The sequence below is a fragment of the Mesocricetus auratus genome, unplaced genomic scaffold (genome assembly GCF_017639785.1).
Source record: "Mesocricetus auratus isolate SY011 unplaced genomic scaffold, BCM_Maur_2.0 Super-Scaffold_100008, whole genome shotgun sequence".
NCBI lineage: Eukaryota > Metazoa > Chordata > Mammalia > Rodentia > Cricetidae > Mesocricetus > Mesocricetus auratus.
In genome coordinates, this window is record NW_024429192.1 from 81,495,339 (window position 1) to 81,625,197 (window position 129,859).

At 47.1% G+C, this 129,859-nt stretch overlaps 6 protein-coding genes and 1 long non-coding RNA gene across 26 annotated transcripts; 3 read left to right on the forward strand and 4 right to left on the reverse strand.

Moving 5' to 3' along the window:
• Positions 1–713: 713 nt before the first annotated feature.
• Positions 714–10,744, reverse strand: Rbak (RB associated KRAB zinc finger). Of its 3 annotated transcripts, XM_040751288.1 has the most exons (6): positions 10,501–10,744; positions 9,443–9,505; positions 5,639–5,764; positions 4,775–4,901; positions 4,351–4,446; positions 714–3,384 (listed from the first exon to the last, which is right to left on the reverse strand). In XM_040751288.1, exons 2-6 carry the CDS (start codon positions 9,485–9,487, stop codon positions 1,487–1,489), a joined length of 2,292 nt encoding a protein of 763 aa, XP_040607222.1. In that variant the 5' UTR covers positions 9,488–9,505; positions 10,501–10,744; the 3' UTR covers positions 714–1,486. The 3 variants fall into 3 exon arrangements, with proteins under 3 accessions (XP_040607222.1, XP_012975864.1, XP_040607223.1); XM_013120410.3 differs by lacking the exon at positions 5,639–5,764; XM_040751289.1 differs by lacking the exons at positions 5,639–5,764; positions 10,501–10,744 and having other exon boundaries at positions 4,775–4,912.
• Positions 10,745–10,955: 211 nt separating this feature from the next.
• On the forward strand, positions 10,956–43,774 carry LOC101840395 (speedy protein E4A-like). Of its 3 annotated transcripts, none has more exons than XM_040751290.1 (9): positions 10,956–11,172; positions 15,699–15,771; positions 24,772–24,828; positions 25,273–25,479; positions 26,070–26,128; positions 26,666–26,751; positions 28,291–28,459; positions 28,643–28,746; positions 43,619–43,774. In XM_040751290.1, the coding sequence occupies exons 1-8, from the start codon at positions 11,170–11,172 to the stop codon at positions 28,709–28,711; spliced, it is 723 nt and encodes a 240-aa protein (XP_040607224.1). In that variant the 5' UTR covers positions 10,956–11,169; the 3' UTR covers positions 28,712–28,746; positions 43,619–43,774. The 3 variants fall into 3 exon arrangements, with proteins under 3 accessions (XP_040607224.1, XP_040607225.1, XP_040607226.1); XM_040751291.1 differs by lacking the exon at positions 43,619–43,774 and adding an exon at positions 31,358–31,996; XM_040751292.1 differs by lacking the exon at positions 24,772–24,828 and having other exon boundaries at positions 10,957–11,172.
• On the reverse strand, positions 37,449–44,646 carry LOC101843422 (speedy protein E4A-like). Of its 2 annotated transcripts, XM_040751293.1 has the most exons (7): positions 44,350–44,645; positions 42,752–42,970; positions 41,332–41,390; positions 40,710–40,795; positions 38,622–38,790; positions 38,342–38,443; positions 37,449–37,916 (listed from the first exon to the last, which is right to left on the reverse strand). In XM_040751293.1, the coding sequence occupies exons 1-6, from the start codon at positions 44,450–44,452 to the stop codon at positions 38,384–38,386; spliced, it is 696 nt and encodes a 231-aa protein (XP_040607227.1). In that variant the 5' UTR covers positions 44,453–44,645; the 3' UTR covers positions 37,449–37,916; positions 38,342–38,383. The 2 variants fall into 2 exon arrangements, with proteins under 2 accessions (XP_040607227.1, XP_021088629.1); XM_021232970.2 differs by lacking the exons at positions 37,449–37,916; positions 38,622–38,790 and having other exon boundaries at positions 38,389–38,443; positions 44,350–44,646.
• A 126-nt stretch (positions 44,647–44,772) lies between these two features.
• Positions 44,773–75,224, forward strand: Znf12 (zinc finger protein 12). Of its 6 annotated transcripts, none has more exons than XM_040751298.1 (5): positions 44,773–44,827; positions 62,342–62,401; positions 65,751–65,877; positions 66,115–66,210; positions 71,526–75,224. In XM_040751298.1, the coding sequence occupies exons 2-5, from the start codon at positions 62,387–62,389 to the stop codon at positions 73,373–73,375; spliced, it is 2,088 nt and encodes a 695-aa protein (XP_040607232.1). In that variant the 5' UTR covers positions 44,773–44,827; positions 62,342–62,386; the 3' UTR covers positions 73,376–75,224. The 6 variants fall into 6 exon arrangements, with proteins under 6 accessions (XP_040607232.1, XP_040607231.1, XP_005080013.1 ...); XM_040751297.1 differs by lacking the exon at positions 44,773–44,827 and adding an exon at positions 61,138–61,385; XM_005079956.4 differs by lacking the exon at positions 44,773–44,827 and adding an exon at positions 61,138–61,341.
• On the reverse strand, positions 70,064–100,094 carry Znf316 (zinc finger protein 316). Of its 4 annotated transcripts, XM_040751296.1 has the most exons (8): positions 99,537–99,721; positions 92,432–92,594; positions 91,766–92,097; positions 91,522–91,613; positions 90,751–90,877; positions 90,245–90,358; positions 81,187–83,378; positions 70,064–71,313 (listed from the first exon to the last, which is right to left on the reverse strand). In XM_040751296.1, exons 3-8 carry the CDS (start codon positions 92,070–92,072, stop codon positions 71,296–71,298), a joined length of 2,850 nt encoding a protein of 949 aa, XP_040607230.1. In that variant the 5' UTR covers positions 92,073–92,097; positions 92,432–92,594; positions 99,537–99,721; the 3' UTR covers positions 70,064–71,295. The 4 variants fall into 4 exon arrangements, with proteins under 4 accessions (XP_040607230.1, XP_040607229.1, XP_005080084.1 ...); XM_040751295.1 differs by lacking the exons at positions 70,064–71,313; positions 99,537–99,721 and adding an exon at positions 99,880–100,094 and having other exon boundaries at positions 79,500–83,378; XM_005080027.4 differs by lacking the exon at positions 70,064–71,313 and having other exon boundaries at positions 79,500–83,378.
• A 5,502-nt stretch (positions 100,095–105,596) lies between these two features.
• Positions 105,597–110,200, forward strand: LOC121142032. The gene is made up of 3 exons (XR_005879049.1): positions 105,597–108,323; positions 109,074–109,154; positions 109,599–110,200. It is a non-coding gene; the product is annotated as an uncharacterized LOC121142032 (long non-coding RNA).
• A 3,650-nt stretch (positions 110,201–113,850) lies between these two features.
• On the reverse strand, positions 113,851–120,796 carry Znf853 (zinc finger protein 853). Of its 7 annotated transcripts, none has more exons than XR_005879051.1 (4): positions 120,367–120,796; positions 119,758–119,880; positions 118,671–118,776; positions 117,078–117,203 (listed from the first exon to the last, which is right to left on the reverse strand). XR_005879051.1 is itself a non-coding variant. In XM_013120467.3 (3 exons), exons 1-3 carry the CDS (start codon positions 120,376–120,378, stop codon positions 115,240–115,242), a joined length of 2,094 nt encoding a protein of 697 aa, XP_012975921.1. In that variant the 5' UTR covers positions 120,379–120,796; the 3' UTR covers positions 113,851–115,239. The 7 variants fall into 7 exon arrangements, 1 of the variants encoding a protein (XP_012975921.1); XR_005879052.1 differs by having other exon boundaries at positions 118,671–118,792; XR_001197071.3 differs by having other exon boundaries at positions 117,122–117,254.
• Positions 120,797–129,859: the final 9,063 nt, after the last annotated feature.

A 129,859-nucleotide genomic window follows, 5' to 3' on the forward strand; every position in this document is an offset into this window, starting at 1 on the left:
TGCTCTCGATTGTTACATGGAGAAATGATAGGCAAGGAATAATGCCAAAAAGTATCAACCAGAAAATGTCTGCTAAAGTATAAAGTATAGGGACTAGGGGACAATAAACAGAAATGATACCACATTTATACCACACAACAGTCTTTTAGTGAAATGGGCATTAGCAACCCCAAACTATGTTTGCATATGTGGTGGTTTGAATAGGAATGGCTCCCATAGGTTCATTTATTTGAATCTTGGTCATTAGGGAGTAGCACTAGGTGTGGCCTTGTAGAGGTAGGTGTGGCCTTCCTTGGTGGAGGAAGTGTATCACTGGGGGGTAGGGGGTGGGCTTTGGGGTTTCAAATGCTCGAGCCAGGCCCAATGTCTCTCTCTCTCTCTCTCTCTGCTGCCTGCAGATACAGATGTAGAACTCTCAGCTACTTCTCCAGCACCATGTCTGTCTGTGTGCCACCGTGCTTCCCGCCATGACAATAATGGACTAAACCTTGAACTGTAAGCAGCTCCAATTAAATGTTTTCCTTTATAAGAACTGCCATGGTCCTGGACTGGGGAGAGGTGAAGATAAAGTGGGGGAGGGGGAGGAAGGAGAGGAGGGAGGGTAAAGTGTGGTTGGGATGTAAAACAAATGAATAAATTTAATTAATAAAAAATTAAAAGATTTGCCTGGCCATTGTGTCTCTTCACAGAAATATAACACTAAGACAGCAAAGTTTATCAAAATAGTATTTAAAAAAATTATGCCCAATTCCAGTTGAAAAATTTTTACAAAACCACCCTACTGGTAAGCATTCACAAAAAAATTATACACTTTCCTATTATAGAACATATTTCATCAATATATCCCATTGTAACACTTTGTCATTCTAATACTCAGTATCATGCTTTCACAAATTATTCAAAGCCATGGTTGCCAAAAATTGCATAGAACTGCTATTAATTACATTTCTAAAACATCAGAAATGTCACATATTTATTCACCCTTATGACCAACTCCCAACTTTATAACTTCCTTTCATAAGTTTATTCAGAACAGATAACTTCTTGCATATTTTCTATAAACACCTGTTTTTACATCAGGAATATGGCTTTTAGCATAAGTTTCCAAAGTGTTACATAGTCACCTTATTGACATTTCTTAGCAAGACTCCCTGATAGGTAAATACAATTTAAATAAAAAATAAATATTAAATACTTTGAAAAATTATCTAGTGTCCCATGAGTTACATGGCCATAGTTTCTTCTTGCTGGATTTTTACAGATTCCTCTCTGGAAATTCAGTTTAAAATGGATTCTAGGACTTCTCAGAGCATGGACGCTCTACTTGTGAATCACTGGGGTGGTGCTCCGTGTAGAGCTTCTATTGCATGCAAAAGGCCTTGTATTCAATTCCCAACACCGCAAATATAGAAAGTAGGGGGAAGTCCACCCCTGACTCCCTAACAGGCTTCCAATGTTCATTATTACCAAATATTTAATTGAGATGTCAGAGACTTTCCACATTGAGTGCATTTATAGTCTCTCTTTTATGAATTCTCTGGTGGCTATTGAAGGCTGATCTGTGATGGAACTTTTTCCCACACTCATTACATTCATAGGGTTTTTCTCCTGAATGAGTCCGGTAATGCACAGTGAGGTATGACTTCTGAGAAAAGACTTTCCCACATTCATTACATTCATAGGGTTTCTCTCCTGAATGGCTTCTATAGTGTACAGTGAGGTTTGACATCCGAGAGAAGACTTTCCCACACTTGCTACATTCATAGGGCTTCTCTCCTGAATGAATCCGGTGATGAATAGTGAGATACGACTTCTGAGAGAAAAATTTTCCACATTCGTAACATTCGTACGGCTTTTCACCTGTGTGTACTCTTTGATGTCTAAAGAGGGATGAATTATGAGAGAAGGTTTTCCCACATTCACTACACCCAAAGGGCTTATCTTCTGAATGACCTCTGTAATGTACAGTGTAGCATGACAAATCCGAGAATGACTTTCCACATATATTACAGTCATAAGTTTTTTCCCCTTCTGGAATGGACTGGTGCCCAGTGAAGGCTGAATTTTCCAGGAAGGTTTTCCCACACTCGTTACACTCATAGTGTTTCTCTCCTAAGTCACTTGTGTGAGCAGGAAGACATTGCAGCTGGGAGAACTTCCCACATTCACTACACTCATGGACTTTCTCTTCTGTGTGTACCTTCCGATGCCTAATGAAAGCTGAGTTCAGATTGAAGGTTTTCCCACATTCTGTGCACTCATACGGTTTCTCTTCTAAATGGCTCCTATAGTGTATGGTGAGGTATGACACCCGAGAGAAGAACTTCCCACACTCACTACACTGATAGGGCTTCTCCCCTGTGTGTGTTCTCTGGTGTGTAATCAGAGTGGACTTTCGGTAGTAGGATTTACCACACTCATTACACTTATAAAGCTTTTCTCCTGTGTGTGTTCTCTGATGGTCATTGAGGGCAGACTTTCGGGAGAAGGATTTCCCACACTCACTACATGGATAGGGCCTCTCCCCGGAATGATTTCTCTGGTGTAGAGTGAGGTGTGTCTTTTGGCAGAAAGTTTTTCCACACTCACTACATTCATAGGGCTTTTCTCCTGAATGAGTTCTCAGATGTTGTGTGAGATGCAACTTCTGACAGAAGGTTTTCCCACATTCATTACACTTATAGGGTTTCTCCTCTAAGTGTGACCTCCGATGGACAGTGAGGGTTCCCTTTTGACTAAAAGACTTTCCACACACGTTACATGCATATGGTTTCTCTCCTGTGTGAGCCCTCTGATGTATGATGAATTTAGACTTCTTACAGAAGGATTTCCCACACTGTGTACATTCGAAGGGCTTCATTTCCAACTGTGACCTCTGATATGCACTGAAATCTGACATCTGGATGAAGTCTGGTTCAGAGTCATCCCATTCATAGGGCTTCTCCCCCATATAAGCGCTCTCATGAGCCATGAAAACAGCTTCACTGTCTAAGGCTTCCATGCACTCATAATCAAAGGGTTTCTCCAAAATGGTAATTTTCTGCAGAATACTTTCATCATGTTGAGAAGAAGTATCCCCATTTTGATCAAAGTCATCCAGTTTCTCTCTGTACGTTTTTCCACAGTCAATACACTTGTTGGGCTTCTCTACTGCATACCTTCCATCGCTACTAATTAATGCTGAAATGGATTCCAAAGTCTTCCCACAGGAAGCACAACTGTGAGCTCTTATGTTTGAAGAAGTGAGGTGTGGTTCTAGGTTATAAATTTTATCAGATGCACCCCCCTTCTCTGCTCTTTGGCTGTTGAGATCATCAGCTTGCCTCATATGTTTGTCTCCATTTTCTTGGATTTTCTCTATGGTATCATCAACTTTGCTGATTTCTGAAAAGGAGTTAAGATTGAACAAATGTTGTCAACATGAATATACAAGTTACAGGAGGAGATGGTACCTAAATGTCATTATGATCTATAACTAAAAGCTATTATGAGTATACAGGTTTCCTTTTCCTTTGATTTATAATATGTAATACATATGTGTATATATGTGGGGGGAATAAGTGGGAAGAGAGTAAATTTACACTGAAAACAAACACCATAGTTATTTTACAAATCACCTAAGAAATGATAGCAGAAAGCGCGGTTACTGAAAGGGAGTTAGACTTAGAAGTAGGACTCATAGCAAAGGGAAGCAGGGAAAAATAATAATTATTGGGCATATATGAAAAAGAAATGTTTTAATATGGCTTACGTTTGGGAGAAACAGATTCTCATTTATATCAAATGGCAATGCATCACCATACAAGGTGATTTCCACCCCAGATATTTCTGCATTTACACCAATGGCAATGCATATCACCACACAGAAATTGCCCCTTAGACTTCTGAAATCTTTGCTGTTGTTTTTGTTTGAAATAGTGTCTTTTTACTTAGCCCAGGCTGGCCTTAAACTTTCAGCAACTTTCCTGCCTTCCCTGGAGTTCTGAGACTACAGACCTGAGCCACTATGCCCAGTGAAGTCTTTGCCTCTCTAGCTGGCACATAAGTAAAAACATTCTGAAAGTTCCATTTTCCTCCCACTTAAAGAGAGTCCCACAACCAGGGCTTAGACAGTTTGTGATTCAAAGTAAATGCTCATTACATTCAGCCTTTAATTTCCTTTCAATGTCACAACTTAAATTTCCCCACACCAGTTATGACCTCCATCATAATATTTTCTCTTAATTCTGGATATAAATAAATTCCCATATTTCTGGATCTCACCTGATATAAAGTATACATTTCAAAAGCTTCCCTTACAATATTAATTGGAGTGACTACCTTTAAAAACTTCACCCTCTATTCACTTACCCAAATGATGCTGAGCATGGCAGTCACCTTCCATTGTCCACGGTTCTTCTCCCTGCTCCAACTTAATAATCACATTTGGCTTGGTAACGTCATACCCTGTTAACAAGAAAATGAGAAGGGCTGGGACTAATTGTTTGGCTGCAGAATCACTGTGGTACAGGAGCCACACCTCAAGTTATATCATACTCCTCCCATTTTTTACCTTTTGTGTATAGGGCTGTAACTAAGAGGCAGAGAGCACTTGCCTAACACATAGGAGCTTTGGGTCCAATATCAAGTACCACTAGGGAAAAAAGTAGACTCATCCAATGGAGCAGTAAAGACAGACTTCATGTCTGCCCCAAAGGACTAAGGAGTACTTGTTCCTTTACACTAAAGACGAATCACTGAAGTCATAGTATCTGAGAAGGCAACTGGTCCTCACCCACGGAGACGAGGTTGCTGTAGTTCTCCAGCATCACATCCCTGTACGTCGTCTTCTCCTCAGAGCCCAGCTGCCGCCACTCCTCCTGGGTGAAGGCCACAGCCACATCCTTGAATGACAGTGGGCCCTGCAATGGCACTGTCATCAGAATCAGGAGACATATAAAAGGCACAGGGAGAACAAGCTTTTCCCAAGCAACTGGTACAGTTAACCACAAACATTCTATACCTTAATGTTACAGAGCCTAGAAGGAAAACAAACCATATCACAAACATGTTGTCTTGGGAAACAAAAGCAAAAACAAAACTCTAATGTAACAGTTAACTATCAACTTGACATAATCTAGAACCATCTGAGAAAGGCTTCAGGGACAGGACAGACAGGACAGTCAGGTGACTGCTGAATCTGACTAGAAGCCAGGGGCTTTGGCAGTGCTGCCAGAGACAGGAGAAGACACAATATTTCAGACCTTCATCATTATATAATCATACATGCACTGTTCAAAGAGAAAATTTCTAAGTGAGATAAATGATAATTTATCTGTATGGGGTTATCAGGAATACAGACAAAACAGGACATCCATTCAACTCTATCCACAGTGGACAGGCTTTTTGTTTCCCTAAATGAAAATTTCTACAAAACCATTTCAGTGTGAATTAATTTGAGCAAATTAAGTCCCTCTGTGAACTCACCACTTCTAAAAAACTGACCCATTGCTCACTGAGTTAATCTCAGTGATCAACCTGAGACCCCAAACCACTGAGAAGAGAGGCCTCTAGCCATCCTTACGGAGGGTTATCTTGGTTAGGTTAAATGAGGCTGGAAGGCCCGCCTACCACGTGTGGCTTCATTCCCTTGGCTTACATCAGATTTCACAAGTAGAAGGAAGTGGGCTGAGAACAAGCATTCATGGCTTCCTGCTTTTTGATGGTGGATACAATGTGACCAGCTGTCTCCTGCATCTGCTGCTGACCTCCCGGCTGATATGGACTGTGAGCCAAAATAAGATTTGTCTCTCTTAATCTACATTCATCAGAGTAATTTCTAAAGATGTCATTATCTTATATGCATGAATGTTTTCCATGTATGTGTGTGTATGTATGTATGTATTTGCACATATGCACAGTATGTATGTATTTATATGTATGTATGTATGTATGTGCACATATGCACAGTACCTGTGGCTAGAAGAGGATATTGGATTGTCTGAAACTGGGGTTTGGGTGGCTGTGAGCCACCATAGGGTGCTGGGATCAACCCTGGAACCTCTGGAAGAGCAGCCAGTGTTAACTGCTGGCCATCTCTCCAGCCATGTTGCAGCAGCAGGAAAGGTAACTAGGCTGACAGGTCCCCTCTCTATTTACTTCCAGACTCCACAGCCATCACCCCTGTAAAGAGGTGAGGCAAGCAGGTAGCACTGGGACCCATTCGAATTAGCTGTTAATAATTTCTTTCTTTGCCTAGAATAGCAATCTAGGCTCAATTTCTAGTACCTCAGAGGAAAAAAAAATCTCCCACAAATTTAAACAGAATATTAAGAATCATCAACTAGCTAGGCAATGCTGGTGTACAGCTTTAATTCCAGCATTTGGGAGGCAGAGGCTGGAAGAATCTCTGTGAGTTCAAGGCTAGCCTGGTCTATAGAACTAGTTCCAGGAAAGCTGAGGCTACATAAAGAAACCCTGTCTGGGAAAACACCCAAACCAAAGAATCATCAGCTAAGGAAAACAGCAGAAACAAAAAGGCATCAAGATGAACAATTCAACATTAACAAAACTAAATTTATACATGAAAAAGAATTTAGTTTCTGTATATGTATGGGTGTTTTGCTGGCATGTATGTCTGTATACCATATGCATGCCTAGTGCCTACAGACGCCAGACAAAAGTATCGAATCTTCTGGAACTGGAGTCACAAAAAGTTGTAAACTGCCATGTGGGTGCTGGGACTTGAACTCGGGTCCTCTGGAAGATGGACTCGGCTCTTAACCATTGAGCCATCTCTCCAGCTCAGAGAAATTAAATTTTATCTATCAGTTTATAATTAAAAAGTATTGTGTATGTATGCACACTTACGCCATGGCACATGTGTGGAGACCAGTGGGCAACTTTGTGAAGCATGTTCTTTTCTTCCAGTACTTTGGCCAGTACAGAATAAACACCCACTAAATCATGACTCTAAATGCAAAAACAAGTGAAGCCAAATAGGAAAAAATAAAAGGGGACTGTTTGCAACCTTCCAAAAATGACTCCAAATGCAGAAATGAGGACTTCCACTCTCAACAGTGCAGGCGAGAGGAACAGGATGTATCCTCAATTCACAAGCGTCCATCTACATGCAGTTTTCTGCTGTGTTATGCTCACTGTGAGGGGAAGTGAGAGCTGCACTGTCTCCCTCCGCAGTTCTGTCAGGTATTGATTCCTGTGTTTTATTAGGCATGTAAACGCTTACGATTGTTAGGTCTGTCTACAACTGTGTGGTTAAGACTCTATGCTGTGGAATATTTAGCTATGTAAAGATCTGTTACATTTGTTTCCGCTGTGGAATATTATTTCAACTGTGTAAAGATGTGTTACATTTGTTTCTGCTGCATTTGTTTAATTATGAAAAAATGTGCTGCTGTTTTACCTTGCCTGACTAGGGAAAGAGCTGAACAGTGGATATCTGGGCAGGAGTGAGATAGGAGAGGCTGGTGAGCAGAGAGAAAGTAGGAGAAATCTAGGCTTGAGGAGAGAGGAGGAGGAGAGAACGGCTGAGAAAGAGAGGGAGATACCAGGGCCTGGCAGGCAGCTGCCAGCCAGCAGATACAGAGTAGGACATACATTAAAAAAAAGTAAAAGCCCCAAGGCAAAACATAGATGAAGAGAAACAGATTAAAGTAAGAGCTAAGCTAAGGCCAAGTACTCATAATGAATATTAAGTCTCTGTGTCAAGATTTGGGAGCTGGTTGCTGGTCCAAAAGGAAAAGTCTGGTACATCTCTATAATTCTATGTATGAGACTATGATTCTATGCATGACTATTAATTCTAAGGATAAGACTCTGATTCTGTGCATGACTTCATAATCCTATGGATAAGATTCTATGATTCTATGGATAAGACTCTCCCAATTGGACCCCCTAAAAAAAAAAAAGACCAAACAAAATCCCCAAGCACTTGTAATATTCTCTAGATTAAGCAATCACTTTGGTTTTTATTACATCTGTAGAGTGTATATTGTCTATTATTTCTGAAGCCATTCTGGCTCTCTCTTGAGTAACACTGGCATGGTGGCCTAGTGAGATGGCTCAATGGGTAAAAAGGACGTGCTACACAGCCTGACTATCTGGGGTCCACCCCCAAAATCCACAGGGAGAGAGAAAACTGACTTCTGCAAGTTGTTCTTTGACCTCTACATGCATGTAGTACACACTGCCTCCCCCCACACACACATGCAGTCACACACCAAACAAATTTCTAAAAAGTTGTCTTAAAAAAGAATCAGTACTTTGGAGCAAAGGAATGCAAGATTTCTTTTTGTTTGTTTTGTTTTTCGAGACAGGGTTTCTCTGTATTGTTTTGGAGACTGTCCTGGAACTCACTCTGTAGACCAGGCTGGCCTCAAACTCACAGAGATCCACCTGCCTCTGCCTCCTGAGTGCTGGGATTAAAGGCGAGTGCAAGATTTCTTTGTAAAATTCTTTTGTTTCTTTTTCTGAAATTACTTCAAAATAAAATGAATAAAAACAAACAAATGCTATCAAATATTTAAGAAGTGTTTGTAAAGAACTCAAAAACCAACTTAAAGAGATTATGTGGCCTCCAAACTCAATATTTAACTGTCAAGGTCAATCACACAACAATGCGTTGAGACACCTGAAACATTTTTAACCCTCAGACTCAGGGCAACAAAGCATGACGCCCACCGAGTGAGTAGTTCTAATCTGTCTTCTTTTTTTTTTTTTGGTTTTTGAGACAGGGTTTCTCTGGGGCTTTCGAGCCTGTCCTGGAACTTGCTCTGTAGACCAGGCTGGCCTCAAACTCACAGAGATCCGCCTGCCTCTGCCTCCTGAGTGCTGGGATTAAAGGCGTGTGCCACCAACCTAATCTGTCTTCTTACAGGAGTTATGTAGCCAAAATGGGGAGCATTCTAGCTCATACATGAAGAAGAAATGGTACAAAGAGTAGGCCATCACTCTGCTTTCTCTAAGAACTTTGTACACTGTGACAACCGCTATCACTTCATAGCTGCTAATCAATCAATGGAGACAGAAACATAGCAGACGTTTCTAGAAGGAAACACACAATAGCCATGTACAACAGTTTTGATGTCAGTGTTGTCAATTTTATAGAACCTAGAGTCACTTGGGGGATTGGCCTATTGGGATTGTCTTGATTAAAAAAGAAGGAAAGAAAAAAAAAAAAAAAGAAAGAAATGACATCTCCCAATAGTAGCTGCAGGTGATGTAATGGATGCTATTTTTCTTTAACCCTGTCAAGTAGCTTCATTAGCCTAAAATTATCACACTGCCTATACAACAGACCACGACAATCTGCCACTCACACTCTATTTTATATGATAATCATCTTTATTTATTCCTCCACTACCATTTTAAAGAACAGTCCTTTGCCAGTCTCCCAAAATATATTTCAAAGGAGAAAATAATATTTACAAATGGGAAAACTCACCTTTGATCTACTCATTTTCTGCTGCTCTTGGTAAAGTGCAGACATTCACTGCAGATGGTGGACCTATGGGAGGAAAAGGTCACTGAAATCGGCATTAACTGGTCTACACAGGCTCTCATCTCTTGCCTGGGAACCACCAAATGAAATCATAGCCTACAAACACTTTGAAGAGGTAACATGGGTGACAGAAAGGAACCACATATGTAATTCTAACAGGTAACATGGGTGACAGAAAGGAACCACATATGTAATTCTAACAGGCAGCAGTTGGATGGGCTACACTTTTTTTCAAGGCAAAGTTTCTCTCTAGAGCCTTGGCTATTCTGGAACTCAATCTGTAGACCAGGCTGACTTTGAACTCAGAGATCTGCCTGAGCTCTATACATTTGGGATTAATGTCCCATGAGTTGACATACATGTAATCTCAGCTCTCTGGAGGCTGAGACAGGAGGATCACCGAGTACCAGAACAACCTGGGCAACACAAGGAGTCCACGTCTCAAAAAATAAAAACATAAAAAAGAAAAGTGGTCCAGATGGACAGACGTCGTACTAACAGAAATAAGGTGTGGCTTGTTTTCAAACTATGCAACTAAACTTGGCTACTGCTGCACTTTTCAAAAAGGAATACGAGAGAAACTGGAAAACAATGGCACTCTTATCCACAAACCCCTGCACGGCTTTAGCTAAGTCACACACCGTCGCACTGAGTCTTCTTCCACGAGCAGAGGCAATAGCAGACTTCTGTACTACACTGTTAGGATGCTACAAGGGTAGTCAAAGTGCTATAAAGGTAGGAACCAGCACAGAGCACTGGTGCTGATGAGAATCTGGAGCCGCTGCCCCTACCAGTGCCTGCACACCTCGTCCTCGGACCGTCCAAGCATCCCAAAGCCGTGTGGCTGCCTTGCTGTCAGCCCCACCATCGCGACCCTTCCGGGCTCCGCACGCTGGAGACAGCTGGGAGCCCAGGTTGACATAGATCAGTAGGATCTCGGCGAGGAACCCGCCAGGCCCAGCCTCCCTCCCGCAGCCCCGATCAGCGCCCACCGGCCTCACCGAGCAGGCGGTCCCGCCGCCCCTGTCCTCCCAGTCCTCGGCCTCTGCGCTGTGCTCCCGCTAGGCCTTCCTGGACCGCACAGCCACGCGTGCCGGCTGCAGACCGGGAGACTCTGGCCTCGGACGCCCGCAGGTTCCGCTACTCCAAGTTAGCCAAGCCAAAAAGCTGCGAGAGAGACGGCAGCCTCAAGCCCGGAGCTGCAGGAAGTCAAGGCGGCGCAAAGGCCGTGCGCATGCACAAGCACGCGCGCGCGTAGGCTAAGACACGCATGTGCAGCATCTTACCGGAAGTCCGTGTTCCGGGCGCTCTTTTCGCCCCAGTAGGTGCTCAGAAACTCTATCTCCCAGAAGTCTTCGCGCTGCAGCATCTAGGGACCATCGCGCAAGAATGTACCTCCTCCCAGAAGCTCAGAGGCGACGCTCTGAGGGCAATGGCTTCGCCCAGGCATGCTCTCACCTTCGCGTTTGTCCTCACTCCCTTTGAGCCTGGAGAAACGGCCTGTGGGTTTAAGTCCCAAAACTTTTCTAGGCCTGAGATTCATAAAAATAGAAAGAAGATTCTGGCAGAAAGAGAGGAAATTGTGTGTCATTCTCAATTAACCAAACTTCCTTGAAATAGGCGCAAGAAATACCCGGCAATGATTTACAAAGAAGGAAGAGAAAACATAAATGGTGGGTTTTCCAGATCACACGACTAATGCACAGAAACTCTTAAAAACAGAACCAGAAAGAGCACACAGAAAGAAAACAGCTATCTATAATGTAACCTCTGAAAGATGATATGTAGGGTCAGGCAACGATGACAAACTTTCAAAAATGATACAATATGGTGAACAATTCATCAGTTTCTTGATGAAATCATGCAACAGTATTCTTGGCCTAATCTTTCATAAAGATGTTGGCGTCTGGGCCAGGCGGTGGTGGCTCTCATCTTTAATCCCAGCACTCGGGAGGCAGAGGCAGGCAGATCTCTATGAGTTCGAGACCAGCCTGGTCTACAAGAGCTAGTTCCAGGACAGTCTCCAAAATGCACAGAGAAACCCTGTCTCGAATCTCCCCCCCCCCAAAAAAAGACGTTAACGTCAAAATTAATACCAAATTTGCCAACCCAGAAAGTTGTCTGTGTTGATGCAGAAAGTAAAAGAGTTTCAGCATAGAAGGAGCACCAAGCCACCTTGAAACGCCAGTCTTAGGTAAACCATTGAGGAACCAGCAGGAGACAGAAGCATCCCTGAAAAACCCTTCAGGGTTTCAGGAGAAAGGGTGACTCCTCTTCCTCGGAAGGCCTGCACTGAAAGGCTAGCTGCCTCTTCTCCCAGGTCTGTCCTGACATCACCTGATAACTGAGGTGTCCATCTGAGCTGGTCCTTATCTCATGAAGCAAAAGCTCCCACATCCCTGTGACAAGCAGGTAGTGAATTTCTGAGTGAGAGGCCTGGACTAAACTCCCCAGGTAACAGGGAGATAGGAACTCTCTCTTTCCCACAGTTTACTGGTCTTTCAGAAAAGGAATTCCATGCTTGCAATGAGGACATTTAAAGCTTATATACTTTTTGTATTAAGAAAAGATTTCAATGTGTACAGACAAACGCGGGTCACCAGTCAGCAGGCTGAGATCCTTCCACTCTGCTCAGATAGGAACTGAGTAGGTAAGAAGCTCAACCTGTGCAGACATGCCAGGCTCTTGCGTTCCCACGGTCTACTCACTGGATCAGCTGACCAGGGTTTTTGACTCCAATCTCTGACCTAGAGGTTTGCTGTGCCCGACTTTAGAAACTAGAGACTTAATGCCGTGGCCTGGACACTTGGCAGCTGTTGTAACATATGGGCTCTAACAGTAGCAACAATAGCAACTGTACCTGCTAATGCTAATGACCCTGAATAGAGAGGTGTTGTGACTCTCAGTAGAGTGTTACAGTTATTGATTCCAAGAGAGATTCATAGCTTGATTAAATTCCCCAGATGACAGGAATATGGGGATGTCTTTTCATTGAGGTTTACATTGCAAAGAAGGGACTCTTAGGTCTTTCAGAAAAGGAAGTCCTTGCTTGAAACAAGGGCAGAAAGCTTATATAACAATAATAATTTAAAAAAGATATGTATCAAAGAGACAATATGTATCTCTACTGTGAATTTTCTCAAGGAAACATTCTTTCAGAAGGGTGGAAAACACTTTACCATATGTCAACAAGCAAAATTTAATATTTTATTTATATCTCATTGCTGGGGATAGAACCCACGCCTTCCTGTGTGTTAGGCAAGTGCTCTACTGCTGACTCATGCCCCTATCCCCTCACTGGGGAATTCTAGGCAGGTGCTCCACCACTGAGACACACCCCAGCCCCTCACTGGGGCAGTCTAGGCAGGTGCTCTACCACTGAGTCACACCCCAGCCCCTCACTGGGGGATTCTAGGATGGTGCTCTACCACTGAGCTGCATTTCTCAGTCCAAATTGTTTTTTCAAGCCATGTAATGCCAATCACAATATGAAAGAAGATGATAAAATATGGAACTAAAAGTAATAATGCTGAAGGACTAATGGTCATCATAAACCTTGATGAAAATATGTACTCTTGAACCTGGAGAGATGACTTAGCACTTAAGAGCACTGGCTTATCTCCTAGAAGACCCAGATTAGATTACCAAGACTCACATAGTGGTTCACAACTGGCTATAATTCTTCTGGCTTCTATGGACACAGCATGCTTGTGTTGTACAGACAAACATGAAGACCAAATATCCATACACAATATGCTTTAAAAGAAAAAAGTAATTCACTGTTGCAAGAGTACATGAATTATAAATCCACTTACACAAATATTTTTACCAATACAAATTATTTTAAAGGGAAATTGTGAAGTAAAACAAAATACTAACAAACTTGTGCTCTAAAAGATAAGGCCAATATCAAGCCCACAGAGGCTAACAACAGTACATTTTCCAGGGGGATAGATGTAAAATTGAGCGGGTATGTTCGGAGAGCACATGTGATGTTGGACAGAGCATCCAGTAGCTCTCCCATCCCAAAAATTCAATACAGGCAGACATTCGTGTTGCCTGCTGTGGTAATGTAGGACATTGTTCAGAAACTGGAATAAGTGAGCTGAGAATCACAGGCTGGAGGGAAGAAGGGGAAAGAAACTGTATCTTGTAATGAAGGATCCCAGTGTGTGCCCCCTTATCTTGGAGCAAAGAGGATGCATTTCAGGCAGAGTGGCAATAAGGGAAGATATGTGTTAAGGATGTGTGTACCTGATGTGTATATATAATGTATGCATCAACATTTCAGTTTTAATCTGTTTCATTTGTGTATGAATGAGCACGAATGTGCCATGATGCATGTATGGTCAAGAAAATAACTTTGGGGAGTTGGTTCTCTTGCTCCACTCATTTTTGAAACAGGTCTTATGTTGTTCCTGTGCTGGGTACTCTAGGCTAAGCTGGCCAGCAAGTTTCCTGAAGGCAGATTCCAGGCCCATGAGCTCCTCCTCCCATCTTGCTATTGGAGTTCTGGGATTCCAGATAAACTACCACATCTGTTTGTTTGTTTGTTTGTTTGCTTTTGACCTTGGCTCTGAGGGTGTGACCCAGGTCACCCAACTTTCACTGGAAAGCCTACTGAACCATCTCAACAGCCCTTCATCTTACCTTAAGGCTCCATAATTGCATGGATAAACCACATTTTGTTTATGCCCTCATCTGCTGACAGACACTCTCTGATCTGCTGATAGATGCTTGGAGGGTTTTCACTTTTGCCTATGATGAACAAAGTTGCTATGAACATCTGTGTTCAAGTTCCTGTGCGATTACCTCTGCAGAGATCACCTGAGTAACATCCAGGAGTTGGAATTTCTTCATCATCTGGCAATCCTGTGTTTGATTTCTTAAGGAGCCACCAACCCATTTTTCACATTGGCCACACCATTTCACAAGCCTGCCAGCAATACAGAGTGCTCACCATATTCTTGCCAACACTTGTCATTCTGCAATTTATTCATTACCACCATTCTCATGGGTGTGAAGTAGTATCTCATGGTTATTTTTCATTTGCACCCTGATTTTAAAAAAACATGTCCACTGGGGGCTGGAGAGATGGCTCCGTGGTTAAGAGTACTAGCTTCTCTTCCAGGGGCCTTGGGTTCAGTTCCCAGAACTCACATGGTGGCTCACAATCATCTATAACTGTAGTCCCGTGGACATGGAATCTGATGATGTTTTCTGGTATTCAGACAAAACACCCATACACATAACAAACAAACAAAAACCATATCCATTCCAAGACTGCCCATCAATTCATTACTGAATTTCCCCCATTTTATCTTCGTCTCTCTGTGTCTCTGTGTCTCCGTGTCTGTCTGTATGTATGTCTCTGTCTCTCTCTGTCTCTGTCTCTGTCTCTGTCTCTGTCTCTGTCTCTCTCTCTCTCTCTCTCTGTGTATGTGTGTGTGTAGACCTGGGGTCAGGTGTCTTCCTAAATTATTGTCTCCCTCCCTCTTTCTTTCCTTTCTCTTCCTTCCTTCCTTCCTTCCTTCCTTCCTTCTTTCCTTCTTTTCTTCCTTCCTTCCTTCCTTCCTTCCTTCCTTCCTTCCTTCCTTCCTTCTTTCTTTTTCTTTCCTAGAACCCAGTCCTAGGCAAATGCTCTACCACTGAGCAACATCCCCAACCCTCCACCTTGTTTTTTGAGTTTGGAGCTTGCTGATTCTACTAGACTGAACAGCCAGTGAGCCCCAGGGTTCTTCCTGCATCCGCCTCCCCACCATGGGACTACAAGCAAATGCTATGTATCTGGATTTTTCATTTTTTAATGTGGGTGCTGAAGATTGAACTCAGGTCCTTATGTTTGTGCAGCAAACAATTGGCCAACTAAGAAAATTGTCTGGTGCCCCACCTATACAATTTGTTTGTTTTTGAAACAGGTCTCACTCTGTAGCCCAGGCTGGCTTGGAACTTACAGTAATCCTCCTGCCTCAGTCTCCCAAGTGTTGGGATTGCAGGTGTGTGTCATCATGGTCAGTTGGATTATGAATCTTGTTTGGGGGGCTTGCTTAGGCTAGGCATGTGGGGACTTGCTCCCACATTCACAGAGCTATGTGGAAGGTCATCATATCAGTCCCTGACCCCTCCTCCACCAGCTTCCCTCATGCTCTACCTCTAGAGCAGCAACAAAACTCTGAACTAAATTGTTGTCCTATTGCAGGTAACCACATGGATGGTCGGGTCCTGGAGCTTGCCTCTGTGTGTCATGCTATCTAAATTCGCTTTCTTCAATCGTAAGTACTAGGCCTTCTCACCTGTGGGTGCACAACTTCACTCCTCTTGGTCCCCCAATTCATCCACTGTGGGGACCCATCCTGCACATAATTGGAACTTCTCCATGTGACTTCCAGGAGGTGGCAGCTCCTGTATGCATTCTCCCAGTGAAGGAAAATTGATAACCAGGGGCTAGGAAGATGGACCAGTGAGTAAAGTGCTTGTCATGCAAGCATGCGGATCTTAGTTCAAATCCCCAGAACCCATGTTATTTTTTTTAAAAAGACTGGGTGGTGGTAGTACATGCCTTTAGTCCTAGCACTCAGGAGACAGGGCAGGTGGTTCTCTGTGCGTTTGAGGCCAGCCTGGTCTACAGAGGGAGGCTACACAGAGAAACCTTGTCCCCCCCCCAAACAAAAAAGAAAGCAAGGGTGGGGGGGCTTGGGACTGTAATCTGAGCTGGGAAGATGGAGACAGGAGACCCTCCTGTACTTGCTGGGTAGTGAGTCTAGGTGAGCCATCAGGCTGCAGGTTCAGTATGAAACTGTCTCAAAAACACAAGGTGGAGAGCTGTCGAGATGACTCAATGAGTAAAGCACCTGTTCCCAAGCTTCACCGACTGTGTAACACTGAGCCTGTGACCCACACGATGGAAGGAGAGTAATGACTCCAGAAAGCTGCCTCTGACTTCTGCACCTGCCCAACCCTGCTGCAAATAAAATAAATTTTGAATGTCTAATAAGGTGGAGAGCAATTGAGGAAGACCTGATGTCTACCTCTACATGCACATATATGTGTCTCCACACAAAAACATGTGCAAAACATAAGTTAAAATTTTTATTTTATTTTATATGTATGCGCTGTATGACTGCACATCCTATGTGTGCAGTACCCTTGGAGACCAGGAGATGGCTTCAGATCCTCCTGGTAGTAGAGTTACAGCTGGTTGTGAGCTACCTTGTGGGTGCTGGTAATTAAACAGGTCTTCTGGAAGAGCAATCAGTGCCCTTAACCACTGAGTCATTTCTCCAGCCCCATAAACTTAAGTGCCAAGGAGATGAAACATGACCATGCCTCCAGTGGCAGCTTTGTGTATGGATGTCTTGAAGATCAAAGTGAAGGCGTGAGTGGTGTTTGCCTTGATCCCCAGTCCTGGATTTTACAATATGCTTCCTGTAGTAGTCAGAGACAACCACACACTGAGATCAAGGGCAAGGGCAGAGCTGCAGACCCAACAAGGTGTGGAGAAATGAGGGATAGATACCTGACTAAGCTTCCCTCCCAGGTCTCCATGTTTACACAGGCATCAAAGGTTGCAAGAGGAGTTGACTGTATGGTTTCTCAGAGGATTCTGGCCTGTCTCCACTCAGCAAAGAAAGCCTTCCTTCACACCCTCCTCACTCAAAAGTGCTCTCCCTTTGCTACTCCCTCAACAGACACTTAGGCTTTCTTTGTGAAAAGTTGACATTTGTTTATAGCACACATATGGAGGTCAGAGGACAGTTTGTGGAAGTCAGTTATCTCCTTCCTCCATGTGGATCAAACTCAGATCAATAGGCTTGGTGGAAAATGCCCTGACCTATGTAGCCATCTCAGCACCACTAGATTTGCCTTAAAAAATCCCTGTTGAATTATAAGTCTGTGTGTGTATCAGTCAATGATTAAGCCAGGCCTCTTTCTTCTGCTGTTAGAATCAGTGAAGCTTAACCCAGGAATCTGTATTTCTGGGGAAGCCACAAGTCAACATCGTATGTCTTCCTCTGTCTCTCTCCTCGAGTATGTGTGGTGGTGGTGGTTGTGTGTGTGTGTGTGTGTGTGTGTGTGTGAGTGTGTGTGTGTACACCTATGCAGACCTGTGATTGTGCGAGAGGCCAGAGGAGGGTATCGAGTAGACTCTATCATTCTGTGCCTTGTTTCTCATTTCTCAGCAAGGCTAGCAGCCAATAAACCGCAGGGATCCTCCTGTTCTCTCTTCACAAATGCACACACACACACACACACACACTCACACATACACACACACACCACCTGGCATTTAAGTATTGGAGAGACTGTGTCTGGCTTGTGTGATTGCTGAGATTTGAACTCAGGTACTTATGGTTGCATACTAAACACTCTTAATGATGGAGGAATCTCTCCAGCCTCATCCCTCACTCAGTATACAAAGAAACCAGACATGGAAGATGGTTTTGTTCATGGAATGAGTCTAGGTCAGTGGCAGGAGACATGTCAACCCTAGATCATGAGAGAAAGTGGACACATTAATCCATAAGTTACACAAGCTCTCTTTCAAGCTGGTTTTCAGGCTGAAAAGATGATGACATAACAGGTTTCTGCTCTCTTTATATGAAGGGCCACACTCCCTGGTGCTAGGCATCTCCACAGACAACAGTGTCTTTTCAGAGCTACACTCTTTTTTTTTTAAGATTTTTTTTAAAATTTTATTTTCCAGTTTAAATTTGGATAAGAAACAAGGTTGCTTCACAAGTCAGTTCCAGGTCCCTCTCCCATTCCCTCCCTTCCTCCCGAGCCCTCTCCCCCCCCCCGTTATCCCCTCATTTCCCCAGGGAGGGTGAGGCCCTCCATGGGGGTGTGCATAGTCTGTCATTTCATATAGGGCAGGGCCTAGACCCTTCCCCAAGAGTTCGGGTGAGAGTGCACCTCACATTGTTCTATGGGAGTCCAAAGTCCGTGTGTATACTTGGGATGGGTACTGATCTGCTGCCCAAGGCTCAATAGATTCCCTAGGCCTCCTCACTGACACCCAGATTCAGGGGGTCTTGATCAGTCCCATGCTGGCTTCCCAGGCTGATGCCTGGGATTCAAGAGTTAACCTTTGTCTGGTCAGCTGTTTCTGGGGGTTAAACCAGCCCAGTCTTAATCCCTTTGATCATCAGTCCTCCCTCTCTGTTACTGGCTTTCTTGAGTTCAGCTCAGTACTTAACCAAGGGAGTCTGCCTCTTCTTCGATCAGCCACTAAATAAAGTTTCTGTTTCCCAGACTCTCTGGCCATAGGATTGAATGCTGGCACTCCCCAGATCTATGTCTAAAATCCATATATGAGAGAGTACATGCCATGTTTCTCTTTTTGTGACTGGGTTACCTCACTCAGGATGGTTTCTTCTAGTGTCGACCATTTGCCTGCGAATCTCATGATTCCATTATTTTTTTCTGCTGAATAGTACTCCATTGTGTAGATGTACCACATTTTCTCTATCCACTCTTCAGGTGAGGGACATCTAGGTTGCTTCCAAGTTCTGGCAATTACAAATAAAGCTGCTATGAACATAGTGGAACAGACATCTTTGTTGTATGAATGGGCATCTTTTGGATATATGCCTAAGAGTGGAGTTGCTGGGTCTTGTGGTAGGTTTATTCCCATTTTTCTGAGGAATCTCCATACTGATTTCCAAAGTGGCTGTGCAAATTGGCACTCCCACCAGCAATGGAGGAGTGTCCCCCTTTCACCACATCCTCTCCAGCATAAATTGTCATTGGTGTTTTTGATTTTAGCCATTCTGACAGGAGTGAGATGGTATCTGAGAGTTGTTTTGATTTGCATTTCCCGGATGGCTAAGGATGTTGAGCACTTTCTCAAGTGCCTCTCAGCCATTTTAGTCTCCTCTATTGAAAACTCTCTATTTAGTTCTGCAGCCCACTTTTTAATAGGGTCCTTTGGTGTTTTGGAGACTTGCTTCTTGAGTTCTTTGTAAATTTTGGAGATCAACCCTCTGTCAGATGTGGGATTAGTGAATATTTTTTCCCATTCTGTGGGCTGCCTTTTTGTCTTACTGACTGTGTCCTTTGCTTTACAGAAGCTTCTCAGTTTCAGTAGGTCCCATTTATTAATTGTTGATCTCACTGTCTGTGCTACTGGTGTTATGTTCAGGAAGCTGTCTCCTGTACCAATTCGTTCAAGGGTACCACCCACTTTCTCTTCTAAGAGGTTCAGTGTGGCTGGATTTATGTTGAGGTCTTTGATCCATTTGGACTTAAGTTTTGTGCATGGCGATAAACATGGATCGATCTGCATTCTTCTACATGCCAGTCTCCAATTATGCCAGCACCATTTGTTGAAGACGCTTTCTTTATTCCATTGTATATTTTTAGCTTCTTTGTCAAAGATCAGATGTTCGTACGTGTGTGGGTTAATACCCGGATTTTCAATTCGATTCCATTGGTCTACCTGTCTATTTTTGTGCCAATACCAAGCTGTTTTCAGGACTATAGCTCTATAATAGAGCTGGAGGTCAGGGATGGTGATGCCTCCGGACGTTGCCTTGTTGAACAGGGTTGCTTTGGCTATCCTGGGTCTTTTGTTTTTCCATACAAAATTGATTATTGTTCTTTCAAGGTCTGTGAAGAATTGTGCTGGGATTTTAATGGGGATTGCATTGAATCTGTAGATTGCTTTTGGCAGGATTGCCATTTTTACTACATTGATCCTACCTATCCAAGAGCATGGGAGATCTTTCCATTTTCTGAGGGCTTCTTTAATTTCTTTCTTTAAAGATTCAAAGTTCTTACGATACAGGTCTTTCACTTGTTTGGTTAGCGTTACCCCAAGGTATTTTATGTTGTTCGTGGCAATTGTAAAGGGTGATGTTTCTCTGATTTCTCTTTCAGCCCTTTTATCATCTGTATATAGTAGGGCTACTGATTTTCTTGAGTTGATCTTGTAGCCTGCCACTTTGCTGAAGGTGTTAATCAGCTGTAAGAGTTCCCTGGTAGAGTTCTTTGGGTCATTGATGTAAACTATCATATCGTCTGCAAACAGTGAAAGTTTGACCTCTTCCTTCCCAATTTGTATCCCCTTGATCCCCCTTTGTTGTCGTATGGCAATAGCTAGAACTTCAAGTACCATGTTGAAAAGGTATGGAGAGAGTGGACAGCCTTGTTTTGTTCCTGATTTTAGAGGAATTGCGTTGAGTTTCTGTCCATTTAGTTTGATGTTGGCTGTTGGTTTACTGTATATAGCTTTTATTATGTTTAAGTATGTCCCTGTTATCCCAGATCTCTCCAAGACCTTTATCATGAAGGGGTGTTGGATTTTGTCAAAGGCTTTTTCAGCATCTAGTGAGATGATCATGTGATTTTTGTTTTTCAGCTTGTTTATATGGTGGATTACGTTGATGGATTTTCGTATGTTGAACCATCCCTGCATCCCTGGGATGAAACCTACTTGATCGTGGTGAATGATTGTTTTGATGTGTTCTTGGATCCGATTTGCCAGTATTTTATTGAGTATTTTTGCATCAATGTTCATGAGGGATATTGGTCTGAAGTTCTCTTTCTTAGTTGTATCTTTGTGTGGCTTGGGGATCAAGGTTATTGAAGCCTCATAGAAAGAGTTTGGCAAAGACCCTTCTGCTTCTATTGTGTGGAACACTTTGAGAAGAATTGGTATAAGCTGTTCTTTGAATTTCTGGTAGAATTCTGCAGTGAGGCCATCTGGACCTGGGCTTTTTTTGGTTGGGAGACTTTTGATGACAGCTTCTATTTCCATAGGGGTTATAGGTCTATTTAAATTGCTTATCTGTTCTTGATTTAATTTTGGCAATTGATAGCTGTCCAGGAAGTCATCCATTTCCTTTAAATTTTCAAATTTTGTGGAGTACAGGTTTTCAAAGTATGACCTAATGATTCTCTGGATTTCCTCAGAGTCTGTTGTTATGTCCCCCTTTTCATTTCTAATTTTGTTAATTTGCGTGTTCACTCTCTGCTGTTTGGTAAGTTTGGACAAAGGTTTGTCTATCTTGTTGATTTTCTCAAAGAACCAACTCTTCGTTGCATTGATTCTTTGTATTGTTTTCCTGGTTTCTACTTTATTGATTTCAGCCCTCAATTTGATTATTTCCTGGCGTCTACTCCTCCTGGGGGAGTGTGCTTCTTTGTGTTCTAGAGCTTTCAGCTGTGATGTTAATTCTCTGGTATAACTGTTCTCCTGTTTCTTCATGTGAGCACTTAGCGCTATGAACTTCCCCCGTAGCACTGCTTTCAAAGTGTCCCATAGGTTTGGGTATGTTGTGTCTTCATTCTCATTGAATTCGAGGAAGTCTTTAATTTCTTTTTTTATTTCCTCTTTGACCCAGGGATGGTGCAGTTGAGCATTATTCAATTTCCATGAGTTTGTAGGTTTTCTGCAATTTGTGTTGTTGTTGAATTCTAATTTTAATGCATGGTGGTCTGATAAGATGCATGGAGTTATTCCAATTTTTTGTAGCTGCTGAGGTTTGATATGTTGCCAAGTATGTGGTCGATTTTTGAGAAGGTTCCATGTGGTGGTGAGAAGAAGGTATATTCTTTTTTATGTGGATGAAATGTTCTATAGATATCTGTTAATCCCAGTTGGGTCATTACTTCTATTAGACCTTTTGCTTCTTTGTTGAGTTTCTGTTTGGTATTCCTGTCTAGTGGTGAGAGTGGTGTGTTGAAATCCCCCACTATAACTGTGTGGGGCTTTAGATGAGATTTAAGTTCTAATAATGTTTCTTTAACTAATGTGGATGCCTTTGTATTTGGGGCATAGATGTTCAGGATAGACACTTCATCTTGGTGGGTTTCACCTGTGATGAGTATGTAATGACCTCCTTCATCTCTTTTGATTGATTTTATTTTAAAGTCTAGTTTGTTAGATATTAGGATTGCTACCCCTGCTTGTTTCTTGGGTCCATTTGATTGAAAAATTTTTCCCAACCTTTAACTCTCAGGTAATGTCTGTCTTTAAGGGTGAGGTGTGTTTCTTGTATGCAGCAGAAGGAAGGGTTCTGTCTTCGAATCCAATCTGCCAGTCTGTGTCTTTTTATAGGTGAGTTAAGGCCATTAACATTGAGGGATATTAATGACCAATGATTGCTCATCCTTCTTCGATTTGCGATGGTTGTTGTTGGTGGAATTATGTGTGGAATTTCACACCTTTGTTCTTTTGGCTGTTGGTAGAGAGGGATTCTCTAATGCTTATGTTTTTCTGGTTGTAGTTAGCTTCCTTGGGTTGGAGTTTTCCTTCCAAAATTTTCTGTAGGGCTGGGTTAGTGGCCACATATTGCTTGAATCTAGTTTTGTCATGTAATATCTTGTTTTCTCTGTCTATAGTGATTGAGAGCTTTGCCGGGTATAGTAGTCTGGGCTGGCATCCATGGTTTCTTAGTGCAGGTAGAATATCTATCCAGGACCTTCTGGCTTTCAGAGTTTCCATGGAGAAATCAGGTGTAATTCTGATAGGTCTGCCTTTATATGTTATTTGACCTTTTCCCTTAGCTGCTCTTAATATTCTTTGTTTATTCTGTATGCTTGGGGTCTTGATTATTATGTGGCGAGGGATTTTTTTTGTGGTCCACTCTATTTGGTGTTCTGTAGGCTTCTTGTACCTTCATTGGCATGTCTTTCTTAAGGTTGGGGAAGTTTTCTTCTATGATTTTGTTGAATATGCCTTCTGCCCCTTTGAGGTGGATTTCTTCTCCTTCTTCTATACCTATTATTCTTAGGTTTGGTCTTTTCATGGTGTCCCATATTTCCTGGATGTTTTGTGTTAAGGATTTGTTGGATTTAAGGTTTTCTTTGGTTGATAAATCCATTTCTCCTAGTGTATCTTCAACACTTGAGATTCTCTCTTCCATCTCTTCTATTCTGTTGGTAATGCTTGTATTGGTAGTGCCTGACTGTTTGTCCAGCTTTTCTATTTTCTGCCTTTCTTCAGATTGTGTTTTTTTTAATGACTCTATTTCAGTTTTCAACCCTTGCAGTGTTTGCATTGCTTCTTGCAATTTTCTGTTTATCTGTTCATCCGTTTGTTGCCTTTCATGAATTTTTTGGTTTGTTCTTTCTTCCATTTCTTGCATTTTTTGGTTTGCTTTTTGTTCCATTTCTCGCATTTTGTGCTTTGTTTCTTCTTCCATTTCCTGCCTTTTTTGGTTTGTTTCTTCTTCCATTTTTTCCATTTTTTGCTTTGTTTTTTCTACCATTTCTTGCATTTTTTGCTTTGTTTCTTCTTCCATTTCCTGCCTTTTTTGGTATGATTCTTCTTCCAATTCTTGCATTTTTTGCTTTGTTTTTTCTTCCATTTCTTGCATTTTTTGCTTCATTTCTTCTTCCATTTCCTGCCTTTTTTGGTTTGTTTTTTCTTCCAATTCTTGCATTTTTTTGGTTTGTTTTTTCTTCCATTTCTTGCATTTTTTGGTTTGTTTTTTCTTCCATTTCTTTGAGGGATTTTCCAATATCCTCTTTTAGGGCCTCTATCATTTTCATGAAAGTGCTTTTAAGGTCGTTCTCTTCTGCTTCGTCCCCATTGGAATGTTGGGGTCTTGCTGGTGTGGAGTCTCTAGAATCTGGCGGTGTCATATTTGTTTTTCGGTTGCTGACTGTGTTTTTGTATTGTCTCTTTCCCATCTCTTCTTCTAGTGGGTGCAGAAAGAGCCCCTTACTGGTCTGGGGACCAGAGTTCCCTTTTGGTGGGTGCTAGCAAGTCCAATAATCTGGTGGTTCTTCTATTCCTTGTCCCAATGCTGGTCCTGGTCTCCCTGGGTCCTCTGGTTTCCTGGTCTCGTTGGTGGGAGAGAAGACTTGGGGTCTGGGTGCTTGGCTCCCGCCGGGATTGGGAGCTCTGTGCAGTTCCCAGGCGATCTGCAGGCACTGGAGCACAGGCTGGGAAGCCGGCCTGTTTACCTGATGCTGCCCGAGGAACAGCTGCTTCCCTGGACTCCCAGCCTCCTCTCCTTTCCTGGTCTCATTGGTGGGAGCGAAGATCTGGAGTCTGGGGTGCTTGGCTCCCGCCGGGATTGGGAGCTCTGTGCAGGTCCCAGGCGATCTGCAGGCACTGGAGCACAGGCCGGGAAGCCGGCCTGTTTACCTGATGCTCCAGAGCTACACTCTTAAGATCTCAGACAAAGGAAGGTGAATCAAGTGTGGATTCGGTGAGAGTCCAGGAGGAGGGCTGGATAGATCAGAGTCTGGGATTTGTAGAAGGTAGGAAACAGCTTGGGAGAATTGTAACCACTGGCCAACTGTCACTGTGTTCTCAACAGAGTCCTCCACCTGGCATCACCAGGCCCTTACCTGTGGGGAGATCTTGGGACCAACAGGTGGGGGAACTGAGTGAGAAGAGATGTGCGAAGCAGATAGGAAGGAGGAAGGACCCAGAAGGAAGGAAGGAGGGCCCAGGAGGCAGGATTGGAGGAGGAGAGGACAGAGGGTCAGACACAGATGTCACATGGACTGGAAATCTGCAGAGCAAGGAAGGGGTTAGGCACTGAGTCAACGACGGGACAGAGAAGAGAGGACACAAGAAGAGACCTCTCTTCATGGGGACGATTGGTCTCTAATGAGGAAGAGTCTGGAGGAACAGGGAGAGGGGACAGGACTAGATGAGGGGCAGGTGGCTAACAGCAGAGGGAAATAGCACGATGGTTTGGGGAAAGGCAGAAGCTGAAGAGGCTTGGTGTGTCTGGGGTGTTTGGGGATACCATGGGGTAGGGCTGAGATCATCAAAACCTGAGTTCACACTGGGGTGTGGGTTCTTTACTTAGAACCAAGAGAGGAGCCTCCACCCACCAGCCCAAAGAGGAAGAGGGACTTGTCATCGGATTCTGAGGATAACCTGTCAGAGCTGCTAGAACCTGATCCCAAGTTGGTGTGGTCTATAGAGACACTGTGTGGGCTCAGAATGAAGCTGAAGAGGAGGCGCGTGTCTACAGTGAGGCCTGAACACCATGAGGTTTTCACCAGGCTGCTGGGTAGGTGACACCTGCATGACTCCCTCCTTAGGAAAAAGAGGGAACTCCTAGTCAACTTCCTTGCCCCTGGGAAAGCTGCCCTCACAGCTCAGTTGATTCTCAAGGACCCATGGGTGGAGGGGCTTAGGCTAGAGTTGACATAGGTCCACATGGGGATGAGAGAGGCTGGAGTTCATCACCCCAGCTATAACTTAGCTCTGACTTTGCTGAGCTGGGGTGTCTCCGCCTACACAAGTGCGACATATCCATGTTCATAACCTCGTGTGACATCAAATGGGAACATCAGCTGTTGAGCATCTTGGTCCTTGGCTGTAGGTGGAGTCCAGCATATGCTGAGCCTTGCATTGATTCCAGAGTGGCATACGCATAAAAGGCAACGAAGTGTGTACACAGGCCGCTGTGCTCTAAGTCTCTCACAGCCTCATCACAGCAGGTTCAGGTGGGATCTCTGACACTGCCCCCGATCCATCCTCCAGTCGCTCCTGTGTCTGACTGCGGTTCTGACCTGATCCTCTCCCAGGAGGCCGTTCTCCTGGCTGTCTCTCCCAGATGTTCCCCATCACACCATGACACATGTGCTTTGTTCACAGAGGATCCTGTGGTAAAAAAATTCCTGGCCTGGGACAAGATGCTGAGAGTGTCTGATAAGGTGTGCTGAGCTGGGCTCCAGATCCTGTCCTGCCCGGGGAGGGGCCTCCCTGGACCACAGTCCTCTGTCCCTCCACAGTGCCCCCTGAAGCCACACAGCCCTGACCCTTGGTACCCTGCCGGGGTCTCTCTTCAGGGCCCAGCAGTGCCTTACAGAGTGGACAGGATGCCCATGCCTCACTGGAGTCCTTGGAATCTGAGCCCATGGTCACCATCTTACCCTGGGAATTGCCTCTTCTCTCCTCACAGCTCTCTGGGACCCTTTGTTCCCTCAGGGCAAAGACCACCTTGTCCCTGTTGACCCAAGCCCTTCCTCAGAATTGACCCAGAGCCAACCATGCTGGAGCAGCAAGGGCCTCCTCGCTCTGGCCTGGCTTGTCTGAAAATCCCTTTCACCTGTCCTTCCTCACTCCAGCAGGCACCCAAAACTCGGGGATCCTCTCTGAGCCTCATGCCACCTCAGCCTCCCCTTCCCCTGTCCCTAGACTCTTCCTCTCCAGGGTGTGACGTCTCCTTTCCTGTCTCCTCTCTCCACCAGTACCTCCTGTCTATGGTCATAGCTTATTTCAGCCGTGCTGGGCTCTTCTCCTGGCAGTATAGGCCAATCCACTTCTTCCTGGCTCTGTGAGTATTTTGTCTCCTCCTGTTGGTCACTATTCCAGCCCTGCATGTGGGGTCATGAGAAGTGGGCCTCTGGCCTTTCATCTCTCATATACCTGGTTTTGTAGTTTTATGAGGGAAAACAAGCTAATGTCCATTTTAAAACAAGTGAGTAACTGGAGAGATGACTCAGTCGATAAAGCACTTGCCGTACATTCATTAGGACCTGAATTCGGATCCCTAGAGCCCAAATGAAAAGCCAGGGGTAGTAACATATGGTTGTTATCCAGTGCTGGGGAAAGAGTCATCAGGATCCCTGGGACTCACTTACAAGCCAGCCTAGACTCATTGACAAGATTTATGTCCCAGGGAAAGGCTCTATATGGTTCCTGATGCTCAATACCTGATGTTCACTTCTGGCCCCCACACAGACACAGTGTATGTGCAGCACAAATGCACACACACACACACACACACACACACACACACACACACACACACACACACACACACACTGAAAAACTGAACAAGAGACTGGAGAGGTTGCTGCCTGCTCTTCCCGAGGACTTGGACGTGATTCCTAGCATCCACATGACAGCTCACAGCTGTAACTGTAGTTCCAAGGGCCACAAAGCCCTCTTCTGGCCCCCTTGGGCACCAGCCATGCACAGGGTACACAGGCATACATGCAGGGAAAACAGCCATATAGAGATAAAGCAAGCAGGGCATTGGTGGTGCACATTAATCCCAGCATTGGGGAGGCAGAGGCAGGCGGATCTCTGTGAGTTTGAGGCCAGCCTGGTCTACAGAGTGAGTTAAAAAGAAAAGAAAAGAAAAAAGAGATAAAGCAATAAAATAAAGTAACTCAAAAACAAGAGGAAACAGTGAAAGATCTGGGGTTTGGGTTCGAAGGGGGCAGGTGATCTGGAAGTGGTTGCTGCTGTTTCTTCTTCTTCTTCTTCTTCTTCTTCTTCTTCTTCTTCTTCTTCTTCTTCTTCTTCTTCTTCTTCTTCTTCTTCTTCTTCTTCTTCTTCTTCTACTTCTTCTCATTCTCCTTCTTCTCCTCCTCCTCGTCCTCGTCCTCCTCCCCTCCCTTCCTCCTCCTCTTCTGTTTCTGTTTTGTTTTGTTTTGTTTTGTTTTGTTTTGTTTTTTGAGGTCGTGTTTCTCTGTGTGGCCCTGGAGAGTCAGGGCAGATGGAGGAGGCTGTAAACTCCCTTGGAGAACTGAGAAATCTGGGTACTTGTAAAGCTAGAATCAGCCATTGAAAGGAGAGGAAGAGAAGGTGCTGAGCCTGGGCTGACACAGGTGTGTGTACACCACACAGGCTGGGGAAGACGGAAATGATGGAGAAGGGAACCCTGAGGTCATCTTATGTTGAAAACGGAAGGAACAGCATCAGGCTCTGTAGATGTGACAGGTGCTTCCAGATGGCTTCTGTCCATAGTAGGCTGGTTTGCCCATCACGCTGGGCAGGACTGATGCCATCCAGTGACGACATGCTCCCTGCCCCTCCTGGATCCTCCTTGGTAAAGAACCATATAACACCCTGATTTCCTCCCCAGGTACCTGGCCAATGACATGGAGGAGGACAACCAGGCCCCTAAACAAGACATTTTTTACTTCCTCTACGGGAAGAGCTATGCCCAGCGCCCCATGTTCCACAAACTGCGGTTCCAGTTCATTCGATCCATGCGCTGGAGGATCTGGGTGTCTCGGGAGGAGTGTGAAGAGGTGGGTGGGTGTGGGCTGCAGGTTGCAGGGGGATGGGCTGGACAGACAGAGAGAGGAATGCGGTTGAACGTGGGAGGGGGGATTGGGGAATAAAAGAGCTGGAAGGTGGATTCAAGGATGCGGAGTCTTCCGGGAAAGTCAGTATCTGCTCCTGGAACTGTGTTTTTTTTTTTTTCCTTCCAGATCCAGGCTTACAACCCAGAGCTGTGGGTGTGGGCACGAGATCGCACCAAACTGACCTACAACCCCTAGATCCATGGAGGCCTGAGGCCACTGATCTGAGATAGGTATGTCCTTGGTGTCTTTTAAAGTGTGTACATCTGTCTGTGGTCTAATTAAGAAAGGCGCAGAATCCACACACATACTTGACACACTCACATCCCACACTTACCTCCATACTGTGAGACAGCTCAGCCACACATAGCTGGACCCTCCCCATCACTGCATACACAGAGGTGACAACCAGGAGGGAGATGGGGTATGCACCTGGAGGCCAACCAGCTGACCTTGGAAATGGACATTTTTGTCACAAAGACTTGAACTGGGAGAAATCCTTCTACTTCATGCAACTGGGTCCAAATGTGTTTGAGAAAATATGGGTTTCTGTTCACCCTGCGTGTTCTGCAGCTCTGCAAATCCTTGGCTGTAATTTACACTTGTTTTTCATGTTTTCTGAGTGTATATCTGTGTGGTATGCATATGTATGTATGTATGTATGTATGTATGTATGTATGTATGTGTGATGCACATCTGTGGGGAGAAGCTCTTAATGCTGAGTGTCTTCCTTCATGGCTGTCTACTTTATCATGATATAGTATGTTGTTGAACATATGGTATGTCGTCAATGGCAACTAGTCTAGTTAGCCCATGTTCTCCAGGGAGCTTTGTCTGTGCCTACTGTGTATCAGGATTGCAGGTGGCTCTCCGGCCTGCCTAGCTTCTATGTGGGTTCTGGGGGTCCAAACTCCAGTCCCCATACTTGTAACCAGTTTACCCACTGAACCATCACCCCAGCCACCAACTGTACCCAAGTCTGTGCTTCAGTGTCCAGGACCACCTTCTTTAGTTACTTTTGGGACACTCTGGTGGAAAGAACTGGAGAGGGGCTTATTTTGCACCACAGTTTCAGACCATCATTATGGATGAGGTATGGCCAAGTGGCTCTGTCTGTGGTGTGACCAGGATGCAGCAAAAGACTGGAATCAAGAGTGTGTATGACCTTCAAAGGCCCAGGAGTAGAGAGATGAGTCAGCTAAGTGCCTGCCTTGCAAGCATGAGGACCTGATGCCCAGAACTCATGCCCAAAACAGCCCGGCACTGTGGCATGTGCTTGTAATCCCAGCACTGGGGAGGAGGAGACAGGCAGATCTCTGGGCCTGGCTGGATAACCAGCCTAATGAATTGGTGAGGGCTAGGACAGTGAGAGACTGTTTTTCCTAAAATCATCTGGGAGCTAGAGAGATGGCTCAGCAGTTAAGAGCAGTGACTGCTCTTCCAGAGGACCCAGGCTTGAGTCCCAGCACTCACATGGCAACTCACAACCATTCATAACTCCAATTCCAGAGGATCTGGTGCCCTCATATGGTCTCTAGGAGCACTGTATGCACATGGTGCAAATACATACAGGCAGACAAAACGCCCGAGGACTACACACACACACACACACACACACACACACACACACACACACACAGAGAGAGAGAGAGAGAGAGAGAGAGAGAGAGAGAGAGAAAGAGAGAGAGAGAGAGTAACTCAAGGGCCAATAGGATAGCTCAGCAGGTAAAGGTACTTGCTGTCATGTAAGTTCAACCCCTGGGACCCACATGGTAGAAGGAAATAACCAACTCCTGCAAAATTTCCTCTGACCTCTGCAGTCATTGCTGTTGCACACACCTGCCCCGTAAATAAATGGCAATAAAAATTTAAAACAAGGGACTGGAGAGGTGTCTCAGTGGTTAAGAACACTAGCTGTTCTTCCAGAGGTCCTGAGTTCGATTCCAGGCAACCACATAGTGGCTCTCAACCATCTATAATGGGATCTGATGCCTTCTCCTGCCTGTAATGCAGGCACATGTGCAGACAAAGAACTTAGAGAACTTGTACATATAAATAAATAAATAAGTTTAATTAAAAAAACAAGTGACCAAAGAGGAGCAAAGTGAGAATTAGTCCAAAACAATATTCTGAGAATCTGGTCCACACCACAAGCGGATCCTTCTCTGGTCCTTGCTATCAGGCAGGGTACTGGGCCCACATTAGACAGCTTAGATGATTCTTGGGATCTAGGTCAACTAGTCTGAAAATCACACTTGAAAATGATGCTTCAGGCTTAGGAGTTAAAAATCAAGGGTCAGTCAGGCCTGGTTGTGAAAGCTGTAACCTCAGCACCCAGGAGGCAGAGACAGGAGGCCCACTGTTCAAGACCCATCCTAAGGCCAGCCAGAGGAGTGCCTGTCTCAAAACAAGGCATGGGTTAGAGACAACTCATCTGGGAAGATTACTTCCTGTTCTTGCAGAGGATGCAATGCCTGGTTCACAATGGATTGCAACCCAAGCTCCAGGAATCTGATGCCCTCTTTTGACCTCCTCTGGTATTGTACCCACATGGACACCCCCCAACACACACACTTTAAAAAAGTCTCCCAAACAATGACAACCAAGAATGAAGTGTCAAGAACCAGGGTAACTCTGTGGCAGGACACTTGCCCACCACACAGGAGCCTTCGGGTTTGACCCTGAGGACCACAGAACAAACAGACAAAAGAAAGAAGGGTCAAGATAAGTTTCCATTTGTCAAATGTTCTAACTTCTACTTAGGATTGACTTCAGGCATAACTCTTGTTTGTGCTTGAAGAATTGCATGTATGAAGTCTGACATGGCCTCCCTCTTCCCTCCAGATCCCTGCCTGAGGGAGACACTCTATGCCAACATTAAGGACAGCTGGGGGAGAGGAGAGAGGACTGCCTTCCACAGGAAACTAGAGGAACCCAGACTCTTCTAGAAGGAGTGGAATGGAATCACCACACTGTGCTCCTGGGAGCAGCAACACTTGTAGGGGGCTCTGGAGGGAAAGAAGGCAGGATTCCTCAGGGTCGGTTCTACTCAGCGGCACTGTCTAATTGTTATCCCAAATGTTCTCAGTCCCATCTCCCCCAAGGTAGCAGCCCTGTGGATTCCAATAATTGGTCTCTGCAGTCTCGGGCCACTTGAAGGAGACACCTCAGTGCTCAGATGAGGAGGGAACTTCCTTCAAAATACAGAATTTGAGTAATATATTTATAATAGAAAGTATTAACTAATATATTTCATTATTTTTATTGGAGTCTACAAATGTTTGTTACAGAATTCTTCATTTTGAATAGTTTTGAGATATTGTGGATTGAAAACAGAGTTCTCACAGTTTTGTGATGGGCGTTATAACTTTCATGTGTCTAAGTAGTCTCACTCTAAGAGTAGTTTCAGGTTTTTTATCTATTTGTTTTGTTTTGAGACAGACCTTCACTATGCAGCCCTGCCTGGCCTTGAACTTGCTTCATGGAACAGGCTGACCTCAAATTCACAGAGATCCACCTGCCTCTGCCTCCTCAGTGCTGGGATTAAAAGTGTGCCACCATGCCTTTTGGATTTTTAGATTCTACTTATAAATTCTATAAATAGAACATCTATAAATAGATACTTATTTCATGTAAATATATTCTTGTTTGAAATGTACTATTTATTACTGAGTTGTGAACAAATGATACATATTTAACTCCTTTGCTCTAAAGATTATATTGAAAGAGCACATATTTTTAATAAATATTCTTTTGTCAATATCCTATTCTCTCATCTTTCTATAGTATGAGTTTATTTATTTATTCTTTTTTCTTCTTTCTTTTATGTGTATGATTGTTTTGCCTACACTCACATGCATATAGTGCCCATATAGTCCAGGAGAGGACATCAGATCCCCTGGAACCAGAGTTACGGACAGTTGTGAGCCACCAAGTAGATGTTGGGAACCAACCCCAGGTCCTCTGAAAGAGCAGCCAGTGGTCTTAACTACTGAGCAACCTTTCCAGCCCTTATTTATTTTAGCTGTTTTTTCACTTCTTATATGTTGTATTAGTTTTTACATACACACACACATATATATATGCATATATATATGTATTGTGTTGTGTGTGTCTTTATGATGCATGCAGATGTCTTTTCACTCACCTGAAATCAGAGGACAATGTACAGGGGTCTCTGGAGTTGGTCTCATCCTCCCATCATGTGAGTCCTGGGGACTAAACTCAGATTATCAGGCTTGGTGGCAAGTGCCCTTACCCACTGAGCCTTCCCTTGTCATGTTTTACTTTATTTTTTAAAGAAACCATACAGCATTTCCTGTAGGAGACTACAGTAAAGATGAACCCATCTCCTGTTCTCCAGCCTTCTAATCCTGTTAGTTCGAATTGTTTGCTGCTCAGTGTTTTTTAACAGAATTCTACTCATCTGACCATGAGTATACCATGAGTATACTTAAAAAAGTATACTGGAGCTGGGCATTGGTGGCGCACGCCTTTAATCCCAGCACTCGGGAGGCAGAGGCAGGCAGATCTCTGTGAGTTCGAGGCCAGACTGGTCTACAGAGTGAGTTATAGGACAGCCAGGGCTGTTGCCCAGAGAAACCCAGTCTTGAAAAACAGAGAGGGGGAGGAGAACAGAGCTCATGTGGAGGGTCTTTTTACTAGGGGAAAGAGAATGGGAAAAGGAGGGAGGGGAGTGGGAGAGACCAACCCCTGAGAACAGAAGAGAAAAGGAGGGAGACAGAGAGACAGGCAGAGAAGTAGAGAGACAGAGAAACAACAGAGAAAGGTGGGATGTGGGCAGGGCCCTTTTAAAAGGGAATGCGTAGTGAGTGTGCACAGGTGGTGGTGCTCTTAGTGTCTGCAAGATGAGGGCATATTCTGTCAGCATCCCAAGGGCAGGCCAGTACAGATGCCTGAATACAACCTTGAACTCATAAAGATCCATCTGTCTCTGCCTCCCAAGTGCTGGGATTATGGCATGTGCCACCACTGCCCAGCCGAGGTCACCTATTTATATACTTCTCTCTATATATTTTATTTTATGAGATAGGGCCTCATATATTCTAAGCTGGCCTCAAATGGGATATGTATCTGAGAATGGCCTTGAACTTCTGATCCCTCTGCCTCTACCCCTATGTATCAACTTACAGGCATGCATCATCACTCTTGGTCTCTGCTATGTTGGGGGAGGAACCCAGGGCTTCGTGCATGCTAGGAAAACATTTACTCTACCAACGAAGTCATATCCCCAGCTCCTGAGTTAGAATTGTTTCATGCAGAAAAGCATTGAAGAGGGCTGGGGCAATGGCTCTGTGAATAAAGCTCTTGTTACTGGTGCACAAAGACCTGAGTTCAACTACTAACACTCTGTAGAAAGATAGGTGTGGTTGGGCATGCCCCATAATCCTAGTGCAGGGGGAGGTGCATGGAGATAGGACTCAAACTGCGGGTTCATCAGGGGAACCTGTCTCATGGGAATAAGGTAGGTATCCAGGGGAGGTACTTGACATTCTCCTTGGTACATGGTTGCATGCACATCCACACATGTGTGCACAGTTATATTCACACACATGCACACACGTGCAAATACCATACATATATACATCCATGTAAATGCAGTACACAGACAAGTGTCACATATACAAAGCACACACGCACTTGCACACACACACACATACACATTTTTTTTAAAGAAGAAAAATAGAAGAGGCTCCACAAGAGACTGTAACTTGAACCCAGACATAGGGAAAAGGGATTGAGGGAGGAAATCCAGGAGTGAAAAACAAAACAAAAGACCCTCCAGGCAGTGGTGGCACACACCTTTAATCCCAGCACTCAGGAGGCAGAGGCAGGCAAATCTCTGTGAGTTCGAGACCAGCGTGGTCTACAAGAGCTAGTTCCAGGACAACCTCCAAAGCCACAGAGAAACCCTGTCTTGAACTCCCCCAACCAAAAAGACCCAGAGTAGGTTTTTAATATTAAAAAAGTAAAAAAACAAAACACCAAAGCCATGGGTTCCTGGAAAACAACCCTACCTTCCACATAAAGGAAAAGTGCAGACTGGAGAGATGACTCAGTGGCTAAGAGCACTGGCTGCTATTGCAGAGGACCTGAGTTCAGTCCCCAGCACTGACATGGCAGCTCACAACAGTCTGTAACTCTAGGTAAAGGGGTATCTAACGCACCCTTCTGGACCCCAGGGATACCTGCACTCACATATGTGCACCCCCACACAGATACACATAATTTAAACAATAAAATTTAAAAAGGAAGTCAAAGCAATAGGAACTTCAAATGGCAAGTCACATCACATCCACAGTCCACAGCAGAGGGAGTTAATGCGTGCATGCTCTGTTGCGTGCTTGCTTATGCTCAGCTGTATTTTCATATAATGTAGACGGAGTTTTGCCTCCGAACCACCAGTCAGCTCTGTTCCACCAGCTAGCTCCCAAATAATCATCAAAAGACTCAAAATTAATTATAAACGCTCAGCCAGTAGCTTAGGCTTGTCACTAACTAGCTCATACAACTTTAATTAAACCATATCTCTATTTATTTTCTACCAAGTGGCTCCATACCTTATCTCAGTACAGCATGTTCATCTCCTGCTTCCTCAGTGTCTTCTCACCACTCCTGAGACTCCCATGACTCCGCCCTTCCTCTTCCTAGCATCCGCTCTCTCTCTCTCAAAATCCTGCCTAGCTATAGGCTGTCATCTCATTATTAGCCAATGAGAGTAATACATATTCATAATGTACAAAAAGATTTTTCCATAACAATATATAGTTCAGAATGCCCTGCCTAGGGAATGCTGCAACTCAATATGAACTGGGTTTTCCCACAGCAATTAATTTAATTAAGACAATCCCCCACAGACATGCTCACAGGCCAACCCAATGTAAACAGTCCCTCACTGAGGTTCTCTTTCCATGCGATTATAGGTTGTGTCAATTTCACATTTAATTGCAATGATCATACAAATTTCCCAAATATTATCAAAATAAAGCGAATGCTTTTTGGTATAGATGATACATGCTGATTTTTAAATATCTGTGCATGTGATGTGTACATGTATGTGTGTGGGCAGGTTGAAGTGTACAAGGTCAGGTGCATGCATGCAATGACATGTTAATCACCAGTATCTATCCTTGCCTCTTCTTGTCTTGTGGGTTTAAAAAAAAAAGATATATTTGTGTGTACAGCATTCTGCCCGCATGTATGCCTGCACACCAGAAGAGGGCACCAGATATCGTTACAGATGGTTGTGAGCCACCATGTGGTTGCTGGGAACTAACTCAGGACCTCTGGAAGAGCAGCCAATGCTCCTAACTGCTGAGCCATCTCTCCACCCTGCCTCCTGCCTTGTGAAAGACAAGCTTTCTTTGTTACTCAGCACTGATGATTCCAGGCCTGTCAGCTTCTGGGAGTTCTCTGGTCTCACAATAGGAGCACTGGGTTACAAACATGTTCCCATCTTTTCATGGGTTCTGGGGTTTGAACTGAAGTTCTTAGACTTTAACCATGGAGCTTGTGGTTGTTTGAATGAGAATGACCCCCATAGGCTCATATGTCTGAGTCTTTGGTCCCCAGCTAGTCTGGCTGAATTAATAAGCTTCAAAGAAAAACTGTACCCAAAAAGAGAAAAGATGGAGGGATGGCTCAGTGGTTAAGAGCACTTCCTGAACCTGCAGAGGAGGTGGATTTGGTTCCCAGCACCCACACGGCAGCTCACACCATCTATAACTCCAACTCCAGGTGATCCAATTTATTATTCTGACTTCTGTGGGCACTTCTCACACATGGTGCACATACATATGTGCAGGCAAAACACTCACATACATAAAATAAAGATAAATAAATCTTTAAAAAACAATGTGTAAAAAGATTGAGGAAAAAACATGACACAACTTCTGCCCTCAACGTGAACATGTGTGCACATGCATCCACAGGCATGTGTACACATCTACATCAACATAAACAACACACAAGTGCACAGTTGTACACACAGCGTTTTTCCTCATTTGCTAATATATCTGTGTTATACACCCTTGCAGGGAATTTCAATCCTTTTTCTTCATTGATTTCAGTGATGTAACACAGGAGAAAGGCATCTGAGAAATTATAATAGTGGGGATCAGGAGGTGGCTCAGTGGTCATAGTATTTGCTGTGTGTGCAAGCAGAAAGCTTGAAGACCAGAGTTCAGATTCCCACACCATTTAAATGCCAAGGAGGCATGGCAGCTTCCCTGTAATTCTGACTCTTGGAAGGTAGAGACTGGGGCCAGAGTGTGTCCTCAGAGCAAGCTGGAGAGACTCAGTATACTGGGGGAGCTCTGGGTTCAATGGAGAAACTGCCTTAATGAATAAGATAGTTAGCCATCAAGGAAGACATCAGAAATCAATCTCAAATCTCCACTCTCCCCCCAAAATACACTCTCATATATACATGGATTTATACACAGGTGAACAGGTAGACATCCATGAATGCAAAACATACACATACACACAAAAAAAACACAGAGGCCATAGTAACATACACTCATGGAACATGGAACACGTATAATCTTTATTATTTGTCCCCAGGGAAAGGACCTTATAACATGGATGCTCTTTCACACACATACCCTTTAAGAAATAATATACAAACATCTCTAAGCAAGTTAAAGTATAACAGCTAAATGTTCATATTCAACAATGGAGACTAAATATAAAATAAATAAAAACTTGTATTCACAAAGATCTAGGGTTCTACTACCCAGATATAAGACAAATAGACATAAAAGAATAATAGATTTTAAACGTGAAAAATTCTCCAGAGGGAAAACAGTTATGTAGATATAAACATTATAAGAGCTATGATAAAATATAGGAGCAGAGTGTTCTCAAAATTGGTACTATCATAAAACTAATATTAATTATTCTGCAGTCAATATATAATACAATAAAATTTATTAATAATACAACAAAACTTGTTATATATACTAATGTAATAAAATTTGTGACATGTGAAAGTTATTACAATTTTGTAGATCAAATGCTGTATATTGAAGAGAGTTCCCTCCTCATCTGAGCACTGAGGTGTCTCCTTCAAGTGGCCCGAGACTGCAGAGACCAATTATTGGAATCCACAGGGCTGCTACCTTGGGGGAGATGGGACTGAGGACATTTGGGATAACAATTAGACAGTGCCGCTGAATAGAACCGACCCTGAGGAATCCTGCCTTCTTTCCCTCCAGAGCCCCCTACAAGTGTTGCTGCTCCCAGGAGCACAGTGTGGTGATTCCATTCCACTCCTTCTAGAAGAGTCTGGGTTCCTCTAGTTTCCTGTGGAAGGCAGTCCTCTCTCCTCTCCCCCAGCTGTCCTTAATGTTGGCATAGAGTGTCTCCCTCAGGCAGGGATCTGGAGGGAAGAGGGAGGCCATGTCAGACTTCATACATGCAATTCTTCAAGCACAAACAAGAGTTATGCCTGAAGTCAATCCTAAGTAGAAGTTAGAACATTTGACAAATGGAAACTTATCTTGACCCTTCTTTCTTTTGTCTGTTTGTTCTGTGGTCCTCAGGGTCAGGTGCTGGGGCTTGTACGTGGAGACCCTACCATGGAGCAATTCTAGTTTTTAACACTTGATTTTTAAAAAAGTGTGTGTGTGTGTGTCTGTATGTGTGTGTGCATGTGTGTATTGATAGGACTGTTAATGCTATGCGGGGCTGGGCTGTTTCAAAGGATGGAGGCATTTGTGGGATGAGGGTGAGTTAAGTAGGGACTTAGTGGCTTAACTAATTAGACCGCAGACATACTCCATACCTCAGAGAATGTCAACGTACCTTCCTTGGCCGATGACCTCAGGCCTCTAGGATTCCAAGATTCTAGGTCAGGTTGGTGCGATCTCGTGCCCACACCCATAGCTCTGGGTTGTAAGCCTGGATCTGTAGAGAGAGTCAGATCCCTGAGCAATCCATGCCCCTCTCCAACACCCTTACACTCCCTGTTTAGCCTCAAGGTTTCCTATTGCCCCAATCCCACCTCCCACCTCCCACCTCCCACCTCCCACATTTAACCGACTTCCCCTCTCTGTTTAGCCTTCTGCAGCCCACACCCACCCACCTCTTCACACTCCTCCCGAGACACCCAGATCCTCCAGCGCATGGATCGAATGAACTGGAACCGCAGTTTGTGGAACATGGGGCGCTGGGCATAGCTCTTCCCGTAGAGGAAGTAAAAAATGTCTTGTTTAGGGGCCTGGTTGTCCTCCTCCATGTCATTGGCCAGGTACCTGGGGAAGAAGTCCGGGTGTTGTGAAAGGCCCAGGAGGACACCCCGCCCCCCAGAATGGGATCACAGCAGAGCAGACCAGGACGAGCCATTGCTATCTCTGCAGTTCTCCCTATGAGCTGACTCTACACTCTCTCTTCCCTGGATGGGTGCTATGTACACACAGCTGTGTCCTGCCTCAGGATTAGCGTCCCAGAGTCAGCCCTGACCTTGCTTGTCTTCCCTCCTTGTTCCCTCCTGAGTGCTCAACTAACAGTTCTGAGATCTCTCTCATCGTTACCTCATATTTTGTGACGCTAAGGGTGTTCTTTCTAAAATGTGTTGAATGAATCACTGAATGAGTGAATAAATGAATGGAAGTGATAGATAGGTTATACGCAATGCTATTTAGTTTGGTGACTTAGGATATAACAGAAACACTTCCAAAATAAAACAGAATTGAGGGGTCCCAAGAATGACTGGGTGTTTGACAAGACCCTGCTGTCAACAAGTATCCACCATGATGGGGAAAGGGGAGGAGACCAGAGGCTACAACCCATCTCTTGTGTGTGTGTGTGTGTGTGTGTGTGTGTGTGTGTGTGTGTGTGTGTGGCTTCAGAGGCCAAAAGAAGGCATCAGATACCCCTTGAGCTGGAGTCTGTTCTTCTGGAACAGTCTACTTTCATAACTGCTGAGCTGTATGCTCAGTCTCTTCAATATACTTTTATTTTTAGTTATGGGGATATGTGGGTATGTGTACATGAGGGCAGGTGCCAATGGAGAGCGCTGGACCCCCTGCATTGCTGTGAGTGACCTGATATGGGTGTTGTGAACTGAAATTCAGTCCTTTGCAAAAGCGCTATGAGCTCTCAGCTGCTGAGCCATCTCACCAATTGCCCAAAATCTCATCTTGACAGAATTTCTGTACAGTTCTGCTGGAGGCAAAAGCTGGCAGATCAAACAGGGCAGACAAAATGCTTTGTTCCTTTTCAGGTTGATTTGAAGTATCCTGCTATGTGGCTATGGTGCCCCTAAAATCTTTGGCTTAAGGGACCCTCCTGTCTCAGCTTCCTGAATATTTTGGCCATAGGAAGGCCTTGTCCTGTTAGATTTCAGAGCAGGAATTAATTTTAAGGAGAGGTGACTGTCTACAGGCACACGTGTGTGGAATACCTAGACAGGGTTAAAAGAGAGAGCATAGCACTGGAAGGGGGCAGGGGGAAGGGAGGATCGTTTTTGGTGGAGTTTGGTTGGGGAGTACCTAGAAAGATGGAGGAGTTCACCCTGGGAACTCCAGTTTCCAGGTATATGCTGGTTAACTTTAATTGTCAACTTGTCACAACCTAGAATTACCATGGAAAAAACGTCAGAGGGAGAAAGTCAAGGAGGGGATACAACCACAACTTAGTACTTGGGGACAGGATTGAATCTCTACAAAGGGTTCAGAATTTCCTGGTTTTATTCTTTGTCCTTGAGTATGTGAGGGTGTGTGGTGTGTAGTGTGTGTGTGTGTGTGTGTATGTACAATTGAGCACTTAAATCTATCTCAAAGTCAACCCTGAGTTTTTCCTAGGAGCTGCCTATCTTGTTTCACAAGACAGGGTCTCTCACTGGGACCTCAGTCTGACCAGTTAGGCTAGGAAACTGCTCTGAACCCCAAGTGATCCTCCTTTCCTTGACCCCTAGTACTGGAATTGCAACCACCTGGACTACAATTTCATGCTAAAAATCTGAACAAGTCTTCTTGCTTGTATGGCAGGTACTTTACCACTGGGGCCATCTCTCTCTATCCCTGTTAAATTTTTAGCTGGTATTAGGTGTTTTTTATATAAAACAACTTAAGTACATTTATGCTACAAGGACAGGCCAAAGGCCCACTTTTTCTGACCCCCCACATGCAGTGCAGGAATAGTGACCAACAGGAGGAGACAAAATACTCACAGAGCCAGGAAGAAGTGGATTGGCCTATACTGCCAGGAGAAGAGCCCAGCACGGCTGAAATAAGCTATGACCATAGACAGGAGGTACTGGTGGAGAGAGGAGACAGGAAAGGAGACGTCACACCCTGGAGAGGAAGAGTCTAGGGACAGGGGAAGGGGAGGCTGAGGTGGCATGAGGCTCAGAGAGGATCCCCGAGTTTTGGGTGCCTGCTGGAGTGAGGAAGGACAGGTGAAAGGGATTTTCAGACAAGCCAGGCCAGAGCGAGGAGGCCCTTGCTGCTCCAGCATGGTTGGCTCTGGGTCAATTCTGAGGAAGGGCTTGGGTCAACAGGGACAAGGTGGTCTTTGCCCTGAGGGAACAAAGGGTCCCAGAGAGCTGTGAGGAGAGAAGAGGCAATTCCCAGGGTAAGATGGTGACCATGGGCTCAGATTCCAAGGACTCCAGTGAGGCATGGGCATCCTGTCCACTCTGTAAGGCACTGCTGGGCCCTGAAGAGAGACCCCGGCAGGGTACCAAGGGTCAGGGCTGTGTGGCTTCAGGGGGCACTGTGGAGGGACAGAGGACTGTGGTCCAGGGAGGCCCCTCCCCGGGCAGGACAGGATCTGGAGCCATCTCAGCGCACCTTATCAGACACTCTCAGCATCTTGTCCCAGGCCAGGAATTTTTTTACCACAGGATCCTCTGTGAACAAAGCACATGTGTCATGGTGTGATGGGGAACATCTGGGAGAGACAGCCAGGAGAACGGCCTCCTGGGGGAGGATCAGGTCAGAAAGCACAGTTACAGGGCCCAGCTGAAGAAGTGGGACTTCCCAAGTGAATCCCAGCTGTCAGACACTGAGCTACAGGAACCAATCTCTACCACTGGGTTGTGGTTTTTCTTAAGTGTGGTTGTTTTTATGCTCTGTTCCTTCCCTTTTGGAGCAAGAAGGTGTTTAACTTATTTTTCATTTTACAAAAGCACACAGGTAAGGGACTTTCATTATTTTCAAGTCACTTCCCTTTTAAAGAATTAGAATTTTTTAAACTGTGAGACTTTTAAAGTTGTATGCTATTTATATTACACTAAAATAAGATCTTAGGGACACTGGGCATGGTGGTACATGCCTTTAATCCCAGCATTTGGGAGGCAGAGGCAATCGGATCTCTGAATTCAAGGCCAGTCTGGTCTACAAAATGAGTTCCAGGATAGCCAAGGCTACACAGAGAAACCCTGTGTCAAAAACAAAAGCAAAAACAAAAACAAACAACAACAAAAAAGATCATGGGGAAAACAGAAAAGGAAAGGTTATGACTTAAGGTGATATATTTATGTACCATGTTAGCAAGAGATGAAGTCTTCTGGTTAACTTCTGGTCTCGACTTTACACAGTCAAGGATTACCTGAGGGACTCTCATTTTGGAGATTGTCTCAATCTGATTAACCTGTGGGCATGTTTGGGAGGCATTTTATGATTGCTAACTGATGTGAGAGGCTCCAGCCCACTGTGGATGGTGCCATCCCTGAGTAGAGTCTGGAGAGGAGGCACTAGTGAAGTTTAGAATGTTAGTGGCACACAAACCACACTTAAGGGGTGTTTTACATGTCTGTGGCTCTGGGATCAGTCCAGGAGTGTGAATGTGCAGAAGACGACTCTGTAACTGAGCTGCATCCCCATCCCAGGACCAAGCTGTGTCAACACACCATGTTATCCCCCATTACACCAAATGCACCACTTCACGGGCCAGAAGCACTTACACTGATAGTCCCATCTGATGTCCTATGAGGGTGGGAACATGACTGGGTGGCCCTGATGTGAATGAAGACACCTTAACTCGGCAAAACCAGAAAGAGGTGAGTTACAGTCCTCTTCCTTACCTCCATGTGAACCTTTGTCAACTCTAGCCTAAGCCCCTGTCACCTATGGGTTTCTAAGAACCAAAGGAATGTAAGTCCTCCAGGCTAACAGCCCTGGACTATGAGGGCAGCTTTCCCATGGGGAAGGAAGTTCACTAGAAGTTCCCTCTTTTGCCTAAGGAGGGAGCCATGCAGGTGTCACCTACCCAGCAGCCTGGTGAAGACTTTATGGTGTTCAGGTCTCACTGTAGACACGCGCCGCCTCTTGAGTGTCATCCTGAGCCCGCACAGAGTCTCCACTGACCACACTGGTTCAGGATCAGGTTCTAGCAGTTCTGCCAGGTCATCCTCAGAATCTGATGACAAGTCCCTCTTCCACTTTGGGCTGGTGAATACAGGCTGGGGACCGGCCTCCTCCCTTGGTTCTAAGTAAAGAACCCACACCCCAGTGTGAACTCAGGTTTTGATGATCTCAGCCCTGCCCCATGGTATCCCCAAACACCCCAGACACACCAAGCCTCTTCAGCTTCTGCCTTTCCCCAAACCATCGTGCTATTTCCCTCTGTGCTGTTAGCCACCTGCCCCTCTTCTAGTCCTGTCCCCTCTCCCTGTTCCTCCAGACTCTTCCTCATTAGAGACCAATCGTCCCCATGAAGAGAGGTCTCTTCTTGTGTCCTCTCTTCTCTGTCCCGTCGTTGACTCAGTGCCTAACCCCTTCCTTGCTCTGCAGATTTCCAGTCCATGTGACATCTGTGTCTGACCCTCTGTCCTCTCCTCCTCCAATCCTGCCTCCTGGGCCCTCCTTCCTTCCTTCTGGGTCCTTCCTCCTTCCTATCTGCTTCGCACATCTCTTCTCACTCAGTTCCCCCACCTGTTGGTCCCAAGATCTCCCCACAGGTAAGGGCCTGGTGATGCCAGGTGGAGGACTCTGTTGAGAACACAGTGACAGTTGGCCAGTGGTTACAATTCTCCCAAGCTGTTTCCTACCTTCTACAAATCCCAGACTCTGATCTATCCAGCCCTCCTCCTGGACTCTCACTGAATCCACACATGATGTCCCTTCCCCCATCTAGGGAGAGGTGAGGTGTGGGAGAAAGCTCCAAGAAGAGGCTGTTGTCCACCAAGCTGCCCACCACCATGGAGTGCTTCTCCTCCAATCAGGAGGGGCAGACGCCTGTGATGTCATCAGCCTTCCAATCTGACAACCAGTTTGAAATAAAACATGTGTAACTGACAGATTGATGTGTTTGCCTGTTCTGAGGATTCGGGGTCAGTTTGTCTCCTGCCACTGACCTACACTCATTCCATCTCCAAATCCATTCTCCATGTCTGTTCCCTTTGCAATGTGTATACTAGGGGCTGTGTTCTCTGCACAGCTCACTGAAACATTTTAGATTTGCCTTCTCTCTGTACACTCCTGTTTGAAACCTCAGTCTCTTCCCTGTCATACACCATTTCTCCATTTGGATAAAGAAATGGAATTTAAAATCTTTTAATTAATTAATTAGTAATTAGTTTTGATTTTTGAGAATGGGTTTCTCTCTGGTATCTCTCACTGTTCTGGAACTTGCTCTGTATACCAAGCTAGCCCAAACTCAGAGTTCTGCATCCTATGGGAAATTTCTTTTTATAATTCTCCATTGCCCTTCCTTGCTCTGTAGGTTTTCAGCCCACGCGATATCCACATCCCATTGCCTGTCCTCCCCTTCTCCAGTCTCTAGCATCCAGGGCCCTCCTATCTTTCTCCTATGTCCTTCTCTTTATGGCCACCTGCTCATGTCTCTCCTCACCCTGGTAACCTCACCTGGTCGTCCTGGGATCTCTTCATCCACCACTGGTGAGGACACTGTGGTGCTAAGCTGGGGACACTGTTCCTCAGGTGGTGAGGGTGGGTCATTGGCAGCCATAATTCTCAGACGCTTTCTTCTCTTCTATAAATCCTACACTTTGTGTCTCCCACTCTGCTCCTGGTCTCTGGCTGAATCCACTCCTAGTTCTCCCTTCAGTAGTCTAGGGATAAGTCTGGTGTGGAGGAAAGTCTTGAGAGCTGAGTTTGTCCACTGTGCTGCCTAGCTCCACAGAGCTTGACCCTTCCAATCAGAAAAGGCGGAAGCCTGTGAGGTCATCAGCCTTCCAACCTGGCAACTGGTTTGAAAGACAACATGTGTAACTGATGGATTGATGTGTCTGTCTGTTCTGAGGATGGGTGTGCATCCAGGTTTGGAAATCTACAGTCGAAGAATGCAATGGGTAGCAAGATAACTGTAGGTGAACACAACAAGGTGATTCTTTGGGGGACGTGTGAGGTGATGGAGATCTGGCATGTGGGATGGTGTCAGGCCAGAGGTTCTTACCTGACAGCACCTTTGAACCAGTGCTTCTGGCTGATGAGTGCTACCCATAGATATAGCATCCATACGAACATGAAGACCTCAGAGCAAAGTTGAGTCTGGGCTTCTGCTCTTAGCATCTCTATGCCTTGCTGGGCCTATACCTTTAATCTTTCCATTGCATCCTCTTGAGAATATGGTCTTGAAGAAATTGAAGAACTCTTGAAGAAATCTTCAAATGCTGTGACTTCTAAAATCTAGTGAGACCGGTGTTTTCAGTTTGAACCACAGGATTCAAAACTGACTGTTTCAACTGATTGAGTTTACAAGAGGGGAAAATATATGAGGTGGCAGATTCTAACCCCTGAGAGAGAGGCCAGCCCTGAGCCTCACTGACAAATGGGGTGCTTCCAAGCCATGGAGGAGAGGATGATCCTGGGCAGAATGGTGGCATCTCTCACAGAAGAGTTGACATTCATTATCTATCCTGTTTATGTTTCTGTTCTTGTGGTTAAATAGTCAGATAAAAAGTAACCAAGTGAAGAAGAGTTAGCCCAGGATACAGCCAATCACTGTGGAGAACAAGGCAGTGTCAAACAATTAGCAACATTGCATCTGCAGAGAGAAACAAATGCATACATTCTCACTTACCTACTGTGATCATCTTGATTCCTTTACTCTTAAACAATCCTGCATCCCCATCCCAGGGTATGGTACCACTCATAATAGTCTGGTACTTCTCATATAAATTAATTACCATGATATCCCACAGACATGCTTGTAGGACAATCCATTCATTGAAACTCTCCTCCCAAATTTTTCTAGATTGTGTCAAGTTGACAATTGAAGTTAATCATCAAAATATCCAAGAAGGCAACCTATTATAGAGTACAGGACAGAGAACCAAAAAGAATCAAGGTGCAAGGACACCCAGTCAAAGATTGAGTACAGTCATTGTACAGTGGAAGGTGCAAGTAGTAGACAGGGATCCAGCTGATGCCATCTTATCTGTCTTTACTAGTGTCTTACAAGCTATCCAGTCATAGTTCCCACCCACTGCCTGATATGGAAACACACAGGGATAAATATCTATTGACATTTGGAGGTGTGAACATAGTCATGACAATGTCACTTTTGCTCTCTGTTGAGAATTCAAATTCAGGATATGCTGAACAGTGCAAGTGCTGGGCAGGAAGTCCCCATCCACATCTCGGCCTTTTCAGAAAACCCCTCTGCGGTGGCCTCAACTTTATATATGCTTATCTGACCAAACCACAAACTTCCCCCAAGTCTTTCTGCTCTGCTTTTGATTTTTTTACTTTTAAACCTGGCTAAAAGCAGCCTACAATGACTATGCCATAACCTATATGCTATGCTGTCTCAAAAATTCCTTTATCACAATAGTTAGTACATTCTTATCTTAGCTTTTTTTGTCTGTTGCTATGATAAAAATGCCTCAAAAAGAAAGCAACTTAAAGGAGAAAGGTCTGTATCTGGCTTACAGTTCAAGGGCATAATCAATTATGGCAATGAATTCCAGTAGGAGGAGGTTGAAGTAAGTGGCTGGTGACATTGCAGTCAGGAAGCAGAGAGTGGATGATACCCAATTCTGTTCAGCTCCCTTTCTGCATCTTTTTCCCCCGTTCTCCATATTATACAGTCCAGTATGCCATGTCTACGGAATGGACCTGCCCACATGAAGATGGGTTTTCTGACATCAATTAATGTAAGATAATTCTAGATTCAGTCAATGTGATAACTCTAACCATTGCAGCTCCAAAGTCTCAGGGAATGGGTGGCTCATGTCTGTAATCCTGCACTCAAGAGGCAGAGGCAGAGGAAGAAGGATGTCCTGCAAGCTGGAGACCAGTCTGGTCTGTATAGTGAGTTCCACTCGTGACAAAGATACATAGTGAGTCCCCCTGAAAAATAAAAAACCAAACCAAACCAAACAAACAAGAAAAACAAAGTCTCAGGGCACAGGCAAAAGATTTACAAATTCCTTGGCAGAATGTTACACAAATGACACCTCCTTCAATTTGTCATACACATCTCATTGATGGGGGGATGTCCTTCTGTATATGTGTTTCTCTTATTGGTTGATGAGTAAAACAATTTGGTTAATAGAGGCAGGAAGATAGGGGGGCTAGGAGACGAGGATTCTGGGAAAGATAGGCAGAGAGAGACCGGATAGAGACACCATGTAGAAGAGGAAGGAGTAAGAGGTCTAGACCCTTCTCTGGTAAACCAAGACCATGTGGAAATACTTAGATTACTAGAAGTGGGTTAATAATTAAGGCAGAGCTAGCCAATAAGAAGCCCTAATTATTGGCCAACAGTTTAATAATTAATATAGTGTCACTGTATGTTTATTTGGGGCAAATCAGCTGTGGGATCAAGCTGGAGAAAAACTCCAGCAACATCTCATTCTCACTTGAAACCTTTGTGTGTGGTCTACACTGTCTGAATATCTACTGGGATTCTTATTTTTTGAACTCACTCTAGGATCTCTCTCCAAGTTGAGTTTACAGCATCCTAAAAGTTCTGTACTGTGCCCCTCCACACTTCTTCAAATTCCTCTTTCACGTCAGCTCTGAAGATTTAGAAGCCACAAGGCAAGTTTTATCACAGCAGTGATCCCACTTCCTGGCATTATTTTCTCTATGAATTGAATTTATATTCTTATGACATAGGCACTTGAAAGAGGAACATTTTACTTGAGATCATCGTTTCAGATGTTCCCTTGGCTTTGTGGTTCTGAAATCATTGTGGGGCAGAACATCATAGTGGTAGCATTGTTGCTCCTTGCATGATAAACAAGAAATGGAAAGGACCAGATAGCCCCAAGAAATCTACCCTCCACAGCTACCACTGAATCTGCTTCCTACATCTAGTCTTAAGTTTCCAGGACCTCGCAAGACAGTGCTATTAGTTGGGGACCTAGGCTTTAAAACACTGCTGGGACAAACTATTTGACAAAAGAAACTTCAGAAAGGAAATGTTTATTTGAGCTCACAGTTGGAGAGGCTACAATCCATTGTGGCAGGGAAGGTGTGGTGGCAGCATTGTGAGGATGTTGGTCAGCTCTGTTTTTCCTTTTCTTGGTTTTCATTCTGTGCACATTGCATCCACAGTCCAGAAACAAAGACACGGAGGGGAAGAGAGAGGAGAGGGGGACTGTTGCTCAGCTCTGTTTCTCCTTTTCTTGGTTTTCATTCTGTCTAAGACCCTATGTGATGCCATAACGATAAATGGCACACTTACTGAAAGTAAAATTAAGTATTTATTGTAGAAATTACTCACAAGATACCAAACAAGTAACCCAGATGAGCCCAGTAGTTTTCTGCCGCTGAACTAGAAGCCGAAAGTCGGAAAAAGAGGCCAAGACTTCCGTTGTTCAATCTTTTATACCTTCCCCCGTAACGCCCCCTAGCCATGCCCAAAAGTGGGCCTGGCTAGTGATGTAGTTCACCGCCTATGTACGTATACATCTTTATGTCCGTCTGTGTACGTCTTTAGTCATGCCTAAAGTGGGTGTGGTTAGCGGTGTGGTAAACTGCTCTTTTATTACCTCATCTGTATGGGCCTCTACTAAGTCACATGGCTAATGGTGGCATTGTTTTCCTCCTACAATTCCCCTTTTAGTCTAAAAAGGATATTTAAACTTAAAACAACTAACTTGTGTCAATGATCAAAATGTATCAAACATCTATCCCATCTAAACCTAAATTTATCTGAAAGAAACACCCAAATCTGAACACCTCCTTCCAATCCCAACTCTAAAATAATTGAAAACTAACACTAACAGGTGTAAACTATCCTATAATATCAATAGTAGGGAGAGGGGAGTGGAATTCTCAAAACTACTTCCTGCTGAGATGGGACGATGATAATCTCATGGGGACCTGTGAGAAGAAAAATGTTAGTGTAACAATATCTCAGTAGATCAGACAGTTTCTGTGTGGCAGGAGATGCTTGATTGAAGTTCCTGACTGGGGTTCTAGTGTTGAATGAAGCTCTCGTCTGAAGCTCTGGCCAGATTGTAGAAGATGTGCTGTTTAAGTTTCTTGGTCCGGAGTTGTGTAGAGTGATGTAGTTTCAAGCCAGTTTCAGGATAGTGCTTGTCAGGTGGAGTCAATGATGTGGGGCAGGTCAGATGCCTCCAGTCGAATCAGGTGAAGTCAAGAAAGTGGATCCTCATTCTCTTTCTGAAGCAGTTGAAGATTGCTGTCATGAAATCCCTTCTCTGGAAAACTCAAACATTAATGTTAACAAAGAAATATTCTAACTTTTATATGTATGCATACTGGAAGAGGTGACAATAGGGAAGATGGTAAACATGAAGGAAATTAGACTTTTCAGAAAAAGAAATCCACAGATAACAGTCCCTAATTTTATTTTCTTCTGTCTTATATCAATGGCTCTTAGATATAATACAAAAATTCTAAATTTTATTTAAATAATATGCTTGAATTTAGAGTAGGAGAGCCAATCCAACTCCAAAGCCAGCTTCAGTTAAATGAATGGGGACTGAAGTATGTGAAGAAACAAAGATAAAAGGGTACTATGAAAAACAATACAGAGAGATTTAGACTTTGAAACCACACAGTGAGTTATTGTTTGTTTGATGGTCCTTAGGGTAGCTATTCATTCTTCTTCAGGAATCTATATGTCCAGAATTCTTTGCTACACTTCTCTTTCCTTTTAGGAGGTCACTTTACCCATGGTAGAATATGAATTTGTAGATGAGCTGTTATCTTCCTCCTCCTGAGATATCTTCTGTTCTGATCGAATCTTAATTAATTTTGATGGAACCCAAAGCTTTTCTTCTCCTGTGGAAACAAAAGCATAACCCCTTCCCCAACGTAAGACATATCCTGGCTTCCAGACTGAGGTCATAACATCCTTAAAATACACTGGTTAGTTCAGTTCAGAAGTCTTCTCTGTAGTCCAGTGTCTTTCTGCTGCAGTTTGTCCTTTTCATCAGCATTAAGAAAATTCAATGTTAGTAAAGCATTATGTAACCTGTGTTTAGGGGTCTTTGTTCTCCCTGGCTGTTTATGAAGCGTTTCTTTTAAGGTTCGGTTAGATCTTTCAATCACTGCTTGTCCTGTGGGATTGTAAGGTATACCAGTTACATGTTTTATATTATAATATTTGAAAAATTGTTCCAATTTACTGGAGACATATGCTGGAGCATTGTCAGTTTTTATTGTTTTAGGTATACCCATAACAGCCATCACCTCTAAGAGGTGTGTAGTAACAGAGTCAGCTTTTTCAGAGCTGAGGGCAGTAGTCCATTGGAAGCCTGAGAACGTGTCTATGGTATGGTGTACATATTTCAAACTGCCAAATTCTGGGAAGTGAAATACATCCATTTGCAAAAGTTCATTTCTGTGAATACCTTTAGGATTACAACCTGCTGGTAATGGAGTTTGATTGTAGAATGAGCAACTGGGGCAATTTCTTACTATTTCTTTGTCTTGTTGCCAGGTGATAGAAAAATCCTTCTTTAAGCCTTTGCTGTTAACATGGTGTTTCTTATGAAATTCTGAAGCTTCCAACACATTACCTACTAATAAACGATCAATTTCATCATTGCCTTGTGCCAGAGGACCTGGCAGACCTGTATGGGATCTGATGTGTGTTATATATATATAGGATGAGTCCTGTTTCTGATGGTTTCCTGTAATTGTAAAAATAATGAGGTTAATTCTGTACTATTAGGAACAAATTCTGCAGTCTCAATGTGCAAGACAACTCTTTCTGCATACTGAGAATCCATTACTATATTGAGAGGCTCTGTAAAGTCTTTACCATGAGAATGGCATATAACTCTGCCTTTCGTACGGGGTTGTAACTACTTTGCTTATATTTCCTGATTTATACCCTGCCTTACCTGATTTGTTTGCATCCGTGTAGAAGGGAAGAACTCCAGAAATAGGTGTTTGCCTCACGATACGCAGAAGAATCCAAATTGTTTTCTTTATGAATTTGATTCTCTCTGTTTTGGGATAGTTATTACTAATACTTCCCAAAAAGTCACTGCAAGCTATTTGCCAATACTCATTATCCTTCCATAAGGAGGAAATTTCCTCATTCATTAAAGTTACAATAATTTCAGCTGGGTCTTTCCCAGTCAGTTGACGAAGCCTTAACTTATCTTTTAATATCAAATCGGAGATATTTTCTATATATATTTTCAATTTTTTATTCTGTTTATGTGGCAGAAATACCCATTCTAGTATGATGACTTCCCTTTGCATTAATATTCCTGAGGGGTATTCTTTAGATGGTAAAATAACCAGAATACAGTCCAGCTTTGGATCCACACGGTCCATATGTGCTTCTAATATTCTCTTTTCTATCCATTCTAATTCTTTTTCAGCCTCAGCTGATAGTACTCGTGGGATGTTTAGGTCTTTATCTCCTTTTAAAGCCATTTTCAGGTGTTTTAAATCATGCCCTTCTACACCGATAATTGTCTGTAATTGAGAGATTTCTCCTAATAGTTTTTGAAGATCATTAAGAGTCCCGTAACGGTCTCTTCTGATCTGTACTTGATGAGGTCTAATTTTCTGAGCATCTATTTTATAACCTAAATAGTTAATAGAATCTCCTCTTTGTATTTTTTCTGGGGCAATTTGTAATCCCAAGCGAGGTAAAATTTCCTTTACTGCTTCAAACATCTTTTCCAAAGTATCCTTATTTGAATCAGACAGTAATATGTCATCCATATAATGATATATTAACGAATGTGGAAATTTTTTACGAATTATTTCTAGAAGTTTATTCACAAAATATTGACACAAAGTTGGGCTGTTTAACATACCTTGAGGTAGTACCTTCCACTGGAATCTCTGTACCGGATGGGAATTATTATAGGTAGGTACTGTGAAGGCGAACTTTTCTCTGTCGTTTTCTTGTAACAGTATGGTGAAGAAGCAATCTTTTAAGTCTATAACTATAAGTGGCCAATCCTAAGGAATTAGAGAAGGTAACGGCATCCCAGGTTGTAGAGACCCCATAGGCTGAATTACCTTGTTGGTGGCTCTAAGATCAGTAACCATTCTCCACTTACCAGACTTCTTTTTGACAACAAAAACAGGTGAATTCCATGCACTAGTTGATTCCTCAATATGTCCAGCATCTAGCTGTTCTCCAAAGCCTGTAACTTCTCAGATGTCATAGGCCATTGACCCACCCAGACGGGTTCATCTGTCAGCCATTTTAATGGTAGAGCTTTTGATTGCTCTGTAGGTTTGGCACTAGCATCCTGCTTATAGCCTGTACATTTGGCATCTGTTTTCTGTACTGCCTTACTATATTCTTTCTACCACTAAGAGCTTGTCTATAATTCCTAGCTGATACAGGAGGAATGTTAATCTGCGTATTCCATTGCTGTAATAGATCACGACCCCAGAGGTTTATAGCAATATCTGCAACATATGGCTTTAACCTTCCTCTCTGTCCTTCTGGCCCAATAAAGTCAATCCATCTAACGCTCTTTAACTTCAGATAGGGTTCCAATCCCTAAGAATTGAACGTTAACCTCTCCTAAAGCCCAATTTGGAGACCAGGACTTCTGATTAATGATGGTGACGTCATTTCCGGTGTCTAAAATGCAATTTATCATCATATTATTTACTTTAACTGGTAACTTGGGTCTATGATATTGTATAGAAGTTTGCCAAATTATGTTTTGTAGTTCCTCCTGATATAATTGATTCATCCTCTGGAGCTAAAGTATTATCCAGTGCCGTATTATTTACAATGGGCAGTGGATCTTCTGATTGTCCTGGGAGAGGCTGTCCTCCACTGTCACTGGGAATAACCGGATAATCTTTCTTTCTGGGGCCTGCTTGAGGCCCCAATTCCTGTTTCCTGGCTGTAAAGATCTACCTTGTCTATCTGTAGTGGACCAGCATTCGTTGGTCCAATGTTTTACCTTTCCACACCTCCTGCAGAGACCAGGAGGCTGAGGCGTTATGTTTGATGCATTCCTGGTAAAAGCATTATTTCTAGGAATGCGTTTTCTACAGTTCCTACTCAGATGTCCTATTTTACCACAGTTAAAGCACGTGGCATCTTTTTGTTTGTTAAAATTCTTGGAGATTGCCTTCCCTACCCAGGCCTCTATATCGTCACGGGTAGGGTATTTGGCATCTTGGTGCATCCTCAAGCCTGTAGAAATAGCTTCACCTACCCAAGCTCCCGTATCCTGACTTTTACATTCCAGGTTTGCTATATGTAGGACCCATTCCTCCAATGACGCTGATCTTATTTTTAATGGCCAAATTACCTGCCTGCATTGAGGATTTGCGTTCTCATATGCCAAAGATTCTATAAGGAGCCGCCTAGATTATGGATTTGCTACCTGTACTTCTATTGCCCTGGATAATCTCTCTAAAAATTCAGTGAACCTTTCCCTTAGGCTCTGTAATACCTTGGTATAGGGTTGCATTATCTCTCCTGTTTCACAAACCTTATCCAAGGCATTTAAAGCAGCTGTATGGCATAAAGACAACATGTCATATGCAGACTGAACCTGCGTGTCAGCATAAGGACCCTCCCCAAGAATCTTGTCTTGGGGTACTTCATGACCGTTCTTTAATTCCTGAATCTCTAAGGCTTTCACCTCTTGCCTCCATAAAGCTTTCCATTGAATTTGACAAGAATTTTCGAGCACTGCCGAGGCTAATTGGGCCCAGTCTTTTGGGGTTACTTTATTTACAGTGGCCCATGAGGTTAGGAGCTTTCATCAGAAGTGGGATCATGAATTTCCACGTAGAATGACAAACACTTTAAAGGAATTTTAGAAACAAAAGAACAGAGAGAAGCATGAGTTCTTGGTAGCAGTATTTTTCTCAGGTGGGCTCTGTTTTGCTAGTGACAAGCAGAGATTCACGTGGCTGGTTTAAGTGAGGCTTCCTGACTCAGCATTAAAAAAAAAAACAGCAAGGTTGTTTTAAGAGACTCTGCTAACGATTGAAAGGTGTGTACGTACAGCTGGAAGTGGCAGTGATCACATCTCCAAGCCGGCAGCTTTTGCTGGATGTCAGCATGGACTGAAACAATGAGCTGGAAGCACGCTTATGGCCGCCATCTTGGAAAAACTGCAGTTTAAAGAGCCGCAGTTTTAACAGATAAGACACGTGGCCAGAAAAACATAAAGATTTACAGTAAAGTCAGACTTTGATGAAGAAAAACCTCTAAAGGTTTACAGTGTGTTTAAAAATATACATAAGATTGAGAGAGAAAAACAAACGGCATATTGGTAAATAGAGAAGCTGTCTGTGTTGGTGCACGCCAGTAGGATTTACTCCAGAGGCAGAGGCAGGGGATTTCCAAAGAGAAACCCTGTCTCAGAGAAAAATAAATAAAAGTAAAAGAAATAAAGTAATAATAGATAAATAAATAAGCCACATAAAGATGGTAAATACACAGAGAGTCTGGATACTGTATGCTATTGTGTTTTTCAGTTTTTTGATTGCTCAGGAAGGAACAACTGCTAAAGTACACTTGATTATAAATGCTGCTGAATTAATTCAACTTATATCTTTTGAAAATGCCTTGACTTCAAAATTTAAGTATAAGGATATACTACTTGGGAAAGGAGATTTTGTTTATGTTTCTACAGAAAATGAAAAGCTGAGGATTCCTTCCAGACTTCTGTGGTTTGATGAACCAAGACCCCCAGAAGCAGTGGGCCAGGTGTTCCAACAATTGAAACAGCTAAGATGATGCAGTCTTACAGACCCCAAAAATACGGACTTATACAGGTTTCTGAGTTTTGTCATGATCCCCATGGTATAAACATCGCCCCCTTCCAGCACGAAGCAGTTTGGAATGAGCAACGTCCTAATTCCAATCTTGTTTATAAATCTTTGTTTTCACTTAAATGGGGTTGTTTATAATTGGCTAATGATCACAACCAATCTCTTTTTAATGGTAAAAAGGGGAATTATGGTATGGGTATGGTTTTTCATTTATTGAAACAAATTCAATTTTGTGATGTGTATATTTCTCCTCTTGATTAAGTATCGTGCTTATACTGATCTTTTAAAACGTAATACATAATTAAATATAGACTATAGATAGTTACTTATAATAGTCAGAAATGTATATATAGTTAGGTAAGTTAGGTTTTCTAGATATACAGAGATATATTTGAGTTAGATAGTCTTCAAACCTTTCAAAGACCTTCAGAAAATGGCATTTAAAATGGTTTATGGGCTGGGCGTTGGTGGCCCACGCCTTTAATCCCAGCACTCGGGAGGCAGAGGCAGGCGGATCTCTATGAGTTCGAGGCCAGCCTGGTCTACAAAGTGAGTTCCAGGACAGTCTCCAAAGCCACAGAGAAACGCTGTCTCAAAAAACCAAAAAAATAAAAAATAAAAAAATAAAATGGTTTATGGTTTTTCTTGACAATGAGAAATGTCTGCTCTTGGCAGCACCAATTACGTCTGAGAGGAAGATGGGCATCAAAGAAACTCGTTATGGAGTTTGCTTTCAACATGGCAAGATTAGCCATTTGGGCAAGAAATTGCTCTTGCCTAGACTGCTGGACTCTTGCTGTATAAACTGGATATGCAGGACCCGCAGGAAAGTGACTGCTGAACTCAAATAGTCCTTCAGGGTTCCTGCTTCATGGAAGAGTCTACGAGACTTTCTGCAGGACACAGAAAAATGACTGACAGACTGCCGATGCAGATGGACAGTTTGAAATCTCCTGCTTTGCTGAGAAATCTTCTGGATACATTGTGCCTATGGGCTGAAGATGGATGCCCCAATGTTACAGAGGAACTTCAGGTGACTGTCCAGGCAGCAAGATGTCTCTGTCAGTCCTAGTGTTTATATATTATCCTTCTGTGGTCTTTGATAGAGTTGAAGACAGTTATAATTATAGTTTTCCTTAGTTATGATAAAAGATAAGCTACATATAGAACTTTTGACTCAGAATAATGGGATGGATGATATTTTCTTTAAATCTTGCTAAAATATTGTATTATGTTATTACTTGATAACTGTTCTGTTATATAATCTGACTATGTTAAAGTTAAGACCTTTCTTTTTGTTTAGACAGAAAAGAGGAGATGATGGGGGAACTCCTGTGTATTTGTCAATAAAGCACTGTTGGCCAATAGGGAACCAAGATAGGTGGGACTAGGAGTCCAGGAGGACTCTGGGAAGGAGAAACACACAGAGTCGAGATGTAACGCCATGGGGTAGGAAGCCCAGAACTATTCTTCGGTAAGAGAAATACTTAGATTAGCAATTATGGAATAAATACTTAAGTCAGAGCTAGCCAGTAAGAAACAAGCAAGGCCAACAGCTTCATAATTAATATAGCCTCCTGTGTGTTTATTTGGGACTGATGCGGCTCTGGAACCAGGCTGGCGGGAAGGCTTCTCTTTACACCTATGTCCATGATATGGTGATGCCCATTTCAAGGTGGGTCTTCCTTCCACTCAAAACCTCTCAGGAAACTCCCTTAAAGACATGCCCGTGGGCTGGGCGTTGGTGGCGCACACCTTTAATCCCAGCACTCTGGAGGCAGAGGCAGGTGGATCTCTGTGAGTTCGAGGCCAGCCTGGTCTACAGAGCCGATTCCAGGACAGCCTCCAAAACAATACAGAGAAACCCTGTCTCGAAAAACCAAAGAAAAAAAAAAGACATGCCTGTGGTGTGTCTCTGGAATGGTTAGTATTAACTGCCCACTTGACAGAATCTAGAATTGCCTAGGAAACAAGCCCACAGGCACATCTATGAAGGAATATCTAGGTCTAGGTTGGAATGGCCTCTGGGCAAGCCTGTGCAGAGGTATCTTCATTGGGTTCACTGAGGTAGGGAGACCCACTCTGCAGGCGCCATTTCCCTGGGATGAGACCACGGGGTGTATAAATGAATAAAGCAAAGTTGAACATAGTGATTCCTCATCCACTCTGCTTCCTGGTTGTAGATTTGATAGGACCAGCTGCTTCAAGCTCCCGTCTGTTTGGCTCTCCTGCCATGATGGAGAGTCACTGTGAGTCAAAAGAAGCCCATTCTCCCTCAAGTAGCTCTTGTTGGGTTATTTTATTGAAGTGATGTAAAAAGAAACTAAGGCATTCTTTTTGGTGTCTCTAAATCTAATCAAATTGTCAATTCAGATTCATCATGAGGACCATTAATATTTTTAGCTGGGCAGTGGTGGCACACGCCTTTAATCCCAGAACTCAGGAGGCAAAGGCAGATGGATTTCTGAGTTCCAGGCCAGCCTTGTCTACAGAGTGAGTTCCAGGACAACCAGGGCTACACAGAGAAACCCTGTCTCTAAAACGAAACAAAAACCCCACAACAACAACAACAACAACAAAAAACCAAAAAGATTTACCATTATATCACTCAAGTAGGTAGTGGTGACCGACAGGTGCTGAACTGGAGGGGTTGGCAGCAAACATTACCTACCCGTAGCCTAGAACCATGAATCTTTAGGTGGATAGGAAGTATAATTAGAGAACAATTTCTTAAGTTGTCATCTAACACAAAGCTGATGGAGGAAAATCTGCCGGAGTATATGATATTTGCATTTTCCCTGTCTTTAAGACCATGTAGCTTTCAGATGTGTTTGTTTATATTGGTTTCTATGGTAGTTTTATTTTTTATATTGATTTATTATTGTTGTTTGTTTCATGTTGTTTGTGCATGGCACACATGGGAGATCAGAGGACAGTTTTGGGAGTTAGTTCTATGCTTCCCCTGTGGGTTCTGGGACTGCAGTCAAGTTTTCAGGCTCATGTGGCATCCAACTGACCCTCTCTGGTAATTTTTTTGAAGATTAGAAAAATTATGTGGCCTGTGTGTGTGTGTGTGTGTGTGTGTGTGTGTACGTACATGCACATGTGTATTGTTAGAGGCCACAGTCATCAGATACCCTGAGCTGGAGTCACGGGGTGAGGGGGGAATCTGACAGACATTGGCCCTGGGAGCCTGATGCAGGTCCTTTGGAAGAGCATAAAGAAGAGCAGTGACTGCTCTTAACTACTGAGCCACCTCTCCAGCCCTGCTCCTTGTCATTTGTTTGTTAAAAACTGCTTAAGAAGTTGGATCTGCTAGTGCAGGACTGCCACTGCAGCTACTTAGGACCACAATTCGAGGCATGCCTGAATTCCAGAGTGGGTTCATGCCAGCTTGGGTAACTTACTTAGTGAGCCACCTCAAAACAGAAAGAGAACAAGGAAGGGCTAGATATAGCTTAGTGTTCAAGTACTTGCCTAGCATGTGCAAAACCCTAGGTTCAATACACACACACACACACACACACACACACACACACACACACACACCCTACCTTCATTGGAGTAGCAGATATTGCATATTTACATAGTTTTGTGAGTACATCTTCAAATTATTTATTAAAAATACCCTTTGTATGTCTGTGAATATTATGGTATGCACATGCCTCAGTGTGTAGTTGTGAGTCAAAAGACCTCTTTGTGGAGTTGGTTCTCTCCATTCACATTTACATAAGTTCTATGGATCTAGGTAGGGTTGCCAGGCTTGCTCAGCAAGTATTTTTACCAGCTGATTCATCTCACCAGACCCTCTTCCCATTTTATTAAAATATTTCTGTGAGAAAATTGATAGTAGAAACACCTGTGAAACGGGGAGCTGGAGAAATGGCTTAGTCTCCTGGCAAAGTGATTGCCCCATAAGCGTTAGGACCTGAGTTTGGATCCTCAGCACCCATGTAAGAGTTAGATGTAGTGAGTGCCCAGTGCTGAGAGGCAGGGATGGGTAGATTCCTAGAATTCACTGACCAACTCTCTTAGCCAAATTGGTGAACTCCAAGATGAAAACCTTGGAGCATGCACATTCTCACAAAAACACATACTAAAACACACACACACACACACACACACAACATACACATGACACACACGAAATACTTTAAATACTTTTGGAGCAAATAGAATGATCAACTCTCCCAAGGGTATTTAGCTGAGTATAGAATACTATTGAGTAGTACTGAATTACTATTAATGTTAACAAAACCCCTTTATTACAAGCACCCATCTTTATGTTTATTTTCCCTTTAAATATGCTAAGTATTTGCTTCCCTAATTGATAGCTGCTAGTCTCTTCCTGAGTGTGCCAAGCAGAAGACTATTAGCCAATCATTTTGGTGGACCGCCCTCGGGTGCAGCCTGGACACCTTAGAAATTCAGCTACTCTGAACATTCCACAGCCACCTTAATAAAGCTGCACAGCATTCACAAATACTGTTGAAATGCATTTCCATTCCCAAAGTCGCTATCCTGGGCACTGCTGTCTCAGACAGCTTCTGTCTCCTTCCCTCTCATCCTCCCTCCCTCCCCTCCCTTTTTTCCCCTCTCCTTCCTTCCTTCCTTCCTTCTTTCCTTCCTTCCTTCCTTCCTTCCTTCCTTCCTTCCTTCCTTCCTTCCTTCCTTCCTTCCTTCCAGGATTTCACAATGTTGCCCAAGCTGGCTTCAAACTCAACATTCCTCTTGTTCATCCGCTCCAATGTGCTATCATACACAGGTTTCTGGTTTTTGTTTTTTGTTTGTTTGTGGGGGGTTTTCAAGACAGAAGAACCGCCTGCCTCTGCCTCCCGAGCCCTGGGTTTCTAATGGAATCCTTTTGCAATCACAAACCTTGTTGAGAGGGTTTCCGTAGTGTAGTGGTTATCACGCTCGCCTAACAAACCTTGTTGAACTGAAGCAACCATTTTAACCGGTGCTGTAACATCAGGCTTCTCTCCAGTGCTCTTTGCCTGCTTTTGACCCTTCTCATGAGCTCAGTGGGCTCAGCTGGTGGGATGACAATGAGATGATTCAAAAATGGCAGTATAAAACAAGCACTGACTACAAGGGAAGATAGGAGTAAAGACAGCAAATGAGCGAGCATGGGAGATCCGAGGATGACTAAGACAGAAGGCAATGAAGAGCCTACAGACAAGAGACAGTGAGCTCTCAGTTGCTGGCAGTGAGCCAGGGAACTGTCCGTTGAAATCTGACAGTCTGACTGTGGTGACACACACCTTTAATCCCAGCAGAGGCAGAGGCAGATCTCTGTGTGTTTGAGGGCAGCATGGTCTACAGAGCCAGTTCCATGACAGCCAGGGTTATACAGAGTAATGTCTTGTAAAACAAAAACAAAACAACAACAACAACAAAAATTATATAGGCTTGACATGTCCTCACAAGGAATTCCTTTTCTGAAAGATCAGAGTCCCCTCTGTGCAATGTAAACCTGTGGAAAAAAAGAGTTCCTATTTCCCTGTTTAGTCCAGGCCCCTCGTTCAGATGTGGGAGCTTTTGCTTCCTGAGATAAGGGCCAGCTCAGATGGACACCTCAGTTACAAGGTGATGCCAGGACCACCTGGGAGAAGGAGCAGTCAGCCTTGCAGAGCAGGCCTTCCAAGAAGCCACCCTTTCTTCTGAGACCACATATGCCCTGCAGCGTCTAAGGGGCTATTCATGATGCTTCTGTCTCCTGCCTTCTCTTCATGGGACAGTGGTTCACCTGTGATGGACACCACAGGTTGGCTGCGGTACTTCGTTCATAATGAAACTGATTTCTGTGTAGAGAATTTTTTGCATTGGCAGCTTTTGTTCAGTCTCCATTAGCTTTGGAAACCGATAGGACAAGAACCCTGTGGCATTTGGGAGGGTGGGTGGAATTGGAGAGGTCATTAATCATATGGTATCATGTTTGAGCATTGCCATCGTTGCCTGACTTCAAACAGCAAGTTTGAGAAGTCCTATTACAGGCACCTGTTTCTCCTTTCTGTATGTACGTTCTGGTTGCTTTTAGAATTTTTATGCATTCGTTGTGTGAGCCAGAGCAACCACTATTTTTGTCTTCTTTCCCTTCTTTGGAAAGAATTGCTGGGCATGAAATTTCTAGCACTTCGGTTAACAGAGCACAACACAGTTATCTGTCAGAACAAGTGTTTTACCTAAAAGCCCCAGGCCAGGAGAGGGCGTGGTGCCTGGACGATAGAACCCCTTGGGCCATTTCTGGCGCTGAAAGACAGTGAGAACAAACACGATAGTGACCTCAGGGCCCGAGTTATTGTAGCTCTCAGTTGGCTGAGACGAATAAGAGACTTGTAAGACGGCCCCCAGAAACAGGAGCTCCTAGACTTCTGGAAGTTCACCCGATGCCTGGGGTGAGAGCAAGACCACTGGGACCTTAGAGGGCGCTGCTGCGCGTGCGCATCTTGGCCTGCGTGCGAGCTCGCGCGTGCGCAAGACCACTGAGCCGCCCTGGCTTCCTGCGGTCTGTGTTTCTGCACTTGCTCCCGCAGCTTTGGCTTGCGCGAGCTGCAGTCTCGGACCCTGCGGGGCCGAGGTCGGAGCGTTCGGGTCCGCAGCGGGCGCACACGGCTGTGCAGGCCGGAGAGGCCGAGGGCCGGGTTGACAGGGGCGTCAAGACCCGGGCCCGGCGTGGCCTCCTAGGTGAGGCCTGAGGATGCAGATCCAGGCCTTGGGAGGGAGGCTGGGTATGGCTGATTGCTTGCGGTGAGGGGGGTGAGGGGGTGAGGGGGTGGGAGTGGGAGGCTGAGTGATCTGCGCCTGCACGAAGCCTGGCTCTCTGTTTTTCCTCCGCTTGTGGGGTCCGGGATGGTCGCAGTGATTGGGCTGATGGCAGCGTGGCTGCACCACTTTGGGCAGCGTTGATTGTCCGAGGACGAGGAGTGCGGGCTTAGGTGGGGTAGTGGCCTGAGCTGCAGAGGCGCTGTCCACACTCGTGCCGCACTCCTTCCGTGGTCGCTTTAGATTCTCATGGTGTCACTCGGCGCCCATCGGCACCCATGCTCTGTCTGCTTGGTCCCCGAGTCTGTCCCTGCAGTATCATATGGCCTAGTTTAGGGAAAGTTTGTTTCTGCCTCTGTTCTTGAGAGAAGATTGTGGGTCTGCCATGGTGGGACTTAAACGAGGTCATGCTGATTTTTTTTTAGTAGGAGTGCTAAGTCCTAGGCGGTCGTTCCTTCTGCAATATTAGAGTCCAAGTCACAATATCACTTAATTTTAGACAAATACAGCCCATACCTGTGAGTATTCTTGGGTGGGGAGAGGGTTTTGAGATAGGGGTTCTCTGTGTAGTTTTGGAGCTTGTCCTGGCTCTATAGACCAGGCTGGCCTCTAACTCACAGAGATCTGCCTGCCTCTGCCTCTTGAATGCTGGGATTAAAGGTGTGCACCAACACCACCCGGCTGAGCATTCTTTTGTATCCCTATTCAACAATATAAATTATTTAACTAGCATTTCATGTTAGTTCACCTTACAGTAGCACTCATTCATTCCCCACGCATGGTTACAATTCTCCAGCCCTTTCTGAAAGCCAATGAGACCATCACCCATAACACTTCCTTCTTTGAATGTTCTGGCAGGTTTTTGTATAGGAGATTCCCCCTTGCCATATCCCTCACAATGGCTTTGTTTTTCCTTCCCTAGACCTGACTCTAGTACTTCTCCAGACTTTTCCTTCAGCAGTGGAAGATGAATACATCCTTGGTAAGTTTTGTTTTGTTTCTGTTCACATCTCTATTGTCTAATTTGGTCCAGTGCACTCAAAGAGGCAAAGAACAGTTCAAACGTTAAAAAAGGGGAAGTAGATAAAATAGAAATAGATAAAAGAATCAGACAAAATGGTAGTGAAAAATAGCAAGCAGTTTTTTTTTGTTGTTGTTGTTGTTTGTTGTTGTTGTGCTCATATCTATAGGTAGCATGGGCCTTAAAGAGTCCTTACGATGGTGTAGCTGTCACCTTGATCTGACTTGGAGACCTGTGGGAGATGAACTCTGGGAATGCAGGGGATAGTACCAGGTTACAGTCATTGATATGGGGAAACTCATTTTATTGTTAGCAAGACCATTCCCTGGGCATCCTGGGCTTCGTAAAACGGAAAAGATGACTTGAGCACTAGCATGCATGTCTGCCTCCCTCTCTGTGTCCCGGGTATGGATTCCATGTGACTAGCTCCTGCTGCTGTGGCTTTTTCTCCATGATGGATACAGCTGCAGCTTCCGGCAGTATTCTGTGGTTATTCCCCTGTAGCCTTCACAGCAGGCAGGGGAAAAAAAAAAAAAAACAGTCCATGAAGAGACAAGAATGAAACTAGGATTTCTAGAGTGTGGCCCAGATCATTTCTCTTTAGTTCAGCACAATTTTTGAAAAAAGTATTCAGATAGCAGTTAACTCAGTTCCAAGTGCACAACAGTTTAAGACATGTTTACATTGAGATTCCCTACAAAGTACACCTGGCTTCTTTCACAAGAATAGGTACTATTTCCTCAGAGATAGTGCCCAAGATTCAGGGTCTAGGAAGCTTGACTGAGGTAAACATAATGCCTGTGTGTGTTGGGATTGGCCTAGCCCTAAGATAACATAAAAGTCACTTAGGTTGTTATAAAACAGAAGTGACATTATTCATAAGAGTGAATGGAGTTCATGGTCTAAAAACAATGGTCAGGATATAGAGGAAAAGGTCTTGGATAAGTAAATAAATTCTGGGAGGTACAGACAGAGCCTGTGTTATCAGACAGCAAAGGATCACCAGGTTGTAAAATGACATCATTCCTAGCATTCCAGGAAGAGCAGCTTCACACCTTATTTAATTGAAGAGGTGAGCTGTGTACTTAACTTTCCTGTCTTCTCCAGTGCTTCTATGTGTGCGCAAGGCCTTCTTACCCTCTATAGTATTCTAACACATACACACACCATTGACCCAGCCTGTCTCTCGTCTCCTCTGTCAGTTTCTGCCTTGCTGCCCTCTTCCTGGATTTAGAATTTCTTCTGCCTTCACGTGGCTCTTCATAACCCTGCTCTGATCTTGTTCTCTTGGCGTTAGCCAGTGGCTCTGTGCTGGTTCACCTTTGGATCAGCCAGCTGCCTGCTGATCACCTCTGTGGACCATGTCCCTGCAACACCCAACAGACTGTTGCATCCAAATAAATCAATCTTTTCAGCCCATCGTTGGGCCTTCTCCTTTCCTTTCCTTTCAGTATTCCATTGTCCAACACACATTCAGTTTTCTCTTACAGTCTGCAGTTTTTCTTTGTTTTTGCATCATTGGTTGGTTTGAAAAGGGTCTTGGTGTGTAGTTCAGGCTGCCCCTGAGCTCTCAATTGTCCCTCTTCAGCCAAGAGTTAAAGGTATATACCACAATCCTTGGCCCTGGTTATGACTTTCAGTGTCCCAAGAAGTGAAGTGACAGACCCATTGGGCTTTTTCAACCCTCAAGTAATCATTCTTCCCTTTGGCTAGAGTGACTTACTAATTAGGCATTATTTATTCCCTCGCAAATGCCCATGTACCCTCCTAGATACTGGCATTCTCCAAAGAACAGAGTATTCCTTCCCAGGAGCTCCTTAGGTTCTCTTAGTGGGAGAATCTCAAATAGAAACACACAGATTGGGAATATCTGCAGAGGTAAGAATAGAGTAGTGAGTTTATCCAGAATGTGTTCTCGGAGATGGTTCCTGGGTGCCTTTACTACAAGAGAGATTCTATTGCTCTAAGACAAATTCCGTCAGCTCGCATTTACCGAGCCATAGACCTGTGATCTTGTTTTGGTTGCTGTTATTTTTGTTTTTGTTTTTTAATTACTTTGTGGGTGTGTACATACCATGTTGGGTGTGTGGAGGTCACAGGACAACTTTCAGGAGTCAGGTCACAGGGATTGTGTTTTTATATATAAGATGCTCTAGCATTTCCATTTCTTTCCCAAAGCAATGGATTTCACGTCTCTCTTCCACTCCTGAAAACTGGTTTACAGATCAGTGGCTTGAGGCATCTTTGTCCTATGGTTGGTGTATATTTAAATACACAGTTAGTTGTTAACCAACAATTGGTTAGATGCCACTGAAATCTACTTCACGGTGCTGAATGCTCCCATAGAGTCCATGGTACCCACTGATGTTCATGGAGCTGAGGACATGGCTCTGTGGTTAGAGCACTTTCCCCACAGCTTGTGGACTGGAGATCAGATTTCCAGAAACCCATAAAAATGCCATGTATGTCTAGAGTGTAGGTGAGAGACGTGAACTGGTGGTGATAATTTTGGAAGTGTTTGTACATGGAGGGCAGTTAAATTATCCATGAATCCAGGTGGGCTCTCCATCAAAGCAGAGGAGAGAAGAACTAGCAGAGGACACGAGGAAGAGTCCGGGAAGTAAACATTGCGGGGACCAACACTGTTCATGTACTGGAGACAGGATGGAGAATGTTCCAAAGAGTAGGGTGCACCTAGGATTGCATGAGTGTCCCTCAGGTCTGAGCTCCTCAGTGGTGGGGAATATTTCTGATGGTTTCTGTCCTCGACAGCCAGCATTGTTCCTGGCTTGCAGTTCAAGCCCAGTACTTTCTTGATGTGAATAAATGAGTCCCAAGGCAGTTGGGGTTTTTTCTTTCTATTTTGCATGTGTGGGTATTGTATTTGTGTACATGCACAGTTTTGCTTGTATGTGAATGTGGAGGCCCAGGGTTGATGTTGGGAACCATATTCTTCCTTCTACTTCATTTATTGAGGAAGGATATTTTAGTCAAGCCCAAAGCTTTCTGGTATGGCTAGTCTTGCCAGCCAGCTTCCTCTGGAGAGCCCTGTTAAGATTGGAACTACAGAGGGGCTGCCACGCCCACCTGGCATTTACATGGGTTTCTAGTTACTCTGTACTAACACTTGTACTGCAATTTCATTAACCACTGAGCCATTTCCTCTAGCCCCAAAGGCAGTGTATTTTTTGATAGGCATGCTGTCTTTCACGGTCTGTAATATATAAAGAATATATATACAGTGGGCTTGGCAAGAGCTTGTCTTCAGTTGCCTGTTCCTTGTGATCGAATTTTGAGCATGTTGTTGCAGGGCCCACTGTCATTCAAGGATGTGGCTGTGGCCTTCACCCAGGAGGAGTGGCGGCAGCTGGGCTCTGAGGAGAAGACGACGTACAGGGATGTGATGCTGGAGAACTACAGCAACCTCGTCTCCGTGGGTGAGGACCAGTTGCCTTCTCAGCTGCTCAGATGTGGGGATGCCTTTAAAGTCATTAAAGCGTTGATGACTGCACTTTTGGATTCTGTGGCATGGTTGTGAGTGGTTTGTTCTGATTGGCCTCTCTGTGACAAAAAGCACTAGGGCTCTTGTACTACACAGCTGGTACAGTCCCGCTCCATAGAAACCCTGAAGCCATGCTGGCTGGCTCAGGTTGTTTCTCATCTCTCATTAACAGGGTACCACATTATCAAACCGGATGTTATCATCAAGCTGGAACAAGGAGAAGAGCCATGGATAGTAGAAGGAGCATTCTCACCTCAGAGCTATCCAGGTGTGTTAGTGGAGGCAGAGAGGAGATGGTAACTGGGGGGGGGTTCCTTCTTGGAAACATTCTGATCACCCCGAGCTTTAGAAATTACTGAAGGTAGCTATTCACTCCTAAAGCTTTCTTCCTTCCCCATAAAACTATGGTTATAGAGAATTTCCCCCAGTAACCACTGTCCAGAATCAAAGGTTCCTAGCTGGCCGTGAGGAGTGCACACCTTTAATCCCGGCACTCGGGAGGCTGATGCAGGTGGATCTCTGTGAGTTCTAGAGCAGCACGGTCAACAGAGTGAGTCCAGGGAGTCAGGACTGCACAGATGAAGTCAGTTCCTTTTTCTCTAAACCTTGCACTTCCATGTTGAGCCACCCATCACAGCTTCCTTTCACTAGGTGTCCATAGTGCATTGTCAGTGAACGACCTTCTTCAGCTCTTAGGTTATTAACCCTCTTGGTTTTGTTTTCATTCTCTCTGACTGAAATGCTTTGGGCTACGTATTAGTCACTTTCCTGGGGCTGTGACAAAACCCTCACAAAAGGAACTTAAGGGAGAGAGGGTTCCTTTTGGCTCCCAGCTCCAGGGTATGTACAGCTTGGAAGGCACAGCAACAGGACTTTGAGGCAGCTGTTTGCACTGTGCTCACTGCATGGCAGTCAGGAAGCAGGGAGTGCACAGCTCGCTTTGTCATTTTTATTCAGTCCAGAAACCTAGCCCAGGGACTGGTGCTCCAAATAGTGGGTGGTTCTTTCCCATCAAGGAACATCATCCGGGTGACCCCATCAGGTGCCTAGAGGCCTGACTCCTGGGTGATTGAAAATATCAATCATCGCAAGGTTTTTATTTAAACTTCTATTTTATCTTAACTGTATGTTTTGCTGCATGTGATAGTGTCTGTGCACTGTGTGCATGCAGCACATGCAGAGGGCAAAGGAGGGGTTGGATATCCTCAACTGGCGGCTGTCAGTAGCTACCTGTGTGCTAAAAATCTAACCCAGGTCCTCTGGAAAGGCAACCAGTTGTTCTTAACTGATAAACCATCCTCTTTAACTCATGCATCTGAGGTCATTGGACAACTTTGTGTAGCGATTCTTTCTATCTTCTTGTGGGATCCAGATATTTAACTTAGGTTGCTAGGTTTGTTCAGCAAGCTTCCTTACCCAGGGAGCCATTTCGCCTCCCACCTGTAGTTTTTGTTTTGTTTGTAACCCTTTGTTATTTGGGGGCCACTCCCCATCTCCCAAATAAATACACTTGTTAAGAGAAGCTTTTTCCTTGAGAGAAGCCTTTCCGCCCGCCTGGTTCTAGAGCCGCATCAGTCCCAAATAAACACACAGGAGACTACATTAATTATGAAGCTGTTGGCCTTGCTTGTTTCTTACTGGCTAGCTCTTACTTAAGTAATTACCCCATAATTGTTAATCTAAGTATTTCTCTTACCTGAGAATAGTTCCGGGCTTCCTACCCGATGGCGTTACATGTCGACTCCCTGTGTTTCTCCTTCCCAGAGTTCTCCTGGACTCCTAGTCCCTCCTATCTTGGTTCCCTATAGGCTCAACAGTACTTTATTGACAAATGCACAGGACTTCCCCCAACATACACTGAGACTTATTCTTACTTATGAATTCCCAGCCTTACCTTGACTTGTTGCTAGCCAGCTTTCTTAAGTTACCCATCTACCTTTTGCCTCTGGGCTTTTACCTTTTTCTGTTCTATATTCCTTTCTTTCCTTCTTACTCTATGGCTGGCCTCTGTCATCTTCTGTCCATCTTATTCTATTTATTCTCTGCCTGGAAGCCCTACCTATTTCTCTCACCTGCTTAGGTATTGGCCATTCAGCTCCTTATTAGACCAATCAGGTGTTTTAGACAGGCAAAGTAACAGCTTCACAGAGCTAAACAAATGCAACATAGAAGAATGTAACACATCTTTGCATCATTAAACAAATGTTCCATGCATAAATGAATGTAACACATCTTAAAATAGTAATCCACAACACCTACCTCTTTGTTTTCTTTGAGGTCAGATTACAAAATCCCAGTCCTAAACCATTTGACCCTGGCCTCTCTGTGGGCATGTCTTCTTGTTCTCTGGAAATCCAGCCCCATGATGTTTAGCTCCTGCAGACCTGGGTCTCTCTCATCCAAAATACTTGTTTCTCCCTTAGCTTTCTTTATACTGGCTCTTTTATCCCCAAGCCCTTGAACGGTGTTCCATTGTATTGTGTACATAAATGACTTTTGTTGTTCCATCTTTCTAAGTATCTAGGAACAATTTTGTTCCACCTGTATCCCCTGGCTTCGTGATTCCTCAGAGGGCTTCTCCACTCTCAAAACTGAGGTTTTTGTTTGCCTGTTTGTTTCTCTGCAGTCATACTGTGTTGCAGCTGCATGGGACCTGCTGTGTCTTCTCTGATAACAGTGTGTGCTTCTCTCATTTTGCTGTGTGTGAAAACTGGTCATGAACTCTTGCAGCTTATGGTTGCTGAGTGCTTTTCCTGGCTCCCTAATTACTTAGTTGCACTCTTCTCGTTTCCCACCATGGTCCTCATAGAGTCTCTAAGGATATCTATCTACTCATCAGATGGTACAGGTCTCCAGAGTGACTGAGGGCTTTTCCCTTAGGCAGTGTCCTATTTACCTTCTGTACAGCTTTAATGTAAGCAAGAAACATGTCTGGGCTGCTGTTATTCCTGATTGGCCAGGAAGGACTCTTCATCTGAGGTATCCAGTTGATCCTTTACAAAGTAAACCTATTCAGGTTCCTTGTCTCCCGAAGCTTAACACAGCAGTGGCTCTGTACTGCCTGTGAGAGTTTCCTGAATCCTCACTAACCACATTTGGCCCGTCTTCTTGTCATGGGGTTTTCATCTCTGCAGCTTTACATTTTGTTAGGATGGACTGTGCTTCCCTGGGTAGTAAGGTTTAAAAACCTGAGCTCAAGTTTCCACCCCTGAGAATTTTTTCCTCCCGACTCTTATCATTACTCCAGTATCACCCTTCTCTTCTGCAGTAAAAGTAGGCAAGACGTCAAGCAGGTAAGCAAAGGAACAAGACTTGTGGGTGCCCATGTGCCACAGGTTTGTTGGATATCCCAGAAATCCCAGCATAAGGCCGCAGCACTGTGATCTGTATTGCACGACCATCTTGTTCAATTAATAGCTTGCTTTTCCTGGGACAGAATGTTTTCAGTTATGACTCATCATGGCTTTGGGTCACTATTGAGTGAGTCCTGGTGGTGCAGTGTAGATTTTTTGACACTGGTGGATTGTGGGAGGCTGTAAGATTATAAGATTTATAATGTGTGACTTGATATGCATGACATCGAGTGAAATAGGTCTATCCCATAATTTCTAAGATAAGTGAAAACAAAAAGCTGAGACACAAAGTGAAACACACATTCAGAATTAGGGAGCTGCAGCAGGTTGTGTAGGAATGGATGTAGCAGTTCTTTTCTGTTGCTGTGATAAAACATCACTGTTGGCAGAGTTTTTTTGCTGAAACCACAGGCTCCCCAGATAACCCCACAGAAACTTAATGTTCAGCCAATAGCTTAGTCTTGTTACTAACTAGCTACTAACTACTTAACAACTACTGCTAACAACTTAAATTAACCTATAGTTCTTATCTCCATTCTACCCCGTGATGGTACCATTTTTCAGCACAACACGTTCATTTCCTGATCCCTCTGCATCTGTCTGGCTACTCTGCCCCACTTTATCCCTGAGCTCTCTTTTTATCTGCAAGTCCTGCATAACCTGACCTGCCTAGCTATTGGTTATTTAGTCTTGTATTAAACTACTTACAAGGCCCCTTGGCAGAGACACATCTTCACACTGTACAAAAATATTACAACACACCATGACTGTGGCAACTTAGAGAAGAAAGTTTATTTGGGGGCTTATGGTTCCAGAAGGATAACAGTCTGTGACTGTCACAGCTGCATGGCAGCAGGCAGGTGGGGTGGCAGCTGAGAGCTCACATCTCAGACCACAGATAGGAAGCAGAGAGAGAACTCAGAAGGCAAGAGTCTTTGGAAACCTGAAAGCTTCTCCTAGTGACATGCTTCCTTCAGGAAGGCCTCACCTCCTAATCCTCTCCACGTAGCCACCAACTGGGGACCAAGTATTTAAATGCTCAAGACTTGTGGGGCCATCTCATTGAAGCTAACACAGGACTAAAATTATTGGTAGGTTGAAAGTGTAATCTTGAATATGTGTTTTGTGTGACATGCTATTCTGAGCACTTTGACTCCTGTAATCCCTAAACAGCCCTGTGAGATAAAGCCCATCATTTTCTGCTGATATGTGGGGATAGTAACAACAGAGGCTGTTACATAGTTCTCCCTGGGTTAGTACATCAGTTCATACAGTACAGGTCCAGCTAGGAACAGCAAGCAGTACATTTCATGGTCAAAATGAGTTCAGTCTTAAACCTCTCCATTAGTAGGATCCTTTAAAAAAAAAATCAAAGCTTTTAGGGAGACATCTTTTTCTGTGCTATCTGATACTTCCTGTTTCACATGAGTGTTCCAGAACTCACCTTCCAAGTAAAGCTTAGAGGGAAAACCTGGGTCCAGGTTTAAACATGAGGAAAATTTAGGTGTAAAACATATGCAATGCACGCCTTTAATCCCAGCTTATGGGAGGCAGAGGCAGGCGGATCTCTGTGAGTTTGAGGCCACCCTGGTCTAAAAAGTGAGTTCTAGGACAGCGAGGGTTACACAGAGAAACCCTGTCTCAAAAACAAATAAACAAAACTTATGTGAGGCTACTGTGGAACGCAAAACTCAGAACAGTATGGACAGACACAAAGTGGAGGAAGTGGCACAGGTGTCAGCGTAGTCAGCACAGGTGTGTCAGTGTAGTCAGCACAGGTGTGTCAGTGTAGTCAGCACAGGTGTCAGTGTAGTCAGCACAGGTGTCACTGTAGTCCACAATGCCTCAGGGTCCAACCTCTCCCCAGCATGACGGGAGTGGGGGCAGCACTGAGTCCTTGTTTCCGTAGGTCTTGCTCTTTCTTGTGCAGTGGGCTCCTAACTTCCTGAAGGCTCTCCCTCTTTGCTGTTGATTCATTTCAGCCAGCATCCCCTTTTTTACTAATCATTGCTCTGGATCTGTGGACAAAATATTACAGAGTAACCCAGATCAAAGATGCTCTTTCTCATCAGTTTACTCTCCTTCCTCACAGTGTTACTCCAAGAGAATAAGCAGGGTAAGTCCTAACAGGACTGTGAAGCCTGACTCATAATGACAGGCTGTGCATCAGTGTCAGAACATGTCTTAGCAGGAAAATGTACAAACATGGCTTCATTTTCCCTTTCTTTAGATGAAATCTGGCAAGCAAATGACCTGATGGAGAAAGCCCAGGGACATGAAAAGAAGCAATTGAGGTCAGCTGTGTTCAGCTACAAAAGCATGGTGGAAAAGACAGGTGATGTTACTAGTAAAGCCATTACTGTAGAAACAACACTTGTTCCTTCAAGAACAGTCATACCTACGTGTGACTCCTGTGAAAAGAGCTTAACATGCATCTCTGAATTCATTAGTAGTGATGGAAGCTATGCAAAAATGAAACCCAATGTATGTGCTGGGTGTGGGAAATCACTCCTCCACATTAAGCCTGAGAAAACACATCCAGGAGATGATTCTAACGAATTTAGTCAGAATGAAGATGATTACACTCTGAGTGAAGAAAATATTTATCAGAAAATTCATATTTTGGAGAAGCCCTTTGAATATGTTGAGTGCCAGGAATCCTTCCCAAAGAACACAGTTTTTGTTAATCCCATGGAGGAGAAGCCCTATGCTTGGAATGAATCTGAAATAGCTTTGCTCCAGATGTCAGAACTCAGTGCCCACCCAAGTTCTCACATGGAGATGAAACCCTACGAGTGCCATGAATGCGGGAAGTCCTTCTGTAAAAAGTCCAAATTCGTTATACATCAGAGGACTCATACTGGAGAGAAACCTTTTAAGTGTAATCAGTGTGGGAAATCCTTCTGCCAGAAGGGAACCCTCACTGTGCATCAGAGGACCCACACAGGGGAGAAGCCCTATGAATGTAATGAATGCGGGAAGAACTTCTACCAGAAGTTACACCTTATTCAGCACCAGAGAACGCACTCAGGAGAGAAGCCCTATGAATGTAACTACTGTGGGAAGTCCTTTTGCCAGAAGACACACCTCACCCAGCACCAGAGAACACATTCAGGAGAGAGGCCCTATGTTTGTCATGACTGTGGAAAGACTTTCTCTCAGAAGTCAGCACTTAATGATCACCAGAAAATCCACACAGGTGTCAAACTCTACAAGTGCAGCGAGTGTGGGAAATGCTTCTGCCGCAAGTCTACGCTCACAACCCACATGAGGACGCACACAGGAGAGAAGCCCTACGAGTGCAACGAATGTGGGAAGTTCTTCTCTCGGTTGTCATACCTCACTGTGCATTACAGAACCCACTCGGGAGAGAAGCCCTATGAGTGTACAGACTGCGGGAAGACCTTCTATCTCAACTCTGCCCTCATGCGGCATCAGAGAGTGCACACGGGGGAGAAACCCTATGAATGTAATGAGTGTGGGAAACTATTCTCACAGTTGTCATACCTCACTGTGCATCACAGAACTCATTCAGGAGTGAAGCCCTATGAATGTAGTGAGTGTGGGAAAACCTTCTACCAAAATTCGGCCCTCTGTCGGCACCGGAGAATTCATAGAGGGGAGAAGCCCTATGAATGTTACATATGTGGCAAGTTCTTCTCTCAGATGTCGTACCTCACCATACATCACAGAATTCATTCGGGAGAGAAACCCTATGAATGCAGTGAGTGTGGGAAAACCTTCTGCCAGAATTCAGCCCTTAACAGACATCAGCGAACACACACAGGAGAGAAAGCCTATGAATGTTACGAATGTGGAAAATGCTTTTCTCAGATGTCGTATCTCACTATTCATCACAGGATTCATTCAGGAGAGAAGCCCTTTGAGTGTAACGAATGTGGGAAAGCCTTCTCTCGGATGTCTTACCTCACTGTGCATTACAGAACCCACTCAGGAGAGAAGCCCTATGAATGTACAGACTGCGGGAAGAAGTTCTATCACAAGTCAGCCTTCAATAGTCATCAGAGAATTCACAGAAGAGGGAATGTGAATGTAGTTGATGTGGGAAGGCTCCTCTAAAGGCAGACTTCAGATGACCATCTCAGTGCTAGAAACTCCTGCCCGGAGTGGAGCCACATTGTACAATTGGCCCTCAGCACCCACCGGTTCCATATCCAAGGATTCAGCCAACCAGAACTACTTGAGGAAAAGGTGTTATCTGTATGGGATGTGTACAGACTTTTTTCTTGTTATTCCCTAGGAGTACAATATAACAACTTTCTATTGCATTTATATGATATTAAATATTATAATCTAAAGATGAGTTAAAGTACACGAGGATTGTGTAAGCTGAACACAGACAGAGCATTTCACATAGGGAACTAATGAACTGCAGACTTTGGTGTCCAGGTAGTCCTGGAACCACACTCCCACATACCAAAGGACACTTCAGAGAGCCCACACAAATGAGCAGGACAAGTCCATGTGACATAGATTCATCTGGAAATTTACAGAGTAGAAACCACAATTGTGAAAAGACCACATAACAGGAGTAAAAATGTATACATATGTTTCAGTGTGACTTCAAACTGCTTATCAGGGATTGACTCAACTTAAGGAATGTGGGAAGCACACTCCTTTGGAAACTGCTAATAATAAAGGATATTTTGTAAAAATTAAAAGAAGATAATCTGCTAGAAATAAGTACCCTCTATCCTCTATAAGTACAGGATATAAAACAAGTCTAGTTACACAAGTTTGCTGTGTTAAACTGGTAAACAGTTCCCTGGGAACACAGGACTTGGGGTTTCTTTTTCTTATTTTAGTAACTATCACAGAAATCTTATGTTCAGTTTTAATCAAGCTTGGAAAAGGGTTGTATCCTTAGTTTGTAACATGGTAAGTTTATCCATTCTAACAAAGTTCACTATCATATTATTTTCTTAATATGCACTGTCACCACAGTAGTATTTGAGAGTTACGAACTATGTTTTTCTTATTCCTTGGATTTTAAAATGCATTTGGTCATTGTCACAGGATTATATCATCTGTAAGAAGTCTTTTATTGTTGTTTTCAACTATAGCAAAGAAGACAGAAATGTATCTATAACATAGGAAACTCTGAATAGACAATTTTTAATTAAGCCAGAAGTCTCCAAGGACTAGAAATAGCTGTAGCACTTACTGTACTCTGTACAACTAAGAACTATACTTAGAATATCCTCATTTCCATCTGCTGTTTGTTCACTTATTTTTTTATGTAGATGCTTAGGTGTGTCGAGCACAGGGCTGTGTAGCACTGTCTGTGTGCTAGTGTTGTTAACGTTCCTTGCTCTACCATCACTAGGTGAGAACACACAAATAAGGATTGTGACAGACATCATCTCTTGCCTTCTAGCACTCCCTCCTTGCTCTCTGCCTGTAGTCCTGATAAGTTTTATTGGTAGTGATAGTCCTTTCTGGTTACGTTGGGCCCATACGTAAAGTATTGGGGGGGGGTCATCAGAGGTCATTCCTTGAAAGGGTTTCCTTAAAGAAGCAGAACCTTGGTGAACATCACCTTGTCTGAGGTGGTGCCTGACAATGACTCCCAACAATGGATACAGTGTAACCATGACCATTACAGAAAGTAGAATAAACTGAGACCTGATGTCACAGAGCCACTAAACCAGCATGACTTGTAGCCACTCCATGTCTGGACTGTGTTTTTTTCCCAAGAGACTATTTGTTTCTAAGCCAGTTGGCTTAGGAATATTCTGCTGGTAACAACAAGACAATCTACCTGGTGTAGCATTACACTTTGTAGGAGTTATGCAATTCAGAAGTGGACTTTTGCTAAATCATTTATTTTGATGTGTCAATAGAGAGATTTATTATCTGTAAATTTGTATGTAAATAATCTGAGCACTGAAAATGAACTTGAAACAAATGTGTATGCTTCCTTGGGCTGTTTTGTCACTGACCTGTGTTTGTGTGTGTACATGTTGTGGGGAGGTCTGAGGACAACTTCTGGTTTCTTCCTTGTTTGCTGAGACGGGGTGTCACTAACTGACCAGGAGTTTATAAGTAAGCCAGACTGGCCAAGCATGTGTCAGGAGCCACCTGTCTCCAGCTCCCCATTGCTGCAGTTACAAGAGCCCATGGTTACCTTTTGTACATGGATGGAACCGAGTCATCATGTGTGTGCAGCAGGCACTTCACCAACAGCCATCCACTGCCATAGATGGCTTTTTTCACATGGGTTCTGGGAATCAGACTCAGAGCCTCATGAAGGTGAGGCAGGCACTTTGCCAACTAAGGCCTTGTTTTGTCTTGTTAGTTTTGAGATACCAGTGTTGCACTGTAGCCCTGATAAGCCTTGGACTCGTGGTAATCCTCCTGCCTTAATCTCCCAAGTGTGAGAGTACAGATGTGAGTTACTATGAGCAGCTTGACTTGTAAAATTAACTTTTGGAAGCAGACACAGGTCTACTTCCATTTTCTAATACATTTTGTTAGGGGCAGTCGAGCTTGCACATGGATCATTGCTTACCTTTGGCAATATGTGGTGTGGGGTAAGGATCTAGTTTTGTTCACCATCAGATTGTTATCCTGGTAACCCATCTTTTGATCAATTTATTATACAAATTGTCACATTCCTTGTGTATAAGACTCATATAGCTTCTATTTTGTTACTCAGCACTCCCCATCCTCCATGTCCTTGTATAATTCTGAATATGCTGTGTAACAAAAACTTAAAAGTCTGGTAGGTAGTTTAGTTTGGTATTGGAACAAAAGTTGGTAGTATATTTGTTGAAATGGTATCTACATCAAGGCATAATGCCTGTAATCGCAGCACTTTGAAGATGGAGGCAGAACAACTGAAAGGTCCAGGCCAGCCAGGAGTAGACACACACACACACACATGCACGCGCACACACACACACACGAAGCTTTCCCACAATTGTATCATAACTTGATGACACAATATACATTTGGGGATGTGTGTTTTGTATGTGTGCTTGTGGAGGTTCAAGGTGAATACTGGGTGTCTCTCCTTCATTACTCTGTTACTTTCTGAGACAGGGTCTCACTGGACCTGAAGCTTACAGATGCATGTCTAAATTGGCTGGCCAGTGAGCTTCAGAGATCCACCTGTCTCTACTCTTAGCCTCTATGACTTGAGTTACAGGTATGTATCACCATGTCCACTTTTTACATGGATTTCAAAGATTGTACAAGAGACACTTTATTGACTGAGCCATCTCCTCAACCCATAATACACATTCAAAGAAAAAGTGAAGATAGACTACCAAGGACATTCCATGTGTGCCTTGGATTTGCCCTTTCTTCATTCCTGCCGTCTCTTACTGCCTGTAGTTGTAGTCCAACTCTAGCCAGGAAGCCACATGACCACCCCCCAAATTATGGCAAGCTTTGTAGAATACTGCTTCTACTTACATAAAATGACAGGTACAAGGAAATTTCTCTTGCCACACAGGTAACTATGAGAAATCAATTGCTCTCATACCTATGAAAATGGAAAAAACAAAATCTATCCATTGGATTTTTAAAATACATTTATCTGTATGTGCATGAGCACCTGAATGTATGTGTGCACATTATGTGGACAGAAGCCCGTGGGAGTCAGAAGATTTTCAGGTCCCCTGAACTGGAGTTACACATGGTTGCTAGCCACCACATGATTGCTGGGGTTTTCTGCAAGAGCAGCTGAACATCTCTCCAGCCCCCTCCTCTGTTGGATTTAAAGTTTATGATACTTGTGAAAATGATGGGCTAGCACAGGCGACTTGTTGCTACCACCTGAAGCTGGAGAGGGCACTGATGCAATAACAGTGTGGACACAGGGATTAGAGCAAGTGAAGCACTCTAGGAAAGTTGTGTGGCAACAGGCGCTAATGATTGGGGTCTCATGAAGGCCTTTCCTTCCTATACAACCTTTTAGAGAAACTCAAGGGTCTTGGGAGATGGCTCAGTTGAAGTGCTTGCCATGCAAACATCAATCTGAGTTTGTTCCCCAGCACCTGCTGGGGCTGGGGAGACAGGAGGATCCCTGGGGTTCACTAGCCTGCCAGCAAGTTGGTGAGCTCTAGTGAGACCCTGTCTCAAAAATAAGGTGGAGAGTAACGGAGGGAGACATCTAGCATCAACCTCAAGCCTGCATGCACATGAGCATGCATACAAACATTTTCATAGACACAGTTTTTAATATATGCCTGAACCATGTGTGCAGGAGCCTTCAGAGGTCAGAAGAGGGGTCAGATCCCCTAAAACCAGAGTTACAGATGATTGTGAGCCATGTGGATGCTGGGAACTGAATCTGGTTCCTTTAGAAGAGTAACCAGTGCTCCTAACTACCAAGCTGTCTATCCAGTCCCACATTTTAAAAACAACAAAAGCCAAGAGACACACATTCTAATTTTGACAGGTGAAATGATAAAAATTATGTCTCGAATGGGGAAAGCAGATAGGAATATGGATGAAGCAAATTCAGTGTAAGTGTTCCGTTTTTATCCTTATGTATATGGTGCTTTCTCTGACTGTGCACCACAGACATTCCCTGTGCCTGCAGAGCCAGGAGGAGTTGCAGAGGGCTGTGAGTTGCCATGTGGGCGCAGATCCTCTGGAAGAGCAGCCAGTGCTTTTTATTTTTAAGATTTATTTACTTATTATGTATACAGTGTTCTATCTGCACGTATGTCTGCATGCCAGAAGAGGGCACCAGATCTCATTACAGATGGTTGTGAGCCACCATGTGGCTGCTGGGAATTGAACTCAGGTCCTCTGGAAGCGTAGCCAGTGCTCTTAACTGCTGAGCCATCTCTCTTGTCTCTTGTTTTTTAGACTACAACTCACTACATAGCCCATTTTACTCTGGAACTTAGATCTTCCTACCACTGCCTCCCAAGTATTGGGATATAGGTATATGTCACCATGCACAACTCTACACGGTATGCTTTGAGGTGGGGGAAAAGCAAGTTGCTGAACATCATTCTAAAGTATGCTCTTACTCTGAATCACTTCGATATAGGCATGTGCACATGGGCGGGAGCCCGGGTATTGACTGGGTAGGACGAATTTTGGAAGTTTTACAATTCACATCTAACTTAAAATCTGGGGGGGGATGAACAAGGAAGATAAAACTGATATAACTAAAAATTTAAAGCCATTTTTATTATATAAGCAGCCAATTAAAGGGAGGGAGGAGGAGAGGGAGGGAGATAGAGAGCGCAGTATCTGAAGAGATCAAGTTAAAAAATTATAAAGGCTGAGAAAACAGGTGGAAGAAAAAATGAAGAGGAAGGTAGAGGGAGAGAATGTACAGGCATAATGACCCTCCAAACGTCAGCTTTGGCTGGTCACGTTTCCTACCCAACATAACTCCAGCTGCACATCAATGGTGAGCTTAAGCAAGGACCTGTTTGGACTTTCTTGGTAGGCTGAGATCTGATGGTTACCCATCTTTGTCTTTTGAAGCGTCTACTTCCTAAAAGTCTGGGCTATTTTTTTGTTTGAGGTACAGTATCTGTGTAGCCTAGGCTGGCCTCAAACTCATGGAGCTGAAAGTGATCATGAGCTTGTGATCCTCCTGGCTTCACTTTCCCAGTGCTGGGATAACAAGCACATACCAACCATGCCTGGTTTATGGAGTTATAGGGATGAAAAGTTGAATACTGGGCAAGTACTGTACCCACTGAGTACTGTATCCCTTGCCCAGCCTGATTGTTGTTTTAATGGAGACACTAGTTTCCTTTATTCCGATGCCTCAAATCATATCTGCGTATTTTTCAGACCTGTTGGGGAAAGATCCTATTACAGAGACTGAATAAGAAGAGCCAGCTTAAAGGGAGTTGCGTGGGAACTCCAGGGGTGGCCATGCCTTTGTGGATTTCGAGTAGGTAAGCCCCATAGCACTGGAGCCCATGAGAAAAGGCAAAGGCGTGGGTCTTGCACACTGAAAAGGGAGACCTCTCAAAGGTTAGCCAAATTAATCCCTGCTGTGTCCTATGTGTGTTGTTCCAAAATCACGGCAGTGAAGCATCCCAGCAAGACGTGGTGGGCACAGGCCAAATTCATGATGTGCCATGCAGAATTGATTCTGATTTCGCAGAAGGGAAAAAAGTCAGAAAGGAGACGGGCCTTGCAGAGTGAGTGTCCCCGATGGACACCAAGGTGGGGCAAAAAGCAGAGTCCAGTCCCAACGCTTGTTTCTCCATCTTTATTAAAGCTAGGTCCTCCTGCCCACAGCAGAGGGGCAGGGTGGGAACCGCTGGGGACCAGGAGGGATGAGAACGGTACCCTTCCAGCCCACCCTGCCTTGGCTTTTTCTGAAATTCATGTCCCAGAAGACAAGGAAGAAGAAAAAAATGGGACAGAGAGGCCACTGCTGAGCAATCAGGACCCATGCCTTCCCCCTCTACCTCACCTGGTCAGGTAAGTTCTGACCATCACCACCCCAGCGCTCCTCCCACCCCTGGACTACCCACCCAGCACCTAGCAGCCTGCCTGTTAGCTCTTGGGCCCCAAGGGTGTCTCTACACTACAACAAAGGATCTAGGTCTAAAAGGGGATGCAGCTGGAAATCTCACTTCTTTAGCTCCCAGTCACACTAGCCCAGAATTCATGGAGGGTGGGAGGGGCTTGTGCGAGCCACACCTCAGATGCCAGCAGTCCAGGCTGGAGAGTTAGCTATGCACTGTGCAAGGCCTTGCATAGTAAGGCGCTGTGAGCTCAGGTCCGCGTGATGCCTTATGTGGACCACTAGCACTGTGCAAGTCACCAGTCCCTCTGTGGGCCAAGGACCCATCCGAGGCAGGAGCACTACCTGCCTCTAGGATAGGGTGATTACAGAAGCAGAGTTAGGCTTGCAGAGGATGTAGGGCCCTTATTAGAAGCTGAGAGGGAAGGTTCCTGGACCCACCCCAGTACTGTGAAAGGCTGAGCACAGGGAGCAGTCCCCTGCTCCAGCGGAGGGCGCTGCGAGGGAACTACTCTGCCCACACCAGGCACTCCGAAGATGTCCGCGTGTGCCCCTTGCAGCCACTAGAGAACCAACAAGCTTAGAGGGGATACCAATACCAAAACCCACCTGTAGCCAGTGCTCCACAGACCTGTGTTCAGGGGTTGGAGTAAGGGTTTTCAAAGAATAAGGCTTCCGACTCCCCGCAGATCTAGTCAACATTTGCAACCTGGCTACCCATTTGGTATCTTGCTTTTTCAACTCCTCCCCAGTCTTCACGCCTTACAAAAGATGGAAATAAACACCCACAGTCGACAGAACACAAACTTTCCCTGTTTGCAACTCCATCCCTCCGAAGCCTAGTGAGGCTCCTGCCTGCCACGAACCACGTTCTTAAAACTTCCTGGACACATTCAAGTGACAGGAAGACGGTTCCTGAATCTCGTAGTAGAGTGGGAAGAAGCCAAACCCACCAAGAAACCCAGATGAGGAGCAGAGCAGCCGAATGATCTCTCGCTCTCTCCCGACGCTAGGGCTTCTCCCTCGCTTATCAGAAAGCCGGAGCCAGACTCCTAAGCCGCTGGCTCTACGGGCCACCTGAATCGGAATCCGTGATGAACGAACTGGCCTTGCCCGCTCTCCCTCCAGGGATGAGGCGCTCTTGATCAGGGTGGTGGCCCGTGCTCACCCAAGCGAGATCAGAAGCTCGGGGCGATAGGGCCCAGAGGCACCCAAGATTGGGAATCCTCAGCCCGCGTCGAGGAGCGGGAGGTGCCGCGCACTTCGACCAACCTCACTGGACGCTCTCCTCGTAGGCGCCCGAGGGCCCGGCGAACGCGGCGGGATCGGAGCCAAAGCTGGTTCCGCCTGCGAACTCGAGTAGCGTTCCGGACCCGGAACCCGACCCCGGTGGCGGCGGAGGCGGCGTTACCTTGGTAGGTGCCGGGGCCTTGGCAGTGGTGCTCTGCGCCTGCGCACCTGCCTGCCCGCGGTGCGTCTTCATGTGCGTGAGCAGGTGCGAGCTCTGCGAGAAGCGGCGGCCGCAGTTGGCGCATGCATACGGCCGTTCGCCCGTGTGCGTGCGCTGGTGCGTCACGAGCACAGATCGCTGAGAGAAACGCTTGCCGCACTCTGGGCAGGGGAAGGGCCGCTCGCCGGTGTGACCGCGCCGGTGCTTGGCTAGGTTGGAGCGCTGCGCAAAGCCGCGACCGCAGTCGGCGCAGCGGAACGGCTTCTCGCCCGTGTGCGTGCGCCGGTGCCGCTTGAAGTCCGAGCTGTGGCCGAAGCCCTTGCCGCAGTCGGGGCAGCGGTGCGGCTTCTCCTCGGCGTGCGCCCACTGGTGCCTGGTCAGCGCCGCGCTCTGGCCGAAGCGCCGGCCGCACTCGCCGCACGCGTAGGGCCGCTCGCCCGTGTGTGCGCGCCCGTGCGCCGTGAGATGCGCGCGCCGGCTGAAGCCCGCCCCGCACACGCCGCACACGAACGGCTTCTCGCCCGTGTGGCCGCGCACGTGCGCCGCCAGGTGCGAGCCGCGGGCGAAGCGAGCACCGCACTCCGGGCACGGGAAGGGCCGCTCGCCCGTGTGCGTGCGCCGGTGGCGCGCCAGGTGCGAGCCGTACACGAAGCTCTTGCCGCAGTCGGCGCAGCGGTGCGGCCTTTCGCCTGCGTGGTAGCGCTGGTGCTTGGCCAGGGCCGCCCGCCGCCCGAATGTCTTGCCGCAGTCGGAGCAGATCCACGGGCTCTCCTCCTCCGCCACTGCGGAGGGTGCGGGCTCGGCCAGCAGCGACCCGACAGCTGGAGCGAACGCTCGCAGGCCACCATCCGGCCCGACTCTGGAGCCCGCGCTGCGGAACGAGTCACAAGCCAACCCCGTGCTCTCCAGGGACAGCGGGGCGCCCAGGGGGCCAGAGAGATGGCGCCTGTCGGCCTGCATTCGTTCGGAGAACTCGGGGAACCCCAGTATGGGGAAACCATCCGGATGTAGCCAAGACTTGGGGTGCATGGGAAAATGGAAGCCGAGCGGGTGCGAGGAAGGCCCTTCGCTCAGGCCGTTGCCCATCTCACGGAACCGCCTGTCTGGCTCAGGGTCCTTCTTGCTGTGGGGGACAGTGGCTTCTGCCGCTGCAGCTACCACCTCCTCGTCCTCTCTGGCTTCAGCCTCGGTTTCTCCATCTGCCACACCAGTCCCGGGCTCTTCCGTCTCCTCGTGCCTGGCCTCCATTTCCTCTGGCTCCGCTGTGGCTACAGCTGCGACTGCCATCTCCAGCTCGTGGGGAGCCATCCCCGTGCCACCGCCGCCGCTGGGTTCCGTGCAGCCGCCGCGCCGGTGTCTCTGGAAGTCGGCGCGCAGGCGGAAGGCCTGGCCGCAGTCCGGGCAGCAGTGAGGACGATCGGCAGTGTGCACAGCCTGGTGGCGGGCGAGCGCTGAGCTCTGACTGAAGCTCCGGCCGCAGTGTAGGCACGGGTAGGGCCTCTCTCCTGTGTGCGTGCGCTGGTGGGTCACCAGGTAGGAGCGCCGCCCGAAGCCTGCGCCGCAGAAGGCGCAGCGGTAGGGTCGCTCCCCTGTGTGGATGCGCCTGTGCGTGACCAGGTGCGACTTGTAGACGAAGCGCTTGCCACAGTCCGGACACGGGAAGGGCTTTTCGCCGGTGTGGGTGCGCTGGTGGATGGCCAGGTGCGAACGGTACACAAATCCCTTGCCACACTCCTCGCAGCCGAAGGGCTTGACGGCCGCGTGGTAACGCTGGTGCTTGGCCAGGCGCGAACGGTGGGGGAACACTTTGCCGCACACGTTGCAAGTAGTCTCTGGATGTCCGATGGGGACAGCCACTGCAGGAAATGCCCAGGGAGCCAGGAAGTTCTCCCCAGGCTCCCGGCCAGACAGGAAATGTTTAGCTCCTACCTCTTCGGCCAGGATACCGAGACTAACTGGGTTGGGTCCCCAACCAACTGGAGCCTGCACCAAATCTGAGTCGTCAGGACCCCAAGTCCCAGGCACATCCCCCACACCATAGGCTGCAGACCATAGCCCAGGGGGCTCATTCTCCTCCTCTGCCATCTCAGCAAGGAAGTCCTCGTCATCTTCCTCCTCATGGTCCTCTATGTCATCGTTCCAGAACCAGGCTCCTGAAGGTGAAAAGACACAAGAATAATGGTACAGGAGTTTGGCAAGGAAATTGCCCTACAATCCCTGGAACAGACCTGCTTCATTAAGTCAGAGGTGGTGCATGCCATAGCCAATCCCTTCCAGCTCCAAAGCGGCAAGCCGGCCGCCGGTCTGACCCCAATTAGGGACTTCATAGAGGCCCAGCGTGCACACCTGGCCAGGAAGACGGGGACCCTCTAGGGCTTGGCACTCTGTAGAGAATGGGAGACTGCAAAATGGGTAGTTTATCAGCATGTTCTTGCGCACAGAAAAAGGCACTGGGATAAAACCTGGGCGCTGCAGTCCCCAGGCACCCAGCATGGCCTGGAGGACCTAGCGTTTCCCCCTCCAGCTGTCTTTCCCAGTGGCCAGGGAGTTCTCGTCTACTCTAGACAGCAGAAACAGGAATGGCCAGGTAGGGGAGAGCCTATGGGCTCTCACCTTAAAGAAGTCCCAGGAGCTGTGCACATGGGGTGCCCACTGTGAGGTCACCCCAGCTTCATTTTCTTGAACTCTGCATTTGAGAAACTTCAGGCCAGCTGAGACTGTGGGTACTGTGAATGCCTCTGGACTTTCTGCCACTGATCCCTCCCCCACTGAGATGCACCCTGACTCATTCTTCAGTCCTTCTAGGGATTGTGTGGGCTCTAGAATCGAGTCTGCAGGGCTGTCTTGTTGCGGAAATGAGCATGTAGATACACCCAGGACACACAGGGACACGGCCTGGATCACGGGTGCTCCTGGGTGTTGAGAGTTCCTGTGTGCGGATCTCTTGTGCACCATGCCCATCAGATCTCAGCAGCTGGATTCTGAAGGCAAAGGTCTCACCCCATTTAGATCCAGGCTCACCCACTGGCCTGGGTGAGTCTGGACCACAGAAGCCAGGTCTGGGCCAGGAAGTCTGAAAAGCCAGGGTAGCTTCATATGCAACCCCAGTTCTGCAAACTAGATGTCATTCACAGAAGATAGCATAGCCAGAGAATTGTGAGGGCCTAACTACAGATGTGAATAAACATGCTGTTCACATGAAAGGACAAGAAAATGTGTTACTTTGTTTGCTTAGTCTGAAACACTTTCCCAATTATTCTAGTAATACATATTTAGAAGTTTTAGATGGAAAAATAGCTTAAGCTGAGTTCATCTCCAGCTGCCAGCATGGCCACCAGACTGACAAGAAGTATGTGGAGAGGCCCTGTTGCTGGCAGCATCCCTTTGTTCAGCCACAAGTTTCCAAACCTAGGAAGGGGGAAGCGGCCCTGGGGCAGGGAGAAGATGGCTGACATCAAATGTTCCCTAGGCTCTGGTGAGAGGCTTACGTAGTTTTTAACTAGACCCCAGTTAAGTCAGGGGGAGCTGATCCCGAGGGACGAATACAGTCTGCTGGGTCTGCCAGTCTGTGACTCTCCAGGAGCTGAGAGAATAGACTGGCACTTGCCTGAAGTCCAGGAATAGCAGGAATGTCTGCTCTCTCAGGATGAGCCCCTGCACCTGATTCCACCACACAAAGTTCTGCAGGGAGACCAATCCTGAGAGGGCCTGGGGGATCACACTGCTACCTCTGGAGCTGGTATGACCACTGCCAACAAGTACCAGGCCTGTGTTAAGTTCAGTGACTTGATGGAGGCCAGCACTGATGCAGGGTGATGAAACAACCCCTAGCCCTGGAGAAAGCTGGTTCCACCCCAAGGTGAGACCTCAGGAAGCTGCTGGGCTTCTGGGAGACCAGCTTTGGATCTTCATTCCCTGCTTCAAGGTGTTTGCTTCAAGTTTAGAGGTCATAGCTGTGGAGTGTACCATCTCAAGGAACAGCCAGCCCACTGGCAGACTTGAGCTGAGGTCTGTTAGTCTGGGGTGAGGAGCATCAGGCCTGCTGTCAGTCGAGACACACATGGAGGGTGTGGTGTCTTCCTGAACAGCTGGACAACAGTGGGGAGGGTAGCAATCCAGCAGGTGACCCTGAGGGCCAAACTCAGACCCATGGGGAGTAAGGTAGGGATGGGTGTTGCCTTGCACCTAATGTTTGCTCCAGAGATTGGACCATGGGTGAAGGATGATTAGGTGGGCCTCCAAGAAGAGTCCGGGGCACAAGGCCAACTGTCTAGCCAAAATACACAGCATTGCCATAAGGACATGTTTACAAACCGTGTGCTGAGCTGGAGACACCTGGACTCTGGTGAAACAGGTTTCCTGCTCTCCATGGGGGAAAGATGAGAGCTGATGGGGGGAGCAAACGAACAAGTGTGAGAGCCAAGGGGGACCCTCGGGACTGTGGGCTATCACCAGTTTCCCCCACGTCTGCAAATGTCACCTGGTCAGTCTCTGTCACAGTGGCTGGCGGTGTGAGTCTTACAGGTCTGTTCCTTTGAAGCATAACGCTGGGAATTCATAAGCTCAAAACTATCTTATTCCATTGCATTCCTCCCTAGGGGCTCTCCCATGGCGTATGTCCCCAGTCTGCTGGATTTTCCGAGGATTGCCTGGGCCAAGCTGAGCCCTTCACCCAGATCTTTTACTCCAGGGACCCTGAGCAGGCCAGTCCCCTCCAAGGCTACAGGGTGGGGTGCTGGCTGTCTTGGGGGCAATCTGTCAGCAGTTGCAGAGAACCAGGGATCCTGACAAGGCATGGCAGGCACAGAGGTTCCCAGTCAAGGTGCCATTTTGTTTCCATTGGCAACCAGTTCTCCTGAGGTCCCCAAGTAGTATTTGTACCTGTCTTCATGTCCCCCTCCCCATAATCTTCACCTAAGTCACAGAAACTGAGGATGAGCTCAGGCAGAATTCCTTTCCTTTTTGGGGACAGTCCCCAAGGGAGGAGGCATACCAAAAGGATGCCCACGTATATGGATGTGGCAGCCTCACTGTGGGCTGCCAGGAAGGTGTCTGAACAGCAGTCTGGGAAGGTAGCCAGCTTCTACACTGGCATCGATCTGGCCATGCCAACAGGTCTGGAAGCAGGCAGCCCTTCTGCGGAGATGGACACTGGGCCGTTTCTGGGGAGTGGCTTCTAAAAGACCAGCAACTCTGTGGCCTTGATGTCCTCATGGGTGATGTATGGATTCAACACCAAGGCTCAGGTACTAAGAGGAGCCAAGGCTAGCATTTGTCACGGGGATTTGGGAGGAGGAAGCATTCCCTCACCCCATCAGAGCCTCCAGCACTTGGATACCTATCTGCCCTTTGCCCCAGATGCTAAGAAGTCAGCCTCTATGCCAGATGTTCCCTTACTTTTTCCCTTCTACCCACACTAAGCCCAGGGACCTAGGGGACGACAGGGCTTAGCCCCTCATGCCCTGGCTAGGACTAGGGGACTCTACTACCCAGGTTCCCTCCAGGACATGCTAGGTGAAACCCTCTAAAGTCCATAGTTGTTTACAGCTGTGTGCCAGACTGCGTGCTGGGAGTGTTTATGCACTACTCCTGGCTGCGAGACCTCCCCCCCCCATCACCCTCCCTTTGCTGTGCTCATTTGTGCTTAGCTGAACCACTAGGTAACTGATAGTTGCTGTGTGTGCCCAGATGGAGACCAACTGTCCGCAGGCTGGCAGTGTGCACTTTGAGATCAGTCTTAAGATCGCATGCGGGACTCCAGAACCCCCAGCTGTGCTTACTTGCTACTTACGGGTTCTCAGGGCCTCTTAAACTACATTGCCATCTGTTAAACATCTGTGTTTCAGCTGGTTCAATCCTCGGTGTTGTGTTTCCTTTCTAGCCTTCACTTTCAGAAAAGGGACTGGGAAGATGACTTGGTTAGCACTTGCCACCGAGGTACAAACACCTGAGTCCACCTAGGTCCAGTTCCCAGCACCCAGGTGAAAAGCCTGATGTGGAAGTGCGTGCGTGTAATCCAAGAATAGGGAAAGCAGAGGTGGGTGGACTCCTGGGCTCGCTGGCCAGCCAGCCTAATCGTCAAACCCCAGATTCCAGTGAGAAACCAAGTCTCAACAAGGGGACAGCTCCTGGGTTGGCTTCTGGCCTCCATGAACACCTGTACACACATACCAAGAAAGGAAAAGGGGCTGAGACCTCAGCAGAGGGAGAGGAGGTTGTCCTCACAGAGCAGGTGCTGCTCTGGCCAGCGCAGCCTCTGGGGGCCGCTGAAACACCAAGCGCTAGGTGAAGCAAAAGGCCAGGGGCAGTCACCTAGCGCCAGGGCAGCAGCCGGCAGGGCAGTGCTTTCTCCAGCGGCATTCTCTGCTCCAGTGTAGACCGGAGGCAGGAAACAGGGTTAAGCCAGGGGCAGGGATCTCTCCAGGGCCACATGGGTGTTCATACGGACCCGGAACAATGAGATGGAAGCTGGGTCAGGAGGGTGAGCTGGCCAGACACTGCTGGAGTGAAGAGCTGACGGTGGTGGCCAGGGTTGCTAGGATACCTAGAGCACAGGCTGAAGGACAAGCGGAACTCTGAGGACCACGCAAAGACGGCAACACCTGAGTGAAGGCATGTGGCTGGAGGCTCACACCTCATGTACAGGTGAACTCACAAGGGGCAGAGGAGAGGAAACAGAGTCTTGTACACAAAGATGGCAACACCTGAGTGAAGGCATATGGCTGGAGGCCACACCTCATGTACAGCTGAACTCACAAGGGGCAGAGGAGGGGAAATAGAGTCTTGTTTTACAAGGCTAACTTAGAAGTCCAGATGGCCAGTCTTGGGACAGTTAGTGTCTATCCTGCCAGACTCAGCCACTCTCAGGGCCCAGATGACACTGCTGGGTAGAGACACTGAAAAGCAAGGCAGAGAGAGGTGACACTCAACCACTGGTTGTCCTCAGAAGGAAGACCTGAGGGCTTCACTGGGCCAGAGCTGCTCCCTGAACCTCCATCCATATCCCCTGTGGGCAGTCATGTGACACATCAAAGACATGCCCTGGGGGTTGGGGAGGTAGCTCAGTAAGTACTAGTGTTTGCTGTGCAAGTACGACCAATGGAAAGCACTGAAGCATGAGTCCAACCCATCATCCTATGAGGGACAGGAGAGTCCCAGGAAGCTCACAAGCCACTAGCGGGGCCTATGTAGAGCTGAGAAATAAAGACACCCACCCAAACAAGGTGGATGTTGAGGACTGATGCCCAAGGTTGTCCTCTGACCCCACACACATAAAGGTGTTTTTGTTTGGTTTTCTTCACTGTGGAGCCCTGGCTGGCACCAATCTCAGATTCACCTGCCTTAGCTTAAAGGTGTGCACTCACACTGGGCTTAAGATGAAATGTTTTAAAAGATGTTCATGGGTCCTGTGCCAACTGATAAGTCTGCAGCCGGGGTCAGGCTGAGACATTTCAGGCCACCAGCCTCAGCACCATGGCTTGTTTTTTTTTTGTTGTTTTTTTTTTTTCGAGACAGGGTTTCTCTGTATTGTTTTGGAGCCTGTCCTGGAACTCGCTCGGTAGACCAGGCTGGTCTCGAACTCACAGAGATCCGCCTGCCTCTGCCTCCCGAGTGCTGGGATTAAAGGCGTGCGCCACCAACGCCCGGCCTGCACCATGGCTTGTTACAGAAGGCACAGAGCCACTGCCCAAGTTAACAAGTCCTCTCAGAGAGCTTTCAAACCTCATCCAGGTGCACAGCCCCACGGCACCTGTCATCTGGTGTCACCTGCACTGAAAGGACAAGGCTCTTTCCCACATCTTGAACCTACACTCTAGAGGTTGGCCAGTGTTGGCCTGTGTGTGTCCTGCTCTCTCTAAGTGGTTTTTCTGAATGTGCCCATGAATGGAACATATCTCCTATGGGGTCCTCAAGAAACTCTACCTACTTATGAGCCTCACCTGAAAGAGTCCTCGCTGCCCCTCACTGAGCTGCTGTGAGGACACTCAGGCATGTTACCAGAGTGAGGTTTTCCATCTTCTCATTTTAATACACATCTATGATAACTCCAGGTCAGTTCACTGTCCCACCTTGGGCTGACGACACCCCAGTCGCAAGAGGAACACCTCCAGGCAAGGGCCTCCATCACTACAAAGTCCTAGTGAGACGCACAGACCCCACAGATACTCAGTGTGACCAGAGCCCAGAATACTCAGGTTGGAATCTATGGGTTTAGCCCAGATTCTCTTCTTATGAAGTGGGACTCAGGGAGTTGAATGGGCAGAGGCTGAGCCAGTGTGAGGCACCCAGAAGTCCACATTTCGATGCCTTCCATACACATCACCTCAGAACTCTCCTGGAAGCTTTAAACGGCTTACCCAGGTCGGAATCTGAAGACCTGAGTTAAATCCCAAACTCATACATACAAAACAAAAAACAACAAAATTGGCACTACACTCACTGGAGGGGCAGAGATGGGCAGCTCCCCATAGCCCACTGGCCAGCCAGTCCTCTCAATTGGTGAGTCTTGGATAGCAGTAATACCCTGTCTTAAAAAGCAAGCTGGATGGCTCTGGAGGAAGCAGAGGGACTAAGGGTACCTTATGAAGAAAAGGCCAAAATGGGTGGGAAACCAGAAAACTGGTTAGTCTGAGTATGGAGAGCCACACTGACAGTCTGGTAGGTTTCTGTGCCTGCTTAACAACTCCCTTCACAGACAAAGCAAACCAAAACACCTCACAGATTCCTAGATGGGAACAACAGAAACCACTTAAGGTTCTCGAAGGACATACCAGCCCTTAGACCTTTGAGAAGCTGGACCACGGGGACTCAAGAGGAGAAGGCAGGGGCCAGCACACAGCAGCCTGCCTGTCTCCTCACAGCTACCCCAAACCCCAGACAAATGAGCATTAACAACATCAGGGAAGCATAGGGACCAGGTGCAGGTCTTCGGATGGTTTGCCTTGATAAAGGCTCAAGCCGGACACAGCTCTGAGCAATCATGCTGGCAGAAACCCCTCAAGACTCATCTCTCACTCACCCGTGTAGACACCGGTGACGATGTCTCCCTCCTCAGGATGGGGGCTGTCTGGGACCCAAGGTTCTTCTCCTTGTTCCAAGTGGAAGATCAGATCTGGCTTAGGGATTGGGTATCCTACCCAGGAGAGACAAAGACGGTCACTGTATGGGTGGCTGTCCCAAAAGGGCCCAGGCCATCCCTGTCCACACTCAAAGCCTCTGCTCTCTACCCTCCCAGGACCAGCCCTCCCCCACGACCTCTGCTCTGAGAGATCCTACAATCCACTCCTGGAAACTTTGCCTTCCACACCCACCCCACACACCCTCACCAGCAGGAAACCCACAGTTCTCTTCCTACCTATCGGTTTCTGTGCAGTTAAGAGGCCAGAGTGGACCACCAGCTTCACAGCATGCCTCCACCTGGTTTGGACCCCGGAACCCAGAGGCCGAAAGGGCTGACTGCTCCAAAATCCAGGAGCTCAAGAGGCACTCCCTTTGACAGCAGGCTGCCTCAGGGTCCTTCCTTACCCAAGGAGACCAGGATCCCATAGTTCTCCTGCATTACTTCCCGGTAGAGGTCCCGCTGCTCCACATCCAGCCTCTCCCACTCCTCCAAAGAGAAGTACACAGCCACATCTTCAAAAGTCACCAGCCCCTGAAGAGCACAGAGTCCCAGGAGAGAGGCTGAGGGGATGCCCACGCAAGTAAACATAGTGGGGACATGGCCCGGCACCCCATTATTGATGGCTCTACACGTGCCCATATGGCGCTACGGTCTCTCAGGCCTCTCACCCTGTGACGGGGGCCCATATACTACTCATCAAACTCAGAGAAGCAGAACCATAGCTACCACGGCCCCTCCTATGTCACACAGACTAGTCCCAGCAAATACCTTGGCTACGTCAACAGGTGAGCAATAGACAGGTGGTACCAGCTAAACTGAGTGTGGGTACTGATGTCTGACCAAACAGGCGAGAAACAGACCCCAGGAGAGGATAGGCATTCTAGAAGAATCCAACCTGACCTGGGAGTGGCATGGGGGCAGCCATGCCCAGTACAGTTGAGTGGGAAGTAGCCAGAGTACTCAGAACAACATAATGGCCTGGGAAGGGACAGGGACCTGGAACAACAGAACCACATAAACCCTGGGCCTGGAAGCTAGATCCTTGTCCTCACTTAAGAGCAAGAACCACATAAACCCTGGGCCTGGAAGCTAGATCCTTGTCCTCACTTAAGAGCAAGAACACACAGAGGGCCCGAGACCACAGCTGACCAGAGCATATGGGGAGGGCAGCTCACCTGAGTCAGGAAATGCTCGTCATCTTCCTCTTCCTCCTCTTCCTCCAGTTCCTCATCCTGAATAGTAGGAGATGCCCGGGGGGCCTGCAGGGCTGAGAGGAAGACCACTCAGAGCCAGTGGCACCGGCTGGCAAGCAGGGTGGAGCTCCCGGCTACTCCCAGACCTGAGACCCAGGTCCAGGCACATCTTCATGACCCCAGCCTCTTCCTCCCCCATGCAGCGTGGGGAGGTCCTTGTTCCTACCTTTTCCTTGAACTGGCGACCTGACATCACCACCATTGCTAAGCTGCCCCTGGGTCCCCTCCTCGGCCAGCACCTCCTCCGCACTGTCAGCATCAGCCTTGTGCTCTGAGTTGGCCTCCGCCTGTGTGGCCACTTCCTCTTCCTCCACGGCTACCTCTGCCTCCACCTCTGCCTCCTCTCTCCCCTTCTCCTCCTCCTTCTCTTCCTCCTCCTCCTCCTCAGGGTCAGCATCACATTCCGACCCATCTTCTGCAGGCTCCGGCTGGGTAGCTGGGGAGTCTGGAGTAGTGTGAAGGGCGGCCATCATCCCTAGGAGAGAGCCTCTGTGTGGCCTGAAACACAGAGGCACTTTGCAGGGGAACCCGCAAGGGCTGAGGAAGGACCATGTTCTGTCTGTCACCTCAGGTTGTGCAACTGGCAGGTGATTTACCCAGAAAGGGCTCCTCCCCACAATCCTCTGGGACAGGGCTTCTGTTCTCTCACCAGCAGCCATGTGTCTAGTGTGAGCCTGTTCCTAGGTAAGCCACCCATTATCCCAATCCTTAAGGACCAGGAGAAGCATGGAGTGCAGCCAACACAGTCCCAGGGATCCATGTTTACTGATGGGTAAGTGTACCCTACAAGGGGCAGCCTGTCCCACACCGGAAGCAAAGACAAGCAGCTTACCCAGCTCTCCGCACACATGAGCCAGGGCAGGCCCAAGCACTGTCAGACCACTGACACCTATGCAGCTTTGAGGGGCAGAGTGGGGTGCGGGCTGGAAGAGGATCCTGCTTCGTGTCTTCAGGGGAAAAGAGAGATGGCAGTCAGCAAGCTCTCAGGCCCACTCCTGTGAGTCAAAAGAGAGACAGGGCCATGAGCAGACATCACTCCACCTACTTATATCTGACTCCAAGGGTGTTGTGAAAACCTCAGCCAGTTCAGGAGGTGGAGTCCAGCTCATCACTAGGCTAGCACAGGTGACATGCAAGGTGACACTCCTCCAAAAGTTCATGGATCAGAGAACAGAATGGTTGAAATGTTAACACCTTACAGGCTCACAGGGTCCTACTCCCCTGGTGATGCCACAGACGCAGTTCAGCTGCACCTGGCCTGGAGCCTAGAGCCACCAGCATAATGGGCTAGTAGCAGGGCTCCTACAGTCACTAATCTAGCCCATGTCTACAAAGAAGCAGCCTCGTGACTCTCAAGGGCTGGACAGTTATGTTGTCTCTTTTACTGTATTTATTTGTGGAGTGGGGACACATGGCATGGCAAACTTGCAGGAGGCAGCTCTCTCCTTCCACCCCATCGAGTCTCGGGGATCACACTCAGGTCATCAGGCTCGGCAGCAGGTACCGTTAGCTGTTGAGCCATCTTACCAGTCCACTGTGGTCGTCACTAATTCATTCCTATGGCTCTTTTACCACCATGCCCCTCTACCTGCCCTGTAAGAATCTCAGATCTGAATGGGACCACGTTCAAAGGCAGGGCAGGCCACCCCAGTATGCTGAGTTCCAAAAAGATCCTGAAATGCCAGCCCACACCAGACACTGGAGCCACCTCAGTGGACAGTGTTGCCTCAGGATGCTTAAAACCAGACTGTGCTAGGTAAAGATACCCAAGGCCACGAGAACAGTAAGACAACTGTGCCTGGTAGTCCCACGCACCTGAGCGGCCTGCTATATCCTGCCCCCTTTCTGTTCAGACATCTGCTTTCAAACCTATCTCTGGAGACTGGACAGATGACTCAGCCATTAGAAGCACTGGCTGCTCTTTCAGTGAACCTACGTTCAGTTCTCAGAATCCACATGCTAGCTCACAATCATTTGTAACCCAAGTTCCAGGGGATCCCATGCCCTTTCGTCCTTCTGTGAGCATCAAACATACAAGTAGTACACATGACATACTAGGAGGAAAACACTAACACACATAAAATTTTGAAAAAAAAATTAATTAGAATTTACACTTTGGTACTGGGGAGGTAGCTCAGTCCGTAATGTGCTTGTTTTGCACGCATGAAAACCTGAGTTCGCTCCTCTGAATGTAAAAGCTGGGCATGATGGTGCATGCCTACAATGTCAGCACTGTGGAGGCAGAGACAGGAGGTTCCAGCCAATGTAGCCAACTCAGTGAGCTCCAGTGAAAGGCCCTGCCTCAAACAAACAAACAAACAAACAAACAAACAAACAAACAACAACAAACCCAAAACAAAACAAAACAAAACAATAACCAGGGTGAACAGCAATTGAAGATCCCTAGCATTGGCTTCTGGCCTCCATATACATTCATATACACCTGCAGACACATAAACATAGACACACTTCACACAGTAAGAAAGTAAACAGAAACAAGCAGTCAGAAACAAAACAAGAAGAATCCCATAGATTAGCAGCATCCCTGCCCATGCCAATAAGGGCTGGGACTCCTGACCCCTGTGAGTCCCCTCTGTTGTTGACTATATGTTCACTGTCTCAAATTAGATTCAGAAGCACTACATCACAGATTGAAGCCACAAAACTAGGCCTGAGAGAACCACAGAGGCCTCCAGGAGCCTTTGGTGTTGGAAGATGCCTGAAGGGTAAAGATCACACGCATGCCTTTGTGCTATCCTGGACAGCTCTCAGGAACACCGAGAACACTCGGAGATTTCCCACCCACCTCAAGCCTACAGCTGTAGATTCAAGCTAAGCCAGACACCCACTAACTCCTGTCTGGTCACCACCTTGGGCAGCAACTTCAGACTTCCTCAGGTCAGACTATTGTAAGGCCCCAAGAAAAGCAAAAATCTGGGGCTGGGAAGGCAATTCAGTTAGTCAAAGTGCATGGCCACACAAGCATGAGGAACTCAGTTCAATGCTCCAACAGCCATGGGAAGGGGGGAGGGGGAGTGTCTCTCTGTAAATCTAGCCCTGGCAGTGCCGACCAGGTGATCAGAATTGATAAGCCTGGGGTACCAGACAGACACTGCCTCAAATACTACGGTGGGAAGTGACTAAAGGAGCGCCCTGATGCCGACTTGTCATCTACGCGCATACCCGCAGGCACAGAAGCACACACACAGCTATGTACATACACTGCACACACACAGCTGCGTACATACACTGCACACACAGCTGCGTACATACACTGCACACACACAGCTATGTACATACACTGCACACACACAGCTGCGTACATACACTGCACACACAGCTGTGTACATACACTGCACACACAGCTGTGTACATACACTGCACACACACAGCTGCGTACATACACTGCACACACACAGCTGCGTACATACACTGCACACACACAGCTGTGTACATACACTGCACACACAGCTGTGTACATACACTGCACACACACAGCTGCGTACATACACTGCACACACAGCTGTGTACATACACTGCACACATACAGCTACGTACATACACTGTACACACAGCTGTGTACATACACTGCACACACACAGCTGCGTACATACACTGCACACACAGCTGTGTACATACACTGCACACACACAGCTGCGTACATACACTGTACACACAGCTGTGTACATACACTGCACACACACAGCTGCGTACATACACTGCACACACAGCTGTGTACATGCACTGCACACACACAGCTGTGTACATACACTGCACACACACAGCTGCGTACATACACTGCACACACAGCTGTGTACATACACTGCACACACACAGCTGTGTACATGCACTACACACACACAGCTGCGTACATACACTGCACACACAGCTGCGTACATACACTGCACACACAGCTGCGTACATACACTGCACACACAGCTGTGTACATACACTGCACACACACAGCTGCGTACATACACTGCACACACAGCTGCGTACATACACTGCACACACAGCTGTGTACATACACTGCACACACACAGCTGCATACATACACTGCACACACACAGCTGCGTACATACACTGCACACACAGCTGCGTACATACACTGCACACACAGCTGTGTACATGCACTGCACACACACAGCTGTGTACATACACTGCACACACACAGCTGCGTACATACACTGCACACACAGCTGTGTACATACACTGCACACACACAGCTGTGTACATACACTGCACACACACAGCTGCGTACATACACTGTACACACAGCTGTGTACATACACTGCACACACACAGCTGTGTACATACACTGCACACACAGCTGCGTACATACACTGCACACACAGCTGTGTACATGCACTGCACACACACAGCTGTGTGCATACACTGCACACACACAGCTGCGTACATACACTGCACACACAGCTGTGTACATACACTGCACACACACAGCTGTGTACATGCACTACACACACAGCTGTGTACATACACTACATACAAAGCTGTGTACATACACTGCACACTACAAGGAAGAGGAGGCAGCCCATTGTGACTACTTCTCTTCCCAGGCAGCACCCACATCTTCTTTACTGAAGGGTATTCAACAGAGGGATGATGAAGAGTCCCCACTTTCTTCCACCTGGATCCCCAGACACACAGTAGTCACTCCAGACCTTACTGAAGACATGGCCTGGAGAGCTGTAGTTAATGACATGGACATCGTTTTTTTGTTTGTTTGTTTGTTTGTTTTTTAAAATCAGTGTCAGGGCTCAACTGTCACACTCCACAACAGGCCAACCACGGAATGAGGGAAGCAGTAGAGAGTCTCTGCCTCCAGAGGACAGTAGGTAAAATCAAATCTGTGCACTAGCCCATGATGGTTACTGTTGCACACTTGCCAGGATCTGGAATCACAGACACCTCTTGGATGTCTGTGAGGGGTTTCTAGATTAGGTCAATCAAGATGGGAAGATCCTCTCTGAATATGAGTGACACCATCCCCCGAGCTAGGGTCCTAAGACTGAATAAAAAGGGGCAAGTGAGCTCAGCACCAGCATCCCTCTCTCTGCTTCCTGACTGTGGATACACAGGGACCAGCTATCTCGAGCAATGGCAGTGTGTTTTCCCATCACTTGCAATGAAGACTCTCTCTGTCTCTCTCTCTCTGCAATAAAGGCAGCACATGCATTCTCTTAGTACAAGCAGCTGGACGTCTTGTCTTTCTTTTCCTGATACCTTGGACTTGCTTGTGGTATGGGCGCCACAGTTAAGAGCACTGACTGTTCTTCCAGAGGTTCTCAGTTCAATTCCTAGCAACCTCATAGTGGCTCACAACCATCTGTAATGAGATCTGGTACCCTCTTCTGGCCTGCAGTCTTACATACAGACAGAACATTGTATACATAATAAATAAATAAATCTTTTTTAAGGCCTCTAACATAGCAGGGCGGTGGTGGTGCACAATTAATGCCAGCAGAGACAGGAGGATCTCTGTGAGTTCGAGGCCAGCCTGGTCTACAGAGAGAGTTCCAGGACAGCTAGGGTGACACAGAGAAACCCTGTTTCAAAAAACAAACAAACGAACAAACAAAAATCCTGTAAGGTTAGCAGTCCATGGGAAGACAGGGCAGAAGTCAAGAAAAGTCTGATGTTCCAGATGCCCTGACCCAGGATTCAGAACAAAAGTCCTGAAAACCAGTCTGACCTGGAGTAGGTCAGGTCATAGTCTTACAACTTGGGCCCTGGGGCCTCCCCACCTCCTCGGATACCCCCATCCCTCCAGCCAATCAGTCCCTAGAAAGCCTTTCTCCTCACTTCCCCTTGACCTCCCGTCCTAGATCAGAATGGACAGTGTAGGGAAAATGGACCAGTCAAACACACCCTGAGCAGAGCCAATGAAACACACTTTGGCCCTGCAACCAGAACTAAAGAAATGCACCCTGACCCTGAAACCAGTGCCAAAGGAACACACTTTGTCCCTGGAATCAGAGTCAGTGAAAGAAATGCACCCTGGCCCTAAAATTGGAGCCAAAAGGCTAAAAAGGACCAGAGAAAGAAACACACTAATCAGAGCCAAATCTGACCCTAATCTGTGCAGAAAACTAACCAATCCCTGAGCAGAGCTCTAGCCAGTCTGAGCTCAGCACTAAAATCTGACCAATCCCTACCCTGGAAGCCCTATATAAACCCTGTGTCTGTTCAGCTTACGTCTGTTCCTGCTACCCGGCAGAGGGCAGCCACTCTCCTGGATTCTTCCCTCCCAATAAACCTCTTGGGCGAGCTTTGGGTGAAGATCTTTTGCCGAGGTGACCTAGCAGAGGCGACCCTGGGCAGAGCAGAGTGAGCAGAGCTGTAACATTTGCCTGGGAAACCTTCCCTTGGCAGAGTTACACTCCGCTCCCCGCTCTGTGGGAGCAGAGCTAAACTATAGCTTCGCCCGAAAGAAACCTCCTGCTGAGCAAAACTGCTACTACTCTGGGCGAACATCCCAAGCTGGAAGACCCTGTCCTGCCGGAGCAGAGCTGATACACTGGTGAAGCCTTTCCCTGAGGCCGGGCTGTAAAGCTGCTAAGTTTACTGCAACCTGTGGTGGTCCTTGGCTCCCGAGCTCCTGGATACCTTTCCACCTGAGCTGTGTAACACTCAGTATCCTGTGGCTCCTGAGTGCCAGAATATCCATCCCATCCCCATACGACCGAAATGCCAACATTTGGTGCTGTGACTCGAAACGCTTACAGAGTCAAGTTCATGGCTCTACCATGCAAAATCCCTGGGTCACTCCAACCCCTCTTTCCACTAAGGTCCTGAGCCTTAGGGCACAGTGCTGCAGACACCGAATGAGGTGGGGCCCTGTCCATAAGAAGGGAGTGTGCAAAGACACGCGCTAAAGTTTGAAAAGTTAGGAACTCCAGAAAAGTTCAACAGGGAGCATGTTTGTGTGTGTTCGTGCACATACATGCACACTTGTATCTGATTACCTTCACTCCTGTTCAGTGGCCCTCACTGACTTCAAAGCCCTTCAGAACTTTTTGTTCAGGATGTCTGTCCTATTCACTACAATCCTCACCATCTGCGGAGTTTCCGGAGCCCCTACTCTCCAGAGTTGCTCCTGGATGCCATCCAAGATCCCCAGATCAGTCTCCTCAACCAGACCAGCTAGCCGCCCCGCCCCCAAGGCCAGCCAGTAGCTACTGAGCCAAAACCAAGTGCCAATGCCACCCACCGAGGTTGAGCAGGTGAGCTAATTCTCATTGGTATCCACACCTCCTCTTTCCCTCCTTGTGTCCTCAGGAGGCACCCTACATTCCAACAACCTGAGGGATGGGTTCCCCCACCCACATGGGGGCAAGAGATTTAGCTGATAGTAACCTAGTCAGCCTCCATTTGCAGACGAGGTAGGCTGAACCGCGGCCCCTAAATGTCACAAAGCCGGCTTTAAGGTGCGAACACAGGGTGCTTCCTTCCTATCCATCTCTCTAGGGGGGTTACCTAGGATCCATCTCATGTCTGGGCAGGAGTGGTGACAGCCCTTTGGAAGGTGTCTCTCCAAGGGATGGGGGCCCCCCCGCCCAGCTCCCGCCCCTGAGCTGGAGGAGGCGGTGCTACACCTTCCAAAGGTGCAGCGCACGTCGTCTCCGGCCCGCCCCCTCCTACGCTGGAGTCTATGCCCCCTCTGGGGCGTCAAGTCATCCGTGACGTGACTCGCAGGCCCAGGCCAGTATGGAAGGACCTAGGGGCTTGGAAGATCCAGCTCATGCAACTGCAGCTCCAACGCCTCCAAAGACAGCCCCGGAACCCCGCGATCGCCCCACGACCACCCGAGGCCTCCAGCACCCGGGCATCCAGGACGGCCAGGCTCGCCGCCGCCACCGCCCCCAGCGCGCGCGTCCCGCCCGCGCGCACCTGCCGCATCCGCGCGCCCCACTCACCGCGCGCGCCCGGAGCCCGGCCAAGCCAGAGCGAGACACGGACTCGGGGGCGGGGGCTGTGACCACCGGGGACCCCCCCGCACTACACAAAGTGACGGCCGCGAGCAGTGCGACGGCGGTGGAGGCGGCGGCGCGTGGGCACCGGAAGTGCCGCCCGCCGGCCCCGCCTTGTCCGCGCCCACGGGGGGGCACTTCCGGTCATGGGCGTCTTGGAGCTGTGGGTGCAGGCGGGGGGGTCTGCCGCGTCTCACACCCGTGTGCGTGGAGGATGCGTCTAGTTACCCATGATGAGCATCTCTGGACTACTACCTGCTCCTCTCCGCTGCAAGAGACCCCTGCCCACCTTTGGAGATGCCCAGGACGTCAAGCCCCAGTGAGCATCCCTTCCTTCCAGACCATGGCCTAGGTCTACCGCGGTGTGTGTCAGGACGTGTACGGAGTCTGCCCATGTCCACAGGACTTTCCCTGGATCTCACGATGGTGGAGGAGAGTGGTGACTCCTTGTGGATATCCAAGCAGCAGCGCGTGTCTGACCCTGACATGGGCTAGGGTGTGGTCAGGAGGTTGATCCCTCTTCGACGATCCACAGTTTCACCACACTACCTTCTGACGTAACTTGTGCGTGCATGGTCAGTGCTGGCACGGGTGTGGCAAACAGAGGGTCAGCCTATTCAAGGCATTTGGGGGGGGGTGGTCCTGTGGCTATAGCAGTCAAATGCACAAAATGTTGCAAGACTCCTGCTCTTCAACCCCCTGACCTGTCATCCCAGGCCAGATAGGGACACTGGTAGTGGTCTTGCAGTAGCCTTAGACAAGTTGAACCTTGACAGTCCCATGATATATTCATGGCTATTCTGGCCAGTGTTCTGCTGCCTTACACGGAGGACCATTTATATTCTCAAGTCCCTGGCCCATGAGCCTGCTGGCCACCTAAGTCTGGAGCTGAGTGCCCCAGGTACCAGGTTCTAGCCTCTGCCCTCCACCTCCCCTGGTTTTTCTTTTTCTTTTTTTTTTCTTTCTTTTTTTTTTTGTCTGTTTTTTGTTTTTCCAGACAGCGTTTCTCTGTGGCTTTGGAGGCTGTCCTGGAACTAGGTCTTGTAGACCGTGCTGGTCTGAAACTCACAGAGATCCGCCTGCCTCTGCCTCCCGAGTGCTGGGATTAAAGGTGTGCACCAGCACCGCCCGGCCCACCATCCCCTCTTACATTGAGAACTTTATGAAACTCTTGTGCTTTTCTTGATTGACCATGTAGCCTGGACCTGGCTGACTTTCTGGCTGCCTCTCTACCTGTGGGTTCTTTAGGAACCAAAACATCACCCCCTTGCCCACACACACATGCAGTCACACATGGACGGAGGGTCCTCGTCTCTCATTTTCACTAGGATGTGTGTTCCCATGTGTGCACGTGAGTTATCTCCATGATGCCATTCTTACTCACCCTGGTGTGTGTGTGTGTGTGTGTGTGTGTGTGTGTGTGTGTGTTTTAACAAGGACAGATTATCTAGCAAAGCACCTTCCTCCTTGCAGGATAGCTGACAAGCTAGAAATCCAAGGGAGGGAAGAGGAGCCAGTCTCACTCTATGGGACACCAAAAGCAGGTGATGCGTGTATATTCCTGCCGTGTGTCATGCTTTACTCACTCCTCATGTTCTCAGGCTCTGTTGTCAAGTGGGCAGAGGGCAAAGGGGAAACATCTTCAGATGGGGCCCATATATTGTAAGAACCATGCAGTCAGGCATGGCAGTGCAAGCCTGAAATCCCAGATATTCTGGAGGATCTTGAGTTCGAAGCTACAAATGGGAGTTTAAGGCCAACCTGAGCAACTAGTAAGACCCAGCTCCAAAAACATTAAAAGCTGGAAGGTGACCGACAGCCTCCAAAACAATACAGAGAAACCCTGTCTCGTAAAACAAACAAACAAAAAAGCTGGAAGGTAGCTTATCAGTACTGGACCTGCCTAGGACTCCCCAGTGAGGGGCTGGGGTGTGGCTCAGTGGTAGAGCACCTGCCTAGAAACCACTAGTGAGGATGTGGGGGTCTGAACCAGTGATAAAGTGTTTTCCCAGCTTGCTCAAGGCTCAGATTCCATCCCTAGCTCCTTCAAAAGCAAAACAAAACAGATAAGATGTTAGTGTTCCCTACAATGGATGGTTGGAATTGGAATGGAAATTGAGGTCACTTTTTTTTGGAGGGAATGGGAGTAAAGAGAATAGGTGTACTTAGCTCACAGTTTTGGAGACTGTTAAGGCTCTAGCGAAGGGTCCTGGCTACATCACACTGTCAGGGGAGTGTGTGTGTGTGTGTGTGTGTGTATGTATGTGTGTGTGTGTGTGTGTGTGTGTGTGTGATGGTTAATCTTGGTGGTTGTCAAGTTGAGGCACTTGGGAAAAGAGCTCTCAGTTGAGAACTTGCCACCATCAGATTGGCCTGTGGGCATGTCTCTGCATTTTCTTTATTGCCAATGGATGGGGGGTGTAGGGTAAAGCCTTTTCCTTGCCAGCCGCTTTGGTTTTTCCCCACCAGTCGCCAGGACTCTGCCACGTTATAGTCCCTAAATAACACACAAGACACTGTATTAATTATGAAGCTGTTGGCCGTTTGTTTGCTTGATTTCTTACTAGCTATCTCTGACTTAAGTACTTAACCCATAATTATTAATCTAAGTATTTCTCTTACCGGAGAAAGGGGTCCGGGTTTCTTACCCCTAAGGCAGCTACATGATGACTCCCTGTGTTTCTCCTCCCCAGAGTCCTCCTGGATTCCTAGTCCCACCTATCTTGCTTCCCCATTGGCCAACAGTGCTTTATTGGCATATACACAGGACTTCCCCATCAGGGGGGTCAGCCCACTGTGGGTGGCGCCACCCATACTAGGCAGATGGGCCTGAACTGTGTAGGAAAGGTAACTGAGTAAGCCTGTAAGTGTTATTCCTCCACGGCTCCTTCTTCAGTTCCTGCCTTGAGCAGCTTCCCTTGGTGATGGACCAAAATAAACCCTCTCCTTCTAAGATCCTAGGTAAGAGCAATTTACCACAGGAACAGAAAAGGTAGGTGGGTCAGATAGCCCAGGCTAGCCTTGACCTGGAGATCCTCCTGCTCCCAGTGCTGGGACTCCAGGTGTGCTTCCATCTGCCTGTCCGATGCCACTTTTGACATGAGCTGGAATACTGGAATATACATATTCCCAAGGCCTACCAGTCACCTGCCTCCCTGCAGGGTACCTGACAGGCTAGAACCCAAGGAAGGGGAGATGAACCAGTCTCAACGGGAAACAAAAGCAAGTGATGAGTTTCTGAGGAAGAAGAAAGGAGATTAAGCCTGCCCATATCATGGACTGGCCCAACTGCCACCAGATACATACTGAGCTAGAGGAGAGAGGCGATTGGCAGCCTGCCTGGGGACGAGGCCTGCCTAGGCCTGTGTAAGAGAATAGAAGCAAGACACACAGATGTGGGGCCGGGGAGGTGGCTCAGCTGGTAAAGGACTTGCCATGCAAGCCCGAGGACCCGAGTTTCATCCTGAACACCCACATAAAAAGCCGGGCATGGTGGTGCACGCTTGTACTCTTCCTGCCAGAGAAGCCGAAATAGGAGGATCCCCAGGGCACACTGGCCAGCCAGCCTAGCCTGAGCAGTGATACCCAGGTCCCAGTGAGAGACCCTGCCTCAAAAAATACAGTGGCGCTGGAGAGATGGCTTGGTGATTAAGGGTTGTACTGCTCATCCAGAAGACCTGAGTTCATTCCCAGTACTCACATCAGGTAGCTTATAACCTCCTATATATAATTCCAGCTCCTGGGGAACCCACACTGCTAGCCTCTATGGGCACCACACACACACACACACACACACACACACACACACACACACTAAAATCTTTCAAATTTTAAAATTAAAGTGATGGCTCCTGAGGAAAGACACCCAAGGTTTCCCTCTGACCTTCACAGGAGCATGCACACATGCACACACATGAATACACATGCACACACAGAAAATAAACTATAGTGGGGGGAGATACCTCCACTGGAAAACAGCTGTCACTCCATCCTGGGTTTAAGCTCCTGCATACTGTCACCAACAGACATGAGGTGTTGGGGAGGACTGTCACAAAACGGTGAAGGGCACACAGCTCACCCTTTCAGGGAACCAAGTGAATCCAAAAACTGTGACTATGAGCCCCTCCCCCCAGCCCCCATGCAAAGAGCTGACAGAAGAGTCAGATGGGTCCCTATGCCTCCCCCGCACAGGTGGTGCTCACTCTAGCCTGACAGGGGCCAGAGATGGGACACAGTAGACCCTGGGTGAGAGCCTGAAGTGAAAACATGGGGATGATTCAGGGAGCCCCAACAGGCTGGACAGCAGAGAAGTCATAGTTTGCCAGGATGGTAGGGTGTGATGTGGAAGTCCTGGGGAAGCAGCAAGAAGACATCTAAAAGCTGTTGAGGCGCTGCAGGGGCCAAGTGGACAAATCCCTGCCATGCAAGCGTGAGGACCTGAGTTCAGATCCTCAGCACCCACAGAAAAGTCAGGTGTGGTGGCACGTGCATATAATTCCAGCATGGGGAAAAGGAAGACAAGGGGGTCCCTGGGGCTTTCTGGCAGCCAGCCTAGACAAACCAGCAAACTCTAGATTGTCTCATAATAAATAAACTGATAATAATGAGAGGGAGAGGAGGAAGAGAACTATGGAGGAAGACAGGAGGATCTCTGGAACTGAGTGGCTAGCCAGTCCAGCTGAATAAGAGCTCTAAGTTCTGTGAGAGACCCTGCCTCAAAAACTAAGGGGGAGCGTGAGCTTGGAAACAACATCAGCCTCTGGCCTCCACGTGGGCATTCACACACATGCATGGATGTACTGTGTATGTGCAGATACACACAAAGCTGTTGAGACGACCTTGATGAACAAAGTGACAAGCTGTGAAGATGTAAACTGTGCAGCATGAACCACACACACACACACACACACACACACACACACACACACACACACACACACGCTTAGGACCCCCAGTGTCCCAGGTCTACTTTGACACCATCATGTGAAGCAGGGCCTCCATCTTCCCTTCAGATGGAACCCCGCTTCTTGCCCCAGCCCTCCCTAGGATGTCCACATCTGCCCCCCTGCTGCCCTGTAAGGCATGCTGGGAGTGATTAAGGAAGTAGAAAGCAGGCCGGGCAGCTCTTTCCTTGCTGGGTATCAATGAAGGTGACCAGAGGGCCGGCCAGAGAGGACTGGACCAATCCCAGGCCCCTGCAAAGAAGCAGAAAGGGGCAGGCAGAGGTGGAGTATCTTGCCTGAAGACAGAGGAGTGCCCAAGGGGTCCCTCTGAGAGATTCCTCTCAGCTCTGTCTCGACCTCTGTATGCTGTGCCATCTCTGCACAATCCAGTTGTAGCAAAAACCTTGTCCAGTCAGTTTACCCAGAAGCCACACCTTCAGTATCTGATGAAGCTCTCCACCACCCCAAAGGGATTGTTAGCTCATCACCCTGACCTGCACCAACATTGGTCTGCTTAGCCAGAATCCCCCATTAGAATTTTTTCCATGATTGACACCTGCCCCACCCCCAGCTCCTTAACAGCATACTCCATGTTGTGTTCCTAATTAAACCAGTTCTATCCTCAGATCTCTGCCCCCTGAATTAAATGTGATTTTAGCACTTTAACTTCTATGTTTTGGGGGGTGTGTGTGTGTATGTTTGCACACGTGTGTAATGGACACACGGCATGTGTTCATGCTCAGAGGCCACAAGAGGATGTTGACTGTTCTACTCTGTCACTCTGGCTAATTTCCTTGAGACAGGAGCTTTCACTGAATCTGGAGCTAGGAGGGTCACTATCAAGCCCCAGCAATCCTCCTGTCTCCACTCCTTATTGCTCTGGGGTTACAGACACATGCACACCATACTCAACTTTTGATGTGGGTTCTAGTGATCCACACTGAGCCCCTAATGCTTGTGTAGCAAGAGTTTTTACCAACTGAACCATTTCCCCGGCCCTAATGTCTGTGTGTGTGTGTGTGTGTGTGAGTGTGAGTGTGTGTGTGTAAGGGGGAGGGAAGAAGGGATGGAGAGAGAGAGAGAGAGAGAGAGAGAGAGAGAGAGAGAGAGAGAGAGAGAAACCCACTGTAGTTAAGGCTAGCATAACTGCCTCCACCTCCCTAGTGCTGGGATCCCAGGCATGTCCCACTGTGCTCAGTTTATGAGGTGTTGGGGACAAACCCAGGGCGTCTTACATGCTAGATAAGTCCTCCACCAACTGAGCTACACCCTGGCCACAAGCTCTGTAATGTCGTTTTCTAATTGGCATTACAGTGGCTGGAGAGATGGCTCAGTAGTTAGAAGCACTTGCTGCTTATGCAGAGGTCTCAGATGTGGTTCCCAGCACCCACATAGCCGCTCAAACCATTTGTAGCTCCGGTTCCTGGGGATCCAATGCTTTCTTATGACTTCCATAGGCACCATGCATGCTCCCGGTGGACAAACATGCATGCAGACAACACACTCTTACTCAAAAAATAAATAGATCTAAAAAGCAGGTCAAACAAACCGGCACTACAGTTAACTGTCCAACCTGGGGACATGGATGAGCACTCCCCTGTGCCGGGGTTCTTCCTTCCCTGGAAACTGAGCTGGTGTGGACATTTGTTACCAGCTGTCTGGGGTGCAGAAACCGGCCAAGCTGCCTGAAGAGGTTTAGACCGACTCACTTGGAGAGGACACTCTCCACTGTTGAAATGCCTGCAGCCTGTGCAGTGTGCGCCCCTGCAGCTGTCTTTGAGTCATTTCTGCTCCTGTAAGTAACCCCTCACCCATATTCCTGTAACTCCAACAAAACTCATTGGTCCACCAGGTTGTATGCTATGTGTTGTGTCGCCCCAGGAAAAGGTTTGTCACACAACATAACTGGTGCCTGGACAGGGACCCAACTAGAGATGAGCTGGTTGAAGAGTGAGTTCACGGTCCTGGCTATGGGTGGCAAGACATGCAACTGGGGCAGTTGCTAAGCAGCCTGAGGGGGCAGCATTTGCAGAGGAAATTCCAAGAGAGGTGCCCTTTCCTGTATGGTGTGTATTAGCGTGCCTTTGCTCATGACAGCGGTTGCACGGTTCTTGCTACGAGTCGTGAGACATGCAACTAAGGCTGAGTCATCAGGATTAGGGCTGTCTATGGGAGAAATCTCAGGATGGCACTCTTAGACTGTGTGGTATGGGGTGGCATGCCTGCTTGATGATTGCGGTCCACCATGTGAATATGGAGGTTCCCTGAACAGTTACAAGTTTAGATGAAAGTTTGCAGTCTCTGAGATTAGTGCACAAGATCTGAGATTGTGGGCGGCAGCAGCAGCAGAGGTGGCCTGACCATTGTTGTGTAGCTAGAAATACATCTGAAGTGGCTGCCAAGCAGGACGTATTTGTGTAAAGGAGTGACTCCAACAAGAGAGGGAGATGTGGCAGCACCCTGTTAGCCTCTGATCGGGCAAGTAAATTACATAAATGAGAAGGTGTGGAGGTGTAGATGTGAAACTAACCACCCCAAGGACACTGTCTTTTTTTAAGAGGGAGAAGTCACTTACACGAGAAACCGAGAACTGAGCTCAGCACTCTGATCTCTGAACCTCGACCGGAATCTGAGAGAGAGAGAGAGAGAGAGAGAGAGAGAGAGAGAGAGAGAGAGAGAGAGAGAGAGAGAGAGAGAGAGAGAGAGAGAGAGAGCTCCCCTTTCTTCCTTCCCTTTATCCCTGGCTTCTCCCACATACCTGCAGGTACGTGAGATCTCCCCTACAGAGGTGTGGTCTTGAAACCTTCTTAAGGCTTGGGGCTAGAGGGAAAAGATAATACACCGTGCTTAGAAGTTCTTCCTGGGATTCAAGAACTTGGAACCCAGGGAAGATCCAGAGAGTAATGAGGAGGAGGAGGAGGGGAATATCACAAAAGCAATAGAAGATGCCCTCAGGTCTGAGCTTTAGTAGAAAGAAGAGGGGAATCTATAATCCATTGTGCAGATGGGGGCATTAACAATGGTCCAGGGTGGTAATGGGGAAATATTCAGCACGTAAGCTGCTAGAACCGGGGAAGACTTTTCAACAAGCTTCTGCCGCCACCTGGCTTCTGCCACTGTGGGACATGGGGGTGAACAGGATCAGTCTGACTTAGTGGAGGCAGGAAAACTGAGTCATGTGACTACCTGTCCCTCCTTAAGGAAAAGGCTGCATAGCCTGAGACAGTATGAGGGAAGTCGGTCCTCCAGGGACTGACTTCTCAGAGCCATTCAGAACACTTGGTTATCTCCATCTGAGGTCCCCATAAATATCAGGTTGGAGGACCAGAGAGGAGGGGCAGATGCTATCGAGGGAACTAGGAATAGGAGAGGCTGTATTTAAGCCCCAGTTCACTGGAAGTGTGTTGACAGAGGAGATAAAGAAAAGGCTGACTCAGCAGCCCCCCCCAGACTGGTGTGGAGCTTTGGTGGCTTTGCTGAGTCTGCTGAGGTGGGGCACAATCTTTATAAAGAAGGAAAGGCTTTGGCAGATCTCAGAGACTCAGACCAGCATGTGATGGATGAGAGCTCATAAAGCGAGAGAACATCCTAGAGGAGCCAGTAAAATTGTAAAGTGAAAGAAGACGACAAATGTGGCAAGATGTGTGTCGAGCTGGAGCTCCTGAGGAGAAAACTGACAGGAAGCCAAACTGTATGCCAAGAAGCTTCTGGAAGGGGTAAAGCCTGAAGAGCAGTTCACAGAAGACATCCCTGATAAGTACAAGTGAAGACAGTCAATCCTATGCCAGAGGTGGGTAACATCTGGCCAGACTCAGGAGGGTATGGGTATGTTTCCCAGTCAGGAACTCCCCCAAGCACCAGGTGTGGTGAATGGAGAGGTTGTAGCCTCTCTGACCGATTGAGCCATCAGGTACAGCAGGAGAAAGCAGGGTCACATTCACCTTTGGCCATGAGTAGGTCTGGGTAGATTGAGTCCCACTGAGGTTATCGGGTGGAGAAATGTAGGGAGGCTCCGTGGAAGACCTGCAGGATATGGTAAGGTACTGGATCAGAGAGAGTAACTAAAGATTTCAGGGAGCTCTTATGCATGCATTGTACCCAACCTTGATCTGTGGAGGGAGCAACTGATTTAAATAGATGGCACATGCATGCTGTATTAGACCTTGCTCATGTTTGACTTAAGTACCTCCCTGGTTGTTAACCTCTGGGATCACCTGACACTTACTGAGAAGAGATGACAGTAAACTTTCAGAATGTCTCACCAAGGTTATCTTTGTTATGGGATGGTGGTTCGGGATGTGGCCTTGTCCTGCATCCTCTAGAAAAGGTTTTGTTCTATAGATGGCATAATGCTAACCTCCGAGTGTCTCGCAGATTTGGCAAACCACCGAGAGACAACCAGATGCAATGGTATTTCTGCTGAACTTCCAACCCTACTGGGGCTGGGTTAATTAAAAGGAAAGATATCCAAAATATATACTATATGGGTGGAAATGGACACTCCCAGAGGCTTTAATGTTATTGAATGACAACCCTACAGGTGGACTGCCTTCCTGTGAGTTGTTGGCCAGGGAAGCCTCCGAGGCCCCACAAGCCATAAAGGCTGTGGCTGCTGTTGTTGGTAAGAGCCTATTGCTGAAGACACTGTATGTGCATGCTCTGATTTCAGGACATGGAGAAATAAAGCTAGGTTAAACTGGAAACTCTCACCCTGCCAATTGATTTTCATAATACCAGAATGGGCCATGCAGGCTACTAGCGGAGAACTGTCCCCAGCATTCCTGCTTGGCTATAGGTCCTACATGCTAAAACACTAACATGCCAGGCAGGATGTGCTGGCTTGTGCAATAATGGCTGGGCTGTGGTGGGTAAAACCAATAGTCTTCTAGTTGAATTTAAGGTCTGAGCTCCACAGGAGGGATTTCACATCTAGTACTGTAAGCTAGGACAAAAACCTGTAGCTGGGGGAATCATAGACCTCATTGAGGAAGCAACTTCTATGGTTTTCCTAGATGGGTGTGATGTCCCTGTCAAACTGCCTTCTAAATGTGAATTTATCCCACAGATCACTGTTGTCATCAGCCTAAACTCAACTACTAGTGACACTCCCGAGAACACATGACTGTTATTGTGGCATGGTGCCTACTTCTTAGTCATAGGAAGACATCTATAGTTGCACTCTTCAAGGCTCAGAAGAGGAACACAGGAGGAATGAAGGTGCTGTGTAACAGTTTCCTCTGAGATTAAAACATTCCATCCTGCAGGAAGCTCCTCGAGCAGGAAGTAAACGCCTCACAACAGCTCCAGGAAGTCCCTGAAACTGACCAGATTCACTAGGCCCCTCCCTGCCAGAATAAGCAATAAAAGCTGAGCATTCCCTCTGTGACTAGCAGAGTGGACCAGTGAAGAAGATTCCGAGACAAGAGCAGCTGCCTGGAAAATGTAGAAACCAGCTGTGCTGCCTTTTTCACTTGGAAAGGACACTCTCCACCACATTAAGCCTGAAGGCTGTGCAGTGTGCTCCAGGCTCCCAGCCCTGTGAGCTGTCACTCATGCTGGGGTTAGCTTTGATGATGCAACTGCCTTTGAGTCATTTCTTTTTCCTCTAAGTAACCCCTCACCAATATTCCTGCAAGTAACCCCAATAAAATTCATCGGTTCACCTGGTTGGACTTTGGTGGGATCCATACTTTGGTCTGTCATGAGATCTCCATCTGGGATGTGTTGTGTCTCCCAGGAAAAGTTCTATCACACAACAATGCTACTCAGGCAGGGTGTGTGAGTGGTTTCTGAAGGAAACCACTGTCCGCAGCTGGGAGACTTCAGCAGACTGGAGTTATCCCCAGACTCATAGGATCTCAAATGTCCTCAAATGACTGGCACCACCCTGTGCTGGCTGTGTCCTCTCTCTCCCCACTGGTGAGTGGTGGGAAACCTGACACAAAGGACAAGCTTCTAGAAAATTTCTGGGTTGGCAGATGGTCAGGGCACTGTCGGAGGTCACTACAGTGGGCAGAGCAGGAGTTAAGCAGGTGGCAGCAATGGTGAGCTGTTTCTCCATAACCCAGACTGGCCTTGAATTCACCACCCTCATGACTCCAGTTTCAAATAGCATGCATGAGATGCTGTGCTGCCAAGCTAGGCCAGCTGTTACATTAGTGTATCTGGGGGACATCTGTGTTCCCTTTCCTGTACATACTATTTAGAGACATATATGAGAGACATGGAGTTGCATTAGATTTCATCCATATTATTTTGATGAAACTTCTTTATAACGATTCCTTTGTATGGGCTGGAGAGATGGCTCAGAAGTTAAAAACCCTTTGCTGCTTTTCCAGACTGGAGTTTGGTACCCAGCACCCACATGGGGCTGCTCACAACCATCTGTAGCTCCAGCTCCAGGGGATCTGACACCCTCTTCTGGCCTCCGTGGGCACCTGCACACATGTGGCATGTACTTACACAGACATACCACACATGTATACATATATAAAAAATAAGTATAAAAGCATTCCCTTCTAGCAAGTTTGCAACAGCCTGTCAAGATTAAGGTCAGTGGTAACAGAATGGTCCAACTAAGTCACAGTACAGGCAGAGCCAGGTGTCAGTGTCCTCAGAGCACAAGCATCCTGAGATGGGTGTAAGGGCTGGCTAACCCTCCGATTTCTTAATCCATGTCCAATTTAAGCTCTACTCTGTTTATCTTCTAGCTGGCCACTGAGAAGTCTGCCAGCCATTTGCTTTAGAAGCAAGGGGCAATAATTGCTACTGGAGGCTGAGTGTGATGGTACATGCCTGTAATTTTAGCACTCAGGAGGCTGAGGCAGGTAGGTCAGGAATCCTGAGGCTACCTGGGCTACAGAGTAAGTTTCAGGCCAACCTGGGCAAAATCATGTCTCAAAATAAGTAAGAGGGTTGGGCGGCTGGTTCAATGGTTGGGTCCTTATTGCCCAGAACTCACAAGTGAGGGTGTAGGAGTGTGGCCCAGTGGCGGTCTCTGCCTGGAATTCCCTAGTAAGGGGTCGGCGTGTGGCTCAGTGGTGGAACTCCTGCCTGGAATCTTTCAGTGGGGCTTGGGAACATGACTTTACATCCCATCCCTCCTTAAACTGCTGCACCAAGAGAGCGAGGAGTGGCTGGTCTCCCATCTCTGGATGCCTTTTAAACAAAGAGCAAGGAGGTCTTGCATCCTCTACTTTCAGCAAGCCTTGGGATCTTGCTATAACAATACAGTACTTTGGAAACAGCATTGTACTTATTTTTACTGCTGCCTTCTGCTTCCCTCATGTGACACTGGTTCTCTAGTTACAGTATTTAAATTGTCTGTTTCTTTTTCATATAAAGCATCACTATGTAGCCCAGGCTAGCCTCCACCTTTGGATCCTCCTTAAGCATCCAAAGTACTGGGATTACAGGCATGAACTACCATGTCTAGCTGGCTTCCTTCCTCCTTTTCATTTTATGAGATAGGAGTTTACTATGTAGCCCAGGCTGGCCTTGAATTCCCCATCCTTCTGCATCTGCTTCCCAAATTCTGGGTTTACAAGTGTATGCCACGCTGGGAGGTGGTGGCACAGGCCTTTAATCCCAGCACTGGGGAGGCAGAGGCAGGAGGATCTCTGTGAGTTCGAGACCAAGCCTGGTCTATAAGAGCTAGTTCCAGGACAGCTTCCAAAGCCACAGAGAAACCCTGTCTCGAAAAACCAAAAAAAAAAAAAAAAAAAAAGTGTATGCCACTACACCTGGAAAAAAATTCCTTTAAAAAAAATTCTCTGGTCTCTGCCTTCAGCTTTCACTTTCTGCAATGAGTGTGTCTTGAGAAGATCTCTTCTGCTGCCAGCATCAAGGGCATATGAATGGGGGTAGCCTCAATTCACTCAAGTTAAAGAATCGCTCAATTCTAAAACTTGCGACTGAAACCAAAAATAGGGGCTGGCAGGCTCAGTGGGTAAAGCCTAATGACTTGTGTGTCATCTCTGGGTCCACTTGGCTGGTGGAAGCAGAGAACTGACCTCCACATATGGGTTATGGCACACACTAACCAGCGAACGAACCAACTAAGTAATCAAATTAGCTAACTAACTAAATAAATACTGTAGGTGGAGGGCGTAGGCACAGCCTTTGTTGATGCAAGGAACTGGAGGGGCCAAAGTCTAGCTCAGCTCACCCTCTCCCCACAGGCCCCGACTCCTATCGTGGGGTGTCACTGAAAGGAGCCCACTCTTCAGATTTGTTTGGAGGGAGCTACAAAGCTGGCTTACTGGTTAAGGTCACTTGCTGCTCCTCCAGAGGACTAGAGTTTATTTCCCAGCACCCATGTCAGGCAGCTCACAACCCTCTAGGACCCAGCCCAAGGATCCAACACTTCTAGTCTCTGTGGACCCCACCTGCATCCATCCATGTGTACATATCCATGTGTGAGTGCGCATGCACGCACACACGCGCACACACACAAAACTACAGAGACAAGTGGTTCCCGGGGGCCTACTGGCCAGTGAGTCTCGTCAGTGGGTGTGTACTCAAAGCTCAGGGAGAGACCCTGCCTCAAAAGATAAGGTGTTTGGGGATGGTAATGTGGCTCAGCAGACAAAGGTGCTTGTCACATAAGCGTGGCTTCCTGAGTTCAAGCCCCTGAATCCACACAAGGGGGAATGAGGGAATCAACTCCATAAAGTTGTCCTCTGTGCACGGTAGCACATGCATCCTTCTGCAAACACATGCACACGCGCGTGCACGTTTGTTCTAACCTCGGCGTGCGGGGGTGCATGCCTGTAATCTTAATACTCAAGAGGCTGAGGCAGGAGGATTGCTGCAAGGTCAAGGATGACTTGTGTTACACTAAAAGAGTAATCTCATAAAAAGAGAATCCTAGCACATGCCTTTAGTCCCAGCACTTGGGAGGCAGAGGCAGGTGGATGGATCTCTGTGAGTTCGAGGCCAGCCTGATCTACAAGAACTAGTTCCAGGAGAGCTAGGGCTACACAGAGAGACCCTGTCTCGAAAACCCAAAAAATAAAACAAATAAATAAATAAAAGGAGAATCCATAACTTGGGGTTGTGGATGTAGCTCAGTAAGTAGAGTGCTTGCCTAGTGTGACAGCACCTTGGGTCCAACCCCCAGCCCTGCACACACACTGAGCATAGTGGTGCACACCTGCAAGCCCAGTGCTTGGGAGGTGGAGGCAGGAGAATTAGAAGTTAGTTCTAGGCCATCCTCTGCTGTAGAGTAAATTTGAGTTTACACAGGACTGTTTCAAATGAACAAGAGAAGTTACAAGCAAGACATAAAATACAAAGTTCAAGTCACAAACAGGACACATGGTATTCTTCACTTTATTTTCCATGTTCTGTTTCTCACTTGTATAAAATTTGTCAGGCTGTACTAGTAAGGGAGAAGCAGGAGGGAGGGAAGAGAAAGGGCAGGGACTAAGCAGCCACAGTGGGCTGTCAGGTCAAGTGGGGCAGGGAGTGGCAGGGGCCAGAGAGGCCTCCTCCACCCGCCCACCTTCCCACATGATGCTCTGCTCACAGTCCTTGCCCTACATGATTTAGTAAACATGGTTGACAGCCTTTCTGATACCCCCGGTTCTTGTCCCCATCATTCATCTCACACCCTAGCCAGGAACTAAGGTCTCCTCTGGCCACCCCTCCCCATAGCCTGGCCCGGAGATTGTGGTTCTTGGGTCAAACAGTGCTGACCACTTGGGCAGCATCTAAGCAGCTTTGGCTAGGTAGGGGCTGCCCAGAAGTTTTTTCCAGGCTCTTTCCTTCTTGGAAATCTCTGCCTCAGCCACAAGCTCTTATACCAGGGGACAGTAAGGAGGTACAGATGGCTTGGGAACATTGCAGCGATGGCCCAGAATCTGCTTTTAATGCCTGTAGTCTGGACTCCTGAGGAAGGAAGCTTTGACTTTCCACCCACAGCAGGACTTCTTGGCTTTTATTGGCACATTGACCCCAATGCCCCTGTGACCCTGTGTCTATGAGCACAGGCATTTACACCAGAACTACCTCGGCCCTTCAGCTTTTCATTCCAAGTATTTTCAAGGTTTATGTCACTTACAACAATCCATTGCCTTGTCCAAGTTCACTGCATTGTGCAGGCCACTCTCCTGTCCTGTCCTGTCCTTTCCTTTCTTTCCTTTTTTGAGGCAGGGTCTCAGGTGACCCAGGCGATCCAACTCATTATATGGCTGAAGATGACCTGGAACATCTGATCCTCCAGCCTCTACCTCCCAAGTGCTGGGTTATGTTGATAGGATGCTTGAAGAGGAACCCAGGGCTTTGTGCTGGGCAAGCAGGCTACTGGCCCAGTCGCACCATCTGCCCCCTTTTTGGTTCCTTCAAGTATTTAGAACGAGCCATCCAATCCCCAGTTCACACACGCCACGCATATTTCATTTGCTGGTTAGTGTTTGGTCGTATCCAACCCCATGAGTTGTTTGCCACCAGGTGAGTTCTCAGTCCAGTTTTCCCAGGAAGAGGGAGGTGGGGGGATTGGGCAGTCTCTGCCACCCACATGGAGATGTTCTCTTGCTCGTGGCTTTAGGGGAAGAGTGAATCTGTGAGCTTGGCGCATAGTAGGGGCAGGTCTGGGAAAAGATGGAAGTCTTCCTTTCCCAGCGATAATTCAGATACCCAGAAAGACCTCACACTGGGGCTAAGACCATGACCTAGGGTCCAGGTGTTGATGGCTCTGACACCACTCAGGGCTTCCCAGATGCAGAGGCCTGATGGGCCCTTGTGGAGGCTCTCGAGGACGCTGACCTGGAGGATCTGGAGGACCTGGAGGACCTCAACAGGCCCAGACCTCGGGAGCGGCCTGCCCCGTGCAGCTGGCGCTCATGCTTGCGGATCTGCACCTTGTGCCGAAAGCTCTCTCCGCAGTCCTGGCAGACGTAGGGACGCATATCCGAGTGGGCGCGGCGGCGGTGGCGCAGCAGGTTGGAGGAGACGCTGAAGCACATGCCGCAGTCTCCGCAGACGTAGGGCCGCTCGCCAGTATGGGTGCGCTGGTGCTGCACAAGCGCCGAGCTCTCGCTGAAGCACTTGGAGCAGAAGGTGCAGGCATAGGGCTTCTCTCCAGTGTGGATGCGCTGATGTGTCACCAGGTTGGAGTGCTGAGAGAAACTCTTGCCGCACTCGCTGCAGAGATAAGGCCTCTCTCCAGTGTGTGTGGCCTGGTGTCGTACCAGGTCTGTGCTGCGACTAAAACCCCTGCCACACTCCCCGCAGATGGTTGGCCTGTCCCTGCGTCGCTTCCTCCGCTGCTTCTTGGGCGTCCGAGACGCACTCCCGGCGGGGCCCGGGATGGCCACCACAGTGGATGTGGCCACAGTGGGCAGCACCATGAGCTCTTGCAGTACCACATAGCCTGGAGGTGCCACCACGACAGTGGCTGGATCTGGCTCTGCACCACCTCCCGGAGCGGGCACCAGCTCCAGCTGCAGCTCTGGAGGCACAGAGGTCAGCTCCAGCGGCAGCCCCTCCTGCTGGACGCCCAGCTCCACCGGGGTCAGCTCCAGGTGCACCTCCTGTTGCTCCAGCTGCTGCTGCTGCAACTGCTCCAGCAGATGCTGTTGCTCCAGGTGCCGCTCCAGCTGATGCAGCTGCTCCTGCAGTTTTAGCTGCAGCTGCCGCTCTTCCTGCAGCCTCTCCAGCTCCTGCTCTGACCCGGTGTCCACTGGCATGAGCTCCAGTTCCACCTCTGCCTCGTCCTCTGGCTCCAGTGGAGGAGGCTGCAGCTGCTGGTAGTACTGCAGCTGTTCCTGCTGCTGTTGCAACAACTGTTGCTGTTGCAACTGCTCTTGCTGCAGCAATAGTTGGTGCTGTATCTGGGCCTGCTGCTGCAGCAACAGCTGCTCCTCTAGCTCTCCCTGTGGTTGCAGCAACAATACTTGCTGCTGCAATTGCCCCTGCTGTTGCAACAGTTGCTGCTGTTGAAGCAGCTGCTGCTGTAACTGCTCCTGTTGATGCTGCTGCAACAGCTGTTGCCCTTGCACCTGTTGTAATTGCTGCTGCAATGCTTGTTCTTGTACATACTGCTGCAACTGCTGCAGCAGCAATTGTCCCTGCTGTTGTAGTAGTTGTTGCTGTTGGAGAAGCTGTGGTGACTGTGGTTGCTCTTGCATTGGCTGCTGTAATGGCTGCTGCTGCTGCAGTAAAGCCTGTTCTTCTACTCTTTGCTGCAATGATGCGGGTTCTTGTACTTGCTGCTGCACAAGTTGCTGTTGCTGAACTTGCTGCTGCTGTTGCAGCTGTTCCTGCTGCTGTCGTAACAGCTGTTGCTCTTGGCCTTGGGGTTTCATCATCATCACCAGCTGCTGCTGCAGCAACTGTTGCTCCTGACCAAGTCCCATATGCTGCACCAGCTGCAGCTGTGGTTTCGGCCCCTGATGATGCTCAGACTGGAGGTTTTCCTGGAGTTCCTGCTGCAGCTGGGATGGCAGCAGCTGTCCATCTTGTTGCTGCTGCAGTTCTGGCTGAGATCCTAACAGTTGATGAGGAGGCTGCTGCTCTAACTGTTGCAGGTGCAAGTCCTGTTGTCCCGGCTGCACTGCCTCGATGCTGTCACTGGGCCCCACTGGGGCTGCAAGTGCTGACGGCCGTGGGCTGCTGCTCCCCTCCTGAGCCTCCTCCTCCTCCTGGCTCTCACTCCCACCACTGCTACCTGTGGTGGAAATGGCAGGAAGCCAGGAGAGAAGGATCGATGGACAGCCACCTGGACCAGACCCACGGAAAGAATGTACTCAGTATCCACTAAGGGGCTCTTAGCAGGGACCCAAAAAAATAAGGGACCAAGTGGCAATGGTGCTAAGACAGACATTCCCCGAGTCCCACGGATCACCTCGTCCAGTCTCCATCTGAGCCCCTTCACACAAGCCCCATGTTTTGGTATCAACATGGAGCTTTGGGCTCCTGACACCATTTCCTGAGAGGTCTTCAGTACTTTCTCCCCATGCAGGAGAAACCAGATAATGCAGTGGCTGAACTCTGACCTCACTGTGGCCACACTATTTATTTATTTATCTATTTATTTATTTGGGGTTTTGGTTTTTTGAGACAGGGTTTCTCTGTATAGCCCTTGCTGTCCTGGAACTCTCTCTGTAGGCCAGCTTGGCCACGAACTCACAGAAGTCTGCCTGCCTCTGCTTCCCAAGGGCTGGGATTAAAGGAGTGTGCCACCATTGTCCAGTGATGGTCACACTTTAAATAAGTGAAATTTGCCCTATCTATGAACAGGGAATGTTTCTATAAAGATACAACAAGCCGTTTCTAGAAAGCAAAGAAGGAATCCAGGGGTCAGTTAGGGAGTCCGTGGTTCCGAATGGGACTGAAAAGCCAGGCACGCAGTCTGTCTAGTCTGTCTGCAACTTCCAGCCTCAGAGGGTGGAGAGAGACGATCCCTGGAATGAGCCGGCTGGCAAGACTAGCCTATATGCAAGCTTTGGGTTTGACTGAGAAACCCTGCCCCATTGGCTAAGTTGGAAGAAAAATCAAGGATGATTCGTGACATCAACCCGAGGCCTCCAAATACAGGGACACACATATCAATGCACACAAACACAGACAAGAAACATGAATACACACATACACACCACACATAACACATACAAAAAAATCGTGTAGGTAATTATCTTTTTGAAAAAAAAATCTTTCCAAACACCTTTGTTGAGTCCGCTTTAAAAAAAACTGTGTGTCTTGTGTATATGTGCATGCGTGCACATGTGTGTGCTTGTGGGAACATATGTGCCACAGCACACCTGTGGAGGTCAGAGGACAACCTTTCCACATTGAGGCAGGGTTTCTTGTCTGCCACTGCACAGACCACCCAGGCTAACTGGTCTTGGAGATATCAGTCGATTCTCCTGCCTCTGCCTCCCATTTCACTATAGGAATGTTGGGATTACAGACATGCACTACCATGCATAATTTCTGGGGATTCAAACCCTAATACCCAGGCTTGTAGGGCGAGGGCTGACCCACTGAGTTGCCTCCCCGGCCCCTTGGGTGTATTTTATTTTTCAGACGCGCTTCTACAGAACAGCTGGGATGTTGGGTGGGAGATGAAGACAGCTATGGGGACCTATCTCTACAGCAAGTTCAACTCCGCCTCCTCTGCAGGGATAGACCTCACCTCTGTGTGAATCTCCACATTTCTAGCTTGGTCACGTGGTCACTCTGACTTCCTGGGACAGCAGTTTCCACAGAAGCATTTTATTGCCCATGTAGTTAGATGTCACCTGAAGTGTATGCCCGCTAGAGTTAAATTTACAATCGGAAAGAGTCTTTGTTCAATTCATATGTCCCTATTTTATTGCTTATTCTTCCAAATTTCTTGATAACCATTCTCTCTCTCTCTCTCTCTCTCTCTCTCTCTCTCTCTCTCTCTCTCTCTCTCTCTCTCTCTCTCTCTCTCTCTCTCTCTCTCTCTCTCTCTCTCTCTCTCTCTCTCTCTCTCTCTCTCTCTCTCTCTCTCTCTCTCTCTCTCTCTCTCTCTCTCTCTCTCTCTCTCTCTCTCTCTCTCTCTCTCTCTCTCTCTCTCTCTCTCTCTCTCCTCTCGCTCTCTCTGTCTCATTGTATAGTCATAGCCCAGGCGGTCAAACTACGACCCTCTTTCCTATGCCTCCTGAGTTCTGGATTCCAGATACGTGTCACCATACCCAGCCCTCCCTGGTCCTCCCTTAACTCTCTGCAAGCCTGCCCCACACTGTCACTCATCATCTTTTAAACCATACAATGTGAAAACCGACTCTGGTACACTCTTGAAGGCTACCCCTGCATGGGCTTCAGAGGCAGCATTGGGAAGTTCCACAGCACCACAGGCGCCTCTGTGCGGCAGGTGGAGGGAAAGAGATGGGAACAAATGTTGAGGAACTGGGAACCAGGGTGGAGGTCACTACAGGCCATGCAGCCAGTGTCTGAGGCATCAGAGACAGAAAACCCCTCCAGCTACATGGGAGACAGTGGAGGCCAGCTGGGAAAAACAGGTTAGAGCCAGCCCAGGTGTGTGGGTCAGGGCTGTGGCTACTGGATCTGTCATAGTGTCTCTCTCCTGCAAAACCTTGGCCTGACAGACACCTCAGCAGGTCCCAAGTCAAGTTCCAGGGTAGCTGAGGTTAGCAGGTGTGAGTCCCTCTGTGGTGTACTGGGCTGTGCCAGCTTGCAGCTCAACTAAAGAATCCTTGCTGGGGACCCCAGAGTCTCCACCTCCCAACCCTCACCTGAGAGGGTGTCAGGCCCTGGACCCCCATCCTCAAGACATCGCAGCTCCAACACAAAGGTCTCTGTTGTGGGACCCAGCTCCATCCTGGCAGTCACACCAGGGTCCCGGGGAGCAGGCTGCGCTAAGAGGAAGAAAGGAAGCTGTTCAGAAGGGAGATGGTAGTGATTGAACCCCATTCTTACACAGAAGAGCCAGAGCTGTTACTTGCTGGGCATACACAGGGATCCACCTTAGCTGACCTTCCTGTCCCCACACGGAAACATAACTATGGGAAACAGCCTCTCCTAAGGCTGGGAAGCTGGAGGCACACCTGCGGGTACCCATGACACAGTCCCTTGCCCTTTCCAAAGCATGACAATCTCCCCAGGTTCAAAGGCCACATATGTCAGGTGTCATCCCAGGTCCCTGGGAAGTCCAGAGCACTGTAATCCATAGGCGGAGCCTTCAACAGGCCTGTGCTCCTGTCCTGAATCCACTCTGGAGAAGTGGTCTCCACATTCAGGCGCCCCCACTCCCGCATGCCAGCGGATTCTATCTCTCTCTGGCTTAGGAACCCTTGGCAGAGAAGCGCCCCTGCGCCCAGCAGGGCTCTCCCGCCTGGCCTCACCTGGAACAGCATTTCCCGCCGCTGCCGCCAGCAGCAGCCTCTGCGCTAGGGGAGGTGTGGTCACCAGTGGCTACAAGGTGAAGGCCACTGTTCAGCCAGAGCTCCTTCCGGAGGTGCCTCCAATCTAGAAGGAGCCAGGGAGGCTCTGACCACCCCCGAAGGAACCCTTTACGGGCACTCTGCGGGGTCTTCGCTGTTAGAGCTGCCGAGGTCGCCCTGGGCCAAGACAAGGTGCAGAGTGGAGTTCCCAGGCAGAAGTTAGTGGAGACTGTCACGTAGGGACAGGGAAGGGAGGCAGGGCTCCAAATCCCGAGCTGGGATCAGGGTTGGTCCGGGTGGCCATGGCGCGCAGCAGGGCCCAAGCTGGAGCCCTAGGTCGGCTCAGTGGGAACCGAGTGACAAGGGTCCTGGACGATCACGGATCACAGGTGCCCAGGAGGCGGGGGGGAGGGGGGCGGGGGGCGGGCGCCGCGGCCGGGCCAGGTCCCGGATCGCTCGCCCGCCCTCCGGTGCCATGCGTCCGTGCGGGAAGCGGCCGGGCCGGGGCGGGGGCGCTGGGGGGCCGGCACAGGAAGTCCCCCCGGCATCCGCATCCTGTCCCCCGCCCCTGCCGCCCGCCGCGCCCCCCGCGCCCCGGCCCTCGCCGCCACCACCTCGGCAGCTGCCTTCGCCTTCGCCACGGTCGCCGCCCGCCTCTCTAGGCCGCGCTGCCAGCTCTGTGGGTTTAACCCTTCCCGGCCCGGCCACTCACCAGGGCCCCCCCCGGAGAGGTGTGGATGGGAATGGGGAAAGGATGCTTGGCCCTGCGTGCGTCCTAGAGCTCGCCGGTGCTGGGCGCAGCACACACTGCAAGGCATCGCCCGGTGCGGTGCGCGTGTCCGTGCGCCACGGTTGGCAACTGTCACTGAGGCTGCATGGATGGAAAAGGAAGGGGGTTCCCAGTCAACACCCCCACTGTCCTCTGAAGCGTGGGCGTGGCTTCGGGGAGTCCCTCCCCGGACAGTAGTATAAATTGGGTCGAATTAGCAATTAATGAGGAAGCCCCCTCCTGATTCCAGTAGGTCCAGAACAGCCAACTCAACTCACACCTGGACCCTTGAGTTAGCTAGGATAGACGGGTGGCGACTGTGCCAGCTCCATCAGGGCCACCTTCAGGAATTAGGGGGCCCGTCGGTATCTCTTTGGGTTCTTGCTCCCTCCAGTAGCCACAGGACCTCCCTTCTCCAGCCTCCATCTTTCTCAGTGGACCTTCTTCCAGCTTTCTGAGCCATGGCAGCCCCAGTGGCTTCCCCGTTTGCTTGTTGCCATAACAAGTTGCTTCCTGCCTGGGGGTGGGAGTTAGGGTGGGGGTGGGGAGTGTTTTCTCCCCCAGGAGGCTTGAGCTGACCATCTATCTGCACGTCCCCTCACTCATCTTTAATGGCATACTGCCGTCTGGAGAATGCACATAAGATGCATTGCCAAGTTCTCCGGAAAAGAGGCTGGGGAAGTGGCTCAGTTAGCGGAGTGCTTGCCCTGGTGCTCACAAAGTCCTGGGTTCCACCCCAGTAGTGCATAATACCCACGTGGTGGTACATGCCTGTCATTCCAGAACTCAGCAGGAGGATCAAGAGTCCTAGGTCATCCTCGGCTACATAGCAAATCTGAGGCCAGCCTGGACTACATGAGACACTGTCTGGGGGGAGGAGGAGGAGGAGGAGGAGGAGGAGAGGAGGAGGAGGAGGAGGAGGAGGAGGAGGAGGAGGAGGAGAAGAGGAAGAGGAAGAAGAAGAAGAAGAAGAAGAAGAAGAAGAAGAAGAAGAAGAAGAAGAAGAAGAAGAAGAAGAAGAAGAGGAAGAAGAAAACTTCCGAGAAACTCAAAGATCTGGCAAACCAGAGCTGCCTCTGAGGTGAAGAGGTGTCCCCTGGAGGGGGGCAAGAACCCTTCATGTGATCACAGCCCCGCTCTTCTCCCTGTCTCCCTGCTTACAGTAGTCTTGGATTCACACTGTTCCTGTTCCTGCAGGCTTTCTCTGCAGTCAGGAAAGCCTGACTCTGGAGGCTTCACTTGCAGACCAGCAGCCCACTTCAGGGCTAAGGGTGCAGAAGGCCACAGCTAAGTCGCTGAACCAGAGGTGCAACCACAGGGACCCAGTTTGGAGGCAGGGTAATTTGGAGTCACAAGGACTTCTGGTTGCCTGGTAACTTGAGGCACCATATAACGTGCCATCAGTGAAAGTGGAGACGATAGGCTTCCAGGCAGCAGTCCAAGGACAGCTGAGCAGACAGACACATACACGCAAAGGATGGGTGTGCCTTCTTCACCTTGCCCTAACTGGATGGGAGCCTCTTCCAGAGACCTCAGTCTCCAGTGTTTCCCTCCTCTCCGAATCGTGTGTGTGTGTGTGTGTGTGTGTGTGTGTGTGTGTGTGTGTGTGCATTTGAGTGCAGGTGCCTGTGGAGGCCACAAGAGGCATCGGATATCCTGAAGTTGGAGTTGTAGGAGGTTGTGAGCCACCAGGCTTAGAAGCTCGGATCTCACTGGTCCTATGTAAGAGCACCAAGTGCTCATAACCATCTCTCCAGCCCATCTCCACCTTATTTTTATCTGACATAGATCTCTCATTGATTAGCTAGACTGGCTGGCTGGTCACCAAACTCCAGGGATCAGCCGTCTTTGCCTCCCAAGCAGTGAGTACAGGCTCACACCACTGTGCCTAGCTTTTAGATAAGTGAAAGCGCAAAGGACATAGCTTATTTGCAGCGCGCTTACCAAGCAGTGCAAAAGCCCTGGGTTTCATGCCCAGTACTGACCGAAACATTGCTTTCCTGAGTTCTTTCTATGAGTTGATCTAGTGCACAGTAAACCTGAGTAGGCCCTGGGAAATCCTGACTTTGCAGCCATTTGGCTGGAAGCCTGGGTGGACTGGGGACTTTGGAACTAGCAGCTTGTATCTGAAATGAGGTTAGTCTCATCAGGAATGTATGTGCCCCTAACCTGTGTAGTCTGTGCCAATTCCTGTGGTTACTGTTTTATTGCATCTTTGCATGAACGAATATTTACTGTTTCCATAGTTACACTTATGGAATTGCCTTTAGGGATGAGTCCAGGAATCTTCTCATAAGTTTCCTTCCGCTCTAACCATTCTAACCCCCCCACACACTATTCTCTTTTCTTTTTATTTGTATTGATTCATTCTTGATTTCTCTTGCAATTCTTCCGACATTTTTCTCTTGGGAGTGGGGCTGTAGCAAGAATTCTTGTCTCAACTTCACAGCCAGTCAAACTGATTAGAAATTTATTTTTTAAATCACATTTATTTACTGGGGGGAGGGTAGGGGGTGCCATAGTATATCAGTTCTCTCCTTCTATCATGTGGGTCCTAGGAATTGAACTCATGTTGTCAGGCTTTGTGGCAATCACCTTTTATTCACTGAGCCATCTCACCAATACTATGTTTAGCTTTTCTTTTCTTTTTCTTTTTGGTTTTCCTAGATAGGGTCCCTCTGTGTAGCCCTGGCTGACCTGGAACTTGCTCTGTAGCCTAGGCTGACCTTGAACTCAGAGATTTGCCTGCTGAGGCAGTCTTGTATTTCTAACTGAGCTCAAATTCACTGTGTAGACTTCTACCTCCCAGGTGCTGAGATAAAGGCATGAACCACCATGCCTAGTATACACAGTGCTGGGGAATTAAACCCAGGGCCTCATTAAAGCTACTCAATCTCTCTATCAACTGAGCTACCTCCCAAGCCTCCTTTTATATAGTTTCTCTCATGAACAGACAGTCACTGGCCATGTGCCAGTTCCTATACAATTGGGGCAGTTACAGGCACTACTGGAAATGTGGTGAGGTGAGAATCAAGGGATCCAGAGTCTCCAGTCACCATTGGTGGCATCTACCATGGTTCCATGTAGGTCCTGGCTAAGACCACCAGGAGAAGAACTCTGGACTGGAAGCAGCCAATCAGCCGTAGTGACCGGAGTAGCACACATGGGCCATAGATGTGGCAAGGTGTTCAGGCCACCATAGGGGCCTGAGCTGTGGAAATCTGGCTATGGGGGTTTAGTGTGGCTGTAGGAGTGAGAACAATCCTCAGTCAGTCTTAGTTTTCTGAAACTGTGAAGACAGGATGACCCCTAGCCTAGTGCACAGGGCTCTGTGTGTAGTGCTCTGCCTTCCAGGTAATCTTAAGCTCAAGGAGAGCACAAACAGCAAGAGGGAAGAACTGTTGAAATGGACGCTTGCCTTGAACAGTTACAACCAGAAGCTCAAAGAAACAAAACAACAACAACAAACAGATGAAGAGCAAAAAAAAAAACAACAAAAAAAAACACCGGGTGTGCTGGTGCAAACCTGGAATCTCAGTACAGTGGAGCTGGAGATAGGAGGTCATCCTCAGCCTCATAGTAAGGTCAAGTTCAAGGCTAGCTGGGCTGTGTGAGGTCATGTCTAAAAGTAATAACTGTGATGGCAATAATAATAAGTTAAAATGCTAAGTACTAGAGTGATAGCTCAGTCAGCAAAGTATCTGCTACAAGGGCCCGAGTTCAGCCCTCCAGTGCACATGCAAAGAGCTGCTAGGGGTGGAGTGGTATGGAATATTACTCTAACTAGGCAAAGATGTGTTACATTTGTTTATGCTGCCTTTGTTTTTTCCCGAGACAGGGTTTCTCTTTATTGTTTTGGAGGCTGTCCTGGAACCACTCTTGTATACCAGGCTGGTCTCAAACTCACAGAGATATGCCTGCCTCTGCCTCCCGAGTGCTGGGATTAAAGGCATGTGACACCAACGCCCGGCTTTCTGCTGCCTTTGTTAATGATGTAAAGATGTGTTATATTTGTTTCTGCTGCATTTGTTTAATTATGTGAAGATGTGTTGCTGGATCACCTTGCCTACCTAAGACACCTGATTGGTCTAATAAAAAGCTGAATGGCCAGCCAGGCCTTGGTAGCTCATGCCTTTAATCCCAGCACTCAGAGGCAGAGGCAGAGGCAGGCAGATCTCTGTCAGTTCTAGGCCAGCCTTTAAAACAATACAGAGAAACCCTGTCTCGAAAAACAAAACAAAAAGCTGAAAGCCCAATAGCTAGGTAGGAGAGGGATAGGCAGGGCTGGTAGGCAGAAAGAATAAATAGGAGAAATCTAGGTTTGAGAAGAAGGACGAGGAGAGAATGAGGGAGAAAGAGGGACACGCCCAGGGCCAGAATCCAGGCAGCTGCCAGCCAGACACAAGAAGCAGGAAAAGTAGGACATAAGAAAGGTTAAAAAGTTCCAAAACAAAATGTAGATGAAGATAAACAGGTTAAGGTATAAGAGCTGGCCAAAAAAGAAACCTAAGCTAAGGCCAAGCATTTATAACTAATAACAAGTCTGTTATGATTTGGGAACTGGTTGGTGACCCAGAGAGAAAGCCTGGTACAGTAAGGAGAGCAGAATCACGGTCAGTTAGCCTAGCCAAAAAAAATCTTGGACCTTCAGGTTCAGAGACACTGTCTCAAGAGAAGGCAAAGTGTGATAGAGATGGACACCAGGCATCTTCTGGCCTCTGTATATGTGTATAGACAAGTGCACAGACACATAGACCGCATGTATGCATGCATGCATGCACACACACATACATGCACAAATAGAAAGAACCTTATTTTCATCTTGGTGCTGCTGTGTTATTTCGCTCATTGCTGTGGTCAGATGTCTGGCAAGAAATTAAAGGGAGGAATGGGAAGTTTTGGCTCACACTTCAAGAGGGGAAGGCATGGCATTATGGCAGAAGGCATCTCAACTGTGGCAGCAGGATGAGGCTGCCTGCCCACATCTAGGAGGATCTGGAAACAGAGGCTAGGCAGGACTCAGGGTAAGGCTATAAACCTCAAGGCCCATTTCCTGAAACTGACCTTCCTCCATCCATCCCACACTTCTCAAAGTTTGTACAGTGCCCTAAAACAGCACCACCAGCTGGAGACCAGGTGTTCAAATTAAGTAGTTTGTGGGGTGTGGTAGTGTGAATGTTTGACCCCCATAACTTTATAGGGAGTGGCATTATTAGGAGGTGTGGCTTGTTGGAGTGGGTATGGTCTTGTTGAAGGAAGTGTGTCACTGTGGGGGCAGGTTTTGAGGTTTCCTATGTTCAGGATAATGCCCAGTGTCTCAGTCGACTTCCTGTTGCCTACAAGATGTAGGACTCAGCTCCAGCACCTCAGCCTGCATGCTGCCATGCTTCCCACATGGTAATGGCCTGAACCTCTGAAACTGTAAACCTGTCCCAATTAAATGTTGTCCTTTCTAAGAGTTATTGTGATCGTGGTGTCTCTTCACAGCAAGAAACCCTAAGACATGGGGACATCTCACATTCAAATTGTGACACCTGTCAATGCTCACCTGGCCCAGACACCCACTTTATCAGCAATCGGCTCTATGTCCTCCTGTTCTTCCTACAGTTTCATCCTGACACACTCTGATGCCATTGGATCAGTCTCTAAAGACTAACATGTTTACAGTGGCTGGCCTTTGTGATGGCTGTTTCATTAACCTGATACTCTAGACTAGTGATTCTCAACCTTCTAACACTGTGACAGTTCAACACAGTTCCTCTTGTTATAGTGGACACCCAATCATGAATTTACTTTCATTGCTACTTCATAATTCTAATTTTGATACTGTTATGAATCATAATGTAATATCTGATATGTGACCCCTGTGAAAGTGTCATTTGATCCCTCCAGAGGTCATGACCCACAAGGGGTCTCGACCCACACGTTGAGAACCATTGTACAAGCGTCACCTGGGAAGAGAGTGTCAATAAGGAACTGTCTAGATTAGGTCAGCCTGTGGACACACCTGTGAGGGATTTAACTGGGTTGTGATGGGAAGCCCCCCCCCCCCATGTGGACAGCGCCATTTCATTGGCTCTGGACTGAATCGTGAAGAGAGTGAGTTGAGTACTCATTGTCTCTGCTCCTGACTGTGGATGTGATGTGATCGGCTGCTTCAGATTCCTAATCCTTGGCTGCTCTGCACTGACTGCCACAGCCCTTAAGCTGTGATGTGATCAGCTGCTTCAGATTCCTAACGCTTTGGCTGCTCTGCACTGACGGCCACAGCCCTAAGCTGCCTTTGTCAGGGTGTGTCACCACAGCCACGGGAAGCAGACAGACACTTGTTTCTTACGGAGCGCTACTAAGCAATTTTTTCCTTATTGAAGAACTCTCCACCTAGCAAATAGGTGCAGACAATCTCAAGAGAACTGGCATGTGCACACAAAAACTTACATGCAAATGCCCATGGTGACTGTGGTGTGTGAACAGGTACAGCCCCCGAGACTCGTGGATTTGAGTGCTCACAGGGAATGGCGTGATTAGGAGGTGTGGCCTTGCAGAAGAGCTGTGGCCTTGCTGGAGGAAGTCTGTCACTGCAGGCAGGCTTTGAAGTCTCACATGCTCAAGCCAGGCCCAGCGTGGCAGGTATAGTGACACACACTTTTAATCCAAACACTTGAGAGGAAAAGACAAGCAGATCTCTTTGAGTTCTGAGCCACCTAGGACTACAAAGTGAGAACTTTTCCCTAAATAAAATTTTAAAAAGGCTGGAAGGATGGCTCAGTGGTTAAAAGTATATGCTACTCTTACAGAGGATCTAAGTCCAGGTTTTCAGTACCCAAGTCAGGCAGCTCACAACAGCCTGAAACTCCAGTCCAGATGCCCTCTTATGGCCTCTGAAGGTACTGCTGCACACACAGTGAACAGACACACAGGCAGGCGAAACACCAACACATACAAAACAAAATCCTTGGAAATTTCCAACTAAGGTCATATTCTGCATGATTCTATAGATAGAGAAAAAGGGGGTGGGGGTTACCCGAGCTTGGGGATAAGAGGAGTAGGGACACCTTTTGGGAATACTGAGGGATTCTACAACAGGTGATGCTGGAATGGCCATGTGGGGGTATAGTAAGAACCACTGCACTGTACAACTGGTTATATGGATTCTAGCTCAAACTGCCACTTAGCAAAGCAAACATGAGCCGGGCAGTAGTGGCGCTCACCTTTAATCCCAGCACTCGTGAGGTAGAGGCAGGCAGATCTCTGTGAGTTCAAGACCAGCCTGATCTACAAGAACTAATTCCAGGACAGCCTCCAAAGCCACAGAGAAACCCTGTCTCAAAAAACAAAACAAACAAAAAAAAAAACAAACAAACAAACAAACAAAAAACAAAGCGAACATGGGGGACCAGGATGGTTCAATGGGTAAAGCTGCTTGCTACCAAGTCAACCTGAGTTTGATCCCTGGAACCCACTTGATGGGATAATGTTGTGGAATATAGTTTAAGATGTGTTACATTCACTTATGTTGTGGAATCTTTGTTTAATGATGCAAAGATGTGTTGTATTCTTTCATGTTGAATTTTCTTTAACTCTATAAAGCTGTGTTACTTTGCTTGTCTAAAACTAGGCAGGAGAGAAAAATAGGTGGAACTGGCAGAGAGACTAGAATACAGGGTCAAAAAAACAACAACAACAACAACAACAAGGAGAGAGAAAAGGAAGGGAGGACACCAGGGGCCAGCCACCCAGCCAGCTACAGAGTAAGAAGGAAAGAAAGGAATACAGAGGCAAAAGGTAAATGGGATAATATAAGTTAAAAAAAAAAACTGGCCAGAAACAAGCATGCTAAGGCTGGGCATACATAAATAAGAATATGTCTCCATGTATTTATTTGGGAGTTAGGTAGCGGGCCCCTGAAGAGAAGAAAAAATAAAACAAAAACAAAAAACCAACTACAGGATAACCAGTGCCCACAAATTGTTCTTTGATCTACACACACACACACACACACACACACACACACACACAATTTTAAAATGACCAGAAAGTCCCAAAGGAACCATTGTCCTAGGTCCAAGTCTAGAGCAGGAGTTTGATGGAAGCTGCACTGTTCAGAGAGTAACTGAACTTGGAAACTACGTGAGAACGAATAGACCTCTTTGTGAAATGGTGTGCACCAAAGCCAAACCCCCAGCCCAGACCAGTGCTCATTTCTTCAGCCTTCAGGAGGCATCCCAGAGAACAGACATTCTTCAGTCCCATGTCAAGAGACTTACACGTAAGTATGAAAGACATTCAAAAGGGGACAATAGAGGCAACCCCACCTCCTTTCTTTTAAAGCCTTTACATAAACTTCATGGCTCTCTCAAGCAATTTTTTTGTTTGTTTGTTTGGTTTTGGTTTTTCAAGATAGGGTTCTCTGTATTCTTTTGGAGGCTGTCCTGGAACTCACTCTGTAGACCAGGCTGGTCTCGAACTCAGAGATCCGCCTGCCTCTGCCTCCCAAGTGCTGGGATTAAAGGCGTGCACCACCACCGCCTGGCTCAATTTTTCTTTGTTGTTGTTCTTTGAGGTGGTGTTCCTTATTTTAATGTGTTTTTGCTGTCACTAACCTGGAATTCATCAAGCTGGTTAGACTGCCTATCTAACCCACACACATCAAATTTTTAAAAATACACACACGCACACACTCCA

Excerpts from the sequence above, each read along its gene's own strand:
- Rbak (XM_040751288.1), bottom strand. The coding sequence starts at position 9,487 with ATGTCTGCACTTTACCAAGAGCAGCAGAAAATGAGTAGATCAAAG. Across the intron at positions 5,765-9,442 it reads AGAAAATGAGTAGATCAAAG|TCCATATCAGCCGGGAGGTC; the intron begins GTGAGTTTTCCC and ends TTTGGCTCACAG. Across the intron at positions 4,447-4,774 it reads CAGCAACCTCGTCTCCGTGG|GGTATGACGTTACCAAGCCA; the intron begins GTGAGGACCAGT and ends TCTTGTTAACAG.
- LOC101840395 (XM_040751290.1), top strand. Across the intron at positions 24,829-25,272 it reads GGAGATCTTGGGACCAACAG|AACCAAGAGAGGAGCCTCCA; the intron begins GTGGGGGAACTG and ends TTCTTTACTTAG. Across the intron at positions 26,129-26,665 it reads TGCTGAGAGTGTCTGATAAG|TACCTCCTGTCTATGGTCAT; the intron begins GTGTGCTGAGCT and ends TCTCTCCACCAG.
- LOC101843422 (XM_040751293.1), bottom strand. The coding sequence starts at position 44,452 with ATGGCTGCCAATGACCCACCCTCACCACCTGAGGAACAGTGTCCCCAG. Across the intron at positions 38,791-40,709 it reads ATCCACTTCTTCCTGGCTCT|GTACCTGGCCAATGACATGG; the intron begins GTGAGTATTTTG and ends CTTCTTCCCCAG. Across the intron at positions 38,444-38,621 it reads CTCGGGAGGAGTGTGAAGAG|ATCCAGGCTTACAACCCAGA; the intron begins GTGGGTGGGTGT and ends CTCTCTCTACAG.
- Znf12 (XM_040751298.1), top strand. Across the intron at positions 65,878-66,114 it reads CAGCAACCTCGTCTCCGTGG|GGTACCACATTATCAAACCG; the intron begins GTGAGGACCAGT and ends TCTCATTAACAG. Across the intron at positions 66,211-71,525 it reads CTCACCTCAGAGCTATCCAG|ATGAAATCTGGCAAGCAAAT; the intron begins GTGTGTTAGTGG and ends CCCTTTCTTTAG.
- Znf316 (XM_040751295.1), bottom strand. The coding sequence starts at position 92,072 with ATGATGGCCGCCCTTCACACTACTCCAGACTCCCCAGCTACCCAGCCG. Across the intron at positions 91,614-91,765 it reads GTCGCCAGTTCAAGGAAAAG|CCCTGCAGGCCCCCCGGGCA; the intron begins GTAGGAACAAGG and ends TCTTCCTCTCAG. Across the intron at positions 83,379-90,244 it reads CGTCACCGGTGTCTACACGG|GAGCCTGGTTCTGGAACGAT; the intron begins GTGAGTGAGAGA and ends TTTCACCTTCAG.
- Znf853 (XM_013120467.3), bottom strand. Across the intron at positions 117,204-119,757 it reads AGGGCCTGACACCCTCTCAG|GTAGCAGTGGTGGGAGTGAG; the intron begins GTGAGGGTTGGG and ends TTTCCACCACAG.